Genomic DNA, 144,179 nt, shown 5'->3' on the forward strand with positions numbered 1-144,179 from the left:
GGGGGGCTGGTCAGCTGAACAGGGGAGGGCTCTGCTGTTACCTGCTGGCACTGGCCACTCAGATGCTCCCAGAGTTCCCTACCAACTTGGAATCCAAGATGGCGTCAAAACACAGGTACCCTTTGGATGAGCTCTGAGCACCACCCCTGGGGTGGTGATGGACAGGGGAGTGGTCACTCCCCTTTCCTTGGTCCAGTTTTGCGCCAGAGCGGGGACTGGGGGTTCCTGAACTGGTGTAGACTGGATTATGCAAGGAGGGCACCAAATGTGCTCTGCAAAGCATTTCCAGTGGCTTGGGGAGGCTACCCCTCCCAAGCCTGTAACACCTATTTACCAAAGGGAGAGGGTGTAACACCCCTCTCCCAAAGGAAAGTCTTTGTTCTGCCTTCCTGGGCTTGAGCTTCTCAAGCAACAGGAGGGAGGAAACCTGTCTGAGAGGTGGCAGCAGCTGGGGCTGCCTGGGACACCTCAGAAGCCTGTAATTGCAGTACTTGGGGTCCTCTAAGGAGCCCCCCCAAGTGCACGGAGTCATACAACCAATGCTTGCAAAAACATGAGGGTATGATTCCTACATGTTTGATACTAAACATGGCTATGTTCGGATTTACCATTATGTAGCTGAACATAGGTTGTGACCTATGTCCAATACATGCGTAAAATGGCGTCCCCGCACTCATAAAGTCTGGGGAAATGGTCCTGGAGGTAGTGGGGGTACCTCTGCTAGTGTAGAGGTGCCCTCACACACAGGTACTCTGCACCCTGCCCTTAGGGCTGGATGGCCTGCTATAGAGGTGACCTATAAGTGACCTGGTGCAGTGTAAATGGCAGTAAAAGGGTGCATGCGCCTTTTCACACAGGCTGCAATTGCAGTCCTGCAGATCCTTTTTCATGGGCTCCCTCTGGGTGGCAAAAGATATGCTGCAGCCCATAGGGATCCCTTGGAACTCCAATGCCCTGGGTACCTAGGTACCATGTAATAGGGACTTATAAGGGGCACCAGTATGCCAATTGTGTGTGAAATACTGGGTTACCAGTATGCAATAACCATAATTTAAGGGAGCGAGCATAACTACTGGAGTCCTGATGAGCAGGATCCCACTAGACACAGTCAAAAACATTGCCAAACAGGCCAAAAATGAGGGCTAACCAAGCTAAAAAGAGGCGGCTTTCCAACACCGCTCCTCTCAGAGCTCTTCCCTGCAGCGTTAAACATTGGCTGTCCTCCATATCTGTGAGGAACAATTCTATGTCAGGACTGGAGACTCTGATTATGCCTCCCTTTTTGTGCTTCAATTTTACAGCAGCCAATCAAAACACAGTTTAAAAACACGACATATCCCATTAACATGTTAACATCATATGACCAACCATACAGCTTAAGCCCTATGTAACCTGTAAGAGACATAGGCCCTCATTCTGACCTTGGCGGGCGGCGGAGGCCGCCTGCCAAAGTCCCGCCGTCAGGTTACCGTTCCGCGGTCGAAAGACCGCGGCGGTAATTCTGACTTTCCCGCTGGGCTGGCGGGCGGTCGCCTTCAGACCGCCAGCCAGCCCAGCGGGAAAGAGGCTTCCACGATGAAGCCGGCTCGGAATCGAGCCGGCGGAGTGGAAGCTGTGCGACGGGTGCAGTTGCACCCGTCGCGTATTTCACTGTCTGCGCAGCAGACAGTGAAATACATGTAGGGGCCCTCTTACGGGGGCCCCTGCAATGCCCATGCCAGTGGCATGGGCACTGCAGGGGCCCCCAGGGGCCCCGCGACCCCCCCTACCGCCATCCGGATCTCGGCGGTCCGACCGACGGGATCTGGATGGCGGTAGGGGGGGTCGGAATCCCCGCGGCGGTGCAGCAAGCTGCGCCGCCGCGGAGGATTCAATGGGGCCGCGGTACACTGGCGGGACCCCGCCAGTGGTGCCGGTCCGACCGCGGCTTTACCGCCGCGGTCGGAATCCCCATTGGAGCACCGCCGGCCTGTCGGCGGTGCTCCCGCGGTCCTCCGCCCTGGCGGTCAAAGACCGCCAGGGTCAGAATGACCACCATAGAGCCTCATCTTGCTTTGCTGCTCCACAGCCAATTAAGTAACTTTAGTCTCCTTTACTAACATGTACAATATCCATAAATATTGGTTTACCGTGATTGTGACTTAATTTCATAGTTAACATGCTATATCTGCACTACGGGCTTGGTGCTTGACTCCCGCTAGATGTATCTTCAATTATTTCTCCAAATCCCATCTCGCCGCTTTATGGCATCTGCTTGCCATCCGGGGGTTTTGGGAGCATTTAATCCTCCCTGCGGGCAATTGCCTGCCTTGTTACTTGTTTGTCTGTGAGGACGCAGAACTTCTTGTCTGCTCTGTCATCTTTCTTTATTTATTGCTTAGTGGTGATGACGCAGAAAAGAAGGTTCGACATATATTCATGTACACCGTGTAACCGACATATATAATGAAGTGTGATTTTAAGTAAAAGAAATAATGTACGAGGGAAATTGTGCCCTCGGGGTAGTTCGCCATCATTATAAACGAGCTTTATTAATCATGAAGTATTAAAAATTTACTAATCTGTCATAATCGCAAATGTATGCCATGATTTCTTGTTTGAAAACTGTTTTGCTTAGCTTAAATTTAGTACAGGCTTTGGCCTAGTTGCTTGGTTTCAAATTCTAACTGCGTGATTTTTTTTCCTTGAACTAATGAAACATATATTCTTGCTTGAAGTTGTATTTTTCCAGTAGGAACTGGCTGGTACACTTATCTCCAAGGTTTCGTGCTAGGCCGGTTACATCCCTTTTGATACAAGGCCAGTCTCTGCAGGTGCGGACAATGAAGGTACAGATAGTAAAATAATTGGCAAACCATGATACAATTTGTGTTCCAAGGCGCCAAGGACAGTGTATGCATAAATGGGCGCTAGTAAAAGACAATTTTTGATTGGACAATTTGAAGCCAACCTATGAACCCTCCAATGGAAGACCCTACAGAATTTGGAATGTTTCTTACTTAAACCCACCGGACAAAGAGAAGTCAGCCATTTTCCTCGATGCCAGTTTGAAGCCTGATGCCAGACTCCATTTTGGACGACACCCTGATGCCCTTTTCTCTATCTGAGAGAAACAGACTTTAAGAATTCTCACCCTAGAGACTTTAACTTTGATTTGCCCCCGTCTTGCCCATGCAGTAACTTTGCCCCATTCTCCTTGCCGCTGCAGGGAAACTTGCCCTTAACTTTGCCCCTTTGAAATTTGCCCCATGCTGATCAACCGGTACCTGAAGGACGAAGACTTTTCTTGAATGCTGATTGTATTTGGTAAATATGAAAGGATAAATGTATTATGCATTGTGTTTTCCTTTTAGGTACCAACTGCTATTTTGATAGAGTCCTAGCTAGAAGTTTTCCAAATTTGTGTTGACTAAATTCGTTTTGCATGAAGTCCCACATGCCAATGCTAATTAGAGGTTAGTCGAGGTATTCATTCAATGTATCATGAAGAATTGAAATCTTGTTATGCTGACCGAATGTATGCAATTAGTCAAATACAGTTAGTCACATTGGTGATTTGCATTGCTATAACAGAGTGTATCATCATTCAGATCTTACGTAGATTGCGTTTCTTCCGCCGTTATGGACAGCTAGTAATGTTCATATACATATATCAATTGGTTTTGAGACATATATATATCGTGCTAGCTTTGTTAATATAGGGAAATAAATTCACTAACTTTTAATAAACTGGTGTGGTTATTCATGACTGAAAGGTCATGGTGCGCCGAAATACCAACTGTTATTGATTTCCGATGTGCTATATTGATCTATTAATTGAGTATTGATTACCGATTACAATAGTTATTGATTATTGATCTGAGTGACTCGACTATTGAGGATGAGGAGAGCCCAACTCGGTTAAAAGATTCACCGACCTCCAACGTGTCCAGGTACAGGTAATTTATAAGGGCTGGACGCGTTATCAGTAGATGGTAGCAGAGATTGATGGTTTAGCCCTTTGGGACCCCATCCGAACAATAGACAGAGTCAGGTTAGAATTTTCTTTGATAAAACAAGTTGGAGAGATGATGATGCCCTAAGTCCCCGATGACTTTCCCGGGATCTCGGAGCTTGCGAATGAGGAACATGCAGGTATGAGAACGGTCTCAGCGTTTCTAGTGACGGTATGAGTGAAGTTAGGGTTTCGCACTTGCACAGCTTATCGCCGCAGATTAATTGAGAAGTTTGTGAGGATTTTAAGGGGGGTTAAAAGATATTAGAGGAGTGTTACTCCAAAGGTGTGAGAGTAGGGAAGTCGTCGAACTTCACGTGTGTGTGGCGCTTTGAGCAGAAAAATTGTCCACGTGGTTGTTGATGTTGAGACGGGCCCTGCGAGGTCAAGAGACTCCGGAGTATGTTGAAAAGTGTATGTGACACTTGTTTGATGTTGTGATCTGGTCGGTTTAATAGGTTGATCGGGCGTGGTCAACAAGTCGGTATGAATGTTGCAGAGTGAAAGAAAACTTCGACTTTGAGATTTGACGAATTCTAAAGTGCACTAGAATAGTTCATTGATCAGTTGAGAGTAAAGTGTGCGGGTCAAATTTTGCTTGCGAAAGTGGGAAACCGAGAAAGATGGAATAACTGCCGAGGCTAGTGAAAAATCCCTAAGGTTTCTGAAGCGATTGTATTACCTTTCCTGTAGTAAACCGACAGATCTGTTTTATTCTTTTGGTTAAGTGCTCGCGTTATATTGCAGAAATTAGTTTATGAGTGAAGCCGAATGAAAAGAGGACAAGCCGCGGGACTTTGTCAGCCGCAGTGTGTGAGTGTGACGTCACTAGGAGCCGCGCTGGGATAGGTCGGTTGGTGAGAAGGGTCGCGCACGGATTGGACACAGTCCGTGAAGCGCAATTGGAAGGGGAAAGGCAAGCGAAGAGTATTCCGGGAATTAAAGTCGCTTATTGATTACATATTTTAGAAAAACAAAAGACGGAAAGATGAAATTTTTCAAAGCATTTAAGAGTGCCATGAGGGGAGATGTTTATATTAAAGCAAATGTAGGAGAAGAAACACCGCCTGAGGGTACACCAGCTTACATCGTCATTGAAGAAAAGGGTGTAGCGCCATGTCTTTGGCTAAAACAATGGTGCAAATTAACAGAAAAACATGGAAGTGTAGCGTTCCCTATCCATGGGTCGTTTAACCTAAGGGTTTTAGAAAACCTGAGATTTGCGCTATACGACATGAAAGTACCTCCAAGACCAGCACAGTTTGAGGCATTAGCAATTTGGGAGCTAATAGCTAGAAACCAACAACAAAAGAAATTTGAGACAAGAATAAGAAAAGTAGAAAAGACACTAGCGGATGCTAGATGGGACAGCACACAAAAGGTTTGGAGATCAGACGTATTACAGGGAATTAAATTGTTTCCAGCGATTACCGAGGAAGCGGAGACGGAAGGAAGGAAAGCCACCTGTAAGACAAACAGGAGTCAGTCCAGGGAGGGAGAGAGCAATAGGAACTCGAAAAGGGGAGACGAGTCAGATGATGAGGAGTTCATTATACAATTGCTGAATGATCGCCCACCACCATATGTGGAAAGCGAAAAAGGCTCGAGCATTAGTACTGCCCCTCCAGAGCCAATACAGGGTAATGTAACACCAAATTTGAGGGTATCTCAGAGACTGAGCAGCTCTGACATGCCTTTCTCACCACAAATACCACGGATTCAGAGAATGTACCCAGACGTGCCAACATTGAAACCTGCTGATAACTATCAGCCACAGGTTCAAAGGCACTATTGCGATGAGCATAATGTGGGAATGACTTCCGATTCAATGGCGCAGGGAGGACAAAACTATCAGAGACCGACATTGATTCAAGCTGAACCAACACAGTTCTCGATGCCCCAAAAGCAGACACCAGAAGTGCGAGTGGTAGAAAGCCAGTCAGGTATGCCAGCAATGATGAACCACAATGTGGGGATTAACATGCCACAGAATTCAGGGAACAGACAGAATCCAGATGCAATATCTCTACCTATCACTGTAGGTCCACCAGTACCACTGTACATACAGGCAAATTCAAGCACCAGCGACCAAGGGTTAATGATACAGAATGGGACAGGGAGAAGATGCATAGAAACCACTCCAGAGACAACTCCGATAGCGGCACTGCCAAATGGATCTGGGTCCTTGTCGGAATTTAGTCCAATTCCAATTTGTGCTCCGTCAACCGTGGTAAGGTCACATCCACCACTATTAGTACCGTTAACCTCACAGACTGAAACATTACAGAAACCGTCGATGGCAGTTGATGTAACTGCTACATTGATGGGACTGAACGCGCAACAGTTGACATAATGGTTCAACAGCCTGAACTCCCCACAGAATACATCAAGCGGGAAGGGAGAAGAATACCTGAATAAAATAAGGTTGGGTATGGAGGCAGATGAACTGGTAGAGGGAACAATGGGTTTGAACAGATTAGAATCATACACAGAAGAAGAACTAAGATACATGTGCCCTAGGATTACAAGAGAAGTGAGCAACATACATAAGAAATTACAAGAAATTGCAGACAGAAACGGGATCGATATAGGTAAGACCAAACACCTGAGCAGAAGTTACAGGTTAGACTTTGAGACAAAAGATTTTGAACACATGAGATCCGCAGGGATGAAAACACACCTTAAAGAGATACTGCAGAGTGCACAGGTTTGGAGATGTTTAGACAAGTGGGAAAGCAGGTGGGTCAAGAAAAAGGATAAAAAGAAGGAAAACACTTCAGAACGAAGTGAGAAAAAACAACAGAATGACGATCTGATAACCATGCTACCAATGAGAGAGACAGCAGGGGGAAAACTTGTGCATATACCATGGCACAGGTGCGATATTCAATCCTTTAAGGATGACTTTCCCAAATTGAGAGAGAAGCCGATTGAGTGGCATCAACAAACGGATAGATTTGTGAAGCTCGCGAAGTGTCTCTGGGAAGACCTGAATACCTTATTTGAAATTGTGGTTCCGGCTGATTTGTGGGAAGATTGTAAAAGGGCTGTAGGTTGGCCGACGAGTGAACCAGAGAGAGATAGGGACACAGGTGCGCCATCACCTATGGTAATGAGTTTGTACCACAAGGTGATCGAGCACTTGAAAACAAAGGTTGCGTCGAAAAATGTGGATTGGCAAAGGATTGACAGGACCGCTCAAGAGGTTAAAGAATCTATACACGCGTATTATGAGAGGTTGTTGAAAGCGTTTAAAAATTACAGTGGCACGGAAACGATTGAGCCAAAAGACATGCTCCATTTTGTGTTCAGGTTTGTGGAAGGGCTGAGACCCGAAATTAGCCAGATGATTAAATCGCATTTGATTTGTTGGCAGTCAAGGTCGATCGATGAAGTGTTGAATTATGCAAAATACTGCAGTGATGAGATTGAGACAAAGCAGAAAAGATTGAAGGAAAAGGTGATGGTGATGCAGCTCAGAGCAGCTCAGACAGGTTTACAAGGGTTTCAACAACAGATGCCGCAGCAGCAGCAACAGGGAAATGTTATGTTTCAGCCGCAGATGAGAGGCAGAGGTCGAGGAGGTTTTGTGAATAATGGTCCTGATTTGAATACCGTTATGATTCCAAATGGTATACAGGCAATGAAGAAGGTGATGCCATGTCACACATGCGGAATTGTCGGGCATTGGAAAGGGGAGTGCCCAATGATGGTGCATGAAGGTGTAGGTCAGCAAAACAATGATGTCAATGCATTTGAGACTATGAGAGGACCGAAACTGAGAGGTCCGAACCCAAATTTTCAAAACAATATAAACCAGATGCAGGGTCTACAACCCATGCAACCGCAACAGGTGCAAATGCCTCGTGTGCAAATGACACAATTGCAGCCAATGCAACAGCAGTTTCCTATGGTACCTAATCAGCAAATGCAAATACCCTTAGCACCAATGAATCAGCAGCAAGCAATGCTTCCTCAACAGGTCACGGGTCAGGGAATGAGTCAAAATGACACAGTACACCAATTCCCACTACACAGCGAGAATGGAATAAACGATGCATGGGAGAGTGAAAGTTCAGATGAGGAGGGAAATTGTGTGCTTGCAGCATCCTTGGAAGTTGATCAAAAGGGCCCGTATGTGGAGGGAAGAGTTATGGGCCATCGCGTTTCATTCTTGGTTGACACAGGAGCTACACGTTCCACTGTTAGGAGCATTGAAGTACCAAATTTGCCACTTTCAGGGAGAACAGTTCAAGTAGTGGGAGTAGCAAACAGGTACCTGACGAACCCAATCACAGACCCTGAATAAGTCAGAATTGGTAATTATCAAGGGTCACATAATTTTGTGGTATGTGACTCAAGCCCGATATCACTGTTAGGGAGAGACCTATTGTGCAAATTGGGATGTTCGATTATGTGTTCGAACGATGGAATTAGAATTCAGACGAGCAGTGATGGGGAAGAAGAGGACAGTGTAGAAGGGGATGAGATGGAAACTGTTGATGAAGAGTATCCTCTGATTACCCTTTTTCCGATGATCACTGAAGCAGATATTCCAGCTGAATTACGGGAAACAGTCGGAAAAGAAGTGTGGGATATGACAGGAAAAGAGGTGGGATTGGTGAAAGGAGTGGAACCAGTGAAAGTAACTGTAAAACCCAATGTAACCTTTCCCCAGACCCCACAGTACCATATGGCACAAGACACCCTCATGAAAGTCGCCCAACTCATTGACGAGTTTGTAAAACAGGGAGTACTGAAAGAAGTGTTAAGCAGTTCATGTAATTCACCAATCATGGGACTAATAAAGCCAAGTGGAAAGGTCCGAATTGTGCAGGACTTGAGGAAAATAAATGACATCATAATTAAATGCTGCCCTGTAGTGCCAAATCCAGCTGTGATAATGTTTCAAGTCCCTTGCGATGCCGAGTGGTTCTCAGTCATCGACTTGTCACAAGCATTCTTTTCGGTGCCTCTTCATGAGGACAGCCAATTTCTCTTTTGTTTCAAATTTTTAGACAGAGTCTACAGTTGGTGTCGAATTCCTCAAGGGTTTTCGGAGTCACCGTCAATTTTCAATCAGATTCTAAAGAAAGACTTGGAAGCGTTAGAATTGCCATTCGAGTCAACCCTAGTACAGTACATTGACGACTTACTGATTGTATCCAAGACAGAAAGTGACTGCACAGCCGACACCATTGCTCTATTGAACCATTTGGGAAGGAACGGACACAAAGTGTCTCCTTCAAAATTACAGTTCTGTCAGAAGAAAGTGAAATATTTGGGTCACCAAATAGAGAAAGGGTCACAAAAAATTATGAAGGAAAGAATAACAAGTGTACTTCAAATGAGTCGCCCAAAGACGAGGAGGGAGGTGAGGAAGTTTTTGGGAATGGTAAGCTACTGTCGCCAATGGATTCCCAACTTCTCAACCCTAGCAAAACCTTTACTGAAACTGACCCAGAAGGATGCATTGGATGAAATTGAACTGAAAGGAGAAGAGATGGATGCTTTTATTGAATTGAAAGAATGCATGTGCAGGGCTCCAGCTTTAGGTATGCCTGACTACACAAAGCCTTTCACATTGTTTTGTCATGAACGTGATGCATGTTCCTTGTCTGTCTTGACCCAAGCCCATGGTGGCGTAAACAGACCAGTAGCATATTTTTCAGCTACTTTGGATCCGGTCGCAGCAGCACTGCCAGGGTGCTTGCGCGCCGTAGCCGCAGTTGGTATCAGCCTCACTCAGAGTGAAGGAATAGTGATGGGACACCCTTTAACAGTCATGGTCCCTCACTCAGTTGAGATACTTTTGACACGTTCCTGAACACAGCACATGACTGGTGCTAGACTCACTAGGTACGAAACAATAATTCTGGGATCACCTAATGTGCAGCTGAAAAGGTGCACTACGTTGAATCCAGCAACCTTGTTTCCCAGTGAAAATGCTGAAATTGAGAACGCTGAAGACATCGAGCACGACTGTCTTCAGGTGACTGAATTTTGCACCAAACCAAGACCTGATATCAAAGATACCCGATTGGAAGAAAATGATCAAATTATTTTTGTTGATGGTTCATGTTTAAGAGATGCACTGGGTGTATTGAAAGCAGGATACGCTGTATGCACAGTAACAGGTGTCTTGGAAGCATCTTGGCTTCAAGGAGTTTACTCTGCACAGGTAGCAGAATTGGTAGCCCTTACTAGAGCTTGCCAACTTTCTGCATTGATGAAAGTTACCATTTACACTGACAGCCAGTACGGGTTTGGAATAGTGCATGATTTCGGACAATTGTGGTCACAGAGAGGCTTCATGACCTCTTCAGGATCGCCAGTGAAAAATGGCGAAAGAATAAAAGAATTGTTACATGCCATCCAACTACCAGGAGAAGTAGCAGTGGTAAAATGCAGTGCACACTCGAAGGGACAGGATTATGTTTCTCTGGGAAATGGATATGCGGATCAAGTCACAAGGTTTTGCGCATTGAACTGTATATTGCTTAGGGATGAATGGAATTTGATAAGTGAACCAGAACTCGAACCAAGCAAAATATTTGCTCTAAAGGTGATAGATACGATGGACGAATTGAAATCCCTACAGAATGATGTTAGTGAGGATGAGAAACTTTCTTGGACCAAATCACAATGTGTAAAGAGACTAGATGAATTATGGATTTCAAGTGAAGGGAAATTCGTTCTTCCAAACAGCCTTTTGACACAGATAGCCAGATTTTACCATGGACAAGCTCATCTTGGGAGGGATGCCATGATTAGGTTGTTCAAAACTGATTGGTTTAACCCTAAATTCCGTCAAGTTGCTGAAGCAGTTTGCCACCGTTGCATCATTTGCCAACAGATGAACGCAGGGAAGGGAACAGTAGTAAATTTGAGCCACATTGGAAGAGCAGGGGGTCCATTCAGCAGGATGCAAATGGACTTCATTGAGATGCCTGCGCATGGAGGCTTGAAGTATGTGTTGGTGGTTGTGTGCATTTTTAGTCACTGGATTGAAGCATACCCTACACGCAGAAATGACAGTCTCACAGTTGCAAAACTACTCTTGAGAGAGTTAATACCACGTTTCGGATTCCCGATCTCTTTAGAATCAGATAGGGGAAGTCACTTCAATAATGAAGTAATAAAATTGCTTTGTGCAGCACTGAACATTGAGCAAAAGCTGCATTGTAGCTACCGCCCTGAAGCATCAGGTCTAGTGGAGCAAATGAATGGCACATTGAAATCGAGAATGGCGAAAATATGTGCATCAACAAATTTGAAATGGCCTGACGCATTGCCTTTGGTACTAATGTCAATGATAAACACCCCTGACAGAAAGACTGGACTGTACCCACACGAGATTCTCATGGGCAGAGCTATGAGACTTCCAGCAGTTCCTGCAAATGCGCTTTTGAATATTACAGATGATATGGTGTTAGACTACTGCAAAGGTCTAGCTGATGTGGTTCGATCTTTCTCTCACCAGGTGGAGGCAACCACCTTGCCACCGATCCAAGGTCCAGGACACACCCTGAAAGCAGGTGACTGGGTCGTGATAAAGAAGCACGTGAGGAAGTCGTGTTTGGAACCCCGTTGGAAAGGACCTTTTCAAGTGATTTTGACGACTACCACCGCTGTGAAGTGTGCGGGAGTTCCCAACTGGATTCACGCCAGTCACACAAAGAGGGTATTGTGTCCCACAGATGAGGAAGTTGAAGCGCTGAAGTTACCAGTACCTGATAACAAAGTACTGAGCGCTGAGGCAGAGCAAAACAGAACTAGAAGCGAACAGGCAGAAATAGAGGAGGGAGAAATATTCTCTGAGGACGAAGCAACTGATTCGCTTGGGGAAGACCAAGGAGGAGCCTCAGACAGCGACGAAGCAGCTGAAGGTAACAAAGAGCCTGAAGCAGCCGAAAGTGACAAAGAGCCTGAAGAGAGTAACGGTGACAAAGGGCTCGAAAGAGGTGAAGAAGCAGGAGAGCCTGATCAGAGGAGGGCTTTCCCAGAAGCAGACGATACAGAAAAGGAAAAGGAAAACCTGATTGACTCCCCAGAAGGAGGGGACAAGGCAGAACAGAACGAAACTGCTCAAACTTCTTCAGAAGAGATCGCAGGTCCATCAAGTGGACACAGTGCAAAGAGAAGACCGAGCATATCACCAGTAAAACTAAGAACTAGAGAAACGTTGAACGACCGTGAAGGGCCAAGAGTGAAAGAGAAAAGAAAGGAAGTGTCTGTTGTGGTACCAACACCAAGTGAAGAAAAGGACTTGGCCAAAGAGGAAAGTACCAGTGAGAAAGAATCAAAGAGAGATGCAAAACTGAAAAGAAAAATGATACCGAGCAGGAGGTATTCCGGTCCGGAGTGGGCATATGTAGCCAATAACGAATGGTCAGAAGAATTCGTATCCCTCAGCCTTGAGAACGAAGAGGCAGAACTTCATTTTGGAAATAAAAACTTTATGGACTCTGTTGATTGAAACTATTGATAACTTGATTGACTTTTCAACCGGCTAAGACATTGCTAACTTGACATTGCTAACCTGATTGACTTTTCAACCGGCTAAAACATTGCTAACTTGATTGACTTTGAAACCGATTTTGAGACAACGCTGCTAACCGATAAGAGACTAAGCTGCTAAAGAAACTGTGTGAACATTGAACTCGTTCAGCTTTGTAAATACCTGCAACTTAAAAAAAAAAAACGCTTTTATAAAGTGTCTTCAGCTTTCTGATTCTATACAGATCATGACTAGCTTCACTACAAAGGGGCGTAAAATGAAGTATTGTAAATACATGTGTATAGGCTTACTGACCGCATGCGTACTAATAATTGTAGCAATAGTTCTTGGAATGCATGGTAAAAGCGAGAGTGAGACGAATGATGCTTCTACTTCTAAACCTATTATCGTTACTGAACTAACAGCTCTGAAGAGACTCGAGCAAGACGAGAGACACTTGCATGATAAGAAGGAACTTTCATCTAACGTTTTCTATCGCTTACTGAGTGAGTATGTTGAGACCATGGATGCGAAAGATTGTTATGTGTGTACACAAATACCTACCTCAGTAGTGGAAGGGGTAACGTATCACAGCATGCCTCTTACATATGGAATTACATGTAGTATAGTAGCTTCCAGATTTTATGCTCAAAGAGACGTTCATTATTTCTATACTAATTACGATGTTACTTTTGCATATGTCCCCATAATCGGGCACCTAAGTAAGATAGCTAGAGATTGGTCTGCCAAATTAATGAGGGAATTTTTCGAACCAATGTCACCTTTCCACACAGCTCACGCACATAGGGAGAACCTTACATGCTTGCTTTCACCAGTAGAAATATAATTTTTAGTCCGCACTTACGACAGAAAGAACGAAATGAAGGAGAACTTAGAGAAGGAATTGCACGAAAGGACGTCTGTAGATAATTATGCTTTTGCCGCAATAAAGACACAAGGGAAAATAGCTTTAGATACATTGCATGTGGGAAGATTTTGTATACATAGATTTCCATCATATTATGACACAGTTTTTGTGGGAACGAGTGAATGTAAACATACGTATGCATTTCAATCTAAGTGGACGTTCATGCTGAATGGACAAGACCCAGTTATTCCTGGAGTATATTATATTTGTGGACTCAACGCCTATTATCGTCTTCCTAAAGGATGGTATGGGAGGTGTTATTTGGGAATATTGTTCCCAAAGATTTACTAACTAGATGACTTAAAGAAATTTCCAAGGCTGTCTGAATCACATCGTGTTCAGAAAAGGGAGACAGCTGCTGGTGTGGTAGGAGATATATTTGGAGCTCTGATTCCTTCAGTAGGAGTCATATTGAATTCAATCAAAATACGAAAGTTGTCTACTATTGTGGATAACATGTTGACAAAGTTTTCGGGAGCTATAATCCTGATGGATGCTGAACTCGCTGCAGAAAGAGCTATGACTCTTCAAAATCGGCTTGCCTTAGACATTCTTTTAGCAAAGGATGGCGGCGTTTGCAAAATGCTTGGCACGCGTCACTGTTGTACCTATATACCCGACAACAGTGGAAAAATTAGAACGATGCTTACAAATTTAACTAGAGAAAGTGTAGATTTAAAGGAATTGAAAGAACCCGGAGTTTGGGAGAAAGTTGGAAAAGGATTTGCTTCTCTGGGAAATTGGCTCAGCAACGTTTGGAACGGATTGTTACTAAAAATAGTAAAGGGAATATTGATAATATTAAATGTTTATTAGGCTCTTGGGGAACATGGAAAGCTTTCAAAATGTTAAAAGCAAGGACCAAAAGAAAGAGAGAAGAGAAAATAGAGAACAGAATGGTGGAAATTTATAGGGAGAAGTCAAAAGGGACTAAAAGAAAAAGGGAATTGACTGAAGTGCCAAATTACTATACAGAACTTTAATGGAATAAAATTTGTGGGTAGATTTGATGTGATGACATAATTAGTCATCAGAGGAGGGATTGATGACGCAGAAAAGAAGGTTCGACATATATTCATGTACACCGTGTAACCGACATATATAATGAAGTGTGATTTTAAGTAAAATAAATAATGTACGAGGGAAATTGTGCCCTCGGGGTAGTTCGCCATCATTATAAACGAGCTTTATTAATCATGAAGTATTAAAAATGTACTAATCCGTCATAATCGCAAATGTATGCCATGATTTCTTGTTTGAAAACTGTTTTGCTTAGCTTAAATTTAGTACAGGCTTTGGCCTAGTTGCTTGGTTTCAAATTCTAACTGCGTGATTTTTTTTCCTTGAACTAATGAAACATATATTCTTGCTTGAAGTTGTATTTTTCCAGTAGGAACTGGCTGGTACACTTATCTCCAAGGTTTCGTGCTAGGCCGGTTACATCCCTTTTGATACAAGGCCAGTCTCTGCAGGTGCGGACAATGAAGGTACAGATAGTAAAATAATTGGCAAACCATGATACAATTTGTGTTCCAAGGCGCCAAGGACAGTGTATGCATAAATGGGCGCTAGTAAAAGACAATTTTTGATTGGACAATTTGAAGCCAACCTATGAACCCTCCAATGGAAGACCCTACAGAATTTGGAATGTTTCTTACTTAAACCCACCAGACAAAGAGAAGTCAGCCATTTTCCTCGATGCCAGTTTGAAGCCTGATGCCAGACTCCATTTTGGATGACACCCTGATGCCCTTTTCTCTATCTGAGAGAAAGAGACTTTAAGAATTCTCACCCTAGAGACTTTAACTTTGATTTGCCCCCGTCTTGCCCATGCAGTAACTTTGCCCCATTCTCCTTGCCGCTGCAGGGAAACTTGCCCTTAACTTTGCCCCTTTGAAATTTGCCCCATGCTGATCAACCGGTACCAGAAGGACGAAGACTTTTCTTGAATGCTGATTGTATTTGGTAAATATGAAAGGATAAATGTATTATGCATTGTGTTTTCCTTTTAGGTACCAACTGCTATTTTGATAGAGTCCTAGCTAGAAGTTTTCCAAATTTGTGTTGACTAAATTCGTTTTGCATGAAGTCCCACATGCCAATGCTAATTAGAGGTTAGTCGAGGTATTCATTCAATGTATCATGAAGAATTGAAATCTTGTTATGCTGACCGAATGTATGCAATTAGTCAAATACAGTTAGTCACATTGGTGATTTGCATTGCTATAACAGAGTGTATCATCATTCAGATCTTACGTAGATTCCGTTTCTTCCGCCGTTATGGACAGCTAGTAATGTTCATATACATATATCAATTGGTTTTGAGACATATATATATCGTGCTAGCTTTGTTAATATAGGGAAATAAATTCACTAACTTTTAATAAACTGGTGTGGTTATTCATGACTGAAAGGTCATGGTGCGCCGAAATACCAACTGTTATTGATTTCCGATGTGCTATATTGATCTATTAATTGAGTATTGATTACCGATTACAATAGTTATTGATTATTGATCTGAGTGACTCGACTATTGAGGATGAGGAGAGCCCGACTCGGTTAAAAGATTCACCGACCTCCAACGTGTCCAGGTACAGGTAATTTATAAGGGCTGGACGCGTTATCAGTGGCACCGCACTCATGCGCACAGGACCAGCTTCATGCACGGTTTCCTTTTATATGTGCAGCTGAACACGGGAGACACGTGCCTCCGTATCTGCCCCGAGCACCTATCTCCCTGACTACGCTCTGTTTGTGCTGCTTTCAGGGCTGCAAACATTTTGATTAGACTTTGCCTACTTTGCTTCTTCTAGGTCTCCCTCCACGTTCTACTGACCTTTTTTTGCACCTGCGCTTGCTGTAATTGTTAGTAGTCCTCTCCACTTCCATTTGAAGTACATAACTGCTTGGGGAAGCATTCATTTTGTCTGGTACTCCCAGATATGTCATACCTCTGTGCCCTTTTCACCTCAATTATGTCTGATTATAAGGATGAATCAGGCAAAGGTTACAGCTATGATGACTCTGTGGGATCCTTTGAACAAGACTTGGTCTATGCACTTGACGCTAGGGTAAGCCACACTGTAAACCTTGTCTTAGCCAAGGGTATACAGCCCATAAAACAACACCTGTTTGGATTTGCTGAGCAACAGGGCTGGATCCCTGGCACTGCACCTCGCAATAGCCTCTGTTTCCCATGATTCTCTGGGCTCTACAATTGATAATCCCCACATGGCTGATTTTGAAAAATTGGTGCTGTCGCTTGCCAAAGACCACGACTATAGTACCTCACTTACTACCCCAAAACTAGTGCTCAAGAAGATTTGGATTCTTCATCTTCAACCCAAAGTCCAGAGTAGGGGGCAGAATCTCCCCCTCACAAACGTATGAAGAAGTCTCATCATTTGCAGGTGGTCCCACAATCTTCTAAGGTGCTCAGGTTCAAACCTGAAGCTATCATTCACACTAGATCGACATTGTGGACCCCTCGTCCGAGGTTGCAGAATGTGTACAGGCCCACATATGTAATGGATTTGAAAAAGATGACAGATCTCGGCTGAGGTACGAGTGCCCCTGGCCGGATTTCCTTAACAAAGTCACAGAGACCCCGGAAATTGACCAAACTCTGGTCACGCACCTGAAAAAATTCTCAAAGGACCCTAAGAAGGGCATTTATCGTGCTTAGCGTCAGTGCCAAAACAAGCTTCTGGACGTCTCTGGGCCACTGACCAAGATACTGGAAATGGGTTTCCACGCCAAGGAAACTGAGACTCCTATCGACCCCGAAGTTCTTGTAGGTTGGGTCCAAAGGGATATGTGTTTCCTGGGAAATGCTAACTGAGCTATTTCCAGTGAACTGCGCCGTTCTATCCTCATTAAAATGGATCCCGAAACTGGCCAATCTTGCCACATCAAATGCAGGCCCCTTGGCTCAACGCTTACTATTTGAGACCCCCCTCCTCTAGTAACTGTCCAAATTCACAGCAACATATGCAAATCTAGATAAAGCACAGGTTTCCATCAAAAAAGGTTCTTCGTCCACTTTTTAACAGTGCCAGACGCTTTAGAGGGCGAGCCTTCGGCTGCAACTACCATCAAGGTCCTCAGACAGGCTACTACCAACAGTTTAGAGGAGTTTGCCAGGATTCCTCCTCCTCTATCCAACTTGTAGCCCTCCGGAACCAGAGCGGGTGGAACCACTTCTGGAGAGGCAAACCCAGAGGCTCACAAGCCTCTTCCCAGGATTCCAGTTCTACATGTGATCTTAATTTCAATATTAGAGGTGGTTTGTGGGGGGGGGGGGCAGAACTGGATTATTTCTCCAAAACTGACAGAAACTTACACAGGACTCCTGGGTCCTAGAATCAATACAGGGTTGTTAGACCTGACATGCCTTAGGGTGGTCACCCCAAACTTTTTGCCTGCCTCCCTCTACTTTGTGGGCTCTGTTTTTGCTGGCTTTTAGACTCTGCACACTTTACCACTGCTAACCTGTGCTAAAGTGCATATGCTCTCTCCCTATAAACATGGTAACTTTGGATCATACCCAATTGGACTATTTAATCTATTTATAAGTCCCTAGTAATGTGCACTGTCTGTGCCTAGGGCCTGTAGATTAAATGCTACTAGTGGGCCTGCAGCACTGGTTGTGCCACCCACTCAAGTAGCCCCTTTACCTTGTCCCAGGCCTGCCATTGCAAGGCCTGTGTGTGCAGTTTCACTGCCAATTCGACTTGGCATTTAAAAGTACTTGCCAACCCTAAAGCTCCCCTTTTTCTACACATAAGTCACCTCTAATGTGTGCCCTAGGTAACCCCTAGAGCAGGGTGCTGTGTGGGTAAAAGGCAGGACATGTACCTGTGTAGTTTACATGTCCTGTTAGTGTAAAACTCCTAAATTTGTTTTTACACTACTGTGAGGCCCGCTCCCTTCATAGGCTAACATTGGGGCTGCCCTCATACATTATTGAAGTGGTAGCTGCTGATCAGAAAGGAGCAGGAAGGTCATATTTAGTATGGCCAGAATGGTAATACAAAATCCTGCTGACTGGTGAAGTTGGATTTAATATTACTATTCTAGAAATGCCACTTTTAGAAAGTGAGCATTTCTTTGCACTTAAATTTTTCTGTGCCTTACAATCCACGTCTGGATGGGTTTAGTTGACAGCTCCTTGTGCATTCACTCAGACACACCCCAAACACAGGGTACTCAGCATCACTTGCATACATCTGCATTTTGAATGGGTCTTCCTGGGCTGGGAGGGTGGAGGGCCTGCTCTGACACAAAGGACTGCCACACCCCATACTGGGACCCTGGCAGACAGGATTGAACTGAAAGGGGACCTGGTGCACTTCTAAGCCACTCTTTGAAGTCTCCCCTACTTCAAATGCACATTTGGGTATAAAACAGGTCCTCTGCCCTACCACATCAGACACTTGCTGGAGAAGAAACCTGAACCAGAACCTGCATCCTGCCAAGAAGAACTGCCTGGCTGCTCAAAGGACTCACATGACTGCTTTCTACAAAGGACTGCTGCCTTGCTGTTGGCCTGCTGCCTTGCTGAACTCTTGTCTTGCTGCAAAAGTGCTCTCCAAGGGCTTGGATAGAGCTTGCCCCCTGTTCCCTGAAGTCTCAGGACCAAAAAGACTTATCTTTTTCAACGGGACTCCTTGTACGCAGTGAAAAATTCACTGCACGCTGATCCGGAAAGACGCCGCTCGACATGACGCCTGCGGTGCGACCGGAACTTCGACGCACGGCCCGCATGGACAACGCCACCCGACTTCCAGAGAGCAAATCGACGCAATGCCTGCCGTGAGGAAGAAAATTCCACACACAGCCCACCGGAACGACGTGCAGCCGGATAACAAGCCTAGGATCCCACGCACAGACCCTGGGACATCTGGTAATCACGTGACCCACAGAAGGAGACGGTCCGCGTGCCGGAAAACAACACACGTCTTCCCAGAGTGGAAAATAACGATGCAAGTCCATGTGTCAAGGGGCGAAACTGACGCACACACCATTTTTCTTCCCGTAGAACGACGCACGTCTCCCCACATGGAAAATAACGACGCAAGTCCGTGTGTGAAGGGGCGAAACCGATGCACACCCCATTTTTCCACGCATCTCCTCCTCTGCGGCCCTCTGCAGAGATTTTCCACTCCAAACCAGGTACTTTGTGCTTGAAAGAGACTTTGTTTGCTTTTTAAAGACTTAAGACACTTTATATCACTTTTCAGTGATATTTCTACAATTTCATATTGCATCTTTTATCGTTTTGACCTGCAATTACCCACATAAATATTATATATTTTTCTAAACACTGCGTGGTGTATTTTTGTGGTGCTATATTGTGTTATTGTATGATTTATTGCACAAATACTTTACACATTGCCTTCTAAGTTAAGCCTGACTGTTCAGTGCCAAGCTACCAGAGGCTGGGCACTGGATAATTTGGATTGTGTGTGACTTACCCTGACTAGAGCGAGGGTTCTTGCTTGGACAGGGGGTAACCTGACTGCCAACCAAAAACCCAATTTCTAACAAGGGTTACATGTTGGAATTTTACGATTCCCCAGTTCAGAGGGTTCCCCCTCCCGAGATGTATTTTTCCCTATGAGATCAGGAGTTCATCTCCCTAGAGGTGTCAGACCTCCTTATCAAAGGTGCTATAGAGGGGACTCTTCCTCACCCTCACGGTTTTCTCAGCCCGATTTTCCTAGTGGAAAAGAAGGGTGGCAGATCCTGATTAGGCCTCAATCTGAAGAACTTAAACGGGTGGATTGTCTACCACCATTTCAAAGTGGGGGAGCATCCACTTGTTAAGAGACACCCTGCAAGAAGGAGACTGGATGGTCCTAATAGAGCTTTAGGATGCTTATTTGACCATTACTATTTTTCCACCCCACCAACAGTTTCTGAAACTTCTTGGGCAAGTACAATGCTTCGAGTACAAAGTCCTCCCCTTCAGCCTTTCATCTGCCCCTCGGTGCTTCACAAAAGTGACGCACCCGATAGCAGAATCTCTTTGGGCCAGGGGTGTTCGCCTGATAATTTATCTGGACGATATCATCATCATGGCTTAGTGCCCACTACTGATTCTTATTTACCTGGAATGGACAATTTCTGTCCTCAGGGACTTGGGATTAATTGTGAACAGTCAGAAGCCAATTTTGACTCCTTCCCAGCGGATGGAGTTTTTGGGGTTGGAGGTGGCCTCTGTCCTGATCTAATTAACTGTTCCTCCTCTCAAGATTCGCAACATCAAGAAAGAACAGAGATTGATGTTGTGCAAACAGACCGTATCATTGAGTTGCATAGCCCGAATGGTGGGCCTGCTGTCCTCCTCAATACAGGCTTTTTTCCAAGTTCCCCTTCATTATTGGGCTCTTCAACGTCTAAAAATCTTTTATCTCCAAAAGGGTTTCAATTACTCAGACCAAATTCCCCTGTTGTCAGAACCGAGGACAGAAATACACTGAAGGCTGGAACCTATGGATGCCTGGAATGGCAGAGCAATCTTTGGATCATTTCAGGGGATTGTGATCAAAACCAATGCCATTTTTTGGGGCTGGAGAGCTCAATGCAGCCCAATATCCACGGGAGGGCCGTTGGTCCAGAGCGGAGCTGGACCTTCATAGCAATTGCTTGGAACTTTTGGCAGGTTCCTTTGCAATCCGGAGCCTCTCTCAGCTTGGACAACATTTCCGCGGTGAGGTACGTCAACAGGCTGGGCGGGATGAAAATTGGCATTCTGGCAGAGATAGCCAAAGATTTCTTGCATTTTTGCCTCCAGCAAGGGATATTCGTGGTAGCAGAATACTTCACGGGTCGGAACAACTTAGTAGGGGATTGGTAGTCTCACCACCTTCGAGACTTCAGGAATTGGAGACTGCATCCGAAATTCTTCCATCTTCTCCAATGGCATTGGGGACCTTTCTCAATAGATTTCTTTGCCTCTTGGCTCAACTGATAGCTGAGTTGGTTTTTCAGCTGGAGTCCAGATCCGGAGGCATCAGTGACTGATGCCTTTCTTCAGGATTGGTCTTCGTTCCTGAGTTACGCATTCCCACCATTCATGATGATACTCAGGGTTTTGCCCCAGGTTTGTTGCCAGAGTGCGGAGCTAGTTGTAGTGACTCATCTTTGGAGAGCACAGGCTTGGTTCTGGTTGTCCTGGAAATGAGTTGCTCCTTCCCAATCCTACTACCATCTAGATGGAATGTTCTTCTGGACCCCATGGGCCTTCCTGATCCTCTTTTTCAGTCAGAACACCTTTTTCTAGTGGCGTGGAGAATTTCAGGAAGAGGTGGAGTCTCCTATGACTTCATCTCTAAGGCCTAGTCCTCGGGTACTCACACACACTACGCTTCAGCTTGGAATCACCAGTGTAATTAGTGCTGTGAGCGGGATGCTGATCCCTCTTCAGTAGATTGTAGTTTAAGCTTGAGTTTTTTGTCTCCTTTGGCTTCCTCTGGTATGGCCTATAGGTCAGTGAACAATTACAGGTCTGCCATTTCTGCGGGTCATTTGTCTATTGGCAGTAAGCCTGTGGGTGAACTTTACATTGTATGCAAACTTTTAAGAGGTAATCAGTTAAGCAATCCTCCTCAGCCAAAATAATTTTCTCTATGGGATGTAAACATCGTCCTGCGCTATTTGGATTTTGGCCTTCAAATCAGTATCTGGCTAGAAAGCAACTGTCAGGTAAACTTACTGTCCTCTTGTGCTTAGTTAGCGAGTGTCAGACGTAAGAGCTTTAGATTTGGTGGGTAGAGTGTTTTCTCCTACAGGGGTGACTTTTTCCATTACCCCTCCTACCAGATTTCCTTCTAGGTCAGTTTCATACCCTAGTTTTATAGTAGTGCAATGTTTAAAAGCGTACAAGGTGAGTACTGCTGAATTTCGTACTGACATGGGGGCGGTCAGTTGTTGATTTCATTGCAAAACCCTTTTCGTACGGTTTTGTCAGCTACTCTAGCTAGAAGGACGTGATGGCTTCTGAAGGAAGCAGGTGTTGATACTTCCAGATTTGGGGCTCACTCTGCTAGGGGGGGCATGGCATCTAAGTCCTTTTCTTTGGGTTCTCACTTTGAAGACATTTTAAAAGCGGCTGATAGGTCGTCAGGGTCCCGATTTTGAATCCTTTTATTATAAACCTATTGTGGATATTGCATCAGTGGTGGAGGCTCAGCTTTAAACTAGCATAATCGGAGCCTCAGGTACTGACATAGAATAACATTTGTTTTAGCATTTGCATCAAGAATTTTTCAGTTCTATTAAGGACACAGAGGCGAGGAGTATCACACCCTTCTATTGCTTGAATTTGCTTACTGTTGTTGTTAAAATTGAATCATATATGCTCTATGCTCATATTACTGTGGTAATATCTGAGCATTGCTTTCCTTCTTTTCCCTCTCTGATGATTATATGTAGATAACATGAAACTTTTACCAGACCAGTGTTTGCTGCTTTGGTATTATTTTTTTCCTGAGGAAATGATGACAAGTGACTCTGGCACTTCTTCCTTGGTGACATTCACAGGACTTCGTTTGCTCCTAATCTCAAGCTCTCGGAGTTGGTCCAGTCCACTTCTATGGTCTAAGATCATCAGTGTATTGGATCTGGTCCCATACTGCCCTCCTGTTGGAGATCGAGTTTCCCTTCTATTGGTTTGATCCTTTCTTCTCAGGGTTTGGACACTGTTTAACTGTCTTCAGACTTGCGCAAAGAAAGAGGAGGCTTTATGTCTCCTACAGGTTATATAGGGGGTTAGGCTCTATGTTTGTTCATGAGATGTTAACATGATCATGGGATATGTAGTGTTTTTAAACTGTGTTTTGATTGGCTGCTGTAAAATTAAAGAATAGAAAAAGAAACCTCTGTGTCCTTGATAGAATTGAAAAATTCTTGCCGCAAATGCTAGAAAAACGTTTATTCCCCACAGTTTGGGAACTCAGGGGACTCAGTGCTGGGAGGCGGGTACATGAAATTGGTGTTTTAGGATTACTCATAACTCTGAGAGAGTTTATCTAACACTCTCTTTCGAAACATAGATTTTCGGTGTGGCTATTTTGAAGTGTGACAACATCTATTTAACATTTTGAAATGTGAAACTGTTAAATGTGTTCCTGTATGTTTATATGATTAATTTCTTAATATGCTTTATGGTTTGATATTTTCAGCTACGGCTGCCAGATTCACTGCACAATCGTGCTGTTAATTGTTGCATTAAGTAATGGCAACCTGCGCTGATCCTGTTTGTTAAAGATTAATTAGGGAGTGTTTACAGAAAAATAAGAAGGAAAGTTGAACACATCACCTCCAGTTACATATGAGAAGATTGTTAATATTCATTTTGGAACATTTTTTTCTACATGTGAGCCGAGCATGTATTATGCAAACTGATAACATGTACAGCACGATTGAACCTTATTGCAATTTAGCTGGAGAATTATTAACTGTTCCTTCTCTAATCAGTGGAAATGTTCCAAAGGAAACCGCTTCACCTTGGTGTTGAGTGATGTGTCAGTCCTTTCTTTTTTATGGATTTCAGTGAATCCAGTGCTGACATGTAAAGTCCAGGTTGACAGCGGGTCTGTGTCAGGTTTCTATCACTTTTTTAATCCAACCCGACGCAAACTCTTGTGGTGGGATTTTTAAAGGTACAATCACATTTTTCGTTGGTTTGTAACTCAACATCAAGCAGGCATCAACAGCATCAAGCAGGCATTCCATGGGTGGTGCATGGCTGTTCCAACGCATCCACTGACAGATTTCGATTTAAATCCATATTAACAAAAACTTCCAGACATGAATATGCTTAAAAATCCTGCTCCTTGCTGAGGCTGGCCTAACACGCAGAAATATATATATATTTTTTTCCCACTTTGCATGTATGCTGCATTCTACATGTGGCTCAGTTCTGTTCTTTCCAGTTGACACTTTGCAGACCAGCACATTTACTTGCTGCTGTGCTTTGTGTCAAATCTTTCCAAGTCTTAGCGTTGATCTGCTCGCTTTCCACAGCTGTGTGGATACATTTTGAGAACGCTATCAGACGCCATTGCCTAACATTATTGTGCTAACATATCCACTCGCAGGCATGTGCACATCCTGTATGCATGAATTAGCACATTAAATCTAGCACTATGGTCTTTGCCAATACTTGCTTCCTACTTGTTTTTTCAAAGTTAGTACTGGTACCTGATCAGCAAGTTCATATGCATCAATGCAGATTACTGTTCCAGGAAACAATGATGTAATAGCAAATAAATCAAATTTGTAATTAGTAAGCAGGACAGAACTCTCTGGTCAAGATGCCGGCCTTGTCAGTAGTCAGAACAGAAATGAAACTGTCCTTTGTTGCTTCTCACTGTTCCTCTAGCAGCTTATGCTGCCCCTCCTGAAGGCCCTTGCTGCCCCTCAAGGAGATCCTAGCTGCTTTTCCTGTGATGACTCTTTGGTCTTCTGGGAGCCAGTCCCTAGACCAATGTTACTACTCGGGCTGGCCTTGATTGATTAGGGACTCGTGCAAAGTTTCTGTAGGGTAATGTTGAACAATTGTAGACATGAACGTTTTCTGCATGTAACTAAAACACAGTAAATCCCGAACAATCTCAGAGTTGCTCTACTTTAATATTGTTTTACAGGTGCATGTTTACATACTAGGAATAGAAGCCAATATTAGAATTGGAGTCTTAACAATGCTCTGGGTTACAGAAGAGAGCATTCGTCATTTTTTTCTTTGAACTGAGAACAGCAGAGTCACTGCAATAATGATTCTGAAACTAGATACACTACTCTCAGCAGCAGTGCACGTTCCTCCCAGCAAATAAGAAGCAGAGCTTAGGCACCAGCAGTGCAATCTTCTCTGTCACACACAGTGGGTACAGGACACAGAGCACAGTGTACGTTTCACTCAGATATGGCAGGAAGACTACAGCCAGTAACATTGCAAGCTTCACTCACAATCATTTCTGTTACAGTAAATGAGACAGCAGTGCAAGCTTCACAAATGGATGGTTCACCTTGCTATGCATGTTTTTTGTCCTGACTGTCAAGTTTTAGCTAAGTCTTTTGCAACTGAACAACTACAACAAACATTATCAACAAATAAAACAGTGGACTTCCCTGCCTGGCAGGAGCTGTGTTGAAATCTCTGTAGCTAGCATATGCAAGCATTCATAGTGCAAACAAGAATTAATAATGGAGGGTGCCACAATATGATATGCTCATAGACCTTCTTTTTCCTGGTTAGGCATGTCTGGTTCATCGGTATTCCACCAGAATATTTGTAACAGACTGTCACCGAGCCAAAATATTGTGGCAAGAATATTGAGGACCAAACTATTGTGAATGGCATATTTACATAAGTAGGCATAAGTTTATACATATGTCCACATATATATACCTTGATCATATAGATATCCTTCCTGGAAAGTTTCAGGGTGATCAGTCAAGTGGGGTATGGGAAAATGAGAGAGTCCCAAAGCATGTTTTTCCCATGCATTTTTGTATAGGCAAATTGGATAGCGATACATCAAAATCTGCTGAACAGAATTACGCCAAATGTGACAGAATGCTAGATCTTGGTCCAGAAAGTATGCTTTTTGTGATTTGGTGTAAATCTGTTCAGTAGTTTTTAAGAAATTAAGATTCAAAATGTATGTATATACCATGGAGACTCAGTTAATCCAACAGATCAAAAGATATGATCTGATTGGCTCCTACCACATCAACAAAGATGATGGCAGCCATTTTAGAACTGAGGGACTATCCCGCCTCCCTTGGCTCACGTGGGCCCCAGAGGGATCCCCTCTGGGGACAACAATGTCTACTTTTTTATCAGAGCTGCGAATCCACCCCATGGACCAGGGCCTGAGGGGTAGGCGCTATTCTTTTTGTGAGGGGGTGTGTGTGACCCCCTTTCCGAGCCTTTATTTAGGCCAGAGGGATGCTATCCCCAGAGGCTGCTTTTTACTTAATAAAGCGGGCCATGGCTCACCTTCCCTGAGCCTTTTTAGGGGCAAGGATCCCCATCACTCAAGACCGCTTTTTTAAAACGGGGAGGGGAGCGCACAAGCCTCCTCCATGAGTATTTTTTAGAACCCAGGGGACCTATCCCTCAGAGGCAATTGTATTTTTAGGGGAGGGATGTGCAACTTTCTTTGTCAAGCCTCTTTTAGACCCCCAGGAACCCTATCCTCTGGGTTCAGTGTGTTTTTTTATAGGGGGCATTGGGCCCCCCTCCATGGCCATACATTGGCTTCAGGGACCCCATACCGGTGCAGTGTCCCATGGACTCCATCCCCAAGAACGTTGGTGTTTTCTGCCTTGGAGAGTTTGGGCAGGAAATATAGGCCCTCATTATAAGAATGGGGGTTAATGCCGCCTACCGCTGCGGCGACGACCGCCAAAAGACCTTTGCAGTGGCTAACATCTGTCCACCAAATTATGACCACAGCCAGATTTCCGACACAAGAAGGGCGGAAATCCGGCTTTGGCCATACTGGCAGATGGTGTTAAAGTGGTGCTGCTACCACGAGCAGCATCATGTCAATAGACCACCGCCAGACGTATTATGACAAATAATATGGCTTGGCAGTGTTTTGCTGGCGGGCGCTACTGGCGGTAGCAGCGCCCTGTCCCATCCACTGCCAGATGACCCCCTGGATGCAGGTAGGTCAGGTTTCCAACAGGAGAGGGGGTGGGTGGTGTTGTGTGTGTGGGGGTGTGTGCATGAATGTGTGAGTGTGTGCGTGAATGCGAATGTGTGTTTAGTGTTATTTGTGTGGATGTATGGATGTGTGAGAATGCGTGTATGAATGGAAATGTGAATGCGTGTTTGCGTGTCAGTGTGACTGTGTGTACGGATGTGTGCAAGAATGTATGGATGCATGCGTGAATTAATGCATGTATGTCTGTGTGAGTGTGTGTATGCGTGGTGTGTGCCTGCAAGTGTGCGTGAAGGGGGGCTGGGGGATGTGAAGGGGGGAGCGTGGATGGAGGGGGAATGAGGGGTGTCTGGGGAGTGTGTTGGTGGGTGGGTGAGCCTCCTACCAGTGACAGGGAAGGAATTCCCTGTCACTGGTAGGGACTACTGCCATGGTTTTTCGTGGCATTGCAAACTACTGTTTTACGCGTTGTTGTGGGATGTACGGAAAAAACTTTCTGTAATGTTGTAAAAATATTATAATATGATAATACTGTCCGGCTCACCTGTAGGTCCAAGGAAAGTAGATGATCAACAGTGACCCCAGGCATGAGTATATGTATGCTTTTCAGGCTAACAATTCACAAAGACCTCATGTTTCCGCAACAGGGCCGGTTTCTCCACCTGAATAAACATAATCAACACCTGCATGCATGAAGATTCAGCCGTGGCAATTGACTGAATTTTGATCAGCTTCCTGAAGGAATGAATATCATCTTCCAGAAAGTCCCTAGATGCCACGTCTGGGACAAATTTGTGGCCTTATGCAATGTTCGGGAGACTTATCTTTTAAAAGCAAAGTTATCACACTATCTTTTGTTTGTTTTATCTTTAACCCAGCAAGGCCTTCTAGTGGGCACTAGTAAAGGTTATTTGGCAGTCATTTCGGCCGATCTACATTTGCTCAAACAAACCTCTTTGTTTAAGACAATCAAAGAAAGGGTTGTGGGAATTGTTGGAGCTGAAGGATACCCATTAAGCCTATAAATCATAAAAAACAACTCTTCCAAGCCCACAAATTAACTAGCCATAAATCAAATGATAATAAAAAATTACTTTCATATGAGTTTATCTATAATATTTTTAAATCAATCCAAAAAGTAAAGTTGTTAATTTTTATCCAAAAAATTACTCAAAAGAAAACATGATTTAAATAATAATTCTTTAAACAGGAAAGCACCCTATTAACACAATCCTGGTCAAGAACCAGTTTAGTCCATACATTAAAAACAAGGCTCCTGTTATGGATTCCAATCCCAGACTTATGGAGGGGATCTACATTCTGTCCACCTTAAGTGGGAAAAAACAGTAGGCTTTTAAAAGTGGCAATGTAGGTTTTGTACATATGGACCATACATAATTCCTCTTCCATCTTCATCAGGACCAACAGTTGCAAAGTTGAACTATGAAAGTATTCAATCGAACAACTAAATTTAAGGGGATCTAACCAAAAGGAGAAAATATTAATGTATTGAAACATACTTGAGAAGACACAGCTTATCTGTTATTCTTTTGTGATTTTGATTCCATACTGTTACATTTTCTGAATCCCAATAGGTTATAGCAGAAATTAATCTTTTCAAATATTTCTCTCATAATAAAATCATCCTTTTTAACCCTCCTGTTGTGTTTTATAAAAGGTTGGGCACACATGTTTCTTCCTAAACCATTTGTGAAGCCACAGTTGGACCTTGACTTGGTCTTGACATTTCTCATGTTTATGCCCTTCAAACCAATTTATAGCCACACATTGCATCTTCTGACTTTAAAGGCAGTTTTCCTCATTGCAAGTCATGTGAGTGAATTTCAGGTACTCTCTGTGAATCCACCCTAAACCACCATTTGCCAGAAAATGTGGTGCTGGGGACTCAAGTGGCATTCTTGCCAAATGTGATCACTCCCATCCACTGTGGACAAACCATCAAGGGTGTGCAGAAGAGGATCGTGTTGACGTGGATAGTTCTCTGCATTAAGACCTGCTACTCAATGGCCAAAAAGCAGCTTCCAATGGCCTGAGATCCCATTCTACAATGGCTAAGGTTACTACCACTACATTGGCTTGTCGAGTGCCTGTTCTTGATAGCTGCCAGGCTGCAAAATAGGGCACCAGTGCATTTGTTCATGTAGAAATGCTGCCTTGACAACTGAGTCTGGCTGCAGGTCATTTCACCCACCTGGTCCAGCAAGTCTTTGTGGTCTGAGTCCACTCCATAGACTCCATATGGGGAGGTACTGCTTTGGTGTCTACTCTGAGGTGAGGAATCAGCATGTTGGAAAGTGGGTTATTGGCAGTGGTAACTATGAACCTACCACTGGCACTAAGGCCAACAACCAAATATAGGTTCAGTACAGGTCCCAGTAAATTAGCCCCTTTCTCAACCCTTGGTAGCTGTAACCGAGCAGGCAGGCCTAACTTAGGAGACAAGAGTGTAAAGCATTCAAAAACACCAATACAGTAAATAAGTGAGACACAACACACAATAAAAATCCCACACCAACTTATAAAAATAGGTTATATTTTTATAAGCAAATAGACACCAAAATGACACAAATCCAATGTAGGGAACCAGAGATATGAATTTTAAAAGAAGAAACACTTTCTAGCGCTTAGAAACACAAAGTGACAACTTTACCAAAATTCTCCAAACTTCAGGAGATGTTTCCTGAAGTCCTCCTTGCAGGTACAAAAGGTCCAAAACACAAATCCAAAGGTCTGGAATCTCCGGGTGGGTCCTTGGAACCGGAGATTTGAATTTTAAAAGAATAAACACTTTCTAGTGCATAGAAACACAAAGCGCCAATTTTACCAAAATTCTCCAAACTTCTCCAATCTTCAGGAGGCGTTTCCTGGAGTCCTCCTTGCAGGTACAGAGGATCCAAAACACAAAGCCAAGGGTCCAGAATCTCCTGGATGGTCCTTGGAAAATGGGACCACAATTCCCACAACGCACCTGGCCAAATCCTTAAAAGTCCATTAGAAGCACTCCAGGCTGGGGACTTTTGCTGGGGATGATGCAGGTTAAGCTCTTTTAACCTGTAGCTGCAGGGAGTCCACTCCTGAGTCCTTCTTGAAGCAAGGCACCGTCCCCAGGGCTGTAGTACCAGAGTGCGCAGCAGGCACAGTTCACTTAGAAGTGCAGGCCAAGGGTGCAGATCCAGATTCCAGCAGGGCAGTCCTTCTTTCTCTTGTAGTTTCAGGCAGTAGATCTGAGAGGCTATGCACCTCTCACATATTTATTTCCAGCTCCTGGGCATCAGGAAGGGGGGCGCCCAACCAATAGAATGCAGAGTGACGCCCAGATGCATGACCACTTCCTGCAAAGTGAGTCATATTCCTGCCCCAGAAAGCACAATGTTTCCAAAATCCATGATGTCTGAAACTAAGAGCTGACTAAACCATTCTCCAGCGTGGCTCATTTCCATAGCTCTCTTCCTTCTAACATCTGCAAATTCCTTCCTTAAGCTTAGTATCTGGCTGAGGGGTCCAGAAGGTGGGGGTTAGGTGATCTGGCATTCTCTCCTGTCTTGCTCTCCTTTGAGGCTGAATGTTTTATTACCCCTCCCCCTGCTCTTGCATTCCTGTGTAGCCCCCTAGCTGCCCTTCACCAGATATGCTCTCCTCTGGACAGTCACTTATCGCTTAATCAAGCAGCTCTGCTAATCCTGTTAGCACTGACCAATCAGAGGGGACAGTCAGAAGGCTGGATTTTGGCTTACAGAAAGAAAAGCCTTATAACTTATTTTCTGTACAAGTTGTGATAAATTCATCAATGTCAAATTGCTGGATTTATCAAAACAAATCTTTTTAGTCCTTCAATTACTTTTCTGCGCTTTTCATTACTATTATTACCATGAAAATACAATATAGCAATGATAGCCTACGAAGGCCAGTACCTATAGTGGGGGAAAATGAAATGATCAGTTTTTCCCTTACCTTGGTTTATAAAACATCTTTTATAAGACCCCTGCTTATGGTTACATGGCCCCCGCCCCTGGGATATCTAGGGTAGATCCTGGGGGTACCTAATATGTGAAAATAAGGTAGATCATCACATTTAAAGTGCCCACAGCACCAAAGTCGAATTGGGACACCATTTCCATGTAAATGCAGTCTGCAGAGTCAGGCTGCATTTTGAAATGCCAGAGAACCTTCAGCAGTGCCCACATGCAAAGGGCAGAAATTCTGCTGGGTCTCTACTTCCATGCCCTATTATGTATGAGGGCCTTACAGGTAGTTGGCACCCCCCTGCCACATTGTTTACTAGGCACCTACCGGGGCTGTCATGCAAATGGTAGGAAAGTAACTTTTAAAGACAGGCTGCAAGGTAGGTCTGCATTTAAAAGGACAGGAAGCTTTCTGGTGGACACTCTAACTGTCCTCCACGTCCCCATTCCGTGGAGAGGCCTTTTTATCACCTAGAAAGATTCCAAGTTCTTATTGTGAACACTTTTACAAACAATGATTCACACTCTATGTCATAGGGTGCTGAAAAGGAAAAGACAAGAAATTGACATCATCGTACAGTGGTGGTTCTTATATGTGACTGCATTCTGTCACCTTTGGGTGGAATGAAGTGAGCATGGACCCTCGCGGTGCCACCTAGCAGTGCCTTGGAACACTGTTGTACAATCTTTCCAGATGTAGTCTGGTGCTTAGGGTTTATTCAAAGGTAAGGAATCTGAGGTTAGCTATAGTATGCCCATTGAGCGCATTATTAAAGGTAAGTAACTTGTTCTACAAGCACTTCATCTGTTCCTCTATATATTAGCAGCCCAAGGCACCTGCCAACCTCTCCATGCTCAGTGCTCGCCCTGTGTCTGATGCACACTTGCTCCTCTCGCAGACAATTGCTGCCCTTGTGTTAAGCCCTGCTGCACTCCCACAGGTGTCCCAGAAAGTTTTGTGGGGTCCAAGTCACAATCAACATGTGTGGCCATCTGAATTTCAGGTACCATAAACATTTTGTTCAATTTAAACCACAATACCCTGGCCCACATTTGGTGGCAGACCCCCATTTGGTGCCTATACCATAAAAGCAGCCAAGCAAGGTATGTTTTAGTGATATAAAAATGCATTTAGTAATGGCAGTACAGGGTTGTGAAAAGATCAAAGGCTGTGGAGCATACAAGCCGGGCTGCCACGTCCTAGTGGTGGTCCTGCCATCCTGTAGCCCCTTGCTGGTCCTCCTACTGCGCTGCCAGACACTGAGCCCCTCTTGCAGCCCTTTGCTCCCTAGCACTTAATCAGTAGAAACAGCGGCGGGAGCAAAGATATTCTTCGAAGCCAACCGGATGCACTACTGAACGCCAGGGATGCTAGTTCTAACTTTACCTCGTGCCCCTGTCTCCCACTACTCTGCACTTCCTGGTTCTAGCTCAGCCCAGCACGTTTCTTCTTTCATCCCTTTGTCACTGTGTTCCTTTATTCTTCTTACTACTTGCTTCTCCATTTGTTTGCCTGCCACTCTTGATCTGGTTCAAAGTCTAGTGATCAATTCAATTAAAAATGAGTCCCGCACTCACCGCCTGCAACCTTCGACATAAATTAAGAGCTGCACTTCAGTACATTCTTGCACATGAATGTCATAATGCCTCTCTTATCTTACACTGGTGCCTTTCCGACTGCCACTCCCAGAGCTTGTTAATAATTGCACGTTTTGATGTTTGAGCTCTTTGGTCCCTTGGAACTCACTGCGAAGATTGTAACACAACCCAAGGCTGACGAGTCAGCTTTCTAATTCTAAAAACCAGCATCTTATAGCAGCCCTCATTAAAATTTTTATTCAAAACAGGCAGGACTGATGGATTGCACCAAAGCGCCCGGGATAGACGATCAGCTCGAATTCCATCTTGCAACCGCTGATGACTTTGAGGGGGTTATGGCCATTTCTGGAGACATTTATCGGGGGATGGACTACTTACCGGCGAAATACCACATCTGGCTGCAGGAGACCAACCGGAGGACATTTGTAGCCAGACGCAAAGGGCAGGTGGTGAGTTACCCGAGCAGCTGGTCATGCAGTCATCTTCTTGCAAGCCTTCCTCTGCCACTTCCCATCAAAAGCCCCACCTACCCCAGGGTCAGTGTGACTGAATACTGTCCGCTCCTGGACTCTGTATCTCCCTCGCGGCCCTATGACGTTTTAGTGACCGCTATGGCCACAGGTCTCTTTCCTCTCTACCGCTGCTGGGCACAGGCCTCTTCCACCTGCCGGCTGTCTCCCCTCTTCTGCTCTGTCACTGTCTCCCCTCTGCTGCTCTGTCACTGTCTCCCTTCGCTGTCTCACCTCTGCTGCTCTGTCGCTGTCTCACCTCTGCTGCTCTGTCGCTGTCTCCTATCACTGTCTCCCCTTTGCTGCTCTGTCGCTGTCTCCCCTCTTCTGCTCTGTCGCTGTCTCCCTTCGCTGTCTCACCTCTGCTGCTCTGTCGCTGTCTCCCTTCGCTGTCTCACCTCTGCTGCTCTGTCGCTGTCTCCCTTCGCTGTCTCCCCTTTGCTGCTCTGTCGCTGTCTCCCCTCTTCTGCTCTGTCGCTGTCTCCCATCACTGTCTCCCCTTTGGTGCTCTGTCACTGTCTCCCGCCGTTGTCTCCCCTCTACTGCTCTGTCGCTGTCTCACCTCTGCTGCTCTGTCACTGTCTCCCCTCTGCTGCTCTGTCGCTGTCTCCCTTCGCTGTCTCACCTCTGCTGCTCTGTCACTGTCTCCCTTCGCTGTCTCCCCTCTGCTGCTCTGTCCCTGTCTCCCATCACTGTCTCCCCTTTGCTGCTCTGTCGCTGTCTCCCGCCGTTGTCTTCCCTCTACTGCTCTGTCGCTGTCTCCCTCTACTGCTCTGTCACTGTCTCCCGTCACTGTCTCCCCTCTACTGCTCTGTCACTGTCTCCCGTCACTGTCTCCCCTCTACTGCTCTGTCGCTGTCTCCCCTCTACTGCTCTGTCACTGTCTCCCTTCGCTGTCTCCCCTCTGCTGCTCTGTCGCTGTCTCACCTCTGCTGCTCTGTCGGTGTCTCACCTCTGCTGCTCTGTCACTGTCTCCCTTCACTGTCTCCCTTCGCTGTCTCACCTCTGCTGCTCTGTCGCTGTCTCCCCTCTGCTGCTCTGTCACTGTCTCCCCTCTGCTGCTCTGTCGCTCTCTCCCCTCTACTGCTCTGTCGCTGTCTCACCTCTGCTGCTCTGTCACTGTCTCCCTTCACTGTCTCCCTTCGCTGTCTCACCTCTGCTGCTCTGTCGCTGCCCCCCTCTGCTGCTCTGTCACTGTCTCCCTTCGCTGTCTCACCTCTGCTGCTCTGTCGCTGTCGCACCTCTGCTGCTCTGTCGCTGTTTCCCGCTGCTGTCTCCCCTCCAGTGCTTAATTTGTGCTTGTTGTTTCCGGTGCTGAGCACCGGCACTTATTTTTGAGGGCCGGTGCTTATTCTTCAGCCTCAAGCATTTGCTGCGAGCAAAAGACACATATGGGACAGACGGAGAAGGGAAAAACGAAAAAGGGTCACAAAGGGAGAAAGTAGAAAGCTGCTAGGGTGAGAAGAAGGGCAGGGAGTGGCATTATATGGATTGAAGAGGCCCGAGATGGCTTCAGGATTGCACCGTCTTAGTATTCCCTACTCGCACATTTAATTGCAGCAGCCGCGTGTTTAAGAGGAGGGCTTTGGGCACCGGCACCCTTTTATTTACAAATTAAACACTGCTCCCCTCTGCTGCTCTATCCCTGTCTCCTGTCACTTCCTCCCCTCTGCTGCTCTGTTGCTGTCTCCGGTCACTGTCGCACCTCTGTCGCTCTCCCTGCCGCTGTCTCCCCTCTGCTGCTCTGTCGCTCTCCCTGCCGCTGTCTCCCCTCTGCTGCTGATAATGCGTCCGATCCTTGATAATTTAACTTACAAGAGGACTCGTTTCAGGCCAATAAATCTTTTGACCACATTTGGGGACTTCCCAGAACGAGGTATTCGTTTAGCATCTCAATCAATAGATCAATACCTTCATCAATGTTCGTAGTAACTAATCAATCGAATTAATTAATAACATTTAATAAGAATCAAACCCACCATGACCTTTTGGCCATGAATAACCACACAAATCTAGTAAGATTAAGGATATTTATTCCCTATTAGTTACACTCTAGTATCATATTTATTTGTCGCAATATCCATAAGCACATCAATACCCCTATAACTTGGCAACTCGAGAAAGACTTTATCAAAGCATAGGTCACGAACATTAGAACAAAGCATGACGTTAACATGAGTCAACTTTAGCAGAATATCATTAGTACATTTTCCAACAAAGCAAGAATTCAGTCATTTGTCTACTTGCATCCGATATTAGTGAACTCCTTAACTAACCTCTAATTAGCATCAGCTAATGCATGAGGCATGTTGGGCATGTTGGGCCTCATGCAAAACAATTTAGCAACATGAATTTGGAAAACATCTAACTATGGTCTCTTTCAAAAGAGCAGTTGGTACCTAGAAAGAAAAGGCAAACAGACAATTACAATTTATCATCAGATAGTTACCCATCCGAATGAGTCAGCATGCAGGATCAGTCTTCGTCCTCAGGACATCAGTCGATTCACCATCAGCCAGGGCAGGCAGGTAAGTCTCAGTAGGGCATAGCGAGAAAACTCTTCCCTCATAAGGAGGAGAAGTGCATAGCAGGCAAGGTGTGAGATGAGGATGGTTTAAAGTATCAGACAGCTGAAGACAAAGTATCACAGAATGGCAAAGGGTGATGAAGAATGGCAAAGAATGGTTTGATAATGGCTGATTTCTCTGCAGGTCACGCCGTTATATCAAAGTTGTCGAACAAGTCTCTAATTTCCCATTGGACAATATTTGGTACATCGTTATCTCTGTCCAATAATCCGTCACACACCTTACTAGAATTTTGACTTAAGACAGTTCTCATGCAATTTATTGTCTCCTGTGATTGACGTCTTCAACGGGTGGAATGTCCGGTAAAAAAAGTTACACTTGTCGCTCCAGTCAGTAGTTCCATTGTCTTCCCCTAGTCCAGGCGACCTTGCACCCGTTGCAAATTACACTGTTGCATTCAGCAAGAATGTCTCCTTGAGCAAGTCGGGTCCCATGAAAAAGAATTTACTACAGCTACAAACATATCTCTAGCTTCTGGAAAAGTATAGCTTCGTGTCCTTCAGGAAAGCAGCACATCGCACGTTAGTAAAAAACAATTAATATGAGACCAGGCAGCTAGGCCCAGACCCTTGCTAACTAAGGCCTAGTGAGTAATTTAGCATAACCCTAAAACATAACTCTTAATGCCAATACAAAATCATACATTAGTACACTGTTAATTAATTATTAGTCAGTTTCATTAATCATTGTTTACATTGGTGGCCACTCCCCGTGGGCACATTTCAAACGCGTACATTATTTTTCTTCTAAGTTAATACATCTTCTATGCTGCTTCATTACACATTATATTGCAAGCTTTTCATGTTAATATTAATTATAAAAGTCACACTGCAACACTGCTCTGTCACTGTTTCCCTTCGCTGTCTCCCCTCTGCTGCTCTGTCACTCACCGCTGTCGCACTAGGGTGACCACCCGTCCGAACATTTCACGGACTGTCTGTAATTTCACCCTGCTGTCCGTTGTCTATGATGAAAGCTTTAACGGACGGCATTTGTCCGTAATTTTTGCCTTTCACCTAAAGGGCAACGGTGGCAGGGCGAAATGACGGCCAGAGGAGTTTCCCCAGCTGGGCTGGAAGGCAGGGAGTCTGCTGTGCTCTGAGGGAGGGAGGCGCAGACAGATAAGAAAAGGCCTTCTTGCCAGGGAGTCTCCTTCCCTAAAGACATGCAAATGTGGGCAACTGGTAAATCTGCAAATACAAAGGGGCTTGAACACCTGCATTGACTTTACTAAAAGGAGTCACTTGAAGTTTTCTGGTGGCAAAGATATTTATTTCAGAAAGGTATTGTAATGGTGTTCCAAGGTGAGCTGTGGAGTGTGTGGTTTTAATGTAGTGTTATAATTTTTTTTAGCACTAGGTATAAACTGTATATTATTCAAATCTGTATTTGAGAAGCACTTTTTTTTTATTTAACCGAAATGTATTTGCGCATTTTGTAGCAGCCTTTATTATGATGTAATTGTATTTTTTACAGTTCTTTCAGGTACTTCGGTACCTCATAGTACTAACAAACATTGGCAAAGCAATAGGTCTCATCTAGAGTTATTGGCTTTGCTAATGTGTTTTAGCCATGTTATACACCAGAGTAGCTGCTGTTCAGCATGGCTTAAAGCTATTAGCATAGTGGTGTGGAGTGGAGTAGGAGTAGAGTAGCATAGGAGCAGTGGCTTAGAGCCCAGTGTTGCAAAGTACAGTGCAGTGGGGTACAGTGCAGTTGTTTAAAGTGCGTTAGCGTAGAGTGCAGTGGTTTAGAGTGCAGTTGCATGGAGTGGCATGGGACAGAGTAGAGTGGCATAGAGTGCAGTGGAGTAGAGTGGCATACAATAGAGTGGCAGAGAGAGCAGTAGTGTAGAATGGTGCAGTGGCATAGATTGCAGAGTAGACTCACGTTGCAGGGAGTGCAGTGGTGAAGTGTAGAGTGGTGCAGAATAGGGCAAAGTGCTGTAGAGTGGAGTGATGCAGAGTAGAGTGGCATAGAGTGCAGTGGCATAGAATGCAGTAGTACATAGTACATTGGTGTATAGTACAGTGGTGGAGAGTGCAGCACTGCAGAGTAGAGTGTCAGTGCAGTGATGTAGAGTGGAGTAGAGTGGCACAGAGCAGTGGTGTAGAGTACAGTGGTAGAGAGTAGAGGGCAGTGGCGTACAGTGAAGTTGTTTAGAGTGCATTGGCGCAGAGTGCAGTGGCATAGAGTGGCATGGGGTAGAGTTACATAGAGTGCAGTGTCATAGAGTGGCATACAATAGAGTAGCAGAGAGTGCAGTAATGCAGAGTGGTGCAGTGTCATAGAGTGCAGAGTAGACTCATGTGGCATAGAGTGTAGTGGTGTAGAGTGGTGCAGAGTGGAGTATTGTAGAGTGGTGTAGAATAGAGTATAGTGCCTATGTGCAGTGGCATAGAGTAGAGTGGTGCAGAGTTGCAGAGTAGAGTGTCAGTGCAGTGGTGTAGAGTGGTACAGAGAACAGTGGCATAGAGTACAGTGGTGCAGAGTAAAGGGCAGTGGCATACAGTGCAGTTGTTTAGACTGCAGTTGCATAGAGTGGCATTGGGCAGAGTAGAGTGGTATAGAATGCAGTGGAATAGAGTATATTGGTGCTGAATGCAGTAGTACAGAGCAGAGTGGTGTAGAGTATAGTGGCGGCCAGTGCAGTGTTGCAGAGTGTCAGCTTGCAGTGGTGTAGAGTGTATTGATCTAGAGTGCAGTGGTCAGAGTGGTATAGAGTACAGTGGCATAGAATAGATTGTTTCAGAGTAGAGTGCAGTTGTCTAGAGTGGAGAGGTGCAGGGTAGAGTGCAGTGGCATAGAATGCAGTGGCACAGAGTGCAGTGGCATAAAGTAGATTATTTCACAGTAGAGTGAGGTGGCTTTGAGTGGAAAAATGCAGGTTAGAGTGGAGTTGCATAAAGTGGCATAGAGTGTGATGGCGTAGAGTAAAGTAGTATGGAGTGCCGTGGCATAAAGTGCAGAGTTGCAGAGTAGATTAGAATGATGTACAGTGTATTGATGTAGAGTGCAGGGGCATAGAGTTGAGTGTTACAGAGTAAAATGCATTAGCATAGAGTATTAGCTTAGAGTGCAGTGGCGTGCAGTGCAGCGTTGCAGAGTGGCAGAGAGGGGGGTTGTGCGGATTAGATTGGTGTTGCCTAGACTGGAGTGGTATGGCGTGCAGACGAGCAGAGCGCAGTGGTGTAGAGAGGCGTAAAGTGCGGTGGCTTAGAGTAGAGTAAAACTGTGAACTTGTATAGCGCACTACTCACCCGTTAGGGTCTCGAGGTGCTGTACGCATACTGCTGTGGAACCCCTCTTGGCTTTTCCCCTGTGAGGTGCCCACTCCTGGGCAACCGCCAAGGTGAAGCCAGGCATACCAGCGCTGGTGGGGCCGTTGTGGAGATTAAGCAAGCCATTGCCCAGCGTTACACCCATGAATTAGATTAGGCACCGATGCAAGAATTATCAGGTCCAAGGAAATTGAGCCCAAGACCCGCCAAGGTGGGAATTGAACCCTGGTCCCGGGCCAGATTTCTGCATGAGGGTCTGCCGCTCGAACCATTGAGCCGCACTTCTCCACTCATTGAGCCACACTTCTCCAAAGAGGCATAGTGTGAAGTAGCATAGAGAGCAGTGGCATAATGTGGAGTGGTTCTGAATGGAGAAGAGTGCAGTGGCATGGAGTGGCGTAAAGTGGAGTGATACAGAGTAGAGTGCAGTGGTGTGGAGTGGTGCAGAGTGGAGTGGAGCATGCATGGTGTGGTAACACACTGCCATTACAGACAACACATTTTTGATTGAAATGACCATTACATTTGCACAGATATACAGTTTTTCAAATCAAACTATATTGTGCACAGACGATGATGTGTGGAAATTGCATCACCTAATGCAATGATTTGTTTTAATCATGTAAAGATATTTGTTTCCAGCACAGTTCAGAATTAACACAAATGTGCTAATTTGTACTTCTAATTCTGATATATTAGAAGTCTATTTAAATGTTGTCGTGATAGAAAAAACTCTTTCCTAACCCCAGTATCCAGCAAGATTGTCACATAAATCCTCTCACTTTGAAGTCAGAGAAAGGAAGTAAACACTAAGTTCCCACCGAAGACAGAGTCTGACATTTGACTTTGTTCTTTGAATGCACAGCAAATATGATAAGATAAGAACAAGATTTACAGGCCTGTTTACAGAAAGGGAGCACACGGCAGGATACTGTAAATAAGGTTTTGGCAAGGGAAGGGACAAATTCAAGCTGCATAGCCTAAAACAAATAAAGCCAGCAAATTGAAATCAACAAATTGTGAGTTACAAACCACAAGGCCAATGGCAAGCAACTGGCAGAATGCATTCACAAGGAAGCACTATGAATTTACTTAAAGTGACAGCTGTGGGATACTTTGTGGGGAAAGTTCAGTATTTTATTCCATATCTTGCAGAGGTTTGGCTGCATCAATCACCCAGGTAGTATGACAAGAAGACCTGGAGTGGTTTCCATGTTGCAGGATAGGTCTGTACACCCATTCTATCAATTTGCCACCATTTCCTATGGTACAGAGCTTCTGGCACACCTCTTGTAGGGTTAGTGTTAGGTAGCATACATGAAATAGGGCATTTAATGATTATTTAAGGTGGTTGTAAGTAAGGAGTTGACCGGAGTGAAGATGGTAGTCTGCCACAAGGGTTTGGAAATTTAGTAGCTCACTGTTCAGAAACAAATTCCCCAATTTAAAGACACCTGCAACATGCCACTGATGGAGCTGCTCTGAGCACAGCCATCCTGTGCGAGTGGGAAGGTTTAGCAAAGGTAGTGCAGGAGCATAGGGTTTCTTCGTGTCAGTGAGTTTACAGGTTCTGGCAAGGCACGAGAAAGGCATGCATGATAACCCCGGATGGTGATCCGTAGAATAGTCAGTAGGAAACAATGAGCAGTGCATTAAGCCTTCCTTAAAAATCTTTACTGGTAAACCCCATCTCATGCAGGGAGGTGGGCAGAAAGCCAGTGAGCCACCCATTGGACATCTGCAGCTGAATAAAAGCATTCTAAGTCCAGAAGATCTAATCCACCCGCAGTCACAGTTAGCTTTAGAGTGGAAAGAGCTCCCGATGGCGCCGCAGAGACCAAATCAGAAGTGCTGCATGTCTGAAGAAGAAATGAAGGACGAGCAGGGGAAGGTTTGCAAAATAATACTATCATTGGGGTAGCACACCATCTTCACTACTTCCACATGGCTTCTACAGAAAGCAGAAGAGAAGACCAAAAAGCAAACTGGGCTTGGAGGGACCGTTCGCTCTGCCGAGATTTTCATCCTGGAAATCAGTGTAAGAATGGTAGATATTAATCACTAGGTATCAAAAGGTAACTGTTTCCCAGTTCAATCTGAGATCTAATTGTGTATAAAGGCGAAAACAGTGCCATATGTTAAAGAAACACTAATTACATTTTAAAATTTGAAAATTTTGTTTGTGCAATTTACATCCCAAATATTTTGAAGATTCTATGTGTACTTGACACTTAGGGATAACCCAGATCTCTAGTTTGGCTTTTGCTCAATTTCAAAACCATATAAAGACATGGACTAAGCGGGCAATTGCCTTGCACAACCTTGCAAGGGGTCTGGCCCCTGCTCACCCTTCACAAGCACTAACAGTGGACCATTGCACCAGAAGAGTTTGCCAAGGTGGATGGGTGTTGATTGTTCAACCACTTGACAGTGCCCCTTCTGTTTTGCTCCTGTGTGCAGAGACAACTCCCCAGGTACCCAGTACCTTAAAATAGTCTTGGTGGACCCATCTTGTCTGATTTTAGGAATTGTCCCACCTTGTTCTTCTCTTCTTTATTAGCAACAACCCTTTGAATTACTTGCTGTGGATCTCCCATTTGATCTCGATTTCATCCTACTCTTTTATTATCTTTGATTGGTAGTCCGGGCTCCCATTTCTGAGATAAATGTAGAGTCCCAAACATACACTCTAGTGCAGTGAGACTACAGACAAGTTATGGGTACATCACATCCTGTCATTAGGTGTGAGACTGTCACCCACACCATCTGCCCTGCCTCTTTGCCTTTTAAAAAAAAAAATAGGTTGAAAGTCCATGGGCGGTTGGGTAGGGGTGATGGCCTTGCCCTGAAGGGTATTAATTTACTACTGAACAAGGACGTAATGTGACACCTGAATGTAGCATACCAGGAGGCAATCACAAAAGGTCCACAGTGAATAAATAGTGCTATGTTAAAAAAGAGTAAATAAATGCACTGACAACATAGTGAGGCATGGCCTCTCTGTGTGTCTGTAAAACTGATGTTTGTTCTTGAATTTTTGTCCTGAATTTTGACCCTTTGTCCTGAATGTTTGTCCTGAATTTTGACCCTTTGTCCTGAATTTTTTACAGTCCTGTCCAGAATTTGCCTCTGCGCCAGGTGGTCACCCTATGTCGCACCTCTGCTGCTCTGCCGCTGTCTCCCGTCACTGTCTCACCTCTGCTGCTCTGTCGCTCTCTCCCCTCTGCTGCTCTGCCGCTGTCTCCCGTCACTGTCTTCCCTCAGCCACTCAATCTCTGTATCCTCCTTGTTGCTTTTTCACTGCATCATCTCTGCTACTAGTTGTTTGTACCCTCTCTGCCACTCTGTTTCTGGATCATATCACCCGCTCTGTTTCTGGATCATATCACCCGCTCTGTTTCCGGATCATATCACCCGCTCTGTTTCCGGATCATATTACCCGCTCTGTTTCTGGATCCCCCACGACGGTCTGTCGCTGTCTCACCTCCCCGGCTGTTTCTGTAACTCCCTCTGCCGTTCCGTCTCAGTATAGTCTCGCCTGCTCTGTCTCACCTCTTGCGCTCTGTCTCTGCTTCACCTCTGCCCCACAGCCCGCATCCCCTCACCAGCCCTTCCTCTGTACCCCCTCTGTCTTCTCTTCACTGTTCTCTTTGTTCCAGAGTCACGTTTCTCCTCATTAGCTGTTATTATTTTCCTTCTGAGTGTACACAGGGGCCTTCTTCTCTCTTTCTTCTCATTACTCTGACTATCCAAGACCGTCTGCCTGTCTCCAGCTTCATACTGTATCTTGTACGCATCAAGTTGTATTTCCTCTCTTCGGTCCTCTCGTCCTCACACAGCTATTGTATCTGATTCCATCTTCACATCCCTTTTTCTCACCAGGGCGATACTCAGGCACCTCCCCACCAGGCCTTTCTCACTCTTCTTTTATTATGTCCAGTGATCTCTTAGGAAATATAACCAGACAACTGTCTCCTTCCACTCGCCTGCACTCGTTCTGCTTGCACACTACAGAACTCTTTGTACTAGGGTCTATGCTCTTCACACTTTAACAACATTAAGGACTTTGGGACTTCTTTTGATTGGGGCATCTACCAAAGAGCCACAGATGCCATGTCCATACTCTTTTGAGTGAATTGGGCCATTATTGTTGTGGCAGCCAAAGGGTCACTCTTGCGACATCCACAAGTCTCTCTCCTTATTGTCGCGAATGCACTGTGTCCTAAATACAACCCTTTCTAGGTAAACTTCCCAAACATTGTGGTTACTTGAGTGTGAGGTGACAATACAAGCACTGTGATGCTTTGTCAGGGTAGTAAGCACTACAGAAATGCAAATGCACTATAGGACATTTGTATATTCCTGGTTGTGCAAGAAGCTCTGTTACTTCTTTAACCCCTTCACTGCTAAGTCTTCCTCCCTCTGTGATAATTTTTTTGGGGCTTTTTGGGCTAGTTTGCGCTTAGGCACCACTAACTTTTTGTCCACATAAGCTATTCACGCCAAATGTGCATCCTTTTTTTCAACATTCTGGGATTTCTAAAGGTATCCAGGGTTTGTGGATTCCCCTGGCGGGGACCGAGAAAGAAGCCAAAATACAGCTACAATTTGGGATTTTGGGGAAAAATTAGAAAAAGGTGCTGTAAAAGAAAGCATCTGGTATTTCCCCTGCAAATGACATCAATGAAGGCTCTGCAGTGCTAAAATCACCATCTTCCCAGCTTTCAGGAACAGGCAGACTAGAATGAGAAAAGCAACATTTTCAACTTAGTTTTGGCATTTTACTGGGACATACCCCATTTTTACTATTTTTTGTGCTTTCAGCCTCCTTCCAATTAGTGATAGAAATGGGTGTTAAACAAATGGTGGATTCTAGAAAGCTATACATATCTGAAAAGTAGAAAATATTCAGAATTGAGCAAGGGGAAATTTGTGTCGATCCTTCCAGGTTTTCCTATAGAAAGTAACAGTTGAAATACAAAAAATATTGAAATTAAGTTGAAAAAAAGCCATCTCTGTCTACATTTTCATCTGTAACTTTTTCCAGTTAAGGCATATTTTCACAAGTAATATCCATTACGTCTGCTGGACTCTTCTGGTTGCAGGGATATATAGGCCTTGCAGGGTCACCAAGAACCCACGGTACTCAGAGTCAATAAATGAGCTGTGCCTTGTAGTGGGCTTTCATTGTGTACCGAGTATACGGCAATTAATTTGGTAAAATATAAAGAGTGAAAAATTAGGTATCAAGGAAACCCACGTATTTCCAAAATGGGCACAAGATATGGAGTTTAGAAACAGTGGTTATTTTCACATCACTGAATTTGGGGGTCCTCATACTAGCATGTGAATTACAGAGCATTTCTCAAAATGACTACATTTGGAAGGTGCAAAGGCAGAGAAAGACAATTGATAATAACTCTTGTTCTGCTATTCTGTTCTCCCCCAAGTCTCCTGATAAAATTGGCAGTTTACTTGTGTAGGTAGGCCTAATGCCCGCAACAGGAAACACCCTAAAATTCAACCTGGACACACCACATTTTTCCACTGAAAACTGACACATTGTTTTCAAAGTGTCTAGCTGTGGATTTTGGCCTCTAGGGAAACCTAGCAAACCTGTAAATTTTTTAACACTAGACACCTAGAGGAATCCCGGATGGGATGACTTGTGGGGCTCTCACCAGGGTATGTCACCCAACTACTGTTTGAGTAGTTATAGGATTACAAGAGAGTCTTCACAACTACAGAGTTTATGTCATTGAATTGTTTGGTCTGTTGTACTGTATAATGTATATAGAACCTTGTGATATGATTTTAAGTGTTTTTTGTTATGAAGTGTATGTAGGTTGAAGAATGGATGTATAATTGTGACACGTTTGAGGATGTTTGACTATATAGTAAAGAATGAAATGTTGATTTTCTTAGTTCTCTTTTTAACCAAATAACGTGTTTGTTAGTAGGACAATATCAGACAAGATTATTGAATGATGTGTCAAAATGAAATAAAAGTGGACACTGTGCATTTTGATCTCTTGACTTGAGCCATGATTATTGGTCAATAATGTGTTTTGGTTGCCTGTGGGGATTTGCTCTCTTTGATTTCTTTGCTATGTAGCCAGCCTTTGCCCAGCTAGTACAAAATCTGTGCTGTATATCTGGCTCCTGCCTAATAGAGCAGGATCCTCGCTAAGTATCTGACCTCTGATTAAATAGCACAGAAACACTGGTCTTTGCTTGACTGTTCACGTGCCCTAGTCCATGGGCATCTAACAGATGTTCAGTGTTGTTCATCTAGCAGCTGGGTAAATGGTAGACATTCCATACAAGTAAACAGCCAGGTATTAAACAGAATTCTCTTACTTAGTCAAAAGGCAAGCACACAGCAGTGGACAGTCACTAGATAACTGGCAGGCAGGTAAATGATGCACAATCTATATTGTTTAGTGAATGAGTAAATGGCAGAAATATTGTACTATTCCTATTAGAGGACTCATTCTGGGTCACACAGAGTAGGTTCCCCGGCAGGATACATCTATGATTGACTACAGGTTTTATTGAGTGTAAAAACGCATCTGGTAAAATCGAATGTATTTCTTCATTGATATTGTGTAGAGCAGGAGGAAAATGTGAGCAGTATTGGAAAACATGTGGTTTTGAGCCAGCTAATTCCAGGCCCAGCATGATATTCTCCTCCGCAGACAACAAAACCAAGATTGGCCAGTAATTCAAATAAAAATAGTGGCCGGAAGTGGCATTTCAAAGCCAGATTTTTCCCCTTCCTGAGTTGGGTCGGGGACCTGAGCCAGAGGAAACTCACTGTTTAATTGGTGGACAGTTAAACCCCAGAGATCTGATGCTATTTAACCAAGGCAAAAGGACTTCATTTTTGTCTTGATGCCACTTAATAGTACATTATCACTACCTTTTGCCAATGAATGGGTAAATATTGGTTTGTTTTCATTGAATACCTAAAGTGACATGCACATAGTTTTTAATTGAAAAACTACAAAAATAGTAACCAATACTTTCCAAAATATGTATCTTTTAGTGCCAATTTTAAGATTGCCATCACAAATACAAACAGATAGTCAAAACCTGAAAACATGGAGCTGAATGAAGCTCCCAGGATCATAATGGAGTAAGGCTTGATTTACACTATGGCAGGGGGCTGCCATCTGTCAGGATGGCAGATGCCATTACCTCCTCCAATCTGACTCACCTGTTATGTCTAGAGATCACTGCAGCCCAGAAGTGATCCCTGTGCCTTCACAGGAGCCTTCACTCTCTGCTCTTCTCTCTTTGCCACCATGCTTGCTCATTGAGTCCCTCAACTAGCAATCTGAAATCCACTGTTAGTAGCATTCAGAACCTCCTCTGTTGCATCTCACAGCCCTTCATGTAACTTCTGAAAACCATTGCTTCTGTCTGTTCCTAAAGCTCACTCTAATTCCTTTGCCACTCTTTCCAACTTCAGACCTCCGAACCCATGCCTGTTTGCTCTCACTTTCCGTTAGATCCCATGGCCTTCTATTCCCACAAATATTTGTCAACCTCAAAAGACTTTGAGCCCTATTTCTTGCCCTCACAGATGTCTGACAATCGTGTGACTTCCGTCATTGATTCCAGACCTCTTTTCCTGGCTTGTTTATTCTCAATGCTGGCTTTAGAACATGTTTGTTTCAGACTTGGGGACCTCGCACACTCAGTCAGCACAATGATCAAATTAACACTCCACTAATGGTTCTCAGAGTCCATGTTATTCATTTGTGTCAGTCCTTTGAATGTTCACATGACACTCAAACCTAACACTAGAATGATTTATTTGTCTTTAGCTTTCAAACCAGTCTAATTCTTTCTACTGGACGCTGGCCTTCATATTTAACATTTGCAGAGCTTGGTTCAGTTCTTCCAACTTCATCCCTCTCAGTCCATCTACTATTACACTGTGAATGTTCACCTCAGTCAGTCTTGTAGCTCATATAACCATCTCTCCAGTTCACTGAAATAGGTGGGGCCATTGAAAAGAGATGTGTCTTATGATGCATAATTTAGAAGTCATGACTAATACATGTTTCCTGGGATCATTTCTGGTCCTTCTAATGGCCCTCTTCCTAAAGGGACTCTACTTTCTGCACATGAACGTCTTCCCGGAGCTGCATTACACAAAGTGTCCTGGATCCACAACAGGCTTGTGCCTGCTTTGATCGGCCCCAGGACATTTTGGTATTATAGAAAGCAGTGGAAACACTTGTGTGGCCCTTCTGCAAAACTGATAGTGTTGACACACATGTGCACAAGCACAATCGTGAGAGAGCTTCTCCTCATTTGCAAGGGGGCTTGCCCCCTGCAAATGAGGGACTCTCTTTCCCTCTGTTCCTACGCCCTTTTAAGGATGCGGGCGCAAAGAAGCGATTAGGAGGCACACTGACAGTGAACCACAATAAGGTGGTGTACTGTCAGTACACCTCCAGAAGACAGCCTCAGGAGAAGGGAAAGGGAGTCCCCTGGACTCCCCCCACAGACCACCCAGCAGGTAGGCGCACTCACTCACAGCAATCGCCTGAAAGGGGATCTCTCTCCTCTCTTAAAAAAAAGTGCAGGTGCGTTGCTAGCTGCACAGTGAAGTATGGAGAAGCTTGTAAAGAGCTACTCCATATTTTTTCAGTTGAATGTGCTGCCACCAGGACAACTTGAGTTCACAGCTTCCCTGAGGGCATGGCATTCACCGGGCACACTTTCTTGTTTGTGCTTGGTGCGCCGTTTGCAAGGTGTGCTGTGGTGCAAAGAATGAAAGTGCACCCTGTGAGTAAAATAGCCCCATGTCTACTTGGTCATGCTGAGTCTGGTCTTCCTGGATTTAGTCTTCCCCAGGTTTCTTTTGCCCTGGTGTTCCTGCTGGTCCTGATCGTTTATGTGGTCCTTCAGTCTTACCAGTCCCAGTCCTCCATCTACTGCTGATTCTCCCAGTTCTGGCAAATCTCCTGAACCTCTTCATTCCCCTCCTCCTCCACTTGATCATCCTAGTCATCCTTGTGATCTTCCTGTTCCTCTTGGCCTATTGAGTCCTTCTAGTCCAGGGTCTTGGGTGATCCTGTTGATGATGTTTGCAGTATTTCAAATATTTCTAGTCCTACATGTAGTTCTGATTCCACTGTTGCTCTTTTCCCTCCTCCTGGTCCTTTTGCTGATCCTTATCGTTTTCCTTCTGTTGTTCCTTGTAATGCCCCCCCCCCAAAACCTATTACTCTTCTCCTAATACGCATGTTCATACTAGCCCACCTAGACTTAAATCGCCATCCTCAGTCCTTTTGATCTTGAGCCCCCTGGTCCAGGTACTACTCCTTGTCTTCTTGGTTCTCTCCCTAGTCTTCTACTTCGCCTCCTCTCCGGACAACAGGTTTTGATTCCCAGTTCCTCCTGGGCTTCCCCATCTTCCTTGTGCTGTTCCTAGACCTCCTTCCAACCCTTTTGTTCCTTATTTGGGTCCATCTAGTCTTGGTCCTCCTGTCCCACCTTTTTGGTTGACCTCCTTCTATTCTGAAGTCCCTCCTCCTCCTGGTCATCCTCGTGGTCTTGGTTCCGTTGGTGGTGCTTCTTCTCGTGGCATGACCCTTTCTATCACTGGTCCTTTTGATCTAGGTGTTCACAGCCACCCAGATTTTGATACTACAGTTCCACCCAATCTCCCTGTGTCATATTCTGGTCTTTTGGTAGACATGAATCTCCTGGTCTTTGAGATACTTACCCCATCCTATTGGCAGTCCCTGTCCTGATGTTCCTTTGGTTCTCTTGATGCTCTTCCTGATCGTCTTGATTCTCATTCTGGTCTCCTACTCCTGCTTGCCCTGCTCTTCCTTGTTCTATGGATACTTCTAATGGTCTTGGTGATTTTATACTCTTCCTGGTGGTGCTGGTCCTCCAGGAGATCTGGTATTGGATGTCCTGGTCCTCATCATGATCTTTGGGTTCCTCCAGGTTTTTCCAGATCTTTTGATCCTCTGGTTCTTTCTGGTATTCCTCCTCTATCTGATCTTCCTCCTGCTTATCCTCTTCCCTGTAGTCCTACATTTCAGCAATTTATCCTCTTTGTTTTTTTTTTCTTACACTCCTCCCGCCCCTTCTCTCTTGAACTGATGTGCCTGTGAAGAGACTGCATTTGTTCACAAGTTAACTGGGGTGTAGTTAAGCTGCAGCACAGAAAACTTGCTGCTGAACTTGGCTTCAGAAACATATGTTCACATTTAGAAACGTAATAAGGATATATTTATGAGCAGTATTAACAATCGGACCCAGCAGGGGAGTGGTCTTAAGTACACATGGGGCTGCCCAAAACTGCATAAACTGTATTGTGTTATTGGTTAGCTTGCAATGCCTCAAACCTTTTTTTTGTTTTACTAATTTTGTAGCCATTTTTCAATTTAACGAGGTAATCAAATGAATGACTGGAAGAGTCCAATCTTCACATGAGTTTTTTTTCCTTTGCCAGGGCTCAGCCATGAACTGCAAACATTATTGACTCAGAGCAATCTTCCCAGGCCCTTACAGGATATGAACTCTGCTAATCAACCCTGTTCGGGGGTTTTGCTGCTTGTCAGCTGCCCCTCAGATCCTGGCTCTGCCTAATCAACTTCAGTCCACGCATCATTCCTTCATAGTACCTTATATATTCCTAGAGCCTTTCTTGGACTTCTAATCCACAGCCAGTCTGTCATCATACTTGTGACTCACTGAGTCCTTACCACCAACGCTCTCTCACCCCCATACACCCTCAGTCACACATGGAGTGCTTCGATGTTCTCATCCCTTCAGTCTGTCATCATACCTGCATCCATCTAACTTAATACCCAGGCACAACACTCAGTGGCTCATTAGACCCCTCATATGCAGCTGCAGCCTATTGCTAGCTTTGGAAACCTGCTAGCCTGCCACCATGCCAGCCTCTCACATAAGCCCTATGCACAACATTAACTCACTTACAGCCCATCAGCCACCTTTGAAAGTTTCTGCTGACATGCTAATCCTATTCAGCCTGCCATCATAAACGTATCCCACCAAGTCCCTAGCACAGCCACACTGGGTAATGAGTTGTTTAGGTTCTGTGCACTAGACCTCCCGCCTAAAACTGCTGATGGAGGTTGCTCGTTTGGAACTGACAACTAAGACTCCTCCGGACTACAAAGCAGATGCAGTTCTTCTATTTCCCTACCAGTGCATGACATGCTGTACACAACACAATCCACCCCCTGACCATGATTCTTGACATGATGTAAACGCCTTCTAAGTAATGTAAAATGTGTTTTATTCAACCGCAGCTCAGTGAGTAGACCTTACACCTTCTCAGAACCCCAGTAAACTAAATACAAATTCCTAAAAGGCCCCTTTTATAACCTCAGGCAGCCATCTGTCAGTCCTCAAGAGTGCCTAAGACCACCTACATGCCCCACAAAAGCCTCATAGCTTGCAATACCTCCTCTACCAGCTACTTGAGCGCCCACTTTTTGCCCATCCTTTCCTTGAAGTTGTTTGCTTTCTCTTCATACTACTTGCTTGCCTACTCTGTCCACTCTCCACCAGAGTCTGCTCATTTTCCCCTCAGAGAGCCTGCTTTCCCTTAATCACCCCACTCTCCTCTCAGGTCTGTTGGTGGTTTGCTCAGTCTGCCTATTATCCCCTTTTTTCCCTCTTCCCCCTTAACCTTTCGAGTTTCACACAGCCTGACTGCTTTTCCTTCAGTGTGCTTGCTTTCCGGACGAAAACGACTTCCTGTCCCTGGTACTCCTCGTCTCCTATGGTGGCTCTAAAAGGAGGAAAGTAAAATAAAACACTAATAATGTTGTTGATAGTAGTACAAGTTAAAGTAAAATGTTATAATTTAAAAGCAAATAATCTGTTACTTGAATAAATAATCCTATCGCCCCCCGCTAATCTACAACCTAAAAGTTGGCTCCTGTCCTACAAATCATTAACTACAAATGATATTGCACCTACACAACCTTGATGTGCACAATATATGTTACTGTATATGCACTAAGTTAGCATACGTAGAAAGACACATTTCCATAATTAGATTTAGTATATATTATGCCAATGATTGTTTTTTTCTAGCTGCCCTTATAATTAGTAGGTGGAATGTTCTTTTTTCTCCAAACATAGTTACACTAGCCCTTAGGTTCCTGTCCTTCTTGAATAGCCCTGAACTATGCATCAGCAAAGGTTTATGGATGATTCTCTTCGGATATATAGGGTGGAGGAGTATCTGGGAATTTATCTTTTTATTCAGGGTTTCTATATTTAATGATCTTTTGTTGTACATCTGGTACACAGGCCTATTGACATTCTCAATAGTGAGCCCTGCATGGATCTTGGCATACCCCAGGGTTCATAACCCCCAGTGACTTATGCAGGTATTATCCTGAAATGGGAAGGGGCTGAAAGTTGAAATTAAAATGTGTCATGTGTTAAAATGTGCAAAGTAGAATTCTCCTGATATCCTACTGCATCAAGAGATATACTTGTTGCTCATCTATTGCGGCATTCTTGGTCAGTACAGCTTCAGCAGAGAGTAGCTATTCCTTTGTGCAGAAACTCGCCCTTTCACATTAAAAAAAACCTGGCATGACCCCAACAGTAGAAAGGTTATAGGGATATTAGAGTTAAGAAATAGAATTTAAAAAACACAGTAATTCACTTAAAAAAACAAAAGTTCCAGGTGCGTTATAGTTAGGAAATAGTTTATTAGAAAAAAACCTTAGGAAATCACCCAAAAGAGGTCACAGGGGCGTTATAGTTAGGAAATAGAATTAAAAAAGCTTAGAAACTCATTAAAAGCGAAAGGTTTCAGGAATGTTATAGTTAGGTACTGTAATTACTCACACAAAACTATAGAAATTAGGCAGTTATAATTACCAACCCTAAATATTACTTACGCACCCACAATGCGCTACTTATGACATCACATATTACATCACTGTTGATGTGGTCAATGACATCACTGATGACATCTCAAATGACATCAGTGATTACATCATCCACCTGAAGACTCTCATACCCCAATCAAACGCCAATGCAAACCTCTCATAAACCTACTAAAACCCTCACACAGCTACTCACATACCCATTTACACACCAATACAACTATATACAAAACACTAACTCATTGTAAAATGCACACACATACCTATTCACCTACTCATATAACCAGTCACACAACCACTCACATTGCCATGCAATTACTTACACATTGATTTATGCACCTATAAAGCCATTCAGACATCTACACAACCACCTACACAGCTAGTACAATCTTCACTTATTCTCGTATACAGCGACTGACTGGGCCACACACACTTATACACCCACCCATACAACCACTTACTCAGCAGTACAGCCACACAGACACCCAGGGGTACAGCCACCCAGACAATGAGTCACTCACCCATACAAGTACTAGTACACCCACTCACTCACCCATACAACAAATAACACAACTTTCACTGAACCTCTCAGTTACTCACACACCCACACTAGTCATAAGGATACTAACACATATCCTCAATTTACCCACTAACTCACCCCTACAAGTACTGACACAGCCTCTAACTCACTCAAGGAGCCACTCACACAGCCATTCACTCAGCCATAGAAGCACTCAAACAGTCACTCACTTAACACTCCAACTACTGAGAAAACCACTCACTCACACATAGAACTACTCACACATCTACTTGTTTACCCATACCGCTACACAGAAACCCACTCAGTAAACTGACACAGCTAGTCACCCAACTGTACAGCCACTCACACAACCACTCAGATACAAATGTGGACACACATATTCACTCAGATGACATACATTGCAAACACTATCATTGATCAGTAGTTCTGGAAGAGCGCTAAATACCTTAGTATGTATCTTTAACTCCTGTAAATGTTTTATACACACTTACACAGACTAGATGATGTAGTAGTGAAGTGCATTAGAAAAAGTATTGGAACTGCGATGCTGCATGCAGTGGGGATGGAGTCAGTGAGCATGGGGTCAGGGTCAAAGGTGTGGCTAAAAAATACATATATATGTTCTGTAAGATGGTCTGGACTTTTACCGCCAGGTAGCTATTTATATATAAAATAACATGCAGCTTAAATGAAAAATGCATTTTAAAAAGTTGTTACTCATTTGGAAATACACTATAGTACATTATGAAACCTTTGCTAGTTAATTCTCTGCAGAGATCTGTGTGTATCCAGAGAGCCACAGAATTACGACTTGGTTGGTGCAATGGCAAAAAGTGACTTGCCTATTTTTAGTGCTACACGGTCTCAATCTGTGACAGGAAGCAGTGTGAATATGTAATACATTGTTTTAAACTTAAACACAGTATAAGATAGAATGCTACCAAATGTGCAAAATACTTAAGATAAATGGTTCTTCCAAAAAAAAGATTTTAATAATACCCAAAGTGTACGTAGTGCAATTGTTTACAATACTGTTCCTTAAACACCTCGTGTTATGGTAAGCACAATATAAATACATTTACAATTAAAAGCATGCATTTTACAGCCCACTTGTTAACTCTTTGTGCTACCACTCAAAAAGAATAAATCTTTGTCATCAAAAGTCTTCGAGTGATTAGGTCAATTAAAACCAGTACAGGCTGCCAAGCATCCTTTACATTTGCTGATTAACTCTTAGATCATGTTTGCATTTCTTTCATGCAAGATCCCTGTTAGAAATGGGGTCCTTGGTTGGTAGTCAGGTTACCCCCTGTCTAGCAAGGACCCTCACTCTAGTCAGGGTTAGTCACACACAATCCAAATTATCCTGTGCCCACCCTCTGGTAGCTTGGCACTGAGCAGTCAGGCTTAACTTAGAAGGCAATGTGTAAAGTATTTGTTCAATAAATCATGCAACAACACAGTAGAACATCACAAAAATACACCACACAGTGTTTAGAAAAATATATAATATTTATCTGGTAAAATGCAGGTCAAAAGGATTAAAATTCAATAAGTATATTTAGGAATATCACTGTAAAAATGATATAAAGGCCCTCATTCCGACCCTGGCGGTCATAGACCGCCAGGGCCGCGGGTGACGGAAGCACCGCCAACAGGCTGGCGGTGCTTCCTTGCCCATTCTGACCGCGGCGGTAAAGCTGCGGTCATAAAACCGGCTGGGCGAATCCTCCATGGCGGTGCTGCTATTCTGACCCCCTTACCGCCAGCCTGTTTCTGGCGGTCTTTACCGCAAGGAACAGGATGGCGGGAACGGGTGTCCTGGGGCCCCTGGGAGCCCCTGCACTGCCCATGACAATGGCATGGGCAGTGCAGGGGCCCCCTAACAGGGCCCCAGCATGCTTTTCACTGTCTGCCTAGCAGACAGTGAAAAGCGCGACGGGTGCAACTGCACCCGTCGCACACCTGCAACACCGCCGGCTCCATTCGGAGCCGGCTTCAGTGATGCAGGCCCCTTTCCCGCTGGGCCAGCGGGCGCTACCTTAGGTAGCGCCCGCAGGCCCAGCGGGAAAGTTGGAATGGCCCCAGCGGTCTTTTGACCGCGGGGCGGCCAAATGGCGGTTCCCTCCAGGCGGGCGGCAACCGCCGCCTGCCGGGGTCAGAATGACCCCCAAAGTGTCTTTAGTCTCTTAAAAGCAACAAATTCCTCTTGGAAGCACAAAGTACCTGGTTTGCGTTCAAAATCTCCACAAGGAACCGCAGAGGACGAGATGCATGGAAAACAGGGAGGTGTGCGGCGATTTCTCAGACCGCACACGGCTATGCGTCATTTATTTTTCATGCAAGGAAGGCTTTGCGTCTATTTCCGGCACTTGGTCTTGGATCCTCTTCGGGTTGCGGGGTTTTCGGACACCCCGGGATGATGCGTTGAATTCCGGCACTGGCAGAACGAAGTTACAGGGGGTGGGTCGATCCGGTGGGCGTTTCGTGGAAATTTCGACTGTATGACAGGTGCTGTGTTGATTCCTCTCTGGAAGTCGGGCTGCATCGTTCCGGCTCGCCTGTGCGTCGATCCAGTGGGCCTGGCATTGAATTTCCGGTCACTACCCTAGCGCTGAGTCGATCTTCTCGTTGCGAAGTTGGGGTGCGTCATTTTGGTTCGGTGTGCTGTGAATTTTGCACTGCGATGCAGGCTGTGTGTCATTTCTGGCAGGATGTGCATTGATTTCCACCGCACAGGGAGTTCTTCGTGCAGAGTCAAGTCTTTTTAGTCCTGAGACTTCAGGGAACAGGAGGCAAGCTCTATCTAAGCCCTTGGAGAGCACTTCTCAGCACAGCCAGAGAGCAGCAAGGCAGCAGTCCTTCACAGAAAGCAGTCAGGTGAGTCCTTTGGGAAGCCAGGCAGGTCTTCATGGCAGGTGGCATGTGGCAGGTGGCAGGTTCTGGTTCAGGTTCTCTTCTCCAGGAAGTGTCTGTGACAAGAGTGTCTTGTCAAGAAGTGTCTGTTTTGGTAGGGTCAGAGACCCTACTTAAATACCCAAATGTGACTTTGAAGTGGGGGAGACTTCAAAGAGTGGCTTAGAAGTGCACATGGTCCCCTTTCAGTTCCATCCTGTCTGTCAGGATCCTAGTAAAGGGTGTGGCAGTCCTTTGTGTGAGGGCAGGCTACAGTCCTTTGATATGTAAGTGTCAGGCCCTCCACCCTCCCAGCCCAGGAAGACTGATTCAATATGCGGATGTATGCAAGTGTGACTGAGTATCCTGTGTTTGGGGTTGTCTTAGTAAATGCACAAGGGAGCTGTCAACTAAACCCAGCCAGATGTGGATTGGAAGGCACAGAAGGATTTAAGTGTAGAGAAATGCTTACTTTCTAAAAAGTATCATTTCTGAAATAGTAATATAAAATCCAACTTCACCATTAAGCAGGATTTTGTATCACCATTCTGGCCATACTAAATATGACCTGGCTACTCCTTTCAGATCAGGATCTACCACTCAAACAGTATATGAAGGTAGCCCTAATGCTATCCTATGAAAGGAGCAGGCCTCACAGCAGTGTAAAGACAAATTTAGGAGTTTAGAATACCAGGACATGTAGAACACACATGTTCATGTCCTGCCTTTTACCTACATAGCACCTTGCCCTATTGGCTACCTAGGGCCTACGTTAGGGGTGACATATGTAGAAAAAGGGGAGTTTAAGGCTTGGCATGTACTTTTAAATGCCAAGTCGAAGTGACAGTGAAACTGCACACACAGGCACTGCAGAGGCAGGCCTGAGACATGGTGGGGGGGGGGCTACTTATGTGGGTGGTACACCCAGTGCTGCAGCCCATTAATAGCATTTACTTTACGGGCCCTGGGCACATGTAGTGCACTTGACTAAGGACTTACAAGTAAATTAAATAAGCTATTTTGGTATGAGCCAATGTCACCATGTTTTAAGGAGAGAGCATATGCACTTTAGCACTGATTAGCAATGGTAAAGTGCGCAGAGCCCTAAAGCCAGCAAAAATGAGGTCATAAAAAGAGAAGGAGGAAGGCAAAAAGTTTGGGGGTGACCCTGCAGAAAGGCCATTTCCAACAGAGGCACCCTGACAGGAATGTCTCCTTTACTGTATCTCTGGCTTCGGTTTCACTGCACAGTAGACTCACTGAATAAATCTTCAGCTGAGGCATTTAAACTGTTGGAATTAACCGTCGGGGGATAGTTGTCTTTGTACATAAAGTAGGAGAACAGTGTTTCATAAAACATAAAAGTATGGGCACGTTGTGCCCCTCCGATCCCGCCCACTTTGACCACTGGGATGATGTCATCAGTGATGTCATTTGAGATGTCATCAGTAGTGTCATCAGTGATGTCACTGACCATGTCATGAGTGATGTAGAATGCAAGGTCATAAGCAGTGCATTGTGAAGGCTTAAGTTATAGTTAGGGCTGGTAACTATTACTGCTGAATTTCTATGGTTTTGTGCAAGTTAATTCAGTACCTAACTATAACGTCCCTGTAACCTTTGTCTTCACATGCTTCAGCCATGGAATGTTGCCATCTCCCGGCAGGTGTAAAATCTCAGACATATCCAGCTGGTAAGGAGGAGACTTAGAGGCAGCCCAAACCCTCTTCCAATGCAAAATTGGTCTTAAGCATGCCGTATCCACCACGCTTTTTAAACCCATATGCAACCTCAGGGGAGGCAGTGGTGCACTGATATGTAGGCTCATTATTTGTCGCATAAAGCGATTTTCAGCTATGCCAAGGGTGGACAGTTCCCTATGTCCCCAGAGCTCGGCACCATAAAGGACAGCCATTCTTGGAGTCTAGGCAGTATGATATGCACAGTTTCTGGGAGCTGTCTATGAGGCTGATCAGCCTATAATTTGGTGGAAGATTGTGGGTCCCTTTCTTGAAAATGGGAATGATCTCAGCACGCGCCCAGGAAGGAGGTATAGGTGCACCCCTTATTATGGCACTGAAAATTAGAGTGAGATAGGGGCTCCACACTTTGGACTTATCCAGAAAAAGGTCCCCTGGTACCTTATCCAGCCTGGGACCTTATGAGGGGCTGCATTACCTACTGCTAGCAAGACTTCCTCTGGGCTAATATTTAGGTAGTCTTGTTGGTCCTCACACAAAACGTGGGGGTTTCTGCCATTAATTTCGACCCTTAAACCTCACCATAACTAGGAGTTTCAGAGACTTGGTCGAGGGATTCAGTGGACTCAGATGTGGAATATAGCCTGGAAAAGTGGGCAACCCAGTTTGTCATTTGTATATGGCTTTTTGTCGGGCAGAAGCCCTCCAGACTACCCATTGTAACAATATTCCATAAGGTTCGCGAGTCGCCTCTCTTTGCTGCAACTAGCAGTCTCTCCCCTTTCCTGGTTTCCCATTCCCTCTTAGCTTCCAAAATGGCAAGTCTGTAGGTCCGCCTAGACGCCTGAATCTTTAGCCTGTCTTAAGATTTAATAGTGCGAGTTAATGCGGCTCTTGCATCATTACACTGTTTACTCTACCAGGTGAGAGGGATATGTCTCCTGACAGAACAACATATTTCCTCATGAAAAACCCTCTCACATTTTTAAACATATGTGAGTAATTGATCATAAGGTTGGTCAGGACTTCCCTCTCCTCTACCGACTATCCTAGTAATGACAAGACTTCCCATATGCCATCAGGGACTGGTTTGTACAGTTTGCCATGGAAATTTGTTGATTGGGGCAATACACTGCATTTAGCTCTGTGTTTGTTTGTAGATAGTGCCAGCCTTCTATCAAAAGGCTTATTATATGCTGGGCATTTTACAGGAGCTGGCACCTTCATGTCTAGAGTTAGTGTGCTATCAAGCAGAATGTAATCTATCAAACTCATACACTGCTGCCGGTTAAACGCGTGGTTGCCCTCCTTGTCAGAATTAGACCTACCATTACAGGCTCTTAAGCCCCAATTTAAAGTGAGGGCATCGAGTTGAATTGCCAAGGGAGACCATTTTGTCACTGATGGAATTATCAGCTCCGATATAGACCATAAGTGGTCCTCCTCTAGTGAAAGGTGACCTGAGATGGAATCTAATGGCTCAGACTGGTAACTTAGATTTCCTCCCACTACCTTAAAACCCTCAACAGGAAGGGCTGTTATATGGGCAGATAGCAATTCAATTACACCTGAATCTATTTTCCTCACTGTGGGTCTGCAATAAATGTTGTAGATTTGACAAATTACATTGTTTTGATAGGTCATGCTGATGCAAAGCATATCATGTGAGTCAAAAATGATTTCCCGTATAATACATTTTAAGGTGGTTTTGTCCCAGATGGTAATATTCCTGACGGCTTGCCTGAAGAAATAGCCTCTTGGCTAAAGGAGGAAACCCCAGATCGATGCAGAGGAATAATATGCTGTGTTTCCCGGAATAAACACATATTAGATATGTCAATGAACACACACCACTCAGGGGTGGTCAGCTTGGAATGAAGACCTGCTACATTCCAGGAAATCAATTTGAGAAAAGGGGACAGGTCCGCCCCCCTTGAATTAGAGCCGTTGACACAATGAGATATATGCCCAGCCCCCTCGTGTCGGACAATGTCTGCCAATGCTTCAAACCGATTTTGTGTTGTGATCCCAGGTGGTGAAATTGGGAGTGAGCTGGGGACAATAACCAGGGGAGGCATTGAAGAACAAGTCCTGGGACACAGCATCCCCACCAGCAGTAGGTTGTGTGGCCAAACTGTGACGCTTCCCAGGCAGCGGGAGCCTACAATGTGCTATGTTGTGCAGGAGAAGTATAGTATCTGCCTCTCTTGTATTGGTGCCTCTAGGTGCTGTGTCTCCTTGGACATGGAGTCCCCTACAGCAGCAGGTTGTGTAGCCAAACCGTGGTGCTCCCCAGGCAGTGGAGCTCATGACGTACTATGTAGTGCAGGAGAAGGGTTGGTGTCCGCCTCTCTCACATTGGCGCCTCCAGATGCTGGGTCTACTGGGTCATGGAGTCCCCACCAGCAGCAGATTGTGAGGTCAAACTGTGGTGCTCCCAAGGCAGCGGGAACACATGACGCGCTAAGTAGCGCAGGAGAAGTGGTGTCTCCTCCTCTCTCGTGTTGGTGCCTCTAATCTCTGTTTCTCCTGTGACATAGAGTCTCCAACCGCAGCAGTTTGTGTGGCCAAACCGCGGTGCTCCCCAGGCAGTGGGAGTCCAGGACGCGCTCTGTAGCACAGGAGAAGGGTTGTGTCTGCCTCTCTTGCATTTGCTACTCCAGCCATTGTCTCCTGGGGCAGGGTGTCCCCACCAGCAGTAGGTTGTGTAGCCAGACCGCAATGCTCCGCAGGCAGTGGGAGCCTGTGACATCCTATGTAGTGCAGGAGAAGGGGTGTGTGTGCCTCTCTCACATTGGAGCCTCCAGGTGCTGTTTCTCTTGTGACACAGAGTCCACACCAGCAGCAGGTTCTGTGGCCAAACTACAGGGCTCCCCAAGCAGCAGTAGCCCGTGACGTGCTATGTAGTGCAGGAGAAGGGGTGTGTCTGCCTCTCTCGCATTGACACCTCCAGACGCTGTCTCCTGGTGCATGAAGTCCCCACCAGCAGCAGTTTGTGTGACCAAACCGCAATGCTCTGCAGATAGTGGGAGCCCACGATGTGCTATCTAGTGTAGGAGAAAGGGTGTGTCAATCTCTCTCACGATGGCACCTCAAGGAGCTGTGTCTCCTGGGATATGGAGTTTCCACCAGCAGCAGGTTGTGTGGCCAAGCTGCAGAGCTCACCAGGCAGTGGGTGCCCATGACGCGCTATGTAGTGCAGGCGAAAGGGTGTGTCTGCCTCTCTCATGTTGGCACCTGCAGGCCCTGTGTCTCCTGGGAAATGGAGTCTCCACCAGCAGCAGGTTGTGTGGCAAAACTGTGGCAGAATGCTAGCTCTTGGTCCCGATAGAGCCCTTTTTTGTGATTTGGGGCCAGATGTATCAAGGTTTTTTGCATTCGCAAACGGTGCGAATGCCCATTTGCGAATGCAAAAAGCCATTTCAGAATGTATGAAAGACATTCTGAACACAATTTTAAGGAATCGCTAAAATAGCGATTCCTTAAAATTGCGACCCTGTTTAGAGAGTCGCAAATTGCGACTCTCTAAATAAGAAATCGCAAATAAGGATTCCTTATTTGCGATCCCTTAGCACATGTATGAAGCAATTCCTAAATGCGATTTGGGCATTTAGGAATCGCTATTTACCACCAAGTTGAACTTGGTGGTAACCATGTGCAAATTTTAAAAATGCATTTAAAATGTATTTTAAAAATGTACATGTAAAGCACACATGCCCTTTTGGCATGTGTGCACCTTACATGGTGAAAGAAATAATTTTGGGGTGCAGCAGAGGGGGCCTTAGGCCCCCAGCACCCTGGGGTTTTGCATTTCCAAAATTGCGATTTCTAGTTAAGAAATCGCAATTTTGGAAATGCAAAAAATTTGCAGATATGGGCCAACAGACCCATAGGTGCGAATGGGGCCGGTATCGCAAATGCGATTCGGTAATAGCATTTGCGATTTTTAAGAAATCGCTATTATCGATTCGCAAATGTGATACATGGCATTTTGCGAGTCGGAAATAGCGATTTCTTAAAAATCGCTATTTCCGAATCGCAAAAGGCCTTCATGATACATCTGGCCCTTGGTCTATTTCCTTTCAGTAGTTTTTGAGCTATTAAAGAAAAAAGACATTTGTATATCTAGGGATGCGGAGCCAACAGATCTCATGCAGAGAACTGATTGGCTGCCAACAATTCAACCAGGAGCTGTTGGCAGCCATATTGGGTCTCAGACTCAAGTCCCACACAAAAAGTAAAAGCAAAAAAAGAGAGAAGAGGGCAGTTTAGGAATCCCCTTCCCCGATATGCCAAAAATCTTTTTTAATTTACTGCGAAAATCATGGAGGATGCACGAATCTCTGCAATTTTTCTTTTTAAAAAGGTGCTTCTTTAAACCTGGGAACCCTAGTGGGCCAGGTCCCATGGCCAGTTTTGGCACCACGACCGCAACCTTCCCAGGGTCAGGCCAATGTTCGTAAGGGGGAGGAGACCACGCAGCTCTCCTACCAAGGCTGTTTATAGCCCTGGTGACCACCACCTCCACAGGGCAAAGTCCATCTTTACAAGGGAAGGGGGGGGCATGTGGATCCCCCTCCTGGACCCATTTCGAACCCGGGGACCATGCTGTTTTTGGCAAGGAGGAAGAGGGATGTACAGTCCCCCTCCTGGGCCTTTTTTGGTCACAGGGACCACCACCTCGCCAGAGCAGGTTCATGTTCAGAAGGGAACGGGGGCCGCACCCACCCCCTCCTGGAGCCATTTATGTCTCTGGGGACTGCCATTCCCCAATGTCGTCTCCCTGTGTCCCAAGGTGCCCACCCTTGAGACATCGATGTTTGCTATTTACTTGTCGAGAGCTATAACAGCTCCTGCCAAGCAAGAGCAAAGAGTAAGTCTGCTCCCTGCGGGCAGGAGCAGGAAAACTGCTCCCACCTATTGGGAGTGGATTTGTCATCTATTTGCCTGACTGCTGTCAATAGGTAGGAAAACAGAAGGAAAAATTGCTTTCACATGCAGGGAGCAGCATTTTTTGCTGCTAACTTCATGTTGGAGCAATGCCAGCTCAGGCTGGAAACAGGGAGCTGGCTAGGACCGCAGGGGCTTTCAGAATCCCCGAGCGGCCCACAACAGTGTCCACTGTGTGTCCTGGGTGGGGCCAAGGCACCCAGGATGAAGTGGCTGGATTCTTGGAGTTAGGAGCCCAGGGGTAAAATCAGTTAGTGCCCCCCCTTTTTACTAGTTAACTAGGCCCCAGGGAATGGAGTTCCCAGGCCAGAATCAGCCTAGGGTTGGGGCTGCTTGCACCCCTACCCCTTTATAATATGGCTGGGCCCCAGGAGATGGGGAACCCTGGTCCGTAATTGGCACACGGAAGGTGGCTGCGTGTCCCCCCACCATAAATACAGTGGTAGGCCCAAGGGTGAAAAAATGGTCAAGGGAGAGGGACCATGTACCCTGTCCCTTTAAAAAAATATCACCCGGCCCAGGGAATGGGGCCTTAAAATCAAAATCAGCCTAGGGAGGGGAACACATGCCCACTCTCTCACAGGCTGTGCTAAGCCCCAAGGGATGGGGTCCCTGGGGTTGAAAGCGCCCTGAAAGAGGGGGTCTGCGAGCCCCCCTCACCACTAAATATAGTGCCAGGCACTGGGGGATGGGGTCCCAGCTGCCAAAATCGGCCTGGGGAAGGAGGCTCCATGCCACCCCTGAAATATGTTGCCGGGGAATAGGGTCCCCAGGGCCAAAAATGTCTTTCCTCCTACAGGAGCTAGCAGCAATGTAATGCATTTTCTACATATTCCTTCTGAATGCGCATGATTTGTGTTCAAGTATCACATATACATATATATATATATGTATATGTATGCAAAAAACAAGGAAGAACTCTGGGAAGTTCCCAATTTTAGGTGGAGAGCAGCTCCCTGAAAGGGCCTTGTTTTGACTTACACTGGGTGCTCCCTTGTGTATGGACAAAGCTAAACCCCTCTGAAGAGCTCTAATGAGAGCGAAACACGTGTCAGGGGTTGCTTTACTCATTCCAGGTTGGCTTGGATGATATTTGACTAGTCCAAAGCTGTAATACTGTGCCTGGAGTGGTAAATGGCTTTTGTTATTTTACAGCTCGGCGAGGATGACACTGTGTCAATCCTATGCTAAAAGATTTTGCTGTACAAATGGCAAAAGACTTTGTCACTATCTAGCTCGACGTGGATAACACTGTGCTGATCCTATGCTTAAAAACTTTGCTAGATAAGCAGGCATTTGAGGTGAGAAAATCTAGAGTGTCGCTGGTGTTGCAGAGTGATCCTTACTAGAGCTGCTCTCCACCTAAAATTGGGAACTTCCCAGAGTTCCCTATCACCACAGAACCTCGGAGGTTGACAAAGGCACCACGTTCTGAGGTGATCGCATATGTAAGGATTGCAAGCTGTCATTTGGAGTGCTGACCTCTTTTCAAATATAAAGAGAAAGTGGGAATTTGGTGGTGAGGCGGTGTGACAGCACCGCTGGTGATAAGGAGCATCGCGGCAGCGCAGGCCTGTGAAAGTGGTATATATATATATATATATATATTTATATATATATATATATATATATATACATAATATGTATATATATATATATTATATATATGTATATACATATATATATATATATATGTATATATGTGTATATATATATATAACATCCTTATAACCTTTGTTTTTTTCAGTGAATATATATATATATATATATATATTCACTGTCATTCGATGTCATATCAGTGCATTACAGGGGTGCAAGTTATAGTTTGTTCAGGTAACTATAACTGCTGAATTTCTCTGGTTTTGTGGAAATAATGTCAGGACCTAACTATAATGTCCCTGCAACCTTTTTTTACAGTAAATGTATGTTTTTTTTAAAATTCTATTTCCTGACTATAACATCTCTGTAACATTTGGTTTTCCAGTGAATTTCTATGTTTTTTTTAACATACAGTAATTTTCTTTACTATACATTAATCCAACCACTGCTGTGCATGGCTGAAGGGAGTTAGCTGAAGCCTACTCTCTGGGTGTGAGAATAAGTGTAAGAGGGTGTATCTGGGGTGGGAGTGTCTGTGAGAGTCTCTGGCCGTGCGAGTGTGTGCATCAGTGTCTCAGTGGGTCAGTGTGTGGGTGCATGAGGGTTTGAGTTGGTCTTTGAGTGGGTGCATGATTGTCTCAATGGGTCTGTGAGTGGGTACATGAGGGTTTGAGTGGATTTGTGAGTGGGTTCTTGAGCGTCTGATTGGGCCTGTGAGTATGTGCATCACTGTCTGAGTGGGTCTGTGAGTGGATGTGTCATTATCTGTGTGGGTCTGTGAATGGGTGTGTGAGGGTATTAGTGGGTCTGTGAGTGGGCATGACTGTCTGAGTGAGTCTGTGAGTGGATGCATGAGGGTCTGAGTGGATTTGTGAGTGGGTACGTGATGGTCTGAATGGGTCTGGGAATGGGTGCATGAGGGTCTGAGTTGGTCTGTTAGTGGATGTCAGTGTCTGTGTGGGTCTGTGACTTGGGCGCATGAGGGTCTGAGTTGATTTGTGAGTGGGTGCCGATGGTCTGAATGGGACTGTGAGTGGGTGGATGAGGAAGTGTGTGGGTCTGTGATTGTGTTTGTGAGGGTCTGGGTGAGTCAGTGAACAGGTGCATCAGTGCCTGAGTGGGTCTGTGAGTGGATGCCTGAGGGTCTGAGTGGGTCTGTGAATGGGTGCATCAGTGTCTGAGAGGGTCTGTGAGTGGGCGCATGAGTCTCTGAGTGCATGTATAAGTGAATGAATTAGTGTATGAATGAGTCTGTCGGCTCTCTTCCAAATTCTTTCATAATCGTTAGTATTCTGTGAATAATTCACAAAAATTTGCAGAAATTTGTGAATATTTGCAAATATTGTATATGGCGATGCATAAATATTTTAAACCCATATTGTTCCCCTAAAAACACCTATATCCCACCCCGTGGGTCAGGGTACCTCCACCCGGACCCCCTTATGCCACTTAGAATTTTCACCCTTGGGGAATATGTCCCCTGAAATAAAATGGCAGCGGCAAATTTCTTTTCAGATTGTGGTCTGCTAATTACAGGGGTTCTTTTTGCATGTTCATTCGTGAAAAATAGGGAATATTTGCGAATTATTCATAACCCTAGATATATAAATTTGAATTTCCTTTAATATCTCAAAAACTACTTAATGGATTTGCACCAAATACGTGAAAGTGTATATATGTATACCTATATCCTCCTATATGTTCTTTCTTTCAGGATTTTTTGGGTAATCAATATTCTGCTATGATATATAGATAGCACAATACTTAAAACTCAGGCCCATATTTATACTTTTTGCCAGAAAACCTCGCTAACGCTGTTTTGTGTCAAAAAGTTTTGTACCGACTTGCGTCTTTTCACAATGCCAGCTGGGCACCATATTTATTGAATGACGCAAGACGGCGCTAAACTTGGGCTAGCGTCTTAAAAAAAGATGCTAGCCGGGTGGGGGTGGCAGTAAGGAAGGAGGTGGATTTATGTCAGAAAATAACGCTAGCCTGGTTAGAGGCAAAAAAAAATGCCTCTAACCAGACCAGTACCTTTCCTCGCTTTCAACCATCAAAAACATGACTCCTGTCTTGGAAAAGACAGAAGTCATGCCCACCACCTCAGTGGCCAGCACAGGGGACAAGTGTCCCAAGGGCATGCCCATTGCACCCTGTTCCATGCAGGGGGCCCCAAGTTAGAACCCCCATGGCAAAAAAAAATAGAAAGAAAATACTTACCTGGCCTCACCTTGGATGGGGTCCTCCATCCTTTGGTGTCCCTCTGGTGGGATGGGGGTGTTCTTAAGGCATGGGGAGGGCACCTGTGGGCCCATTCCATGGTGTTAACCATGGGAATGGGTCTAAAGGTCCCCTCACGCCTTTTCTGACCCAGGCGTTAAATAATGGTGCTAAGCAAGTTTATCACCATTATTTAGCCCCTCCTCCCACCCGTGCGTCATTTTAGCTCCGGGATAAACATGGGGCTATGGGGATATTTGCGTCAAAAAAATAACGCAGATGCAACAATTTTTTTTTATAAATATGGGCCTCAAAATTCTGGTAGTATAGTGTGGGTCTGTGCAAAACTGAGGCAGTCAGCCGAAAAAGCAGTTTGCTGCGAAGATTACTATCCTCATTCCACCTCTTCCCTCTGGCCTTCAGAGTTAAGAGCTGAGACACTGGGACATTATCAGCTCTAAAGTTTTCCAGTGTGCATGGCCAGCAGAAACTGTAGAACATGAGCGGTTCCCATTGTGACATCACAAGCTTGAAGAACACATTTTGTGGCAAAATAGTTGGATTCATAATCTGGTATTCGTGCTATATCAATTACATGAATTCATGATCATTTCAAAATGTAATTAAATGTAATTTGTTTGCTGGTGTTCCCATCTCATATTCGATAAATCTTCTTCCCAGCTGAGGACATCTGCTCAGTGGTTTTGAATATGCCATTGTTAGTGGGAGATGGTAAGTCTGTAGTGCATACCCAAGCAGACTTGTCGCTCTCAAAAGCTGTAGTACTCCTCACGCCTGCAGCTAACATGAGGACGTAGGATGACCATCTCACTTCACGTCTTGACGGACATGGTCTCCAGTTCTGAACTTTTTACCTACAAAATAGTGATTCAAGTTGTCTTAGCATAATTAGTTCAGTGGGGGCAAAATAAGAACACAACCCACAGAATGTATTAGGTTTTTAAACAAAGAGTGTCCTTAATTACATGGAATGGGGTAGTCACCCTGTGGCAGAAGGTTTTCCTGCTCCTAAAAGTTAGTGCAGCCACCTGTCCTTCAGAAAAAAATGTTGTCCTTCTCAACAGACTGGTGGTGGTCGACCTCCTTTGGCTCTCCTTCTCCTCACATTTAAATAAAATAAACATTTGCAATGCAATAGGTCTCACTTTTACTTGAGTTAGAGCTATTGGAATTGTACATTTATAACAGTACATCTTTTGCCACATTAATTGGTCAACACTGCTGTATATTTTGTTCCCTTCTGCCACATAACTTTAGTGGCCCTGCATATAGCTAAAGGGCTAGTAGGCTTCCTGGAATATTTTTTCAATTAAAGCCCTTAAAACAAAAAATAATCTCAAGTACAAAACAAGCACTCCAGCAGCCTAGAGGGTATGTGCACTTTCATCGTTACGGCCACTGAACAGACTGCAGCCAAACGAGGCACACACTCCCCAATGCATGGAGTCCAGCAGTGTCTGAGGGACATAGCCGCTGCCATGAGGGAGATGCCACGACACCTGCCCTCCCAAACTGGCGCAAGCTGGTTTGAGGACAAGCTGTTCTCCTTGCACCAGGAAGTGGCCTCCCTCAGGGCAGACATGGCTACCTACCACAGGGATGTTGCTGGTATCCTCAAAAATCAGCAGCTCCTCCTTGCTGCAGTGATGCCATATGTAGTTCCACAGATAGCAGCTGTCGGGAATTGGGAGTCCACATCTCCAACCACTGAAGTGTGTGTGGCCCCCTCTACACCCCCACCACCATCAAGCGAAGAGGTGACACCATACACTTCAGAGGATGAAGATGTGGAACAGATCATCTTCACCCATAGGAGTTCTCGGTGGCACCAGCCCATACCACATGGGCAGTGATTTTCCTTTGTCCTGTGCTTGACATCATGCCAGTGTTAGCACAATTGGAGATATGCACTCTTCTGTGACACACTGTTGACCTTTCTGCTATGGACTGCAATTTTTCAATTGGCAATTCATGTTCCCCTGCACTGAACAGCACTTTACCCAAGCATGTCCCATGACATGTCCCTAACCCTGGACTTGTGTTGTGTCACAATTGGATGGATTTCACTAATGGGGTCACAGACCTGGACATTGTAAAAATTGTATTACAACACTTGTAAATAAAAAAAACAATGACAACTGAATTACCACACCTACCTGTCCAAAACAAAGCTACCTTAGTCACCTTGAGTTGTGGGTACACTGGATGGCATATGCATAGACAAGTAGATGTGTTGTAGCTGCCAATGTGACGGCTCAGTTATAAGCAGGTGATGAACATGTCAAGAGAGGGATTTGGAGGCAGGACGGAATCCTTAGGCCAACACACAATTTTCACTGTACACTCATGGGAAGACCCTGAGACCCAAGCATATGACACATGAAGCAAGGGAGTACCCAAAGATTTTTAATAATAATGAAACTAAACTAATAAGAATGAAGAACACCTATCCTAACCTAATCTATCCTAACTATACTTAACCAACAACTGACCCTAACTGCCCTATGCTAAACTTACCTAACACATTTAAGAACACACTCTAAACAGTGGTCCCCCACCCCCTTATATTACGAGACACATGCAGGACAACATATACTAAACTACACATATGCTACCTATATCTAAACAAATATATATTTTGTGGGTATTTTTTTATTTTTTTCTACAACACATAACTGCCCCAACATTATACCCCCCAACCACCCACCCACAAAGTAAATGTAGAAAGTAGAAAACCCACCCCCAAACCCACTTATCCTAACTAAACTACTTACCTAATATAACCTGACACTAACCCCCTAAAACGCTCTATAAAACATTAAAACAAATGGGGAGTGAGGGGACAGAACTGGGGGTGACAGTCACAAAGCCAATTACAGCTTTCCCCTTTTGAGTTTTTTTTAATAAACTTTAGTCTCTTCGTGTTTGCTGCCACCTCCTTCTCCAGAATGTCCAATTTTTTCAGGACCAGTGTAACATCCCTCTGTAGATCTTTGATCACATTCATGTCCATGGAACAGAAGTAGACAGTGCAGCAGCTGGGGCAGTAGTGGCGGTGGCAGCTGTGCCCCACTGCATAGCTGTGGAGCTTTGTCCTTTCTGCGTGACCAGAGTGGGGCCCCCTTGGGTGAATGCCCGCCATTCCCCAGTGGCTCTCTCTCTGCGATAGCGGCGTTCCATCCTCTGGAACCCAGATTCCACTGCCAGGAATTGCCTATAGCAGGCTGCCTTTTTCTGAAATGCCTGCAGTTCCTCATTGTTCATGTTGGCAGATGTTAATTTGAGACAGGCAACCTCAGTGTCAGCATTGTGTGGAGAATGTACAGATTATTAGCTTACACTCTACATCTACTTACACATGCACTCCAACTCACATTCTGGAAATGGCAATGGCCCTGATAAATACAACGACAACGCTTCCTTAGCAACATTTCATTGACACCAAAGCGACACACAAGATTAGGAACCAAACCAAATAAGGTGTGCATTGATTTTGTGCCATGTGTACCAATGCAAAGGTAGCATCAACTTCACATAGATCAGAGCCAAAATTCCTCATCATCTGTGTCAATTTTCAACCATACATCACCAGTAACTTGAATATGTTATTGGGAGTATAGGATGCAGCTGGTAAACTAAAGGGGTCAGTGTTGATAGGTACACATGCAATATGTATACTGCATACTGATATGGCAGCATTAGAGTTAGCCCAATTGGTTAGGGGTCCTACTCATGAGAAGGGCCACACTATTGATTTAGTTTTTAGTAACATAGTTGGCTTAACCTCTATGCACCCCCACCCTTTGGCCTGATCTGACTGTTTCTTAATTAGGCTTAACTTAGCTATTCCCACTATCAGTAGAGCCTCTCAGACCTTATCTTAACCCTATCAGTGCTGGCATAAGCTCAAGGCCAGCTAATGGGTCAATACCCTAAAAAACGCAGAAACCCTCTTTCAGGGATAATGAAGTTTGCCATCTAGAGTCATTTAATGATTGGATCTCCAAAAGTTTAGACACACTGCTTCCTTACTTTATCAAACCTAGGGGGCGCCGTATAAAAGGCGCTCCTTGGTTCTCTCCCCATCTTCACAACCTAAAAAGGGAATGCAGGCATCTGGAAAGGAGATGGAGAAAATCTTATGAAGTGTCACTGAAGCAGTAGTATAAAAAAGCCATCAGACTTTTACACTCGGAAATTAAATCAGTTCACTCTATCTATTACGCTACTAGAATTGAGCAGTCATCAAACTCTCCAAAACAGGTTTTCCAAATACTTAAAGAAATCGCACAGCCTCACACTCACAGTGAACTCATGAATGCCTCCCAAGAACATAGTAATAATCTGACATTGTTTTTCTAACAAAAAATATCAGATATCTATTCAGCTTTTCTGATAAACTCTCCTCAGGCTACTGATTTTATAGAGCAGCATATCATACTTACCACTTCCTTTTCGCAATTTGCCCCCCTCTCCAAGGACATGGTATCCAAATTACTTACTGCTTTTAAATCAGGCTCCCCGCTCGACCCAGCCCCTGCTCAGGTGCTGGCTCTGGGTGCTTCAGTCATAGTTCCAGCTCTTACTGATCTTCCAAACTCCTCACTTTCTAGGAGTCTTATTCTGGAACAATGCAAACATGCTATAGTCAAACCTCTGCTGAAAAAGCCTAACCTTGATGCAGCTCAGCTGAATAACTACAGGCCGACTTCTCTGCTGCCAGCCTTATCTAAAATAATTGAGAAGCGTGTTAATGCCCAACTTTCAAGTTTTCTTGAAGATAATAATGCCTTTTATCCCACCCAGATGGGCTTTAGACCCCTTCACAGCACAGAATCAGCTCTGATTGCAGTCAAGGAAGAGGCCAGAAAGCGTCTTGGTCAGGGGATTGCAACGGCTATTACTCTTCTTGACCGTAGTGCTGCCTTCTACACTGTTGATTATGATATATTACTTCTGAGAATGAGGGAGTTCGGAATCTCAGGTAGTGCCTTGGGATGGATCTCCTCTTTTTTGGAGGGCAGATCATTTCAGGTACTGGACCGGTCTTTTTTTTCTAGTCGTGTTAAGAGCAGCTGTGGACTGCCACAAGATTTGTCACTTACTCTGACATTATTCAACATTTATATGTCACCTCTTGCAGAGATAGTGAAGCCCTTTGGTCCCTCGTTGGTATCTTATTCAGATGACACTGTCAGTATCATTGTCACCAACTCCAGCTCTAACTGTTCGTCACTCGCCCTTTGTCTGCTGGCGGTGTTGGGATGGATGTCAGAATCTAAACTTAGGCTTAATGGAGACAAGACCTCGTAATGATTGTAGGATATAGCCCTCAATTGGGGATCAATCCTTCTATTTAGGAATCCTTGGAAAACCTGCACCCCCCACCAAGGATAATATTAAGAGCCTAGGAGTCTGGCTGGACCCGCGACTTACCATGGAGTATCATGTTAATAAGATTTCCTCCACATGCTTTGGCTTGCTTAGCCTCTTGAGGAAGGTTTTTGAAATTCTTCCATTCATTGCGAAAAGACTTAGGGGGTCATTCCAACTTCGGCGGGCGGCGCAGGCCGCCTGCCAAAGTTCCGCCGCCAGAAGACCGCACCGCGGTCAAATGACCGCGGCGGTCATTCTGACTTTCCCGCTGGGCGGGCGGGCGACCGCCAAAAGGCCGCCCGCCCGCCCGCCCAGCGGGAAAGACCCAGCAACGATGAAGCCGGCTCCGAATGGAGCCGGCGGAGTTGCTGGGGTGCGACGGGTGCAGTGGCACCCGTCGCGATTTTCAGTGTCTGCTAAGCAGACACTGAAAATCATTATGGGGCCCTGTTAGGGGGCCCCTGCACTGCCCATGCCAGTGGCATGGGCAGTGCAGGGGCCCCCAGGGGCCCCACGACACCCGTTCCCGCCATCCTGTTCCTGGCGGTAAGAACCGCCAGGAACAGGATGGCGGGAAGGGGGTCGGAATCCCCATGGCGGCGCTGCTTGCAGCGCCGCCATGGAGGATTCCTATGGCCAGGGGAAAACCGGCGGGAAACCGCCGGTTTCCCTTTTCTGACCGCGGCTTTACCGCCGCGGTCAGAATTGGCCAGGAAGCACCGCCAGCCTGTTGGCGGTGCTTCTGCGGTCGTTGGCCCTGGCGGTCCATGACCGCCAGGGTCAGAATGACCCCGTTATTGTTCAGGCTCTTAATATTTTCTGTTTAGACTAAGGAAATGCATTGTATCTTAGCTCTCCAAAATGCATTACTAGAAAGCTGCAGGTGGTACAGAATGCCTCTGCCCATCTTCTTTTAAACATACCAAGACATATCTCAGCCGAAGCGGCTATCTCTTCCCTCCATTGGCTACCAGTAGAACAACGCATAAAGTTTAAAACCTTGTGTTGTGTCCACAGGGCCTTACATAATTGAGGGCCCCCTCTGCAAAGGGCATAAGCGTCCTTCTATAGGCCCGTTAGACAGCTTAGGTCCTCATAAGCAGCTTTGGCCTCAGTACTCAGAATAAAAAAATCCAGATGGGGCGGAAGTTCCATGGCCTACCTTGGAGCCAAGTTATGGAATTCACTGCCTCTTACCCTTCGCCTTACTAGCCATGAACTGTCCTTTCGGTGACTACTTAAAACCTGCCTATTCAGAGTATAACCACTAGACTATCTCTTAGAAGTCTGCTATCAGCGCTGGGAGGCCTTTGGGTAGCCATGCACTTTCTAAAAGACCATAACATAACATAGCCTGATCAATATGACTGTCACCTACACTGTGAGCATCACATCTACCTACAAATTTGTTGTTTCTCTCCCCCTGTGCCTCGGGGGGAAGACCATGCAATCCATCATCGCAATTATCCTGGTCATTCACCAAGGCATCCCCACTCATCCGTGGAGTCAGGGACTGGACCATATTTTAGGAGGTCTGCCAACTAGGAAGCTGGTATCCATAGGTCTATTGCATCTCCATTCATGTGTCCAGGTGTAGACACCTATCAATACCTGATCTGCCAATACTATTCCTTACACACTCATATCCATGCCAGCACACGTCTGGCCTTGACCTGCATGCACGCCTATTACATTCCACATAAGTGTTAAGTAAATGGAGTACAAAATATGGAGCACCATGCTGGGGGACAATTGCCCACCCAGTCCTACATATACATTACAATATAGGGATGCACCAAATTGTGTTCAAAATGGTCCATTACTGTGTTGTGAGAATGACAGTGTGTCCCAGTGCCAATATTCTCACAGCGGTGCACTATTAATCACAAATGGGCCTACATGTGGCTTGTCATCGCCTTGTTCACACGATCCTGCACATTGAGCACCACAAGCTTCACAAGATATGACTCTCTGCTCGTGCATGGGGAACCTTTAAATGGGACACAATGTCACCATCCAGCCTACTGTGATGTCTGATCAATTGACAGCTTATCACATCTAGCATTGTGTGCAACTCACATGATTCACTCACAGCAAACCCTCAATTACTACACAGGACAGACATTATCACACATACTGGATACATGTGGGTCCTCAAATCTCACTACATCATTGATGGTGTAGGGGGGCAGGTCCACCTGTAAGATATGGATGGAAATCCATGCTTAGTGTCATATCACTGTCACTCCTGGTGGACAACATATTATAGTGTGTACGATTTTAGAGGAGTGAGCAAGTTATCCTGGTGTAAAACAGTGCAACATACACACCACTGCAAACTCACAATGACACTGGAACTCAGGTGAGTGAGAGCTACACATCTGCACACTTACACTGGGCCTGAGACTCATGTAGTGCTACACCCTTCAACAACCATATACGGCCAATCTATAGAAGATGGAACTCCATGGTTTGAGGGGGAGTTGGGTGACAAATACATTTAACTAGTCTGGTGCTTTACAAGACAAGTGACTCAGGTATGCAGGCTTGTCCTGCAAGGCACTCAGTGGCACTTTATGATGGACATGTGGCTCAATTATTAGTCTGCAATGATCATGCATTGAGTAATCCATGACTGATGTGGGAAAGTTGTCTGATGGTATCAAATGCCCCATTTACAGTGCCCCCTAAGGTGGGTAAGCCCCCTTTGCTAACATGATGGCAAGGATCATGTGTGTGAAATGATGACAATGTAGCTCTATACATTAATTGCCCTACTTTGTTGACACAATCCAATGAAATATGGCAGGCTGGTGGTGTTTTGGTGTATCATACATGACACTATGCCAAGGCACAGGTGTCTCTATGGCCCCTGAAATGTGTGACTTAGTGATGGTTGTGCATGACTCACCAGACATCCGACCTGCATTGGTAAAATGGTAGGACATGTAAACTCCATGTCTAGACTGGCGCAGTTACACTTTATTCTGGTTACATGCAACCTGTGCACACGCATTGCATGCAGCACTCCAACACATCTGCTACTGTCATTCAAGAGCGGAGAACAGTAAATAGTATGCCAATGGGAGACTCACCAACAGGGCCACCGATCACCACACCAAGATGATCAAGCAGATCCTGCTCGTGGCCACCAGATCTGCCCAGCAATGCTTCAGCTGGCGCTCATTCCTGGTGGTGCGAAATACCCTCTTCAGGTGGTGGAGCACCGTGTCCCACCACAGCTGCCTCGCCTCGGTCTGGTAACCTTGAATTACCCGCCCCCCCATCTCCAACATCAGACGCAGGTAGTGGGCTACCAGCCACACAAAGCCACCAAACTCTTCATCTCCCATCCTAGTCAACCTCCCCCTACCAGAAATATTTTGAAGGTACAGGTTGACGACAACAAAAAATAAAATGATTATAAAGGAAACTGAAGGTCCAAAAACGAATCCCAACTAACCCAACTTATCAACCATCCCAGACAGACACCCCACAGTACAAGTACAATTATAGACAAAAAACACACACACAAATGTACTGACACTGGGACAAAGTACAGTCAAAAATACAAAAAACAAGACAGGAGGGATACCATGAGATACAAAATGCAGGAAAATCACACCACCAACTCCATGACACGACCACATAATCAAAAGAGGCACAGACTGTAAAGAGAAAGTGAAAGTACACCCACTGTATCATGCCTCTAAACAGGATTTCCTATTACATCACTTCCTGTCCCCGTGTGTCAAGTTTTCTGTTATGCGTGTATTTATTTGACGCATGTGATATTTGCATGAGTATTTTAGACGCATGACCTGCGTGTGTCGTTTTTATTGACACATTACCTTTATGTGTCGAATTAACAGGAAATCATCATTGAGAAGAGTGCGAAGGTGGAATTCACGCTAAGGGCCCTTGGGTCATATATTTTGTGTTTGCAGATGTTTACAACGCATTTGCCTCAATGTTTTTGACTCTATTCCTGATTGCTTGATTTTGTTCCATTGTCTATGGATGCACCCTGTATCAACATACAAATGAAATGGGCTGTGCTACAGTGTGGCATATTGTGTATGGCCACATGTGGTAGTCCATGCAACAATGTGATGTGGGTGTGATTTGTCTGTTACACCGATGTGTGTGTTACAAAGTCAACAGCATGCAAATATTTGCAGATTGTGCATATGTATGCATGTGTGACAACAGTGTATCCACATATGTATGGCAGTCAGTACAAGGCAATAGTTCTGGTTTGTGATTGTGAATTGTGTTCACTTATGTGATGTGTGTAGTTGTCTTACAGAGCATAAGATTTAAGATGACGTACACAGCTCAGGCATTGTTGATGATGGCTGATAAATGCTACCTAGGAAATGTTACCCGACAACGGTCTCCGTATGCAGATTTTGAGTTTATGGAGACTTGTGTGTGGACTACACATATGTCTGATGTGTATACATATATGGTACATACTGTGAGTGACATACTCTGCCTACATTCCAACCATATTATGTTTTGTCTACAAATGTTTGATTAAACTCATTACATTTAGCAATGGTTGTTGTTTTTGTGTACTGGAACTGCATCCCCAGCCGCATATGTCCTCATCCATTCTGATGTGCATTCCACAGACACGCCCGTGCAAAGTGTGAGTTCGTGTGTACCCTGTGTCAGGATTGGGCATCATGGCAGTGGCAGGACTGATTATCCAAATTATTCCATTGCTTGTCATACCTGGGCTAATCATGATGACCATTGTTACCAATGATGTCCCCTCCTTGACACACATGATCCATGCAGCCATTGCAGCTCTCACACTGAGGACCCCATTACGAGTTTGTCAGTTTTTGAGCAAGACTGCCATGGAACATACCGCCACCATCCCGCAAGTGTTGGCGGCACAGTGACCGCCGTATTACGAGTTGCAAACACCAAGCTGAGGAAACACTGCCAGAAATCCAACACTGCCAGTGCCACTGATGGCAAAAGAGTGACTGTCTGCCCGCCGGGCCCCCCACGCCAACACCATATCGGCCACCATATTATGAGTCAGATTTCAGCACAGCGGAACATGCTCAGCGGGAAACCGCTGGCAGTGCGCACTGCTGCGGACTAGAATACCACCGCCAATAGAAGGCAACACCAGACCGGACAGTTTGAATACCAGACACCTGAATCACATACACACACTGCACACACCTGTTCACTGCACCATAAAACACAACCCCTCTCACCCCCTCAAACCTTTGTGAATGCTACAACGACCCAGAGATACACGACCCATGAACCACTGCACATTGACCATTGAATTCACATGGTGCAGGCACCCCCACAACACGTCACACCACAATCACGAACGCTTCTCAGACAATGACTTGCAGGTCATGGTGACGAGATTGTCAGAGTAGAGCCACAACTGATGGGAGCACAAGTATAGCAAATATCAATGGGCAGGAAAACCGAGCTATGGCAGAGGATCGTCGACAGGGTGAACGCAGTCGGCAGCTACCCACGCACAAGGGAGGACATCAGAAAGAGGTGGAACAACCTCATGGGGAAGGTCCGTCCAGGCACAACATCGCACTCAACAAGACTGGCGGTGGACCCCCACCTCCTCCCCTTGACTTGACAACCTGGGAGGGGAAGGTCTTGGACATCATGCATCCTGAGGGCCTGACTGGAATCCTTGGAGGGAATAGATACTGGTAAGGAACCTACCCCCCAATGAGCACCAACCACTCCAGTCCTACATGCCTCCCATGCACCTACCACTCCCCATCATATCACAAACCACAAGATTACATCCCCCACTATCACCCCACCTTCCTACTCTGTTTGGCACACCACCCTTCTCCCACCATCCACACACCCACCCCGCACAATGCACGATAAACCTTCACTATCTTCTCAACTACCACCCGCACAATCCATCAGTAGGCATGCTTGATCCGAGTCACACTCACACCTCTTAATGGTGCATCTGCATGGACAATCATCCCATAGCCCACCCAGACTGCTAGCCAATACCACCTCACTTCCTATGCCAATCACAGCAATGTCAAACAGCAAACCCATAACTACAATTCATATGACAAACATGGCCCAAAGGCCATTCACCATGCAGTGTCAGCACTGCTGCAAATGTCATTGCCATCACTGGGTAACGATTCCACCCACTGCAAGCAGCACACCATGACACTACAACGACATTTCTACATACTATCTCTCACCCTTTCCATCCACAGCTAAACCCTGCTAATGACATCCAAAAGAGGATGCCAGGATCAGACAGCCATCCCCAGGATGAAGGCCCCCGTGAATGTCTGGATGGTGACAAATTTCCTGGGTCATCTGGGGCGACTGGCAAGTCCACCTCCAGCAGCCCCAACCTAGACACCCCGGACTCACCCTCCTGTGTGGCTACAACACCACATCTAGCCCCTCCTACCCAAACCTGCACCTCAGGCCCACTCAATTAGAGGTGGGCCCGCAGTACAGGGGCCTGAGTCAAGGGCACCTGCCCCAGACAATGAAAGGCCTTGGAGCTACTGGGAGTGGGTACACTGTGCCAGGGGCACAGGCACAAGGGGCCAGGGCTAGTGGGAGGGGATATGTGACCCAAGGGAGGGAGCAGCAACAACATCAGACTGGCCAGGAGCCCCTCACCCAAGTTCTGGGTGCATACCACCAAACCCAGGACACCATGGCCCAGATCCTCATTACCCTGCAGGAGACCCAAAGGCTACAGAGGGAGAACCATCAGGAGGCCATGCAGCAGTGGCAGACCCAAAATGCCACCATGGCCTCCATAGCAGGGGTGCTAACGGAACTTGCCTCCATCCTGCATCAGTCCACCTCCCACCAGCAGGCCCCTTCCATTAGCCAGATCACATCTGAACCCTCCACATCAGCCTCAACCAGTGGAATGGAGGCCCTGCCGCAGGACATGCAGGGCACCAGCACGCCTTCCCCTGTAGCTGAGGAGCCCCAACGCAAGTGAGGGCGTCCAACCAGACATCCAGCCTCCACTGATGGCAAGACCAAGACCACAGCCAGGAAGTGACCTTCTTCAGAACATACCACCTTGTGTGTCACAGCAACACCCTGTTGAGCGTCCACTGTCATTACTCCTTTTTCACATGGCCATCATAGTGGACAACGACTCCCCACAGGTGGGCTAAGTACTCTGATGGTCCCACTCACCATGACCCCACTCATCAGCCCTTGCACTTGTATTATAAAAATAAATACCTTTGAGCACAGTTTCTGTTTATCTACCATGAGTAAAACATATATAGCCATGCCATTTGTAACAGGCAGACCATTGACCTACCAATTCATGTGACAGTGCCAGAAGGGGGAGCAATCATTTATAAGCTATGTAATACAGTTAACAGCACCACATCTAATGTAATGGGTTCACCCTATTCCCACATTGAACACGCAGCCCTGGTAGCAGCCCTGCACACAGCACACATTGCTACTGGTTACATAGCATGGCTTTGACACATACTTGTATGTCAGTGGAAGTATTGTTGTATCAGGTCTGCTCTGGAATCAGCTGCATCCTCTTCATCCTCCTCCTCATCACTTCCCATGTCCCCTTCAACAGCTGCACCCTTCTCAGCATCCAGTAATAGGATGTGACGTCTAAGAGCCAATTTGTATAACATGCAGCACTCTACAATGATCTGGCACACTTTCGCTGGTCTGTACAGTAGGGCCCCTCCAGTAAGGTGCAGGCACCTGAATCCGGCTTTCAGCACTCCAAAGGTGCGTTTGATTACCCGTCGGGTCCTACCATGGGCCTCATTGAAACGGTTTTCTGCTGCTGTAGTTGGATGCCTGAGAGGTGTCAGTAGCCTTGGCAGGTTGGGATAACCAGAGTCACTTGTGTGCACAGAGGTAATAGGCATATTGAAAACTGTAGGTAAATCTGGAAGATGGTGCAGAGTGTGCAGAATACAGAGGCACACATATGACACAATACATACCGATGAACCAGGCACGATCCCTTTGCAGTGGTGCCATCAGGTGTTGGATGCTGCTGTTCCACAGTATGTAGGTATCATGCACTGACCCTTGGGAACCAGGCAGTCACTTGAGTGATGTAGAAGTCTGCAAGACATACCACCTGAACATTGGTTGAGTAGAAGTTGTTACGGTTCCTAAACACCTGTTCATTCCTCCTGGGTGGCACCAGGGCAATGTGGGTCCCATCAATAGCTCCGATCACATGTGGTACATGTGCTACAGCGTAGAAGGCTGCTTTCACAGTGGGCAGATTGTCACGTTGGGGGAACCTGATATAGCTGCCAATATGTTTGATAGGGGCACATAGGACATTCTTCAAGTCGTTACTTAACATGGGCTGGGACATTCCGGCAGCCCAGCCCACTGTTATTTGGAAGGACCCTGAGATAAGGAAGTGGAGGACTGCCAACACCTGTACTGTGGATGTGATGGCACTGGTATGACGAATACCAGGCCACAGATCCGGCTCCAACAGCCTCACGGGCTCCATGATGGTCTGACAGTTAAGCTGATAGCACTGGATGACGTGCCTCTCTTCAAGGGTGGTAAGATCGACCAGGGGCCTCTAGAAAGGAGCATTCCTCACCATCATTCTTCTACCCTCCCTGGGAATAGGAGGGAGTGGCAATCATTATGTGCAGAAAGGACTGTGTGGACGCAGTGGAGCTGTGCAAAGGTCACTATTAAAAATTAATGATGCACCTCATAAACCTCCTCTGTACACATTGTAGACGTAAAATGGCAGCCGCCTGTCCTGCTTGCACAGGACAAATGGAAGTGAGTGAATCCCACCTGCGTAAAATGTCATGGTGGTAGCTACCGCCGTGCAACTCCTCATTGGTTAACATGGTTGTCTATGGGAGACATGAGCCAATAGCGATCACCGCCGGCAGTGACAGTGATGTCCATGGCAGCCGTGACTGCCATTTCATGTGCTCATGTTCACTTGACTCCTGGCACTCATGCTGAGAAGACCTCCACTGTGTGTGCTGACGTCTTCTGCCACTGGTAGCCAAGATGCCATGTGCTGCAGGGGATAGGGCCCCAGCCTTCTCACAGGAAGAACTTGAGAAGCTTGTGGAGGGTGTCATACCCATGTATGCCCAGTTGTATGGGGAACCTAGCAGCAGGTGAGTGCACTATGTTTGCACTGTCTGTGAGTGGTACGAATGTGAATGGGGATACTGGGACGAGGATGAGTGACTTGTGGAAGGACCTGGCTGAGGGCGGTGAGGACAACAGGAAGGTTGAAATGTGCGTATGTACACGGGATGTGTTGTGTCCAATACAGTCCCAAAGATGCCACCCTACATGACTATCTCCAATTCTCCGTGTTATCCATGCAGGTGAGCGCCCATCAGAAGAAGGGGATCTGGCGAGCCATCGCAAAGCAAGTGCGGACCCTGGGGGTCCATGCCTGGTGGAGCATTCACTGCAGGAAGTGGTGGGCAGACCTGAGACGCTGAGCAAAGAAGACCGGTGAGGCGCAGCTGGAGACGTCCTCCCAAAGATGGAGGGGGTGCCAGTCGGACCCTGACCCCCTTTATGTCCCGCATTTTGGCAGTGGCGTACCCTGAGGTGGATGGCCGCTTGAGGACAGCACAGCACAGCAGCCACAAGGGGGTGAATTCACATTCATACTTAGGTGATGTGGTGAGTGATAGGTGCAGCCGGTGCAGTGTGTGAAGTCTGTGGAATGGGTGCTAGGTAGCTACTGTCGGACTAGGCTTGGGACACATAGAGGCTGGATGTGCTACATACATGTGTTTGTATGCTGTGCAGGATATGAGTTGAGGTTGACTTAACTGCTAAGTGGCATCGATGATCAGGCAACTGTATAGTACATGAGCAGGGTCTTAGATGTTGACAGAGTTCCTGCTTCTGGAGTTCACACACATTGAACTGCCAACTATCCAATCAGTGTTGCTGGTGCCATATTTCTATCTGCTGTATGCTAGCATGTGGTGTATGTGTAGTCTGCGAAGTCTGAGGTGTCACATCATACAGCTATATGTGCTTGGGTTATGTGTCTGTGCAAGTATGGTTCTAAATGCCTGTAGATTATTAAGTTTGGGTCTAGGGATCGAATAGAGCCATGGGCCAATGGGCTGGGTCAGGAATGTGTTGAGGGTATGGCTTTCATCCTGTTCAGGTTAAATTGTGTATCAGCATGAGTGAAACCCATGTGCATGATTGAGGTGGCATGCATGGGCTGTCATTGCAGTGGTATGTGTGTGTGAAGGCATGGCATGTAATGACATGGCATTAGAGTATGTTGTAGTGACTTGTGTGTGGCTGTTGTGCTGGCATTGACCAATTGCTCCGTGTTTCTCTTTCTCCCACCCTGTCTCTCACTACCCTACCCTCCCTCCCTCTCCTCCTCTGTCTTTGTGTGCCTCAGCATCATCTGGCGAAGGAGAAGTGGCACCGGTGAGTGGGGAAGCTGCATCCCATGGGACCCAGGAGGCTGATACCAGCAGAACAGAGGGATGGAGGGTGTCAGAGTCACAAGATCCTCGGGGTCTGTGCACGTTCCCAACACGTCCACCACTGAACAGCTCCAAGACTCTGATAGATAAATCACAGAGACTGAGAGAGTTCAAGAGGGGAAGAGGGGATTAGGAAGGGAACAGCTGGGAAGGAGACCTGTAGTAAAAAAAAAAGGTTAGAACACACAATATGAAAATTATATCTCCTGAAATCAATACTTGACTATGATTCTAAGCCTAGTCACTCTGAAAACATGAACAATCTAAGTTTAAAATGACTAAGTTTCAAGATGGCCTGATACTTGTAGGGGAATCAAGATGAATTAAATTAAAACTTTCTTATTCAAGTACTTTCCTTTACATGAGAATCAGAAAAACATTCTGACAAAATTTTAAACCAGTCATATAAATCCTGTTTTGAGAATGTATACTAGGACCATACAATATTGCATCTAGAAACTCCTTCTGTGTACTCTTAAAATGTTTCAACACAAATTGTGCATATTGCATATATATATAAATATATATATATATAAATATATATATATATATATATATATATATATATATATATATATATATATATATATATATATATATATATATATATATTAAACACCATAAAAGTATTGTGCACCATGAATAACACAATATGGATTCAGGAAACAAATCACATAACTTGTCAACTCGAATATTACATAATAAATATCTTAGAATAGTGGCATACAATAAACAACATAAAATAAACTCGAGGAGAGAATCGTGTGTCTTGCCGATTCGAGTGTCACCATGTAAAATACCAAGAAATGGTTGCACGCAATGAATATCAAAGTCAAATCATCATTAATCGAATCGCGTGTCTTGCCGATTCGTACAACACGATGTAAATGTCAAGAAATAACAGCTCACAATAAATAAAGAGATCAAAGTACAATGAAACAAATCGCGCTTCTTTTGCCGATTGCAAAGAATAACAAAGTCAAACCTTTATGAAACAAATCGTGCGTCTTGCCTATTTGTAAACTACCATATAATGTCAAGAAATGGTAGCGCGCAAGTAATCTGTTACTCATTTAAGAATTAAACCAAGAATATGAAAATTCTCAATAACAGTGTTGGGACAGTTCAACCACCGTCTTACCGCCTGGAATACTGATTACCAATGAAGGATGAAGGGCAGAAGACTGGAAGATCCAAATAGGCCGCCGGGACAGGAGCTCAGGAAGAAGCTGCTGCTCTGCACCGGGACCTCTGAATAGTGAGCACTGGGAGTTGGGCTGGCTCTCTTTTATAGAGTCTTGGCCCAGCCCCAGAACCACGCCCAGGCATGTTGCAGGGAAAGTCTCTGGAAGGCCCTGGAGAGGGGCCACACCCTAACACACTCTGAAAACCTGCAGCAATACATTGCAAAGGAACAGTATTTGTAAGCATACTAAAAATAAGTTTTCAGGATTGAACTCTGCAATGCAAAAGGTTAAACCACAACATATCAGCACAATGCATAAATTACGTTGTTTTGAGAGTGCTGGATTTTTGCATTTTTGTCGCCAATAGAGCGCATACTGCTCTGGTGTTGACAGTACTCCCCTCTCCCAGACACGCTCTAGGGCCTGGTTTGCTTGGATTAAGATGATGGAAGCGTTTCACAAGTAATGGAACATGAACATCAGATGCGGAAACCCATGAGTTACTTTCAGGACCATAACCTTTCCATGAGATTCAGTACCATAGATTACACCCTCTCAGTTTAGAATCCAACACTTTCTTGACTTCGTATTCTTCTTCCCCTTGCACTAGAACAGGAGCTGGATGAGGGTGGGTCTTTTGGACTGCCTTTTTCAAGAGGGAAGTGTGGAACACTGGATGAATCAGTAAGGATCTGGGTAATTGTAGTTTATAGGTCACCGGATTGATTTGCTGAAGGACAGTATAGGGACCTTTGAATTTGGGGTTAAACATGTGCTTCTTCTTGAAGTCTTTGGGGGTGATTCTGACCCCGGCGGTACTAGACAGCCGGGGCCAGGGTCGGCGGGAGCACCGCCAACAGGCTGGCGGTGCCCCGCAGGGCATTCTGACCGCGGCGGTTCAGCCGCGGTCAGAAGAGGAAAACCGGCGGTCTCCCGCCGGTTTTCCGCTGCCCTTCTGAATCCTCCATGGCGGCGCAGCGGGGATTCAGACACCCCATACCGCCATCCTGTTCCTGGCAGTTCGCCTGCCAGGAACAGGATGGCGGTATGGGGTGTCGTGGGGCCCCTGGGGGCCCCTGCAGTGCCCATGCCAATGGCATGAGCACTGCAGGGGCCCCCGTAAGCGGGCCCCACTTTGAATTTCACTGTCTGCATTGCAGACAGTGAAATTTGCGACGGGTGCAACTGCACCCGTAGCACCTTCCCACTCCGCCGGCTCAATTCTGAGCCGGCGTCCTCATGGGAAGGGTTTTTGCACTGGCCTGGCGGCCTGGTGGCCTGCAAAAGCCAAAATACCCTCAGCGGTCTTGCGACCGCGGAGCAGTATTTTGGAGGGGGGAAGTCTGGCGGGCGGCCTCCGCCGCCCGCCAGACTTAGAATGACCCACTATATGTTTTGTGGAAAGCCACACTTTGTCACCTGGTTGATATTGCGGTCCCTCACAATGTTTCTTGTCATAATGCCTTTTATATTTTTGTTTGGCTTTTTCTAAATGCTGTTGAATCCGTTTCTGGGTTTGATGTAAATGCTGAATGGTTTCTGATACAGCTGGAGTAAGAAAACTTTCTTGAGGAATTGTGATGGGCAAGGTGTCAGGATGACAGCCACATAAACCAAAAAAGGGTGTAACGCCAATAGAAGTGTGGAATGAGTTATTGTAAGCTAACTCAGCTAACCAGAGCATAGATGTCCAAGAATGAAGTGCCTTTTCAGCGTAGGCACGTAGGTATTGTTTCAAAGTCTGATTTAGTCACTCCGTTTGACCATCTGTTTGAGGATGGTGACTAGTAGATAGCGTAGATGTCACTTGGAGTGTTTTACACCATGTCTTCCAGAAATTGGAGGAAAATTGTGACCCCAGATCGGAGAGGATAACCTTTGGCAGTCCATGATAACGAACCACTCTGTTCAGTAAAATAGTTGCCAATTTACTAGAAGTGGGCAATTTTTTACAGGCGATGAAATGTCCATATTTCGTGACCACCAGAATTACTGAATGCTGTTGAACCACTGGCAGACCGGTAATAAAGTTTAAAGAAATGTGCTCCCATGGACGACTTGGGGTTGGAAGTGGATGTAACAACCCTTTTGGTTTTGAATGACTTGTTTTAATGCGAGCACAAACTTCACAGTTGTTTACCATTGTTTTTATATCTTTTGTTAGGGTAGGCCACCAAAAATAGCGTTGGATCAGTTCAAGAGTTTTAGGAGTACCTGGGTGACCTGCCGTAGGTATAACATGCAACCAATGAAACACTATCTTGCGAAGTGTGGTAGTGGGTACGAACAAACGAACGTCATGAAAGGGTAAACCTTGCTTGATTGACCTTTTTGGATATTCTTGGGCCCATGTTTGCCATTTTTCAACAGTGAAAGAGTTGCAAATTTCTTCAAAGAAATCTTCAGTTTTCATGATACATAGAACCTTGTCAGGAGCAATGATAGCTCTGGAGGCTTGTAATGCAGGCAACGTGGTAGACTCTTGACGGGACAAGGCGTCAGCCTTGCGATTATCTTTACCAGGCCGGAAGGTTACTACAAAATCAAATTCGGCAAAAAAAAGCATCCAGCGTAAAAGTCTGGCGGAACTCATGAATTGAAGATTACGATGATCAGTATAAACTGTGACAGTATATTTGGCACCCAACAAATGATGTCTCCATTCTTTAAAGGCGTCACAAATCGCCAGAAGCTCTTTTTCAGCAATGACATAGTTCTGTTCGGCTTCATTCAACTTCCGAGACATATAAGCTACAGGATGAAGTTGACCAGTGTCTTTATTTCATTGTGATAAGACGGCTCCTATTGCTACATCTGAAGCATCAGCTTCCACTATGAAAGGTTGATTCGCATCAGGATGAGTCAAGACTGGGGCAGTGGAGAAAGCTTCCTTCAAAGTCGAGAAGACTTGATCAGCTTCTGGGGACCATACAAACTTTTCTTTCTTTCTTAGTAGCTTAGTGATTGGAGCCACTGTCTGGGAGAAATGATTTATGAACCTCTGGTAAAAATTTGCAAACCCCAGGAAACATTGTACATCACGAACAGTCTTTGGGGTGGGCCAATCAGATATGGCTTTTACTTTCTTTTCTGCCATCACCATACCTTGAGGGGTAAGAATAACCCCTAAAAACTCAACTGTGGTAACATGAAACTCACACTTGGTTAGTTTGCAATATAAATGGTGTATTCGAAGGGCTGCAAGAATTTTCTTGACATGTTGGACATGTTCGTTTTCATTGTCTGAGTAGATCAAAATGTCATCGATGTAGACTATGGCAAATATGTCAAGGTATTCTCTAAGAACGTCTTTCAAGAAAAATTGAAATGCTGCTGGAGCATTACACAGACCAAAAGGCATGACGGTATATTCAAAAAGGCCATATCTTGTCTTGAACGCTGTTTTCCATTTGTCACCCTCTCTCATTCTGACCAAATGATAAGCACCTTGAAGGTCAAGGTTTGTGTAGATTTTTGCTCTCTTTACTTGTTCCAATAAGACCGGAATTAGGGGTAAAGGACATTTATTCTTGATGGTGACTTTGTTCAAACCCCTATAGTCGATGCAAGTTTGAAGTTCTCCATTAGCTTTTGGATCAAAAAACAAAGGCTAAGCTGCAGGAGACTTACAGGGGCGAATGAAGCCATTCTCCAAAAATTGATCTAGGTATTTTCGTAAATGTTGATTTTCATGTTCTGACAGGGCATATACACGACAGTTGGGAAGTATCGCACCTGGGGCTAGATCAATTTGACAGTCATAAGATCTATGAGGAGGTAGAGCCTCTGCTCCTTTCTCATCAAATACATCTTTGTAAGATGAATACTGTTTGGGCAGCAGAAATTCTTTCTCCGCGGCAGTAGCTATGTAAAAGTTGCAAACTTTGGGTACTTGAATCTTTTGGAGACATCGTTCGTTACATAGCGCAGATGCATCTGCATATGTGTTGTTACATGCACATGTGTGCTACCCTGGCCATGTGGTAATGTAGTGGTGCATGTCTTGGGTGTTCTACAGGGTTGGTGTGTTGTGTGTATATTGCTAGGTTTGCTGACTTCCCCGCAAGTAGGCCATTTCCATATTGTCCATCCTGGAATTGTTCATTGATCCTGCTGTGCTGGAATATGAAGGCGTCATGGACACTCCCAGATTACTTTGCCAAAATGTTTATGAATAGTCCCAGGTGGTCCTCTATGCCCTGCACATTAATTAATGGAATACGTGTGCTTGTGATTCCGGTATAAGTGCTTGGTTGCTGCAGGTGGTACGAGCCAGACATGGATGCAGTCAATTGCACTGAGCACATGGGTGAAGCCATGGATTTGGCAGAACCCCTGTTGTGTCTACTGCTGCTTTTGCTGGCTGAAGGGGAAGCTGATTTCACAGGGTGTAAGGGAGATTATTGCGGCCAATACCTTTGGCAGGTATACAGAGAATGACGACTGTGAGACACCAGCAACCAAGGCACCTGTTGTTTGGAATGAGCCACTTGCCAGCTTGTGCAGGACAGCTAGCAGCTTTGTTACAGGTGGTATGTTGTGTGGGGTCTGCAGGCTAGCTGTGATTAGTGGCTCAATGTGGTGCAGCAGGTGTAGTATGGCTTGCCGGTTCAGTCTGTAGGTCCTTTTGTTGTACTGGTCCCTGAGGCCAAGGAGGGTTGTCCTACTTCTGAAGAGCCTCTCCTGCCTTCTGCGTTGCCTTTGTGGGCAGCATTGTGGTGATGGTGATTGCTGTAGTTGTTGCTGTCTTCTGTGTCATCTCGCAAGCTGGATCAGTATCACCTCCATCTTCCCCTGTGGGTTGGTGATGTTGCTTCTGTGTGTTTTCTTTAAGTAGGGATGCGTTTGCCTCATTGTAACGCCTGTCCTGACCTAGGCGTTAAATTTTGATGCAAATCGGAGTTAACGTCATTTTTTGGATCCGCTTCCCACCCGTACGTCTTTTTTGCCCAGGTGGATAAATATGGTGCTAGGGGGTTGGAGTCATTTGTTGGACGGGAACGCCTACCTTGCATCTCATTGATGCAAAGAGGTTTCACACATCCGAAAAAATTACGTTAACACCTATATTTTGATGCTAGACGGGTCTAGCATCAAATATAAATATGGCATTGTGTTTGCGCTGAATAAGAATAAAACAAAGATGCTAATTCAGCACAAACAGAGTATAAATATGCCCCAAAGTCCTTAAAACTCTAACTACTCTCAGCTGTAAAAAAAAGCTGCAAACATCCCAGCCATTAGAGATGTATTGCAGCAGAGCTTATAAGTGCATGTACTGACCCATTAATGTATTGCAGCAGGGCTTAGAAGTGCAGATACTGTCCCATTAAATGTTTTGCAGCAGACCTTAAACATGCAGGTACTGTCCCATTAAATGCATTGAAGAAGAGCTTAGAAGTCCAGGAAATGTGCCATTAAATATATTGCATCAAGGCTTATACATGCAGGTACTATCCTATTAAATATATTGCAGCAGAGCTTAGAAGTCCATGTAATGTCCCATTAAATGTATAGCAGCAGGGCTTAGAAGTGCATGTACTGCCCCAATAAATGTATTGCAGCGGGGCTGAGAAGTGCTGGAACTGTCCTATTAAATGTACTTCATCAGAGCTTTGAAGTGCAGCTACTGTCCCATGAAATGTATTGCAGCAGGGCTGACAAGTGCTGGTACTGTCCATTAAATGTACTGTAGCAAGTCAAATTGTGTGCAGTGTAGTTTCCTCTGGCTTTTTCTTGCCAGTACTGTGACACTCCCAATCAGTTTGTATTGAGGGTCATATATTGTCACTCGACATTAGAAACTCTGTCAAGTCCCGGTTTCATGAGAATGCCCAAGTCGCATAGGCCTTTTGTGTCATTCATAAACTTTTGTGAAAACGTCAATGATGCTCGTAAGATAACAACGCCCCCTAGTAAACATACAGAGTGGTGGGAAGCAGAAATAACTAGTTAGATAAAAAACACCTAAAAGAGGAGGGAATGTTACCAATAAGCAACACACTTAAACAGCAGTGTGGGCTCTTTTTGCAGTAAGAATCAGTAGAAGACATGGCAAGTCTGCTTTCCACCAAGCACCACCACTGGTGAGGCATACGGTGGAAATAACGCTCTCATGGCTTTAATCCAAATGAAAAGTAAAACATTAGTTGACATAAGCGAGCCGATTCAAAGCGACAAACAGTCATGAGCATGAACGCGAATGAGACACATGAAAGGAAAAATACATTCGCTCACAGTCAAACATATCGGCAAAGGTGCAATATTCCATGTAAGGGGGCGGTCTTAAAGGATGGTAACAAAACCCCCACAAGGCGGGATAAACGTAAAGCATTTACTATGATGTCAAAGGATTTTTGAAAGGCAAGCCCAGGAGCGAGTGAAAGTGATGAGTGTGAGGTGGACGTGGTTAAATGCCCACAATACTAACATGTCAGAAGTGCTTGCTCGCTAGACCTAAAAATTTGAAAACGTGTCTGAAAATTAAAACACTCAAAACATGTGAATGAAAAAGAATGGCCAAAAGGCCAGCTGAAGTGATGGAAGTTGAGGAAAATGAGAGATACCACATAACACAGGTGAGAAAATGGGCAAAAGCAGGAACCACTAGCCAGAGGTCTTAAAACTTCTATCAGTCTAGTCCCACAATGGCTGCCTCATCAATAGGGTGCAGTGCACCAATTTCGCTAATTTTTTCTATGTGGGGTGAGTTACATGGGAGCCACCTGCCCATCAAATGTCAAGAAACGCATATTCTTTTGTGTCATTTTCAAACAATTTTGTATCTTCTGCAAACAAAAATTGCATACGTTTTGCACATATCTTTCAGGGTCGGGTTTGTAGACGTGGGGCCTGTTCGCTGCGCTTAAAAGAACACGCATACACTTAAGTGTGCTACTGGGGAAGAACTGCGTCAGTGCAGCCCTCTCTTTATTTATAGGCTCGGTTCCGCGCTCCTCCCGGACACGCGGAACATGATACAAATTATAGGAGAGGCCGGATGGCTCTCTACATCCCTCCCATGTTTTAATTCACACGGGCCAGTAGAACAAATGCACACATTTAACCCGACCCAAACAAAAGTCCACAATGGAGAGCCTGCGACTCAAACAAAACAAAAGAAATAGTAACGCAGAAATAGGGTAGTGGTTCACTTCAAATTCTGGAAACAACTTTTTCGTGTTCTCATTTTGCAAAACCCCTGCGGGGTGCCGTCACTGGACCAGGATTTAACCGGTGACTAGTATAGAGGACAAACAAAGTCTTTAGATAGACCACAGTAAATCGATAGGGCTGAAGCAGAACGGCACACCGCTCTATTTGTGGAGGCGCCAGACGCATACCTCCAGCAAACAGAGACACTAAAGGCTTGTGGTCAGTTACCACTTGAAATTCCTGTCCATATAAGTACAGATGAAAATGTCTGCACGCCCATTGAATAGCTAACGCTTCTCGCTCAATCTGTGCATATCTGGTCTCAACTGCAGACAATGCCCTGCTGGCATATGCAACCGGAACCCACTCCTGGTGATTCTGTTCTTGGAGAAGAACGGCACCGAGGCCTACGGGACTAGCATCAACCACGACCTCCGTCCGTCGATGGGGATTGAAGTACACCATGGTGGCTTTATCTAATAGCGCTGCTTTGATGTCTGTGAACGCTTTGTCTGCAGCCGGGCTCCATTCCCACCTCTGTACTCCCTTCGTGAGTTGTCGGAGTGGTTCTGCCATAGTAGCGAGCTGTGGAATGAACCTTCCGCAATAGGTGGCCATGCCTAGGAAACTTCTCACTTCTGTGGGATTCTTCGGAATCATGGCTTGCCGAATGGCGTCAGCTTTCCATGGGTCTACTTGCAAACCTTCTTTAGAGAACACATAACCAAAAAATTCCACCGACGTTTGATAAAACGCACATTTTTTTCTGTGGAGCGTCAGCCCTGCCTCTGCTAGCCTCTGCAACGTAGCTCTCAAGTGGTGATGGTGTTCGTCTCTTGTCTTAGAGTGTATGAGGATGTCATCACTTAGATTTATTACCCCTGGTAGTCCAGACAAAGTCTCTCGAATAGCATTCTGGAAAACCTCGGCAGCAAAGGACACCCCAAAGCTCAACTGCTTGTACCGCCGGAGCCCCACATGTGTTGAGAATGTGGTGATGTTCCTACTCTCTGGATCCAATTCTAGCTGATGATACCCAGCATTCAGGTTCAATTTTGAAAACCACTGTGCTCCATTCAGATCGGCTATAATATAGTCCATGGTAGGTGTTATGTGCCTCTCCCTCTTGATGGCTTTGTTGGGTATGCGCATGTCGACACAAAGACGAATGGCACCAGGTTGCTTAGGTTTCGGCGCTATTACCAGAGGTGAAACCCATGGTGTTGGCCCTTCTACCTTTTCAATTACTCCTTGACTTTCAAGTAACTGCAACTCCTTTTCCACTGCCGGTCGTAAATGGAATGGCACACGCCGATGTCTCAAAGCAACTGGCGGGACGCTTGGATCTATGTGAAGTTTGACTTGTTTGCCTTTTAACCGTCCCAGCCCTTCAAATAACTGCGGAAACTCCCCAACCAGCTGTTCGACATGTGATTCGTATATTTGTTGTGCAAAGAACACCAGTTCCAGCTCCTCCGCAGTGTGACACCCCAACAGTGTACCTCGGTCTCCTGTTACCACATAAAATTTTGCTTGTGTTGAAACACTTCCACTGGCCACAGACACTTCTATCGTGCCTTTCAGCGGCAGTGGCTCTCGACCTCCGTAGTGGTATATTTTGGTGGTAGTTGGGGTAAGAGATGGTGTCGGGACCAGCTGTCGGAACAGGGTGTCATCCATTACGTTAACAGATGCCCCCGTATCGATGAGTACTGTTGCTGACATGCCATTGACTTGTATGTTGCTCATTGGTGGCGGTCGCTTCTTTTGTTGTCTCGCACCGGTGAACGAGATTACAAAGATGTCTTCGTCTTCATCTTCTTCAAAGACGGGCATCCCTTGAGTTGTGCTTTCCTTAGAGTCATACTTGCCTTTACTCACACTCCTGACTTTGGCGTCTTTTCCCGTCTGGTCTACTGGCTTGTTTCGTCCTGACCTGCATCCTTTGGCAAAATGGTTGTTCTTGCCGCACTGGTTACACGTTTCCCCTTTTGCCGGGCATCCTGACGTTGTCCTGTGTTCATACCCGCAGCTGCCGCAGGTGCGTTCACTGGACCTGAAAAAGTTCGGCCTGCGTCCTGACAGTGGGCGAGCGTGAATGGCCTCTATCTGCTCTTCCTTTACTTGAAGTGGGTGTGTGTTGGACGAAGCTGCCATCGATTGACCCATGACCGCTGCAATGGCATCCGCCCGCACTGCCGACAGTTCGTGTGATCGTGCCAGGACCAGTATGTCATCAAGAGAGATGCCTTGCTGGCGTAGGATGAGTTTTCTCAGGGCGTTGGATCGGCACCCTTGGATGATCTGGGCTCTGATCTCTTCTTGCTGATTAAGCCCTACGCACGAACTTGCTAGTTTTCTCAGCCGCGCGTAAAACATGTCCATTGACTCGACATCAGTTTGTTGAGCTTGGCGAAGCTTGAAGCGTTCATAGTCTGAGTTTAGTTGTGGGTCAAAATGTCTGTTTAATGCTAGGACTGCGGCGTCAAAATCTGACTTATCCCCTGTGTCTGGGAGTGCATCAAATAACTCATGCAGTTCATCTCCCCCCATTAGCAGCATGAGGGATCTGCGTACTGCTCCGTCTGTTTCTCTAGTAGCGCAGAAGTAGTTTTCCAGTCGATTGAGCCACAGGCGCTGCAGTGGCCGGATCAATTAGTTGGCTGAATGGAGGCAGCGCGGTGACTGAGGAATGAGCCCTGGTGTTTACTTGCGCAGGCGGCTGAGGATTGTCTTGCTGTGGTGCACTCATCTTCCTTTCTGACTATATCTTTGGGTGATTTTTTTTTTCTTCTAGTGCCTTTAATGTGGTTATGTCTCTTGAGTTCCTTTTATTTATCTTTTTTTTTTTTTTCCACTGTACTGTAATGCCCCTTTTCACTGCTTCTTATTTATTTATAATTTTTTGTTTTTATGTTTGGGGCTTCTCTTTTTCCTCCGTTTCTATCTATTGTGCTCTTTGCCGTGTCTCTATTGTGAATTTTGCCTTTATTTAATATTTTTTTTTCACGGAGCTCTTCTGCTCCTAAATTCAGGCGCTCTGCTCAAATCAGCGCGTCCCTCGCTCGGGGAGCGCGGCCGTGTGTTCTCATTGCCGTTTCCCGGCAAACGAGAGCACACGTGGATCCTGCCTCCCACATGGTGTACGCAGGCCTCGGACGGGAGCGCTGGAGCTGACTGACCGTCCGAGGTCGGGCCGCCTCGTCGTTCCTGGGTCCGCGTCAGCGACCCCCGCAGTGCCGATTAGCGCCCGCCGGGTGCAGATGGGCTGTGACCCAGCGGGCGCACAGCGGCCTCCACCAGTGGTGCGGCGGACCCGCTCTGGTAGGTCTCAAGCACGTTTCTTTTCCTCCGTCTGGGTCGGGGTGAGCGTGGTCGCCGGTCGTCATGGGTGCGTTCGGGTAGGCTCCGAACTCGTCTTCCTTTTTTTTTTTGCTCCTGCACGGCGCAGGGTTCATGGGCCCACTCGTCGCCAGTGTAGACGTGGGGCCTGTTCGCTGCGCTTAAAAGAACACGCATACACTTAAGTGTGCTACTGGGGAAGAACTGCGTCAGTGCAGCCCCCTCTTTATTTATAGGCTCGGTTCCGCGCTCCTCCCGGACGCGCGGAACATGATACAAATTATAGGAGAGGCCGGATGGCTCTCTACAGGGTTGACATGCTGGTATTCTGCAGTTGGTGGACATTCTGTGATTCTCTAACTTGGAAATTTGCTGCTGTGGGGCTAGGTCATTCAAAAATCACACCTGCTTCTCAGAGACCTTATCATTTTCTATTACTGACACACTGGCCTTGCAATTTATAAGTCCAGTCATAACAAAGGCAATATGGGTACCAATTATCAGGCTATGTGTAGCATTTGCTAAATCCAGACCGACTGGCTTTTTAGATCTAGAGTTAGCCAAGATCTTTTTATTTCACTAAAATTATGTAGATAACATAGTTATAGGGGTTTTAAGTCAGACTTTATTCATTACTCTGGTATTGCGTCATTCATATCTGTCTTCGACCCACTCCAGCATGCATCAATGGTCAATGAGTCAGCCCACTTCATCCATTGGCTGACTTCACTGTGACGGATGGCATGCTGCTGTTTCATAAGTATCACATCCCTACACAAAATAATTACCTTTAGTGACAGGGGCCTCTATAGTAGTGTGCGTTTTTAGACCAAAAAAATGTTTTCCTTTTAGCCACTTTTGTTAGATTGATGAGGGGCTGACACGTGCCCCCATCAATAAAGGTTTAGAAAAATCATGAGAGAATAAAACGAAAATTGCCGAAGTCAAAAACCCTGGCATTCAACACCAGACTTATTGACTTTGCCAATGCTTGCATTAGTTGGCTATACACTTGTGCTGGTCAGGAAATCCTAGACTCATGAAGCCTGAATTGCACCGACTAAGCAATGCTCTTGGATTTGGTTTCCTCGCTGTTTGTGTCTGATTGTCTCCATTGTTTTATCTCTGACTGTCTGATTATCTCATTTTAGGTGGCTTTGGACTCAGTCTGCCTGGTGGATGAGGGAAGCACTGCTGTTTCAGAAGGCTTGAGGGTGGCGCCTTGGGAGAGGGGGCGAGGCATCACTCGACTGATGCTGGACCATGTTGAGGATTTTTTAAAGACAGAGTTCCCTGCTGTTAAAGTCATAAGATTAACAAGAATGCAGGATCCTCCCTCAAGCATGCTTTATAAGTACAGACTTCTTCATTCCAAGGTAAGAGGGCAGACTAAGGGGCTTATGGGACTAGAAACATGAACAGAAAGTAACAAGGGGGTTAAAGATTAAAGTTGAAGAGTAAAAGAAGTGGCATGTGAGAGGTGAAAATTCGATTTTAGGTGGTTTCTTATAAGGGTTAGGGGGAGATACTTGTTCCACAGGAAAATAAGACACTTTTATACGTAAGGGATATAGCAAAGAGAGGGAGTTGCGTATAATGTGGGATTGTGAACTAGGCCCTATGAGGGAGTGTGAGAACAGAAGACAAAAAGTATATTGGAGGATGAGCAAAGAAAAGAAGGGGTTACTTCTTAGATTGGGAGGGTGGGCTCAGAAGTGGAGGATAAACCTCCTGTAGGGGAAGATGAGCACAGGAGAAAAAGATTTACATCTTGGAAGGGAGAGAGAGTGTAAGAGAGAAGGATTTATGGAAGGGTCAGAACAAACAAGAAGAATATATCTCTTTCATGATTGGATGAACAAAGAAGGGCACACAATTGCAAAATTAGATCTGTCTGCATTTCCGTCTTTAGAACACTTCAGGGTATTTTCGTCCTAGTGGACCAGTCATGAAGATGTAGACAACTCTTCATTGAATGTGGGTAGAGCTTACCTTTAAGGGCCACCCATCTATTACATGGATCATCTTCCTCTACTAGAGCACACAAAGGATGAGTAGGCCTTAAGACTCAATTTATGCTCACAAAAGAAGTCTGTGACAAGGTTGTGGACAAGATAGATACCAGGTGCCAACATTATCAATTCCTCAGGAGTGCACAGATGAGGATGGTGCTTTAGCTGAAATATCTTCTTGTGCAGCCCAAAGTCTACAGTATACTCCAGAAGCCCACTATAAATATGGATTCTGCAGACCCCTTGCCACTAACATTGAACTGAAAATAGAGGTTAGAGGGAGGTAAAAGATCTAGAGGATTGACAATGGTTATAGATGCATTGGGTTAACCTACCAGTATTTCTACCATGACAGTTTCCAAGGATGTATGAGGTAAGTTCTACACACACCTATTTAGCCTTTATGTATCTTGGCACAGGAGTAGTGCGAGACCAGGAGGAAGGCTCCACACCCTGTGAAAAATCTTGTCACACCAATGGCCACTCACCTGAATTCCCAGGACTTCTATGGAAGCAAATATATTATACCACTTCCTCTTGAGGTTAATCCATAGTTTCAGAAGAAATGGCTGATACCAGTGGCTAACGAGAGAGAGAGAGAGAGAGAGAGAGAGAGAGAGAGAGAGATATGTTCTGGTGCAACTGGAGCTCTATTGAAAAGGAGGGTAGGTATTATTCCTTCTGAGCAGGACACCGCAAGTTTTAGTTGCTAGGTGCACTCCTTCAGTCAGGAGAGGTACTTTGCAACAAGAACACAATCATTAAAAAATACATAAATGCTTTCCAATCAATTTGAGGTGCAAGTCCTTGATAAACATACCAAACAAGAAATACTGTAAGGAATTTGAGTCATGAGCACAAACTCCTGTACTGAATCCCAAGAATGTATCCTTCAGACTCTGCTCAGATGATTCCAAAATCTTTATCTGTCCTAAATATTGTGTTACTTCACAAAACAAGTAATTTTCCGTTAGCCAATACTTTCTTATTCAAACTGCTGAGGTGAAAAAGGGCATACCAAAACTAGAAGTGCCCGGTTAGTGCACTAACCTGAGGTCCAAGTAATGAGCCAGAATAGTTTGAGTATTAAACAGTGAAAATATGGTTGCAGTTGAGGTGATGAGGACACTGTGGTGCTGGCTGATCGACCAGATTCCAGAGTTCAATATTGTTGGAAGCTGCCTCAAAGAGATGGAGTTCCAAGAGGGGTTGAGGGCCTCTGGCTTCCAGGCTAAAATGTCCAGGATATTCTTGTTTCAGGTTGTGTGGCTCGGAGCCCAAGGATGGCGTTCATGGGAGACGCAGCTCTCTCTTAAAAGAGATTGAAGAAGCCAATCATTCTTTGAAAGCAGTATTTATAACCTGTCATGCAAGTGTTAGTTTGGAGCCTTCTAGAAGATTGCTGACTGTTTCCTGCCAATTAGAATGCTGTCTCTGGCAGGAGACGGAGTCTGGAAATGGAGGCCTGGCAGAGCAGCTGAAGGAATAAACAAGCAAGCAAGCATACCCAGTGGCATAACAAAACGTGAGGAGCCCCCTGCAAGGTACATGGAGGGACCCCCTCTGAACTCAATCAGGAGTTTTCAGGCCAGGGAACTGTGCTGAGGTGGCCCCCTGGAGCTCCACCCCCCCCCCCCCACACTGCAGGGGCTGCAGGGCCTGTGTTATGCCACTGAGCATTCAGGTAACTTGGAGGTCAGCAGGACTTCCAGTAATCAGCACCATCTTTGTGTTCAAACTGAAATTCCGAGCATTTGCACTTAATTACATAGCATGGACAAATAAAGTGCACAGTAGAATACATGACACCTGCCCAACTAGAAAACAGTGGCAACAATGGGGTAAACAACACAGACAGAATGGGGTATGACAGATCTACCTTTGACATACAGGTCAAGTTTCTAGTGGTAACCACTCCAATAGACAACCACCTATCCAGGACTTAGGGCCAGATGCAGGAAAATGCCAATTTGCGATTTGCAAATTGCGAGTCCCTGCGACTCGCAATTTGCAAGTCGCAAATTGGTATGCAGAATGGTGTCTCAGACACCGTCTGCGACTCGCTATGGGGTCGCAATGACCCACCTCATTAATATTCATGAGGTGGGTCGCAAATTGCGGCCCCATATTGAGTCTAGGCACTCGCAAACATGGAGGCCTGCTGACGTCAGCAGACCTCCATGTTCGTGACTGCTTTCTCAATAAAGCATTTTTTTTTTTTTAAGTGTAGCCCGTTTTCCTTAAAGGAAAACGAGCTGCACTTAAAAACAAAAAAAACGAAACCTTTAGTTTCGGTATTTTTTCAGGGCAGGCAGTGGTCCCTTGGACCACTACCTGCCCTGAAAAAAATTTTTTGGGTCCATTCACAAACTGGAAGGGGTCCCATGGGGACCCCTTCCAATTTGCGAGTGGGTTACCATCCACTTGAAGTGGATGGTAACTGCGATACCCTTTGCGACCGCATATGCGGTAGCAAATGGTATTACATTCCACTCCGAATCGCAAATAGGAAGGGAACACCCCTTCCTATTTGCGATTCTGAAATGCATATTGCGAGTCGGTCCCGACTCGCAATATGCATTTCTGCATAGCAAAGAGGCATTTGCGCCTCGCAAATGGCGATTTTCGCCGTTTGCGACTCGCAAATCATTTGCTACATCTGGCCCTTACTCAGTCCTGTGCAGAATGAGAAGGGGAGAATCCTAAGATAGGTGTTTTAAAACTGGCAAGAGACGTTGAGACTTCTATGGGAGATGGGCAGAGTGGAAAAAATAGAACAGAGACTGCAGAAGGGGGAATCGGAAACAAAAGGAGTGTGAAGAGAGAAACATGCCTGCGACATGAGGTGTCAAGAGAGGCCCTTTAGATGTCATATGAAGTGTAGAGGGAAGGTATTTGACTGTGATGTGTGATGCAGAAAGACGTTATTTGATTGGAATGTGCTTTACAATGTCTCTGATATTGCTAAAATGATATGTAATATATGTAAATATGTACAATGAGCTTTTAATGAATGCTCCATTGCAAACAAGTCGCATAATGGTTTCTCTGTTTTATGCCAGGCTGTACTGTCCCTCATGTTCAAGGCTGAGGAAGTAAAAGAAAAGGTCCAAGTCCTCATCTCTCGAATGGAGAAGGAGGGGCAGTGTTTCCAGCCACCAATGACTTTGGGGGCGCAGGACGTGATGAGGGTTTGTACAAATCAGACAGTGATTGAAAAACTCCTGCCAGCAAAGATGCTTATCCAAAACTGGCTGCCAGTTTATCCATTGAAACTTAACCTGGACTACCTCCTTACCAAAGGAGTCACCTGGATGGCTGACAACTCAGAGGAACCCAACATGCTAAGCCTGGGAAACCCTGCAGTTAGAGTGCCGCTAAAAGGCAGCTTTCACCGAGCAGATATTGATCTTTTCGGCTTTGACCCAAGAAATGTGAAGATACATTTCCTTTCTCAATTACTCTCAATTTCTAAAGAGATCCATGATGGTGGTCTGGTTTGCTTCCTCATTATGGAGAAAGCTGTGTTTCCCACAATGGATGCCTTCTGCAAGGATATAAATAGGTTTGTTCTTTTAACAGAGCAGCTAGTATTGGAGAAAGATATCTGAAGTAATTTGATTTTAAAGCTCCCACTTGGACTTAAGTGTTAAGACCATCTCTCCACATATTAGATGTGCCCCATCACACTGCAGTTCTGAAAAGAGCTGAGAATGTGTATCTTGAAGGAACATCTTATAAATTACCAATGGGATCTATGTTAGGGCATCAGCTCCACCCACATGTCACCACATAGATGAGTCCAATCTTGCCCTGCCCACCCTGTTTTCTATACATGATCTTTAATGTTCCCATTCCCAGTCTTTGAATAAAGCTCAATTTGTTGACACTTATTCTCACACTCAGTACATTCTTACATGCCAGAAGTGAACTTCTTTCCTCATAATAACTCTGTAATGGTTTTCTATACTCAATCTATTTGAACAAACCTATGGCTCTTTCTCAATCAATGGTACCACCTACCAGCGCTGTAAGTATTAGCTGGTATAGAAACATAGAATGGTAAATAATGTGTGTAATGATGCCGATGATGCCCAGCGATTGCAGACTGATGCCTGGTTGCCTAATTTGCCAATTCTTCCTCCTTTCAAGAAGATGAATGTTTTTAGAATGGACTTTGGTGGAACGAGGACCGTTAAATAAATATTTGGTTTACAGCGTAATCTTACCAACTCATCAAATCAGCAGTTCCGCTGTTGCTGAGCCTAGACTGAAAGACCTTAGATGTAAGTGAGAATTAATCAAGAGCTGCAAATCAAATAATCTAATCATCATTGTTTCAGTTTCAATCTCTTGGGAGTCAATGATAATAGTTGGTGTGAGTCCCAAAGCTTTATTTAAGATATTTTAGTAAGTATATATTTATTAATCAATATCAGACCTAATCATTTAATTGATAATATAATTGAATATCATCAGAGCAAATGCATAAAGCATGTTCCATAAAGGAAAGGTTTCTATTCTAAAACTGGAGAATGATGGAAAAGCACCAGTTAAAACCCATAAAGTGCTCCTATTCAAGAAGTGAAAGCATGAAGCTTTATTAATCAAGGCAGAACGTCCCATAAAGAGAAGCTCAGGAAACTCAGTAAAACCTCAAAGTAGTGTAGATTCAGGCAGGTAAAATGAGTGAGTCTCTCAGAATGAATCTGAGAAGCGTGCTCTTCAAGAGAGTGTGTGGACAGTCTCAGCCTAATTTAGGTACACACACATATCAACAATTTGCAATAAGCTCTTTCCTTCTTCAGTCATCTCATACAATCAACTTATGGTGTCTTTTTGAAACAGGAAATCTTCTGTTGTGTAAGAATTCAGAAGCCAATAGCTCATAAATATTAAACATTAGAATGAAACATTATGTGAAACACTTGCAGAGTCACAGAAGAGTTCCCACCATTTACTATAAGAAAGCTACAGTTCATGATTAGGCCTTTGCCTTACTTTATTAAAACATACCTTTCTTGTGTATTTCACCAAACTAGTGTATTGTGAGTATTGAAAGATTCTGCGGATATTAAGCTAAACATTTTAATACATTTTTATATTTCATGAAGAGCAAGCTTATGCTAAGGTCAAAATCTAACATCCTTATTTACTGAATCATAACTTTAACATCATCTCAGCTTTTCTAAAGTTTAACATTTCACATTCCTTACCTGGGTCAAGCCTTGCAAAAACTGCATTCTGCAGCTATTTAAACTAAATACACGGTAAACATGAAAGCCTAGTGCTCTCACTTTCTTTTAAAATATTGCTTTTCTTCTGAGACCTACACATTATTCCTACATGCTAATTATATTCATTTTCATTTTTTTAAAATGTATCAGCAATTTTCCCCTCATACAAATAATGCACAGATCATTTCAGAGCTCACCTTTGTCTTCGGTTAGACTTTTCTTTTTCTTTTCAAAATCTATTTGTTTCAGTCTTTTGTATTTTGTGTTAATGCAATCACTTAATTCTAAATCTTTCTTAATCTGTCTGTTCTTTCTTTTCTCAAAAATATTTTGATAGCTTTGTAAACTGTGGTGGTCAGGCAACAACAACAATTAACATAGGTACTAACATGGATTTGAGGATTCCTCCTCTCGCTGTTGCAATCCAATTGACTATTGCAGAAACTCCCTTTGTGAAATGATTTACAATGCTAGTGGTCTCTAATGGTTGCAAATCAAATTTTAAGTCTGAAAAGTTCATTGCATATTCTATGATTTTCTCACTCTTCAGGAATGTATGTGCAACAGTGTTCAACTTTTAACATCTTGCAGACTCTTCCCTTTTTTGCAAGTACAATGTCTAAAGCATATATGTATTGTATAACCATTGATCTATCAGCTACTAATTCTGTCCATTCAGCTAATAAAGCTATGGATGTACTAGTTGCCAGCTTGTCCACTACTGTTGAAAGCAAAGCTTTCTAATATTTGTATCATTTACTGTCACTCTTCCTGCTGGAATAATTGCTCCAAATGTGTCTCCCACTAATTGTGTTCCTTCAGTAATGCTACAGGTGTGTCTGTGTCCAGGTGTCCTTGTCAAAGCATCTGAACTATGTACATGATACATCTTTGGAAATAATAAGCGTAAATAACAAATACCGTCGCAATCAGCAGGTTTTTTCAATATGTGTTTTATCCACAAATAAAGTAAACTCCAGGTATAGTTAGATCATCTCCCTTTCAAATTTGCCATGTACCTCCTGGTAATTCCAATGTGTGTTCATAATTACTGTTCCCTACAAATCTCTTTGTATTTTGAATTTGTTTTCTAAAAACACATACTTTAAATGTATGACCCTCTCTAAATTTAGTTTTGGATAAGACATTGTTCTTCTGTAGTCATCTTCTTCCATTTTCCTGTCTACAAAACTTCCTTGTGTTGATTAGTACTGCATGCAGGTGTGTTCTCCTTTCTTCCATCATTATGATGTGTGTTTTCTCTACTGGTCTCATCAAACAAGTTAGATTATTCTTGTATACCTCAACAGTGTACATTGTTTAGAAAAGGTCTAAATAATGCCAAGTGGTCTCCATTTATTTTGCCAGTGGATTTAAATTCATACTTTTAGTAAAGGTACTTTTGAAAGAATCATATCCAAATTAAAACAATAAGATTAAAAGTGTTGTTGCCTATAAACTAAGCTAAGTACAGTGCTGCAGGTAATAACATAAGACAAAGGAATCTGATGATATGCCACCTACTCGTCAGCCAACGAAGGTAGGTGCGCACATACCTAACAACCCTTTGCATTCAAATATTGTGTGCATTCTCGAACTAATCCAGAATAAACATTTGTTACATAATCTTCTTTTATCTAAACTACAAATGAGGGTTTCAATTCATCCTCATCTGTATCGGGTACAGATATTGTGTTAGTAAATTAAAATATAGATTTCTCTATCTCTGGGGTAAAGAGTATCACTAATAACAATGCTATGGCTACTAATACTGCGGAAGCCATTTTATCTTTACTAGAAACCATTTAGTCCCCCGCTCTATCCTGGGATAGTCAATGATGACAAGGCCTGCAAGACGTGTCTAAGGTCAATAATCTCAGATAAACTTATGCACTCTGCTGAACAGCTTGTAGTGCAAGGTGTACACAAAAGACATCCCACATGGTGGTATGCATTGCCTTGCCTGCCCAAAGACAGCAATAGTTAGGCATATCTATGACCATATGCAGCCAAAGACTTTAGACCGTTATCTGATTAGGTAGGAATTATGCATAGTCATCAAATTTTACAATGTACTAGGCCCCCACTTTGGGGCATGCAAGCTATTTCTGTATCACGCTTCTATCACTAGATTGACACTCAATTTTGATTGGCTGGATATTTTGATGATTTTTTCATTTCTGTACGTTTAGATCAACATCATGCTATATATTTGAATATAATGCTGAAGTAATCATTATTTCTGTACCATGATGGGGTATGCATTTTTATGCCTTTTGTGGTTTTCATGAACAAAACATCAAGTGGAAGTTCCGCAAATTGAGTATGCAGCTGTCAAGCGCTTGTCCCATGAATTCATGTATAAACCTTTACCTATGAAACTTGACAGTTGCCTGTCTTTCTTTTATTGAAGTTCAACATTTGATGGGCTATGCGGGCAACTGGCTTAGAAATGTAGAAGTAGAGCATTAGCGATGCCAAAAATTACTGATCTCGCTTGACAGCAGAGGTTCGGCAATTAATTCCTTGATCATGCCATGACGGCGGCTGACATACAGGCCTTAATATGGGACATTTACAATTATATAAAACAGACCGTGTTTGATATCAGGTTATTAAATGGTGTGTGCAAAGGGCCGGCTCGGTGCAGTTACTGAGAGACAGTGGGGCACCGGCACCCCGGCATGTAATGGCGACACACTGCTGTGATAGCTTGCCAAAAATATATTCAGTAAGTATGCCACTACAAGGTACTTTAAAACAGGCATATTTCCTGAAGAAAGACAGTGTGAAGTGGTCTGCTGGGTTGGCTGATCTGGTGGGAGGGAGGTTGCAGGTTTCCCATCTACAAGAGAACTGTGCCTGCCATACCATGAAATGGTTCTGACGTTAGCAAAGGCAAGCTTACTTGAAACCTTCCCAAAGAATCTCTCCACTTATGCGCAGTGTATACAGGCCACTGACCCTGTTTCTTCCCTGTCCCATCCCTCACAGTACGATTGAGATGTGGCCAAAATCAGTTTTCAGAATGCTGATTTGCCCTCCTGGATGGAGACCCAAATATTAGACATGCTGCTGCTTGCAGTTGACAAGCTGCACCAGTGGGTGGACTTGTCATCTTCATCTATCGTTGTTGTGCAGAAGCTGCCTGCCATCTCCCGATTGGTGACCCACCCCAGCCTCATGATGCCACTGCTGGAGGAGCCCTCAGCACCCACACCGAGTGGCAAGCCTAGACCTAATACATGTTGCATGGTCCAGAAATGATCTTATGTTTCTTCGCCAAGGATTTCTCTAAATTACGTGAGGAGCTCCACAAATGGCACACAGAACTAAACCACCTGGTAGCAATTGAGGGCTTTCTGTGGATGGACCTAGACATTTTGTTTAATATCAGTGTACTTAAAGACCTATGGAAAGAATGCAAGCACGCAGTGACCTAGCCAGTGGGCAAGCCTGAGCAAAAGGAGTGTAGAGCGCTTAATGACCTGGTAGCAGCTAGGCTTGAGGAGGTAATGCAACACCTAATGACAAAGATTCCAGAAGATTGGTATAAAATAGTGAACACCACCCAGAGAAGGACAAGACAGTTAATGTGTATTATGACTGCCTAATGCAAATTTATCAGCAAAACAGCAGCAAGCACAACCCTTTATGGAAGGCTTTCCAGCTTTCATGACAATTTTTGTGCAAGGGCTGCACCCGGCAATACAGATGCACCTACAAGCATCATTTGTCTGCTATCAACAAGAGCCCATGGAAAAGGTGCTGGCCACAGCAAAATAATGCGCAGATTACCAAACACATGTGCAAGCAATGGAGGAGGTGAATGCAAAGAAAGATAAAGTGAGGTTAGTGGTTGCCCAGGAGCAGTATCACCAGAACACTGGTCACCACAGTAGAGGACGGGAAAGGAACTGGGGAAAGGACATAAGTAGCGATAGACCCGGGGGAGACAGGGAAGCATTGCAGCCCCCACCAGGGACCAGTTGCTTCCACAGTAACCAGTCTGGCCATTGGCTGGCTAACTGTCCCTTTCAGGGTCTGGAGGTGGAAGACCAGTACCTTAAAATACTAGGAATCTGCATATCCCCATACCCACTAAAAGCATTTGACACATCATCGACAAAACCAACTCAAAACACATACAGGGTGGGTCCACTGCACCACTCAAATGCACATGTCCGTCCTGTTCCAGCCCCACCTATCGGCAATAACACACAGTGGATATCAGGCATGGATATGACAGATGGATACTACCCACCATACCCCTGTCATACAAAACATTTTAGGGCTGCCCAAAAGGAGGAGACTGCCTGATGGCTCCAGCAATAGAGGTCAACCAAACAGGTTCATATGTTTTGGGGACAGTAATGGGCAAGGGAATTCCATTCCTGCTTGACATTGGAGCCACTAGATTTGTGCTGAGGGCATCATAGGTGCCAGACGTGGCCCTCTAGGGAATACAAATAATGGCAGTCGGCCTAGCAGGGAAACTGATTAATGAGTACAAATGAACTTGTTATAGGTCATGACAATGAAGCTTGTCATAGGTTTCATTACTGTGAACCACCAGTCTATTTTCAGCATGTCTTGCCCCACAAATTATTTGGAGAGGGATTTAATCTGTAAATTACGGTGCACCATTTGTTGCACTACAGATGGTATCTTTTTGGAGAGCAGGGACTATGGGCTACTGCTTCATGCTTTCATAACATGTGCTGAACCTGTCATTCCACCCAAGCTGAAGGATACAGTCCTGCCCCATGTCTGGGCACACCACCAAAATAATGTGGGACAGGTTTTAGACTACTCACCAGTACATACCAGGGTCCGAAAAGGAACACCATTAACACATGGTCCCCAGTAAAATATTTCCAAGAAATATTTTACAACAACTTTTTCTAAACTAATTCAAAACAACTTCAAGGTAGCTCAGGCAATTCTTTCATCCTGTCAGACAAATCTAATAATAATATATTTAGCACTTGACTCGATGTGGAAAGTCCATTCAGGTGCTGAATACCTCTGACAAGGCACTCTTGTTCTTTTGGATCTCTTGGATGTTTGTTGATCTCCTTCTGTGTCACTTATACAGATTGACACTGTCTCCTATGCAATTGTTGTTGGTTTGGATCCATCTGACACACTTGATCTCAATTTCTTTCGACTATAGGTTTTTGGCCATTCAGCAATTGGAGTGTGTCTTCTTGGTCTCAAATCACGAATTGCTCTTTTTCCTGGACCTTCCTGGTTCTCTGCAGATGTCTCAACTGTCAGTTCAATTTAAGTTTTTGCTCCCCCCACTTCTACACAAAGAGCCCCAATGCCACACTGTGAGATATCCTAGAACTAGATCTGTCTGCAGTTCTTCACTCCTTTCTTCTTGTTGTTGTGCAACTTATTGTTTTGCTCCTTGTACTTGTGAGATTTGTACAGTTTAGAGTGGTACAATCACCAGTGTTCTCAGTTATGGCTCACAGAACATTAGTTCTTCATTCGGATCTCTTGTTTTCAGGGTATGTGAAGCATGCACCCAGTTTGGTCCTCCACCACATTTCACAGCAGTGTTTGTGATTGAAATCACCTGTAAGGGGCCTCTTCCCCCTGGCTCCATACATAACTTTCTCACTTGCTTCTTTATCAGCAAACAGTCTCTGGGGCTGATGTTGTGACATTGCTCATGATGCAGATTTACAGTGACAGCTTCAACCTGTCAAGAAACAGAATGAACCACATTAGCCAATCCTTTGCAGTAATCAAGTACCATGTCATCTCTTATGTTCACAAGTGCATTTGCAGGCACAGAAGGCACTCTCATGATGTGTCCCATCAAAATCTTGTTGGGAGATAAACCTGTCTTCCTGTCAGGTCTACTTTGAAGGCTACTCATCACTAATTGTAAACCATCAGGCCATTTCAGTGAACTGGATGCACACACGTTTGCCAATAGGGACTTTTTTTGTTCCATTAAGCTGCTCAACTATGCCAGAAGTCTCTCATCGATAGCTACACTGGAACTTCTCCTCCACTTGCAATGCTACACACAACCTTTTATGGGTTTCATTGTTAAAGTGAGTCCTTCTATCTGACTCCAGAGAAACTGGCATTTTGTACATTGGAAACAGCTTTAACAGCAGTTCAGCAACAGCAAGACTGTCATTTCTCCTTGTTGGTTAGGCTTTTACCCAATGAGAGAAAATGCAAATTTTAACCAGTACGTATCTCAGCCTGTTACATTTTGATAAAGTCCATCTGCATCTGTTTGAGGGGAAAACGTAATCTCAGTGCATGACTCAGTGTAACTGGTGTTTATTTCCCTACATTCATCCGTTGGTATGTTTCACAGCAGAGACAAATCTTCTGCATGCATCCTGAATCTGGGGTTAAACCAGTTTTGTCTAAAGGACCTCACATTGCATCCCTACCTAAATGAGTTGAGCAATGGAAATGTTTTGTCATGGGAGATAATAAAGTGCCCGGCAACACTGATCTCCCATCTGCTCAAATCCAAATGTCATTTTCATCCTCTTCACATCTGGCTGTGATCGAACCCTGCTGTTCTGCTTCTGTGGCATTTTCCTGTAAGGTTTTGAGTTCTCACCATGTGTCACTTATAGACATCAGCATTGAAAAGCTAGTATCAATGGCGGCTGCCGCAGATCTCAAGGGGAGCGGTGGGCGGATGGGGGGGGTCAATAAAATTATAATACAAAATAAATAATAATAATACTTGTTTTTAAACGTACCTGTCCCAATGTCAACGTCCACCTCGCTCCTCTTCTCTGATGGTATCCCAGCAGTCCCTGGGACATCAGCACAGGCTCCCCATGCCATTCTGGTGCTGCTCTCATGCTATACCTAGCATGAGATCAGCATCAGGATTGGTCTGAGCAGCTTGGCTGCCACTCAGACAGTGCATTGGAGTCTGTGCAGTTTCTCCAACCTGGCTGTGCAACACAGCCAGGTCGGAGAAACCTAAGTGCGCATGTCAGTTTGTCCGGCCTAAGACAGCCAGCCAAAGTAAGATGCGCACTTAGGGCACTTACTCCGCTCCTCCTCCTCCCACCTCCCATGAACCAGCCTCGCCCCTTCCTGCACATGCTGGCTGAGCCATCAGCTGAAAAATAAAACAATATATACATAAGGCTTTATTTGTTAGCTGCTGAAAATGAGCCGCCCTGGATAGTGCCCTCTTCAGATTCATCTGTGAATGTTCCACAAAATGTACAGACCACAACTGCACAATTACGTGCTACCTCGTCGGCGAACCTGTTTCCTACTGTGACATAACCATTAATGCTCCACCTTTAATGGCACCTATTTCAGTTGCGAGCTGCAAAGCTGCTATCAGTCTCCTTACATTCTCACTATTCTTTATAGGTGAACCAGATGATGTCATGAAACCTCTTTGTGACCATAACTGCCCGAAGTCATGAACCACACCAAAGCCATACCGACTATTTGTAAATATAGGCACTCCCATTTGCGCTGTTATACTGCAAGCTTTGGAAAAAGTAATTAGTTCTGCAGCTTGTACTGAGGTAATACCTTAAAGCAAGGAGGATTCCACAATGTCTTTGATTCTGCAGACAGCGTACGTTTCTCTCGGAACACCATAAAATGTTCTGAAACATGAGCCATCAACATAAAGTACATAATTGGGACTAATTAAAGGCTCATCTTTTATGTCGGTTCTTGGCTTGGTGCATAAATACATAACATCAAGACGGACATTTTCAGATAATGGGAGTAAAGTATTGGGATTCAACATCTGACACCTCTTTAATAGTACATTTTTAGATGCAAGGATTTGCTGTTCATATTTGGTGAGCCAGGAACTGGGCAGGCATTGGGTCTTAGTTCTGGTAAGCAATATTTCTACGGGGTGAGGGACCATAATAGTAAAAGGATCTCCCATCACTATGCTTTCACACCTCTCAAGACTTGTGCTCACAGCTGCCACTAATTACAGACAACTAAGCAACCTTGCGGCAACAGATCAAGGGTAATGAAAAATAGGCCTTCTTACTTTACCATGTAACTGTATAAGCACTGAAAGTGCACAGCCCTCCCTCTCACTGCAAACCAAGGTAAACATTTTGGTAAAATCTAGCATTCCTAGTGCTGGGGCATGGCAGAGAATCTCTCAGCTCTAGAAAAGCTTTCATGCATTTGTTGTTCCATGCAAGTGGATCCGGCACATCTCTCTGTGTGAGCCTTAGTAAAGGCTTAGCCACTAGGGAAAGTTAGGTATCTAGGGCCAGATGTAGCAAATAAAATATTTGCGAGTTGCAAAGTGCGAGTCCATGCGACTCGCAATTAGCAACTCGCAAATTGGTATGCAGTACGGTGTCTCAGACACCGACTGCGACTCGCTATGGGGTCGCAATGACCCACCTCATGAATATTCATGAGGTGGGTCGCAAATTGCGGCCCCATAGCGAGTCAAGGCACTCGCAAACATGGAGGCCTGCTGTAGTCAGCAGACCTCCGTGTTCGTGACTGCTTTAAAAAAAGCAGTTTTTTTTTTTTAAGTGTAGCCCGTTTTCCTTAAAGAAAAACGAGCTGCACTTTAAAAAAAAAACGAAACCTTTAGTTTTGGTATTTTTTCAGGGCAGGGAGTGGTCCCTTGGACCACTCCCTGCCCTGAAAAAATAATATGGGGTCCAGTCACAAAGGGGAAGGGGTCCCATGGGGACCCCTTCCCGTTTGCGATTGGGTTACCATCCACTTCAAGTGGATGGTAACTGCGACTCCATTTGCGACCGCGTACGCGGTCGCAAATGGAATTGCATCCCACTGCGAGTCGCAAATAGGAAGGGAACACCCCTTCCTATTTGCGAGTCGGAAATGCATTTTGCGAGTCGGTCCCGACTCGCAAAATGCATTTCTGCATAGGAAACTCACATTTGCGACTCGCAAACGGCCATTTTTGCCGTTTGCGAGTCGCAAATCGTTTCCTACATCTGGGGCCAGATGTAGCAAACTTCCAAATTGCGACTTGCAATTTGCGAGTCCCAGCGACTCGCAAATTGCAACTCGCAATTTGGAATGCAGTACGGTGTCTCAGACACCGACTGCGACTCGCTATGGGGTCGCAATGACCCACCTCATGAATATTCATGAGGTGGGTCGCAAATTGCGGCCCCATAGCGAGTCAAGGCACTCGCAAACATGGAGGCCTGCTGTAGTCAGCAGACCTCCGTGTTCGTGACTGCTTTAAAAAAAGCAGTTTGTTTTTTTTAAGTGTAGCCCGTTTTCCTTAAAGAAAAACGAGCTGCACTTTAAAAAAAAACCGAAACCTTTAGTTTTGGTATTTTTTCAGGGCAGGGAGTGGTCCCTTGGACCACTACCTGCCCTGAAAAAATAATATGGGGTCCAGTCACAAAGGGGAAGGGGTCCCATGGGGACCCCTTCCCGTTTGCGATTGGGTTACCATCCACTTCAAGTGGATGGTAACTGCGACTCCATTTGCGACCGCGTACGCGGTCGCAAATGGAATTGCATCCCACTGCGAGTCGCAAATAGGAAGGGAACACCCCTTCCTATTTGCGAGTCGGAAATGCATTTTGCGAGTCGGTCCCGACTCGCAAAATGCATTTCTGCATAGGAAACTCACATTTGCGACTCGCAAACGGCCATTTTTGCCGTTTGCGAGTCGCAAATCGTTTCCTACATCTGGGGCCAGATGTAGCAAACTTCCAAATTGCGACTTGCAATTTGCGAGTCCCAGCGACTCGCAAATTGCAACTCGCAATTTGGAATGCAGTACGGTGTCTCAGACACCGACTGCGACCCGCTATGGGGTCGCAATGACCCACCTCATGAATATTCATGAGGTGGGTCGCAAATTGCGGCCCCATAGCGAGTATAGGCACTCGCAAACATGGAGGCCTGCTGTCGTCAGCAGACCTCCATGTTCGTGACTGCTTTCAATAAAGCAGTTTTTTTTTTTTAAGTGTAGCCCGTTTTCCTTAAAGGAAAACGAGCTGCACTTAAAAAAAACCGAAACCTTTAGTTTCTGTATTTTTTCAGGGCAGGGAGTGGTCCCTCGGACCACTCCCTGCCCTGAAAAAATATTTTTGGGTACATTCACAAAGTGGAAGGGGTCCCATGGGGACCCCTTCCAATTTGCGAGTGGGTTACCATCCACTTGGAGTGGATGGTAACTGCGACTCCATTTGCGACCGCGTACGCGGTTGCAAATGGAATTGCATCCCACTGCGAGTCGCAAATAGGAAGGGAACACCCCTTCCTATTTGCGAGTCGGAAATGCATTTTGCGAGTCGGTTCAGACTCGCAAAATGCATTTCTTCATAGGAAACTCTGGTTTGGGACTCGCAAACGGCAATTTTTGCCGTTTGCGAGTCGCAAATCGTTTCCTACATCTGGCCCCTACTGTCTACATTAGCCCACCATTCCCAGAAACGTTCTCACTTCTATTTGTGTTTTCAGAGGACCCATCCGTAGAATAGCCTCCACTCTCTCTTGTGACACCTTTCTCATTCCTTTTTCAACATATTGTCTCAAATATCCTTCTTCTTTTTGACAATACTGCAGTTTACTCAGAGACACTTTGGCCCTCATTATGACATTGGCAGTGAATCACACTTACCACCATGATGACTGCCACCAACATACTGCCGCTGTGGCGGATATCCGTCCTCCATATTATGACACACACACATCAATCCGTCACTATTCAGCCACAGACACAAGCCCTCCACACCAAAGGTCAGTGATAAAGTGGCGGTATCAAAACCCACACCGCTATGCCAACAGAACAACGCCCATCAAATTATGACCCACGAATCACCACGGCGGACATTCAATGGAGGTAAACCATTGGTGGTACATACCGCTGCACTCAAAATACACACCACATACAAAGCAACACCACATTGGACAATTCAAACAACACACACAGTGATGACAGCAACTCTGGTAGCCTGGACCTGTATGACCAACCTGGCCCATCAGGGACCTCTGGACAGTCGGTTACCCCGACCCAGTCACAGACAACCACAGAGACTCCCCCATCTGGAAACACCACCACAGCACCCACCCAGCGTACCCATACCTCTGTCCCCAGGACACGTCAATCAGCAGTGTGTCTACCACTACAGGGCCCCCCGGGCACACCTCATACTCAAGACAATAAGGGACCTGGGGTCAGTGGCAGTGGGCACACGGTTCAGGGGACAGAGGCACAGGACAACAGAGAAACTGGGAGGAGTGCTATCAACATTTCCAGGATATGCTGGGCCAGATCCTGGACAATGTGCAGGAGAACAGGCGGCTGCCGGAGGGACAGTACCAGGGGATCAGGGAGGAATTGCAGGCCATCAACACCACCCTGGTCTCCATAGCCGGGTTGCTGGCAGACATGGCCAACATTATGAGGGAGGCAGTCTCAGAACAACGGGCCCCTGCCACTAGCCAGACATCTGAACTGCCTTCCATGTCCGCTGCCGCTAGTGGACAGGAGGCCCCACCACAGGACCAACAGGACACCAGCACCCTTACCCTGCAGAAGGTGAACCACCACGCAAACATTCCATGCGATCCTGGCAAAAGCCAGAGACTATTGCCAAGACCCCTGCCAGGAAATGAGACTGTCCTGATTGTCACCCTTGTGTCCCACTCTTTCACCCTGTCCACCTTGAACTGCCATTTCGCCCCTTCCTATGTCCCCTTGGACAATGCACCTGTGCACCAAATAGATTGGAACAATACCCTGTACTTTCCTCCATCATCACCCAAATCCCGATGCACTTGCTCCTCTTCTTCTTAGCACTTCAATAAACACCCTTTGAAAACATACAATTATGGAGTATGTTGAACGTATTTAAGTATGTGTTTGTTTAACCAGGTTCAAACATTGCAATTCAACTGTACAGTAATGTACACATGGGAAAGACCTGTAGTTGGCTGCAGTGATCACACCAAGAGCGATAGTGGGGCACCAACATCTGCAAAATGAGTTGCCAAAGGCTACAGTGAGTGGTCATAGAAGTGGGAAATAACAGCATGCCAGTGCCAAAGATAATCTAAATAATGACAATGAAATGTGAAGTAACACTGTTTTACCTGTGTGTCATTAGAAGTATTGTTGAATCACTGTTGTTCTGTTGTCCTCATCCTCATCCTCTACCTCCTCATCTTCACTGTCCACAGGGTCCACTGCTGCCACACAGACATCTCCAGCCTCCTCCTCCTGCAGAAAAGGCACATGGCGTCTCAAGGCAAGGTTGTGCAACATGCAGCACGCCACGATTATCTGGCAGACCTTCTTGGGTGAGTAGCACAGGGATCCCACAGGTAGATGGAGGCACCTGAACCTACCTTCAGGAGGCCAAAGGTCCTTTCTATTATCCTTCTTGTTCACCCATGTGCGTCATTGCAACGTTCTTCTGCACTTGTCCTGGCATTTCTCACAGGGGTCAGTAGCCATGATAGGTTGGGGTAACCTGAGTCACCTTCAAATATTGAGGGACAACATTTAGGCACCCACTATCCTATATGGCCCACACCATACCCATACACCAACATCTACTGGGTGGAAACCAGGGCTCACCTATTAGCCACACCCGGTGCCTCTGTAGTTGGGCCATCATATTAGAGATGCTGCTGTTCCTCAGGATAAAGGCATCATGCACCGCCCCAGGATACCTAGCATTGACATGGGAGATGTACTGGTCCGCCAAGCACACCATCTGTTCATTCATGGAGTGGAAACTCTTTCGGTTTCTGAACACCTGTTCATTTTGTCAGGGGGGGGAATGCTATATGAGTTCCATCAATCGCCCCAATTATGTTGGGGATATGTCCCATTGCATAGAGATCAGCCTTCCCTGTGGCCAAATCCTCCACCTGGGGGAAAACAATGTAGCTGCACATGTTTAATCAGGGCAGACAACACTCTTGTCAGCACTATTGAGAGCATTGGCTGTGACATTCCTGCTGCCAAGCCCACTGTCACTTGGAAAGAACCAGTTGCCAAAAAATGGAGCACAGATAGGACTTGCACAGGAGAGGGGATCCCAGCGGGGTGATGGATAGCAGATATCAGGTCAGGCTCCAGTTAGGCACACAGCTCTGTGATTGTGGCCCTATCAAGTCTATAGGTTAGGGTAATGTGCCTGTCCTCCATTGTTGCCAAGTCCACCAGGGGTCTGTACACAGGGGTATGTCTCCATCTCCTTTTAATCCACAGCGGTTGCAGTCTAAGGGGCAAAAAGGTGAGGAGCCGGTCACAAACTGAACATCGGAGCCCCAACAGTCCAATGCATGATGTTAATTTGTAATGGGTAAGTGGTATTTGTCCTGTATGTCCTATTTTTAACTGTGACACAGTTATCATCCAGGGCCTGCCCCGCCCCCTGTAATGGCGTCCACCTGTCCTGTGTGAAGGGACAGGTGGAAGTGAGGTAATTCCGCTGACGTTGTGCGCGTTGCGGTAGGCGGTCGGGAACTGCCGCGCTACTCCTCATTGGTTAACATTGGGCCCGATGGGGTATGGTGGCCAATGGTGATGTACACCGGCGGTGACGGGATGCACCGTCGCGGATGTGACCACCATTTTCTATCTGATCACTCTCTTGCTACCTGACCTCCAGTTGGAGAGGACCTACACTGCATGTGCTGCTGTGACCTGTGTCTGGAACCTACCATGGCTCGTGTGACTGGGGAAAGGGCCCCTGCCTTCACCTCGGTGGAGTTTGAGCGACTGGTGGATGGGGTCCTACCCCAGTACGGACTATTGTATGGGCCTCAAGGCCAACAGGTGAGTACAATGTGAGCTTGATTCATGTGGCATGGTTGAATGGAGTGGTGTGTGTGAAGGCCTCATGTAGGGGGGGTGGGTGAATGTCCCCTAGGCGGCGTGCAGCTTCTGTGCTGGGCCATGTGTGTGTAAATGGTGACGTGAAGTGGTATGGTGGGCCATAAGTGTAACAGGCAGGACAGTCTGACTGATACCATTTCCTGTGTGTATTTCTCTGCAGGTTAGCGTCCATCAAAAGAAGGTTAGCGTCCATCAAAAGAAGGTTATATGGCGTGCCACCGCAAAGGACATGCGGACCCTGGGGATCTATGGCAGGTGGAGCACCCACTGTCAGAAACGGTGGGAGGACCTGAGACGCTGGGCACGGAAGCCTGCAGACGCCCAGCTGGGGGTGGCCTCCCAACGAGGAAGGGGTGCCGTCGAACCCAGACCCCCCTGATTGCCCGCATACTGGCAGTGGCCTATCCGGAGCTGGATGGGCGCTTGAGGGCATCACCGCAGCCACAAGGGGGTGAGTACAGAGCCCATCAATACAACTTACACATGGTAGGGGGGTACCCGGGTGTGGGATGTATGTCAGTGAGTGCTCCTAGGCCAGGCCTGACATTGCAGAGTAGGTCCCATGTTGGCCAGGGTTCTGAAGTGATAATCCTGCTACCTAGCTTGTAGGCACCCACAACTAGTCAGGGCTCTGAGGGTCCCAGGTGTGCTGCATTTGAGGTATGTGCCCCTCCCCATGCCCTGGTGACTAACATTGTTACTGGTAGTGCAATTCATAGTGCATAGGGCTGTTCCCTGTGTGTGACGGTGGTGTTTACGCCAGTGGTGTTGTTGGTGTAGCCTTTGACCCAGTTTATACTTTGTCTCTCCCCCCTTTTTGTTTTGTCACCCTGTCCTTATGTGCATTAGCATCATCTGGCTGAGGAGCAGAGGCACCAGCCCCGGAGAGAGCTGCATCCCACAGGACCCAGGAGGCAGAGTCCACCGATGCTGAGGGCACCAGTGGGATGGAGGGTGAGGGGAGCACCACGGGGAGACAGGAAGGGACAGTTCAGACACAGATACCTCCTCCGATGGAAGCTCCCTGGTGGTGACGGACACCTCTGTGCCCACCCCTGCCACAGGTACAACCGCCACCCCCATACCAGTACTGCCCTCCCAGCAGCCCCTCAGCGAGTTGCCCGTGCCCGCTCACCCAGGAGGGTGGGCATCTCCTTTCCTCTCCTACCAGGCACCTCAGGCCCTGCCCCAGTTAGCCCTGCTGCCTTGAGTGAGGAGGCTATTGACCTCCTGAGATCCATCTCTGTTGGGAAGTCAACCATTGTGAATACCGTCCAGGGGCTGGCAGCCCAGATGCAACAGACTAATGTATTTGTGGAGGGCATTCACACTGGCTTGGCAGCGATCAATCCAGGCTCTGGCCTCCTCTCTGATGGCAACCATTGTCCCTGTTTCCACCCTCCTCCCTCCATCTTCCTCTTCCCAATCCCATTCCCCTCAACCCCAACCTATCCCAAGCACATGGGCAGACGAGCATGCACACAAGACAACACACAAGAGTGGCACAGGCAAACACAAGCAACAGACATCATCCCACAGGCAATCATACCATCCAGATGCAGACATACCAACATCCACAATTTCCACTGTCTCCCCCTCCTCCACCTCCTCCTCCACATTCCTCGCAGTTGTGTCTACACTCACACCTGCATGCACAACATCCTCATCCACTACCAGCATCACCACCACACCTAGCAGAACACACACCTCACTGGCAGACATCTCCACAACAGCTGTGTCCTCTCCCACTGTGTCTGTCACCCCCCCTCCAAAGGTACACAAACGCAAGCACTCAGACACCCAAGAGCCATCTACCTCACAACAGTATCCAGCCCATGCACCTGCACCCAAACATAGCAGACAGACACCTTCTACAACTGCTCCCTCTTCCTCCACTCCCAAACCTTCTCCCTCTTCCCACCCCAATGTCCCTAAGAAGTTATTCCTCTCCACCATTGACCTCTTCCCTACCCCTCCCTCCCCCGTCCTTCACGTCTGGCTAGGGTGGCAAAAAGCCATGCAAGCACGTCAGCCACCAAGTCCACGGGCCCAGTAGTCTCCACACCCACTCATGTGGTGGGAAAGGATCCAGGGCACCAGGCAGCCTCACGGAAAGGGTGCCTGCCCCAGCTGCGGGCCGGAAGACCAAGGAGCCTGCCCCAGCTGCTGCCCGGAAAGGCAAGGAGCCAGCCCCAGCTGCTGCCAGGAAGGGCAAGGAGCCAGCCCCAGCTGCTGCCAGGAAGGGCAAGGAGCCTGCCCCAGCTTCTGCCGGGAATGTCAAGCAGGCAGCACCAGCAGGCAGGAAGGACAAGTGGCCTGGTGCAGGGACTCAGATGGGGTCCCCACCACCAACCATGGTTGGGCAGCCGTCCAAGGCTGCTGGGGATGGGCAGGAGCTTCCCCCACCACCAGCAGCAGCACCACCACCACCAGTGGGCATCCATCCGAGGCTGCAGCGGATGGGCCGGATCTTCCCCCCACCACCACCACCAGCAGCAGCACCACCACCACCAGTGGGCAGCTGTCTGAGGCTGCAGGAGATGGGCAGGAGCTTCCCCCCACCACTACCGCCAGCAGCACCAGTCGGGAGCCATACGAGGCTGCTGGGGATGGGCAGGAGCTTCCCCCTACCACCACCAGCAGCAGCAGCACCACCACCACCAGTGGGCAGCCGCCGGAGGCTGGAGGGGATGGGCAGGAGCTCCCCCCACCACCAGCAGCAGCAGCACCACCACCTCCAGTGGGCAGCCGTCTGACACTGCAGGAAATGGGCCGGGGCTTCCCCCACCACCACCAGCATCAGCAGCTGTACCTGTGGGCAGCCGTCTGAGGCTGCAAGCGATGGGCAGGAGCTTCCCCCCACCACCACCAGCAGCAGCACCACCAGTGGGCAGCAGTCCAAGGCTGCAGGGGATGGGCAGGAGCTTCCCCCCACCACCACCAGCATAAGCAGCACCACCACCACCAGCGGGCAGCCGTACGAGGCTGCAGGGGATGGGCAGGAGCTTCCCCCCACCACCACCAGCATAAGCAGCACCGCCACCACCAGTGGGCAGCCGTCTGAGGCTGCAGGGGATGGGCTGGATCCTCCCCCACCAGCAGCAGCAGCATCACCACCAACACTGAGCAGCCGTCACCGCCAGCGGACGGTATGTTGTTCTGACTCCATGAGTTGCTGTGCGGCCTAACCCCTGCAAATCATGTGGGTATGACACCCAGCTGAGAGACTGTGACCTTACAGTCCCCAGGATCAAGAGCACAGGGCACGATGCCCCCTCAAGAACCAGTGGGGAAGACACCCACCCACCCAAGCCTCCCCAGGATCAAGAGTACATGGCACGATGCCCCCTCCAAAACCAGTGGGGAAGGCACCCACCTACCACAGCCTCCCCAGGATCACGAGCATAGGGCACAATGCCCCCTTCAGAACCATTGGGGAAGGCACCCACCTATTCTAGCCTCCCCAGGATCAAGAGCACAGGGCATGATGCCCCCTCCAGAACTACTGGGGAAGACACCTACCAACCCCAGCCTCCCAGGACAGAGCACAGGGCATGTTGCTCCCTCCAGAGCATGTGGGTAAGTCACCCACTTGAAAGACTGTGGCCTTGCACTCCCCAGGACAGAGCACAGGGCATGTTGCCCCCTCCAGAGCATGTGGGCAAGTCACCCACTTGAGAGACTGTGGCCTTGCACTCCCCAGGACCAAGCACAGGGCATGTTGCCCCCTCCAGAACATGTGGGCTAGTCACCCACTTGAGAGATTGTGCCCTTGCACTCCCCAGGACCAAGCACGGGGCATGTTGTCCCCTCCAGAACCAGTGGTATTGTTCCATCTGCCGACTGAGATGCCCCTCGTTCCCCGTCCCCCTGAGGTGCCTGCCTATTTTCCAACTGATGCCCCTGCAGTGTTCTCTCCATGTTGGTGCAGGTGACAAGTGGGGCCTTGGACTTTGGCCTGTAGCGCACGCACAATGAGGACTGGGCAGTGTCCCTTGAACTGTAAATATGCATATACCATTACATTGCATTTTCGTATTTCTACTGTGTTATTATCACACTCACTTTTGCAAATTCCTGTTGTCCATGCATTATTCCTGTAATTATTCGGGGTAAATATGTTTTATTACTGCAGCTTATTGTGTGTATAGTGTTGGAGGTGGGGGTGGGGTGTGTGCTGTGCATGTGTGTGTCACTCTCTTTTTCCTTCCTCCCTCCCCTGTGTGCTAGGCGGCTGTACTCACCGTGGCCGTCTTCACCATTGTTGGTGTTGGAGCAGGACGCAGAAAATGATTGGGAATATTTGCAGTTCGGCCTCCATGGCGGTGTTGTTCTTCCCTGTGTCTCCAAAGCTGAGTCCTTTCCCTTCTGTGCACTGTTTCCGCCAGGCTTTTGATGTCGTTGGTACCACCCCGGAAAAGATGGCGGTTTCCTGTCTCATAATACGGTGAGCGGAACATTGATTTCAGCCTGGCTGTAGGCAGCTACCGCTGTGGTGGCTGTTGTTTCTGCCGTGGTGGTCAGTGTGCTAAAGTGGCTGTCTATTTGAGTTCTCACCGCAATGGTCATAATTTGGTGGTACTTACCGCCAGCCTGTTGGCGGTAGTACTGCCACTTTATCACCGACCGCCAGGGTTGTAATGAGGGCCTTTGTGACTGATTTAGAGTTTGGCAAAGGGATTACTCCATCACAAATATGACAGATATCCGGTCCACTGATTTACAATTTCCATAGGCTAGATCTGTCACTTTTGTGATGGAGTAACCCCCACCGCCAAACTCTAACTCAGGCCCTTTAATTCCATTCTCGGCTAGGTGATTTAGGAGTACAGTGGTATCCTGTTTACAAGCTTCTCTTTTGCTTGATGCCACAAGTAGGACATCAATGTATTGCACAAGGACTGAATTGCAGGGCATGCTCAGGGACTCAAGATTATTCTTCAGAATTCAATTGAAAATGGAAGGACTTTCTGTATACCCTTGTGGGACTCGACACCAATCCAAAACTCTTTGAAACATAAATGAGAATAGGTATTGGCTATCCCCATGCAACAGATTGGAAAAGAAAGCATGTCAAAGGCCCACAACAGTGAGCCATTCTTCTGTGCACAGAATTTGATAAAGTATGGTGGCTAGATTCGGTACCACAGGAAACATGGGCTTACGATTTCATTAATTGTTCTCAAATCCTGTACTATTTTAAACTTTCCATTGCTTCTGTAAACCCATAATCAGTGAGTTATAAGGGCTCCCAACTTTTATCCACAAGATTCCATTCTTCATCATATCCTCAATTATTTGTGTTGTTCCTGCCACTATTTCTGGGGTCAAATGATATGGTTGTGTCCTCGAGAAAACTGCATTTGGCTTGACTGCAATGCGGACTGGTTCTACACCTTTGATTAATCTGATCTCTTTTCCTGTAAAATCCCATACTTCTGGATTCACAATCCCTCTAAAATCAGGAGGCAATTCCTCTACATGGGGGCAATTCCTCTACAATGGATAAGCCCTACAATATCCTGTTGAGTTAGCTTGAACTCCACATCCTCATCATGAGTTTGAAATTCCACTCCATTAGGGGTGCAATAGATTGTGCAATTTAAATTGTACAACAAATTATTTCTTCGCAGGTTTACAGGACTCCAGTCACATATAACAAACTGGTGTTTTCATTCAAATGAACCTATTTTTACAAGATGTTCTTTTGAAACAGGATTCATAATCTGTGTTTTTGTAACACCGAAAACCTGAATCTTCGTTCCCAAGAGGGCTATGTCTGAGACTTCCACTGTTCTAATAGTGGAATGGGTAGCTGGGGCGTTAATAAGAAATTACACTTGGTGCCCATTTACCTCACCTTCTACAAATGGTCCACTCTGGTTTACCTTTAAGACCGCGCCATGCACAGAATCTGCCTCCCCTCTTAGGCACCATAACTGTGACATATCAGAGTCAAAGCTCTCACTTTCAATCATAGGAAACTGCTGAAACGTGTCTAGTTATGTGCCTGAATTGTACCTTTGTTTACTCAGGTCATCTGATTCATGGTAATTTTAGGAATACCCACATTCTGTGGAACCATAGGGGCTTGTGGGACTTGCATCATTGGAACTTGAGTTTGCATTGGCACTTGCATTTTGCATTTTCATCTGTTTACTTCCTTCCATTTGATTATTAACATTCGTTCTATCTGGATTAGGCCTACACTCGCTCTTCCAATGCCAATGCCTAATTGTGTTACAGAAGTGACAAGGAGTTATTTTCTTCAACATTGCAACATCCACACCTGAATTCGGGTCAATCGGAGCTGTTAGACCTCTACCCCATGAAGCTACCACAAACCCCTGGACCACCTTGCATTTCAGCTTGAAACCCAACTTCTTGCATGCCATTCTGAAAACCGTCTCCTGGCACTGCATTAACATTCCCTGCATACCATGGTTTTGAAAACCCTTCTGAGCCATTTTCATTTGTGTGAGCATAAAGTTTATTTTAAGCTTACTCTGCTTCATCTCCCGTTCATGACTACAGTACTTGGCATATTTCAGAATCTCATCCGACTACTTTGTCTGCCAACAAATAAAATTCTGCTGTATATGCTAACTAATCTCAATCTGAGAACAAACTGTGAAATAAAGAATCCCTTATCAGTCGTCTTCAAATGTGTTTGATCTGTATGCTTCTGAAACGCTTTCAATAACTCCTCATAATATTCATGCCCTGACTCACTTCTTGCTCGATTCTTTTCAGTCTTTCATAATCCAAATCTTTCAAAGGAACTCTGTCTTTCAGAAAAGTAATCGTCTCATTGTAATTATCCATTACAGTGGGTGAAAGTGCATTAGTGCGGCAAACTCTTGTTGGCTTCGAATTTGGATCAATTTTACTAATCTACGCAACATAAAATAACATTTTATGTCTGCCCTGTCTAAAGTAAACAGAAAGAACAATTCAACAACAGGAATTTCCAGGTTTTTACACCTTGTGAATTTTGTCACTCAAAAAGAGTTTGACACCAACTAGCGAAATCTCGACCAGTGGGAAATCACCTAATCAATGCACTGTCACCTTTGCTCATCAGGTTCCACTAACACTGACCAATATTAGTACAATCACAACATATTGTTACTGTCCCTGTCTCAAAAGTGTAGTCAGCGACCTGCACCACAATCATTAGCAGACAAGAAAAACATAAATCAACTCTTTATTTAGCTATCTCTATTCTGGGATTTTAGATCACTTCCTAGTCTAATAACCTCTTTATCTTCTTCGAAAAAAGCACATAAGCATCAACAATTTATAAGCTTCAATTATTAATACAACATGCATACACCTATACCACTACTTGAATAAAACTACAATAATCATATTCAATTTCAACCCATAACTCTATTGATACTCACACCTCCAGTTCTGCAACCGCCTTAGAAAATCACAGTCAGTCTTCAAGCTCAGGCTTTGGACAATGGGACATGAGCATTTATCTATCTTGGGGCAATTTTGATTTAAGTCAAGCCTAAACAGTGCTTACACTGTAGCACCAATGAAGCAGGGACCAACTGCTGTATCTTTGCGCTTTGAATCGTTATCTGTTTCTTGGAGGGATTATTTAATTAATTCTTTCCTGCATGTGTTACACTGTGCGGGTGTGTTCCAGAGCAACAAGTAAGTGCCTCGTGGCAGCTTAAAGGCATCCTGAACCTTTTTTGTAATGTCATAATGTGAGCATGTTTCGTTCCTTTTAATTTTCATCAAATTAGTTTAATTTTTTTTTTTTTTTTGTGTTCACCCCACCAATCCCCACCCTATATTGTGTGTCTTCATTTCAAAGACACTATTTCCTATGATGACTTTCTGCTTGCCAAGAGTTGTAACATGGGTCATTTCACTTAAAAACACTGTCCAAGCCATGCTATTTTCTCTAGAGGAAGGAAGCCGTGGTCATGGGAACTTGCACTCAACGTGGTGCCAACGGTTGTTGATTTTAAAATCTATTTTAGCATTCAGCATGTAATTTATTTTGGTGTTTGGTCGTGAGGAGTTGGGGGTTGCTTAGTGTGTTCTGTTTATGCCACTGTGGATGCAGTGACCATCCGGTAACTTATAGACAGACATTCTTGTGCATGGTTTAGTTTAAAATTATTTCACCTTGACAACAAGCGTTTGCTGGTCACACTGATGCTACAGGCAGCAAGCAATTCCCATATCACCAGTTCAAGTCCTGAACTCTCCTTTAACTAAACACAGGCCAGTTCCTGTGAGACAGAACAACAACTCCCAGAATGCATTTGGTTGGTAAATGAAATGCCACAACCACAAAACTGAATAGGGACTCAAGAAACCGACAAGCCTTGTGACACTTGTCACAGCACCCACTTTCAAGTTACGGTGCCCACTTTCATGTTTCACCATTGCGCGCATTATAAGCGTGGCGCCCCACAGCTGGTCATCAGCACTGCAGTGACTTTGGTATGTGGAGCCTCGGCCCGGGAGCCTTTGTACAGGTGCCTTTTGTGTTTTTTTCAACCACTACAAACAGGGCTGTTAATCTTGTTTTCTCATGACTTGTCCTCTGCTCATACATCTACCATATTGCTTGGAAATAGCACACAACCCAAATCCTCCCTGCTATCAGGAGCAAGAGGCTGAGCCGGCCCATGGTTTCCAGCTCTTTCACAAACAACTCCCAACCTACACTCTGTAAGAGAAAGATAACAGATTTTGAGACCTCTGAGTGGCCGCTGTAGATTTTTTTTTTTCCACATGCTCTTTGATTATACCATTTGGACTTTGTTTATACCACTCAATCTATTCCTTTCTCTCTCTTACACTCTCTCTACCTCTTTTTGGAGGACTTTCTATTGGCCTTGGGTCCTGTAGCAAAAAACAATGGCAAAACTAGTACAGTCAGCCTTGGCATCTCAGAGGCAAGACCTACTGGCTATGCCAATGCTTGTTACTAAAGCTTCTCTTTCTCATTATGTAAACTGTCCTCTTGCTGCCAGCTTTGGTGGAGTTGGGACCTTGAAATTAATATTTGGTTTATGGTGTAATCTTAGCAACCCATCAGATCAGCAGTCCGTGCTGTTGCTGGGCTGAGGCTGAAAGACCTCGGACGTAAGAGAGAATTAATCAGGAGCTGCAGATCGAATCATCTAATCATCTTTTTTCAACATCAACTTCTTGGGAGTCAATAATCAGAGTTGGTGTGGGTTTCAATGCTTTATTTAAAATCTATGTATTTTTTTTTTGTAAGTATATCTTTATTAATCAGTATCAGAAAAATGCAATCAACTGATAGTTGATACATGAGTAAAGAGAATCAGAGCAAATATATAAAGCGCGTTCCATAAAGAAAAAGTCTCAATTCTAAGATTCGCTAATGAGAGAAAGGCTTCAGTTAGAACCCATAATGAGATTTAAATGGAGAGGGGAAAGCATGAAGCTTCATTAATCAAGGCAGAACTTCCCATAAAGAGAGGTTAAAGAAACTCAGTAGTTTCTCAGAGCAGCATAGATTCAGACAGGAAAAATGAATGGTTCTCTCAGAATAAGAAACATTTGCAAAGGGCTCTGCACAAAGTCTTCAAGGGAGTATGTGGAGAGTTTCAGCCTACTCTAAGAGAATGCACGTATGTAGAATATCCTATAAAAAATTAGCAACAAGGTGTTTTTCATCTTCAGTCAGCTCGTGGTGTCTTATTGGAGCAGGAAAGCTTCCGCTGTCCAGGCTGTCAGAAGACAATAGCTCACAGATATTAAAAATGATAATGATACATTATGTGAAACAGTTGTAGAGTCACAGAAGAGTTCCCACCATTAACTTACTTTAAGACAACTACAGTTCATAGTGAGGCCTTTACCTCACTTTATTACATCATAGGCTTCTTGTGCATTTCACCAAACTAGTCTATTGTGGGTTCTGAAACATTCTGCAGCCATTAAACTAAACATTTTATTACATTATTGTGTTTCATGAAAAGCAAGCCTATGTCAATATCAAATCCTAACATCTTTTTACACTAAATCTTAACTTTTATGTCATGTCAGCTTTTCTAAAGTTTAACATTTCACATTTCTGACCTGAGTCAGGACTTGCAAAAGGTGCATTCTGCAGCTATTCAAACTAAATACATGTAAAAGTGAAATCCTGGTGCTCCCACTTGCTTTTAAAATATGTATTTTCATCTAAGACCTACACGTTATTTCTACGTTAATTCCATTGATTTTCATTATTTAAAACATCTCTGCATCTTCAAATTGTTGACATTAAGGTTGATGCTAAAGTAATAAAAATCTGAATGTGGACATTCAACAGATGCAAGTGATGAGATCCAGCTAGGGAACTTTTGCCTTCTAGCAGAAGTCTGACACATGGTGAGTCAAGGAGAGGGAGCATGGTCTATCTTGGATATGATATCCTCAACTTTTGACTCCCTGGGCCCTACTTCAGAATGACAAGCGGCTGATTTATAGGACTCCCCTCTAATGTGGGTGCATTTTACTCTTTTTGTATGTTTAACAAGAAAGAAAAACTTCCCAGTCATCAATATAACTGCCCTTGAAGTAGCACTGAGACTTCTATCCTCCAATAGTGAATGATGTCATATGAGTTCTCTTGGTAGAGACGAATATTCCTGATCTACATGCAGTGTTTGATATTGTCCATGGGTACTCACAAACATTTTCCCAGGGCCCACAAAGTCTGGTTCGTGTTGTGACCGAGGGCCACATTGATGCCAGCAGGATGGCGGTTTGGGGTTGGTGGCAAGGTAGGACTAAGGGAAGTGAAGCACATACATCTAGTTTCTGAATTACACAATTAAAAACCAAAAACTTCAGATTAATCCCGGCTTCTGAGCTGAACAAAATTGTGTGATCCTAAGAAATTGCTTTATTTCACTTTCCCCTCCTTTTTCTTCATTATCACATCTGAGGACTCCAAAATCCATGACTTCGTGATCTGTGCTTTATAAAAACTTCTCCTGTGTTTGATTTGAAAAACTATAATGTTGTTCATGTATAATAGAAACCTAGGCTACCCAAATATTGCACATAACTGGCTTGCCTCTTACCTCACTATTGGCATTGTTGTTAGTGTAGGGGGAAGATTTAGGCCCTCATTCTGACCTTGGCGGGCGGCGGAGGCCGCCCGCCAAAGTCCCGCCGTCAGGTTACCGTTCCGCGGTCGAAAGACCGCGGCGGTAATTCTGACTTTCCCGCTGGGCTGGCGGGCGGTCGCCTTCAGGCCGCCCGCCAGCCCAGCGGGAAAGAGGCTTCCACGATGAAGCCGGCTCGGAATCGAGCCGGCGGAGTGGAAGCTGTGCGACGGGTGCAGTTGCACCCGTCGCGTATTTCACTGTCTGCGCAGCAGACAGTGAAATACATGTAGGGGCCCTCTTACGGGGGCCCCTGCAATGCCCATGCCAGTGGCATGGGCACTGCAGGGGCCCCCAGGGGCCCCGCGACCCCCCCTACCGCCATCCGGATCCCGGCGGTCGGACCGCCGGGATCCGGATGGCGGTAGGGGGGGTTGGAATCCCCTCGGCGGCGCAGCAAGCTGCGCCGCCTTGGAGGATTCATTGGGGCGGCGGTACACTGGCGGGAGCCCGCCAGTGGTGCCGGTCCGACCGCGGCTTTACCGCCGCGGTCGGAATCCCCATTGGAGCACCGCCGGCCTGTCGGCGGTGCTCCCGCGGTCCTCCGCCCTGGCGGTCTTTGACCGCCAGGGTCAGAATGACCGCCTTAATGTTTCTTAATTCATGTTCACTTTTCAAAAAATACTTCTCAATGAACCCATATAATGTGAAGTACTAGGGTGAAACGGTTCTGCCTGTTTATGAAATACACCTTTGGAATTTTTAACAGGCTTTATCATGCTTCCACACATTTGCTGCAAAAATGTCTTTAAAAATGAAGGTGTTTCTAAAGTTAAGTGGTACAGGACATCCTGGTTACTTCCTTCCTTTAACTTCAATTAACCACTTGTTTATTCAATTAATCTTTTGTTTAATGTTAGTGCTGAGTCAAGTATCACTGATATGGTCAAACATGTGGCTCTTCTTTTGTTAAACACTTGGGGGAGATTTACAAGCATTTTGCGCTGATGCTAACCAGCACAAAATGTTTTCCCTAAATTACTTCCCAGTGCAAAATTTGTTTTATGCTGTAAAGTGCCCTAATGTTACTTAGGGCCAAGGGGGCATTATATTGGTGGTACATGAGCGTTTCCATGCAACCACCCATGCCCTTTGATACAAAACCCTATTTACAAACAATAGTAGACAGGGTTTCGCACCAAAAATTAATGCCATTTGAAAGGAGTTAAAAGGAGAAATGTTTTCATTTCTCCTTTCTTTTTCGACTTTGCATGCACGCTGCACTATTCAGCACACACACAAAGTAAGAAAAGCTTTAAAGAGTGTCTAAGCGTAGTATTTTGTACTGGAAGGGTACCCTTCCAGTACAAAACCTATACTAGAGTCAAGCAGACACCCTTGTACTATAGCACACAGGTATGTGTGTGGTGCATGCCAGCTAAAATCATTGCAGTTGCTGGGGAGAGGGAAGGAGAGAGCCATGTCTGTGTAGCTATGGGGCTCTCCTGCTCCCTCCCTGTCACGCAACGCAGCTCAGCCTTTTTGGCTGCTGCACTGCATTGCGTGACGTTTTTGTAAATCTGGGCTTTTATTTGTATTTTTAGTATGAAATCCATGACGAGTGGGTAAACTTTCTTACAATGACATATGAAGACCACTATCGAGTATTGGCCAGTAAAATACAAAACAAAGTATATGTTGGTGAATCAAGCATTTCTAGGCAATTATTATAAAATCTCGTCAGTTTGTTGTTAATCTTGCACCGTAACATTGTCATCATCTTCCTCACTCTCACATGTCCGCCAAGCCCACCCCTCACCTACCCCCAGTCTGGCATGACTTAGACTCTTAGAATATGTCTTGAAGGGCAGCCATATCACACGTTATCAAATTTGTACGTCTTGTTAGATATTATGGCATCTGTGTGCCGCATTTCCGTCCACCAGAATGATAAATGATAATCCAGGAGGTGTGCTTTTTTCAGGACTGTGCATGGTAAGTATGGCTGCCACCAAAACGTTTGTCAGTAATTTACTCCGGGTGTGGTAGATGGATATTCGTTATCTTCCCCTAGGTCACTCAGAAACAAAACAATGGGTAAAGTGGTGGGTTCATATTATATGTATCCAGCATCTGTTGAAGAAATTCTGCCCAAAATCACTTCACCAAGTGAAAGAACCACCACATATGTTGTAAATGCCCCCCTCTCGCCACATCCTCTTCAACACACAACAGGAGTTTGATGAAGCAGAAATGAAGGTTTTACATTTATTAGCGCATAAACGTAGTGCTGAAATAATCATGTGTGACTTTAACCGAACTAATAAAGATTGTACGGGGACAAAATGTGCCCTTAGAGTAGTTTGCCAACATTTATAAGCGTGCTTTATATAACGTGATGTATTAGAATTGCACTAATCCGACATAATCGTAAACGTGTGCTATGATTTGCTTGTTTGAAATGTTTTAGCTTAGCATTACTTTAGTGGAGGCTTCGGCCTAGTTGCCTGGTCTCACGGTTTAGATGCTCGTATTTTTCCAATGTGCTAATAAACGTGTATTTTTGCTTGAAGCTGTACTTTTCCACTGAGATCGTTCACATGCTTATCTTAAGGTTTCGTGCCAGCCTGGCATATTTTCTCTTTACTCCAAGGTCGATCTGCAGGTGCGGACAATGGAGGCTCTGAAAGTGAGCTAATTGGTATAAAATGTTGCAACTTGCGTACCCATCTCCAAGGATAATGTATGCTTAAGTAAAAGCTTGAGAACTGTTGTTTTTGATTGGACAATTTGAAACCAACCTATGAACCCTCCAATGGAAGACCCTACTGGATTTGAACTGTTGTCTATAAAACCCAGGTGCACGAGAAGAAAGTGGCTATTACCCGACATTACAGCCATTTGCAGCTATTACCCGCCATTACAGCCATTATTGGACATCCCGCCATTTTGTAGACTTCGTAGCTATTATGGCCCACCTTGCTGCGACGCCATTTTGAAAGAGACTTTGATGCTTTCTCTAATCAAGAGAAAGAGACTTTAAATGATTCTTGCCCTAGAGACTTTAACTTTGATTTGTCCCTTTGCATGAAGTGGTAGTTTTACCTTGCCGCCGTGAGGCAATTGCCCCGTCCACCCCTGCCCCTTTGCCCCGTCCCATGCTGATCGAGAAACGGTACCTGTGAGACGAAGACTTCCTTGTATGCTGATCGTAATTGGTAAATATGAAAGGAAATTGTACAATTGCATTGTGTTTCTTTTAGGTAACCAACTGCTGATTTTTGACAAGATCCCTAGTTAGGAGTTTTCTAAATTGATGTTGCTAAATTGTTTTTTGCATGAAGTCCCACATGCCAATGCTAATTTGAGGTTAGATGAGGATTCCTTCTGTTGCACGATGCAATTTGAGACCTTGTTATGCTGACTAAATGTATGCAATTAGCTCGTTACAGATCATAGTATTAGTGATTTGCATTGCTATTATCGAATGCCTTGTTATTCAAATGCTGCATAGATTGCACTTGTTTCGCCGTTATGGACAGCTATTAATGTTCATTTATGTTTATCATTTGGTGTTGAGACACATTTATATTGTGCTAGCTTTGTTAATATAGGGAAATAAATTCACTAACTTTGAATAAACTGGTGTGGTTATTCCTGACTGAAAGGTCAGGGTTCGCCGAAATGTATTCTGGATTAATTGTCAAGTGTTATGTTGATCAGGGTATTGCTTATGTTCGTTATTGATTATTGATTTGATAAATTGCTCGATATAGAGAACGGAGAGTCCCACTTAGTCAAAAGATTCATCGGCCTAAAGAGCGTCCGAACACAGGCAAATTATTAGTACGGACCGCTCTATCAAGTTCCATACATGGCATGTAAACGTACTTGTATGAAATACCACCTGGAAAGTATTTTGTACACATTAACCTTGTGTTGGAGGCAAATCGAGGTTTTGGAGGCCCTTAACCAGAGAAATATTCAAGTTACATCTTAAATAGTTGCCTAAAATATTGGTCCCTTTTTTAAGGGCGAGCGTAAAGCGCTCCGTCCATTCTGTAATCTCTCTTTGAGGCTTCAAACCACTCCCATGTCACGTCAGTCACTTGCATTGGTTCGTGGGCTTGCCTTTTAAAATCCGCTTGCTTTCATTTGTGAAAGGCATGCATACGTCATGCCTTTTCTGGTGTTTAGCCGACCTACACAGCACCGGCAAACTACTAAAAACATACGAGGCTCGATGTTTTCAGCGTGGGCTCTGGACTACTTTATCTGTTTATTTTCCACGCAATGCGATCTCGCTGCATTTTACATAGTGCGATCGCGATGCGTTTTTTTTTTCTTTACACCGCTAATAGCTCTAATTTGAGCAATTACGAGACCCGTTGCATTGAAAATGCTTGTTGATCATGTGTGTTTCTGTGTATGTGACAGTGTGGTCAATGTGGCATATAAACGGGTAATTACTTTCATTGGCAAGCACTTTGTTATCAAATTTTCCACAGAGTTTATATCCGTGCCACCTCATGCCATGATGTCTCTCGAACTTGCCCAATGTAAAATCTGGGTGTGTCCGAATTAGTCGGAATTCGTCGGAATTCGTCAGGTTGAAGCATTGCCTACATATCGGTCTGTCTAAAACCTCTCCTTTCTCATAAAGTTCCCCAAATAGGGGTGGATCCCCCATTAGTCAGCCCTCAAAGCATTTATCCTTGAAGCCCGGCCTTAGGTTTTGGTTGACAAAAATTGGGATCAGAAGGTGAGGGCACATAGTGATCTTGTACTTTTTTGTGAGTTTGTCCCAATATTTCAGACCGGCAGCAATGAACTGAAGTAGTGCTGAACTTATAAAGCAATGTTTGGCTTAATCCACAGCACGTGGTTCAGGGGCAGAGGGGAGCAGTTTTGTCTGAGTGTTTCTCATGGCTTAGCATATGGGAGATGATGCCAGCCTAAGGTCAGACCTAACTATGAAGCATATATGTACTGAGCTTTTTTCGAGTCCTAAACCCCGCCTCAGCTGCTCTCCTGTATTGTGTAGCCTTGAGTATTGTCGGTGTGCCATTGCTCCACATGAACTGCAGCAACTGTTTTGCATGGAATCTAAGACTACAGAAGGGATCCACAGAGGAGTCTTTTTGTTACATATAATATTCTGGGAAAGAAGCCAATTTTTATACTCACTATTCTTCCTAGTCAAGAGATTTTCAATTTGTCCCATCTATAAAGGTCTTTAAGGAGGGCTACAGATAATGGTGGTATATTATGATTATAAGCGTAGTGATGGAGTTGGTTAGATGGATAACTAGATATTTCATTGAAGCCACTGCCCAATACAAGCCTGCTGCCATAAGGAGTTTTAACGCTTGTTCGTAGGGTCAGCCACTTCTGTTCCAATTTATTTAGTATAGTTGATGCTGATTCCTGAATTGCCTCTAATTGTTGTAGCTCCTTTAGTAGATTCGGCAGTGAAGAGTCTGTACATGTTGGAAAGCACAACACATCATCTGTAATTAAAGCTAACTTAATGTTGACCAACAGTCTGAATCCCTTGTATGCCTAAGGTCCTTTTGATTTGATAGATCCATGGCTCGTCAATGCAACTATCGGAGGCGGCAGTAGGCACCCCTGACGTGTCACTCTGTGCAACGGGGATCCCCAATGGCATTTCTCCATTAACTTTTATCTTTGTGTTACGACTTATGTAGTGATCTAAGATGAATGTGGACATGTGGAGACCTAGGCCTGTTTTTGTTAGGACTAGACAGAGATGTTGCCAGTCTACCCTATCAAACGCCTTCACCATGTCAAGCGAGAGAATGGCTACTTCTGTTTTAGTGCGTTCTGCTACATCACGTATGTTAACTGCAAGACATGTATTATCACATGCCTGCCTCTGGTGTATAAACCCTGATTGGCAATTGGATATGAATAGTGGCCAAATAGTGTGAAGTCTTGCCACTAGTATAGAGGTATGTATTTTTACATCAAAATTGAGCATTGTGCTCTCTGTAGGAAGAACAGGCCGATGGTTCTTTGGTTCGGTATTAATGTGATCACTGACTCCAACATAGTGGAGTTCATAGTCTGTACTGTCACATATAAACTTGTATTGTTTCCAAATTTTGACCTGAGTTTCATGATTTTAACTCGTACCTTAATGTTGTCATATTTGTTTGCATTTCTGTTGAGACACTATTTTTATTTATTTCTGTCGCTGTTTGCTTAATTTGTTTTTGTATTTCACTGAGTGCTTTTCGTTTATCTAATAAGAATCTAAATTAGACCCATTGATGAAGTTAAAGTACATCCACCCAATTTATGCAACAGATTGCCACTTTTATCCTGGCGACTAGGCATAAGATTTATTCTGAATCCTATCAGAACCCTTCCCACTTCTTGATATTTTTGATGGGAACTTGTATCCCAATATTTATTGACTTCAGAGTTTTGTGTAGGTTCAGAAAGATAAATGTGGGCATGAATGCGTGGGACACATGACAAGCGCCTTGTGGAAAAGCATACTAGAACATGTGAGAGCAGTGAACAATAAAGGCTAAGCATATGCCTTTGCCAAACATTACATGAAACATTCTTCTGAAGATTGGCAGTCTGTAACATACTACGGTATTGGCATGACCATGGTGAAGGGCTCAGCGGTGCCTGCCTCCCACTGGAAGATAAATTGCTTTACCGCCTCGAGGATGGGGTCGGTGGCCCAGTGAGTGGAGGGCCCTCCAAGATCAGCAAAAAGGTGGGCAATCCATTGTCCATCCTTCAGGTATCTGCGAATTGAAGGATGCTCCAGAGCAGTGGTAGTCAAGCTTTTTAATGCTGCACCCCCCCAGTGAAAAAAAAGTCATCGGGCCCCCCTCCGACTTTTTTTTACAAATAGTCTATCAAATTGTCAATGTTTAAATGTGTCTAAACTTATTTAGAAATTACAGTTAAGTTTTGTTATTGTTTTAAAAGTGTAATGAAATACATGGTAAAGGTATCTACAGTGTGATTATTAGAAGTGGAGGTGGGTGTTTTGAAGAGTATTTGGAGTCACTTCCCTTTTGACTCACAATCGCAGTTTGGATATAAATGATAAAACATGTTAGTAATGGCCCATTACAGAGCGGTTTAGTGCTGCTCATTTTTTCAGTTTAAAACAAAGCTCTGTTATCAGCATAATGCTTCTTTTGGGCAGAGTCTGGCACCCAAAATATTTAATGAAAATAAACAGTCAGTATCCTCATCTGTGATGCTCTGGGAGGCTTACAAAGTGGTTCTTAGAAAGAAAGCTCAAACGTGATAAGCCCAAGAGGGGCAATGTGCGCAAGAACACACATGCAATATGGAGAGAGAGACAGCAGGTTCGGTAAGGGATTGCTCGCCGCGGGTGACCCTGTGATGCTCCACGGCTGGAAGCCCTGCGTAAGCAGTGTCATGCGTTGTCACATGATGCAGCAAGGGCAGACTACCTGGCTACTCTTTGGAGCCTCTACAAGATTGGGGATAAGGCAAGCCGTCTCCTGGCCTGCTTAGGTAGGAGGGACGAAGGGACCTGATGGTGGGGGCACTTGACGGATAGGAAGGGGCAAAGGTAGACACAGATGAGGGTGTGGTGGAAAAAGTTTGATGCTGCTATTGTGCCCTCTATAAGGAGAGGTGTGACGCAATGGGAGCTGACAATAGAGCCTCCTTCTAGGAGGTGCCGCTCCTGCAACTGTATTGTGACAATGGAGAAGTGTTGGACCAAGAGCTCTCCCATGCAGATATTTCAGTAGTGGTGGGCTGTATGCAGAGGGAAAATACCCTGGGCCCTAATATGACACCAGTGGAATTTTACAAGCAAACCTTCTCAATCTTGGGACTGCACCTCCAGGCCTTGGTTAATGAAATGGGGGCTAGGGGAGGTGCACGTGACTTGCGACAGGCAACAATAGTGGTGATTCCCAAGGGACAGACACCGGACGTAAACTTGAACACTGGGGTCAAAATCCTAGCTAAATACTGGGAGTCATGCTGGCTAAGGTTAGACCCTCCCTGGTCCGTAAAGACTAGACAGGGTTCCTATCTGGCAGAGCGATGCGGCAGACCCTCTGAGGCCTACACATCTCTCTTTATCAACAGTAAGATACCCGAGTCACATTTGCCTTCCTGGCGTTAGCTGCCAAGAAGGCTTTTGACTCTACTGATTGGCAATATCTCCATATGGTGCTGAAGTGACTGGAGTTTGCCCTGGTTAATTGGTAGAGCTGCTATACAACAAACCTGAAAAGATATCGCTATACGCTGATGATATTCTGCTATACGTCTCCGACCCTGAAACATCTGTGCCTGTGGTCCAGTCAGAATTTCACAATTTTGAAATGTGTGCGAGGTACAAGATTGACTGGTGCAAAATAAACCTTTTGGCACTGGGAGATAAAAGAGGGATTCCCCTGACCCCGGTCCCCATTAAGGTGATTACGGAGTGGTTTCACTACATAGGCATTAAGATTACACTTGACCAAGCTCACCTTCTTGGGAAAAACTTGCTCGTGGCTTATCGTGAGTTTCAGACAGACGTGACCAGGTGGCGATGACTGCCACTTTCACTGCTGGCTAACATGTCAAAATTCTTGTATGTTCTCTAAAATACCCCATCCATGATCCCTTACTCCTTTTTCAACAAAATAGATAGTACTTTAAGTGTCATGCTGTGGGATGGAGGCGCCCCCAGGTTACCTCGGCAGATGTTGCAAAGAAACACATATAATGGGGACATATCCCTCCTGAACCTGAGTTTTTTTTTTGGCTTCCCAGCTTCAAGCATTAAATGAGTGGGGTTCCACCCTCAGAGATGACCTAGCAATGAGGGTAGAACACTCCCTGATGGAAGTGAACACATATATTACATTTATGGTACAGTGTACAGGGCTGGATTTCCAGGGCTGACTAGAGCTTCCTTGGGATAAAGCCATTAAGTATCTGGGGTGGGGCCAGAGGTCATCTAAAGTGATCCTTTTAGGGAAAGGAGATAAGCTAAAAAATCTGTGGCCATTAGCGGGTTATGTCTAAAGGAACATTATAGTATACCCACATTAGGGGACCTAGCGGTAAAAGAGGAGATTAAATCATTCCCTGAATTGCGAGGTTAATTCGAATTAGATGCCACTCAGCACTATACTTACCTCCAGGTACAACATGATCTGAAAGTGGAATTGATTGACTGGGGGCCTAGAAGTCATAACCCTATTGAAAACAGAATACTTGGAACTGGAGGAACTGCACAGAAAGGCAGTCTCATGCACACTGCACGATTAACAACAATAGGCCAGGAAACCTGCAGTGTCTCAGAGCTAGCTGGTAGGTGGATGTTGGCTGGCTGGAGGATGTAGACTGGGAGAGTGCCCTTATGCACCTGCACGAAATAACGATTAAGGCGATATTTAGGCTCATTAGCTTAAAAAACTACATAGGGTATACTACAGTCTGAGTCTCTTGTTTAAGATCAGTAGAGCGCCCCACCTACTTTCCTAATTGAGACTCCGAGGAAGGGTCTTTTTCAACACTATTTTTGGACTTGCCCGCTTATTCAACAATACTGGCAAGTGATTATTAGGGAGCTCTTGACAATTCTTGAACACTGGTGCTGAACTCTCCATAATTCGTCCTCTTGGGTATTCTGAGAGATGTGGACCTGCCTAGAGGACAGTTGTTTTTGTTGCATTCTAGGTTGGGCCATGGGGAAGAGAAATGTAGCGGAAAATTGAGAGGCCCCGCTGACCCCGACCAAGGATATGTGGAGGATTGGTATGACTCACCGTATGAAGATGGTAGGGTTATGTACGAAGCCAGGTGTTCTCCCCGGAAACTCTTGAAGGTGTGGGGACATTGGAGATCCTATTGTGGACTAGACTGGAAGGAGGAGACGAAACCAGGGTCCCCCTGACAGGAGCGGTCCCCTCTAATAGATGTAGAGGAGGGAGAGGTAGGGAACCGGGAGGATCCCCCTCCTTGCCTAGGGGAATGACAATACCCACACCATGTACAGACTTTGCTATATACAGGACCTGTGTTGATGTCCTATGAAGGCTATGAGACAAATTAACTGGATTATTTGTGGTACTTATGTGTGTGTGTGTTGTTTGTGGATGATTGTGTCATTCGTCTATGAAAAATAAATAAACAACTTTAAAATAATGACAAATAAAGAAAGATCCTCGGCCCACTTGACATTGTAGGACGATGCAGACTTTTCCATGAACGAAGCATAAATATGGAATGTGTTATAAAATGTGAACCTTTAATAATCAGCTCTCACCTATGAGAGAGCCTTGTGAGCGTGGATGAGGAGTTTGAAGGTGATCCTCTTGTTGACAGGGAGCCAGTGTAGGTCTCTGAGGTGGGCTGAGATGTGTTTGTGGCGTGGGATGTTGAGGATGAGGCGTGCAGAGGTGTTCTGAATATGTTGAAGTTTCCTCTGGAGCTTGGCCGTTGTTCCAGCGTAGAGTGTGTTGCCATAGTCCAGTCTGCTGCTGACGAGGGCGACCGTTCTTCTGGTTTCAATGGGGATCCATCTGAAGGTCTTGCGAAGCATGCAGAGGGTGTTGAAACATGAGGATGAGACGGCGTTGACTTGCTGGGTCATGGCGAGCGATGAGTCTAGGATGAAGCCAAGGTTGCGTGCGTGGGTGGTGGGAATTGGTGGGTTCCTAGGGTGGCAGGCCACCAGGAGTCGTCCCATGCGGAGCGGTTGGCGCGAGGATGAGGATCTCAGTCTTGTCCGAGTTCCGTTTTAAGCGGCTCATCTCCATCCAGATGGCGATGGCATGCAGTCAGTTGTGGAGATTGATCTTAGCGGTGGCGGGGTCCTTGGTGAGTGAGAAGATCAGTTGGATGTCGTGTGCGTAGGAGACAATGTTGAGGCCATAAGATCGGACGATGTTGGCGAGCGGCGCCATGTAGATGTTAAAAAGGGTTGGGCTGAGAGAGGATCCTTGGGGGACTCCGCATATGGTCTTGGTGGCTTTCAACAGGAACGGAGGGAGGCGGACTCTCTGAGTTCTACCAGAGAGGAAGGATGTGATCCAGTCCAGGGCCTTGTGGCAGATCCCGGCATCGTGGAGGCGTGCGTGGAGGGTGTGGTGACACACGGTGTCAAAGGCTGCCGAAAGGTCAAGGAAGATGAGAGCAGCGATTTCACCTTTGTTGAGCATGTTCCTGATGTCATCGGTTGCAGCGATGAGAGCAGTCTTGGTGCTATGGTTCTTGCGGAAGCCGGATTGGGAGATGTCTAGTGTGCTGTTGTCCTCCAGGAAGCGGGTCAGTTGGCTGTTGACTATCTTCTCGATAACCTTCACTGGGAAGGGAAGGAGTTAGATGGGCCGGTAGTTCTTGAGGTCTTCGGGGTCTGCCTTGGGTTTTTTGAGCAGGGCGCTGACTTCGGCGTAATTCCAGCTTTCCGGGAAGGTGGTGGTCTCAAAGGAGCTGTTGATGATAGCAGGGAGTTGGGGGGCGATGATTTGGCTGGCTTTGTTGAAGACATAGGGGGTCATTCCGACCCCGGCGGGGTCGGCGGGAGCACCGCCAACAGGCTGGCGGTGCTCCTTTGGGCATTCTGACCGCGGCGGTTTGGCCGCGGTCAGAACAGGAAAACCGGCGGTGTCCCGCCGGTTTTCCGCTGCCCTGGGAATCCCCCATGGCGGCGCAGCTTGCTGCGCCGCCATGGGAGATTCCGACCCCCTCACTGCCATCCTGTTCCTGGCGGTTCCGACCGCCAGGAACAGGATGGCGGTGAGGGGTGTCGTGGGGGCCCCTGGGGTCCCCTGCAGTGCCCATGCCGATGGCATGGGCACTGCAGGGGCCCCAGTAAGAGGGCCCCACTTTGAATTTCAGTGTCTGCCTTGCAGACACTGAAATTCGCGACGGGTGCCACTGCACCCGTCGCACACCTTCCACTCCACCGGCTCCATTCGGAGCCGGCTTCCTCGTGGAAGGGTGTTTCCCACTGGGCTGGCGGGCGGCCTTTTGGCGGTCGCCCGCCAGCCCAGTGGGAAACCCAGAATGACCGCTGCGGTCTTCTGACCACGGGACGGTCTTCTGGCGGTCCCAGCCAGGCGGGCGGCTACCGCCGCCGGCGGGGGTCAGAATGACCCCCATAGTGAGGGCAGGGGTCGGAGGGTGATCTGGAGTGGATGGTGCTCGTGGTCTTGGTGGTGTCCTCATCGTTGGTTTGGGTCCAGGTGCTCAAGAGGTTGGTGTGGCTGGGTGCGTTGAGGTTAGTGGTGGCCCTGGTGGTCGTGGGCACATTTCACACATTTACAAGAAAATCAAACGTGCATTTCACCAGGCAAAATCTTGAAATTCAAAATGTAAGCAGCATAGGTGAGAGCAAGCAGACTGGACTACGGCAACGCACTCTACGCGGGAACAACGGCCAAGCTCCAGAGGAAACTTCAACATATTCAGAACGCCTCCGCACGCCTCATCCTCAACATCCCACGCCACAAACACATCTCAGCCCACCTCAGAGACCTACACTGGCTCCCTGTCAACAAGAGGATCACCTTCAAAAACCTCATCCAAGCTCACAAGGCTCTCCGCGACGCAGGCCCTGCCTACCTCAACAAGCGTCTCAGCTTCCACACACCGACCTGGCAGCTCCGCTCCACCAACCTTGCCCTCGCCACCGTCCCCCGCATCCATCGTACCACAGCCGGCGGCAGATCCTTCTCTCACCTCGCCGCCACCTGGAACTCCCTCCCCGTCGACCTACGTCTGACCCAGGACCTCCTGACCTTCAGGAAACGACTCAAGACCTGGTTATTCGAGCAGTAGCAGCCCTCCCCCCCAGCGCCTTGAGACCCTAATGGGTGAGTAGCGCGCTTAACAAGTGATTGATTGATTGAAATGCAAAATTATACTATTTATAAATTCATTATGAGTCTCTGTCCACTGCAAGAGCGAATGCAAAGTAGTGAGAAAGTGAAAGGTTAACATATGTCATCTTGCAATGTTAAATCTTGAGGATTATAAATCTAATCATTGAAGAAGCACCGCACCGAAACAATGGCTGAACGTAAATTAACTTTAAAGAATTTAACCTACGTTTGATCGATACAGTGTAAACAATCACAATTGTGATTATTACAAAAAAAAAGTAACTTAATTTCTCAGATTGCCACTTTGAGGCAGGATGTGAAGAGTATATCTATTGAAGAAAGGACTGACCAGCCATCTTCTTCGGTATATATATATATAAAAAATATATAATATATATGACACTGCTGTTACCTTACATACTACATCACTCATGACATCTTCTAGAACATCATTGATGACATCTCTGCAGCATCTTGATGACAACACTGCATGGTGGGGGAGCGAGGTATAGTGCCCTGCTGCAACCAGAGGACAGCCCTGCTGCGTGAGGCATATCTTGCTCCCCAGAGATCTGCCCTGCCGCTTGAGGCCTTCCCTGCTCTCTGTTACGGAAGACTGGACCTCCTCCCTTCATCCCAAGCTACCTGAGTCACTACAAGGGTCAGTTTGCAGACCTGCTGCTCTGAGCTACAGGGACACACCAAACTCCAAAGTCATCCATGCAACTGCCCAGCTGACCTGTTGAATCTGGAACCTGCCAGGACCTGCCTGAGCCCTCCTGGCCTCTGCTACAATGAATCCCTCATCCCCAAGAGGTGCCTTCCCAGTTTCTGGATCTTTGGCCGGTATCAGAGTGCACTCCTTTACAAAAATAGGAAAAATCAGGGAGTTTTGGGCTCTTCGCAACCATGAACAGGCCCATTTGCACCAAGACTCTATCTCTTGTGACAACTACTAACGCAAAGCTCCATTGACCCTAACTCTTCATTGGACAACGATTGCCAGCCACAACCGGCAATGTGAGATCTGCGCTTGCACTACAGCAACAGTAGCCTGTGGTTACCTCCAACACGAAGCTTCAGAAAACCCCAGCCCATGACCCCTGACTGGATCTTCCCCAGAGATGACCCAGCAACGAGGGTAGAATGGTCCCTGATGGAAGCGAACACACACATACATTACACTGGGCTTCCAGGACTGACTGGAGCCTCCTTAGCAGCCTGGTATAAAGCCATTAAGTATGTGGGTGGGACCAGAGGTACTCTAAAGCAACCCCTTTAAGGAAAGATGGGACATCATAGGTATATCCACGTTAGGTGACCTAGCGGTAAGACAGGAGATTAAATCATTCCTTGAGGTGCAACGTGAATTTGAATTAGACCCCCCTCAGCACTATACTTACCTCCAGGTACAACACACTCTGAAAGTGGAATTGAATGACTTGGGGGAATGAAGGATGTAACCCTATTGAAAACAGAATACTTAGAACTGGAAGAACTACTAAGAAAACCACACATTTCACAATAAAAGGCTAGGCAACACGCAGCGCCTCAGAGTGAGCTTGGAGGTGGATGTGGGGCAACTGGAACTTGTAGACTGGGAGAGTGCACTTGTGCACCTACACGAAGTAGCGATTAAGGCGATCTTTAGGTACATTAGTTTAAATTACTGCATAGAGTATACTACAATTGGAGTCTCCTATTTAAGATGGGTAGAGCATCCTCCACCAACTTTCTTAAGTGTGATTCTGATAGCATCTGTGCTGAACTCTCCACATTTTGTTATTTTGGGTATACTGGGAGATGTGGACCTACCTAGGAGACAGTTTTTTTTTTTTTTTTTTTGCATGCCAGGGTTTGCTATGGGGAATAGAAATGTAGTGAAAAATTGAAGGGCCCGTCTGGCTCTGACCAAAGATATGTGGAGGATTTTATGACCCACTGTATGAAGACTAATAGGGTTGTGTATGAGGTCAGGGGTTCTCCCGGGAAATTCTTGAAGGTGTGGGGAGATTGGAGATCCTCCTATGGACTAGACTGGAAGGGGGAGATGACACCGGGGTGGCTCTCACAGGAGCAGGCCCTTCTTGTTGGCGTAGAGGAGGGAGAGGGAGGGCACTTACAATGTCTACATCAAGTTGTCTTTCCAATCCTTTATAAAAGAGAAACATATATACCCCAACATCATCATTCTGTACATTTGTAATTTTCCATATCAAGCTTCAGATAGACTTTACAGTTGTGGTCTTTTCTCAAAACCAGTAGTTCAGTGCCAACTTCCTTGCCACAATACTGGAAGCAAGGCTGTCTAGTTCTTATCCATAAGGCTCCTCCCATATGCAGTTCTGATATACTATAAATGTATCAACAATTTTAGAATCAAATACATGAAAGCTCATCTGTAGAGTGACACCTCTATACTGTTTATTAAAAGCATTCAAACCTGAAATATCTCTCACTATTTTCAAATGAAGGGAGTCCAGCTCGAAAGTCCACTTCAAGGTTGAAGTGAGTACCATATTCAAATTATTTTAAATTTGGTCGGATCAATTTCAAACAGGTTTCCCTTTTTGAAAAGATTTAACAAAAATATACAAAATTTATATCCCTTAAAACATTTCATAAAAAAAAAAATATGCAAATCCAGGGCTCTTTCCCAGCTATCAAAACCAACAGCACAAACTTTTCCTGAGAAAAATATTAAGGGCCTCATTACGAGGCTGGCGGTCCTAGGAGTGCCAGCCTTGTGGTGGTCGGACCTCATATTACAAGTTTGGGGGCAGACCCGCCTAAAGACCGCCATCCCTGCCAGGAACATGGTTTCCGCTTAACTCAGCACCACCTGGCTGAGTACAACCTTGTTCTCCGCCAGCCTTTTCATGGCAGTTTCCCCACCATAAAAAGGCTGACGGAGAAGAAGTCCTGGGAGCCACTGTGGGGGCCTGCACTGCCCATGCCTATAGCATGGGCAGTGCAGGGCCCCCCTGCCCAGCACCATCACAATGCGCAGTATCTGCTTTGCAGACAGTTCGCATTCCGAGGACGCTGGTTGCCCACTTGGTGCTACAAGATAGCACTCGGCTTCTTTAAGGGAGCCGAGTGCTATCTTGTAGTACTGTTCATGCCGGTCTGACTGGCGGGAATGCTCTATTTCAATGTTTCCACTGGTCGGCCTGGACAGATAGGCAGAAACCTTGTAATGGGCAGGTGGACGCCACTGCCATGGCGGTGGTGTCCTCCCCGAGAGTTTGGCGGTCCCACATTGAGACCGCCAAACTTGTAATGAGCTCTTAAGTCAAAAGCAAAACAATATTTTACCCTCAAAAATTAAGTCATGTTGAATGAGTTTTTCCTGAACACATCAAACGAAACTTTCCATACCAAAAATTCAGAGCAAACCCCTGAAAGAAATGTAGGGCAAACTTTGTCTCATTGCAAATCTCCACTAGCGATAGAAGAGCCCATCCCTCTTCCCTACATCCTAATCAATCTTACAAGGTTAGCAGGAAGTTGTTTAGCTGCTTCTATAAACCACCACTTTGTGAATAGTGAATCTCGCATGAAACCAGCACTAGTCGTCAAGATTATTTTATTTTGGATTAAGATCCATAAAAGTTACAAGCAGTTTACAATTTTTTTAATGTTAATATCTGTACATAAAGGTAAGCATTTACAGTAAATATACAAATGCAAAAGACATGCTTTTTCAAAACCTTTAAAAAAAGCAATATATAGAAACATTTCATGATGCCTATACTAATTTCAAAGGCATTTAGCGGAACAGGCTCAAATGAGGATTTTTTAAAAAGAAGCATTCAATGCGTCTCAGTTAAAACAACATTTACCCTCCCCTTAAAATATTAAATGGGACTCCACAAGCAGTCAAAGCATCACCAATATTAATCTCCCAGAGTACCAATTTCAGTTGTCTATCCCTGATCTTCTATGCAGATGGTAGATACTTGAAGAACGCAAAAACCAAGTGTTTCAAGGTGTCAGACATACAAACTCTAAGGGCTACTAAATACTCTAAAAACCTGTATTTTGCAGAGCTATGTGTGTGAACCCCTGCTTTTACTTGAATACCCAAATATTTACCTAGTTTATCTCTTTCTGCCCTAACTCATGTGAGGTGCTTGACCAGACCTCCTGCGAACTGACTCAAATCCACCCTAATAGCATTACAGGGTTGCAGGTTTGCCCAGGACTATTCTTCCGTAATATCACAGCAGATATTTAAATCCCTGAATAGAAAAGTAGCTGAGCGTGACACACTGAACTATTATGTTTAGGCATTCTGAATATCTACAGTGATCCCTGGCCTTACAGTGGGAGTGTGCCTCATCCCCTAAGCTTGCTTCATCTTCTTGCACCTCTTTATGCACCTGTGGTCAATTTCTAAAAGACAGGAACCTATTCACATGCTGAGTAATATATTGGGTGAATGAGATGTATATTACGACTTTGTTCTAGGACATTGAGAGACCAATTATAGACACAGTACTTAGCCCTGATTGGCTCGTGCTGTCAGCTGCCCCCACATGACTTCCCTAGAATAATCTACTTCACTCTCTCCAGGACAAAGATGCATCCTGAGGTGATACCTATTGGAAATGATCCAAGTAGCCCATCATCCTTGGAAAGTGGATGGTACTCTTCTCAATCACCTTGAAGAGATAACTGTATTTAAAGCCCTGCTACTGACACTTGAAGGGATCACCCCAAGCAAAAGTTGATTTCTACTGCTGATCCTCAGTTGGCCTGGAAGTCTACTTTGTGCTGCTAGATGGAAGACTTATGAATTCCTGAGAAAGTCTTCTGTGAGATCGATGTGACATTATTGTCATTGCAACACCTTCATTAGGGAAGCTCGGAGATAGACAGCATCCCCAAGCTTGGTCTGGTGCTTCACATACTAAAATTGTAAAGTTATTTCACATCTAAAGTGTGCAATAACTTTACAATTTTGTATGTTTTCCCAGCAAGGGATTAAAAGGATTCTGCCATCTTCTGAAACATGTAGAAAAGGTCATCCATGCTCGGAATGATTTGAAGAGGCCTCATGTACTAGAGCATTTTGTGATGACAAAGCCTGTTAATCCGTCTTTGCAACTGCAAAACGCCTTTGCACAATGTCCAAAACATCTTTTATAAGTGGGTAACGTCCATTGTGAATGCTTCTGAAACAAAATGGGGCATAAAAGAGGCAATCTCCTTTTCTTTGAAAGTCACAAATGAATGTTTCAGTGGTTTGTGAGCTCAACTGAAGTCACAAACTATTGAAAAGTTACACCTCCAAAGTTGGGTGGCAACTGATTCGCGAAGGGGAGGCTGCCACCGAGCTAAAAAGGTATAACTTCACATAGGGCCAGCTTTTGGCATGGGCCAGCTCGGCCCAGGCCCAGGTTGCCTAGTTTCAGATGGGAACACTGAGATTACTTAGCAAACTGTTTCCATTTCTTTTTTTAAATTCCAGGCCATCAGTGACTCCAGAATCTCCGTCTCCTCCTGTACTTTGTGTTTCTTGACATCCCCCTTCATTCTCCCTCACCACTGGGCTCTCTCTTCCAAATTGTGGGCCAGTGGAAAGGGTGTGGCTGTGGCATCAGGGATTCAGGTAACTTGT

General features: G+C 45.4%; 1 protein-coding gene across 1 annotated transcript; it reads left to right on the plus strand.

Annotated features, from left to right (window-relative positions):
• The first annotated feature begins 32,827 nt into the window (after nucleotides 1-32,827).
• Nucleotides 32,828-103,109, plus strand: LOC138268277 (histidine N-acetyltransferase-like). Its single transcript, XM_069217770.1, has 3 exons — nucleotides 32,828-33,132; nucleotides 94,645-94,869; nucleotides 98,568-103,109. Exons 1-3 carry the CDS (start codon nucleotides 32,941-32,943, stop codon nucleotides 99,114-99,116), a joined length of 966 nt encoding a protein of 321 aa, XP_069073871.1. The 5' UTR covers nucleotides 32,828-32,940; the 3' UTR covers nucleotides 99,117-103,109.
• The last annotated feature ends 41,070 nt before the right edge of the window (nucleotides 103,110-144,179 follow it).

The sequence above is a fragment of the Pleurodeles waltl genome, chromosome 12, assembly GCF_031143425.1.
Source record: "Pleurodeles waltl isolate 20211129_DDA chromosome 12, aPleWal1.hap1.20221129, whole genome shotgun sequence".
Taxonomy (NCBI): domain Eukaryota; kingdom Metazoa; phylum Chordata; class Amphibia; order Caudata; family Salamandridae; genus Pleurodeles; species Pleurodeles waltl.

What these genes read in the sequence shown, in the direction of transcription:
- LOC138268277 (XM_069217770.1), top strand. Translation starts at nt 32,941, where the DNA reads ATGGATTGCACCAAAGCGCCCGGGATAGACGATCAGCTCGAATTCCAT. An exon ending in CCAGACGCAAAGGGCAGGTG is followed by an intron (nt 33,133 to 94,644) that starts GTGAGTTACCCG and finishes ATCTCATTTTAG; the next exon opens with GTGGCTTTGGACTCAGTCTG. An exon ending in ACAGACTTCTTCATTCCAAG is followed by an intron (nt 94,870 to 98,567) that starts GTAAGAGGGCAG and finishes GTTTTATGCCAG; the next exon opens with GCTGTACTGTCCCTCATGTT.